General features: G+C 35.8%; 5 protein-coding genes and 1 long non-coding RNA gene across 9 annotated transcripts; 5 read left to right on the top strand and 1 right to left on the bottom strand.

Moving 5' to 3' along the window:
- Positions 1-3756: 3756 nt before the first annotated feature.
- LOC119069496 (rab11 family-interacting protein 1) lies at positions 3757-18361 on the top strand. The gene is made up of 6 exons (XM_037173567.1): positions 3757-4052; positions 16260-16404; positions 16471-16855; positions 16924-17796; positions 17866-18026; positions 18099-18361. The coding sequence occupies exons 1-6, from the start codon at positions 4022-4024 to the stop codon at positions 18103-18105; spliced, it is 1602 nt and encodes a 533-aa protein (XP_037029462.1). The 5' UTR covers positions 3757-4021; the 3' UTR covers positions 18106-18361.
- A 2461-nt stretch (positions 18362-20822) lies between these two features.
- On the top strand, positions 20823-22031 carry LOC119069520. The gene is made up of 2 exons (XR_005086344.1): positions 20823-20970; positions 21886-22031. It is a non-coding gene; the product is annotated as an uncharacterized LOC119069520 (long non-coding RNA).
- A 95-nt stretch (positions 22032-22126) lies between these two features.
- Positions 22127-64546, top strand: LOC119069507 (tumor necrosis factor receptor superfamily member wengen). 2 transcript variants are annotated; one of them, XM_037173584.1, is made up of 6 exons: positions 22127-22396; positions 25889-26191; positions 27830-28013; positions 36376-36522; positions 64093-64248; positions 64318-64546. In XM_037173584.1, exons 1-6 carry the CDS (start codon positions 22370-22372, stop codon positions 64383-64385), a joined length of 885 nt encoding a protein of 294 aa, XP_037029479.1. In that variant the 5' UTR covers positions 22127-22369; the 3' UTR covers positions 64386-64546. The 2 variants fall into 2 exon arrangements, with proteins under 2 accessions (XP_037029479.1, XP_037029480.1); XM_037173585.1 differs by lacking the exons at positions 64093-64248; positions 64318-64546 and adding an exon at positions 38186-38494.
- A 1123-nt stretch (positions 64547-65669) lies between these two features.
- Positions 65670-78223, top strand: LOC119069478 (glutamate receptor ionotropic, NMDA 2B). 3 transcript variants are annotated; one of them, XM_037173545.1, is made up of 20 exons: positions 65670-66034; positions 66103-66206; positions 67792-68386; positions 68469-68642; positions 69007-69188; positions 69253-69409; positions 69473-69731; positions 69807-69957; positions 70073-70302; positions 70422-70436; positions 74587-74681; positions 74750-75015; positions 75079-75302; positions 75367-75432; positions 75498-75650; positions 75714-75865; positions 75932-76265; positions 76330-76497; positions 76564-76665; positions 76724-78223. In XM_037173545.1, the coding sequence occupies exons 3-20, from the start codon at positions 68068-68070 to the stop codon at positions 76764-76766; spliced, it is 3090 nt and encodes a 1029-aa protein (XP_037029440.1). In that variant the 5' UTR covers positions 65670-66034; positions 66103-66206; positions 67792-68067; the 3' UTR covers positions 76767-78223. The 3 variants fall into 3 exon arrangements, with proteins under 3 accessions (XP_037029440.1, XP_037029438.1, XP_037029441.1); XM_037173543.1 differs by having other exon boundaries at positions 65671-66034; positions 75932-76252; positions 76311-76497; XM_037173546.1 differs by lacking the exon at positions 70422-70436 and having other exon boundaries at positions 65672-66034; positions 75932-76252; positions 76311-76497.
- Positions 78224-83068: 4845 nt separating this feature from the next.
- On the bottom strand, positions 83069-96866 carry LOC119069487 (peptide transporter family 1-like). Its single transcript, XM_037173557.1, has 11 exons — positions 96351-96866; positions 86872-86950; positions 86673-86814; positions 86521-86607; positions 86281-86457; positions 86107-86204; positions 85953-86035; positions 84601-84948; positions 83911-84537; positions 83768-83854; positions 83069-83700 (listed from the first exon to the last, which is right to left on the bottom strand). The coding sequence occupies exons 1-11, from the start codon at positions 96390-96392 to the stop codon at positions 83344-83346; spliced, it is 2127 nt and encodes a 708-aa protein (XP_037029452.1). The 5' UTR covers positions 96393-96866; the 3' UTR covers positions 83069-83343.
- A 4323-nt stretch (positions 96867-101189) lies between these two features.
- Positions 101190-106183, top strand: LOC119069511 (protein ILRUN). The gene is made up of 5 exons (XM_037173588.1): positions 101190-101562; positions 103899-104018; positions 104080-104300; positions 104370-104494; positions 106053-106183. Exons 1-5 carry the CDS (start codon positions 101375-101377, stop codon positions 106101-106103), a joined length of 705 nt encoding a protein of 234 aa, XP_037029483.1. The 5' UTR covers positions 101190-101374; the 3' UTR covers positions 106104-106183.
- Positions 106184-117751: the final 11568 nt, after the last annotated feature.

Here is a 117751-nt window from a genome sequence, read left to right on the forward strand (position 1 = left end):
TGTGTGCAAACGTGCTCCACGTTTACCTACTTCTACCAACGCTTCACAATACAACTATCAATGTAGTATGTCTTAATTGCAACATTGGTTGAAGCGCCGCTTTGAGATCAAGAGGTCCCCATTTCAAACCCAGCACCAAACATGGAGAAAATTTTTATCTAAGAAAAAGTTACGATATAAATGAATAAAAACACGAAAAATAAAAAAAATAAAATTAAAAAGAACGAAATTTGACGAAATATAGTACATCAAAATTTCATTTTATTTCGGATACCAGAGCAAACGTACTGGACGTTTACTGACGCAGTGCACGTGTACTAAACGTTCCCGAAGTTCGATCCAAAAATAGCTGTCTGCCAGCCAATTTACACGTCCACTACGTACAGTACACGTCCAGCGCGTTAACTTTTCTATCAGTGATAGTTATTTTCATACCAAGGACCCGAAAAGTGCGACTTCAAATGTTAAAAAAATCAAACAATAGATTCTCAAAAGCATCCTGCTGTAAGTCCGTCTCACTAGCGATTTATGTTTATTCATGATTCTGATTAACCGTATTAATGGCTAACATTCGCGTGTCCTGAGGCCATATGCACTCGTTCAAATTTCGGTGACCTCGAATCGTCCACAATATTTCCTTTGTATGTGTCGAAGGCAAGAACAGTGTCTGCGGTCGTACGTCTAGCTTCCAAACTTAACAGCCTTAACTGTTTACACCGATCGACGTACGTTGCTAACCGATGTGACGTCGCATTTCTTCGGCCCCCCAGCAAGTAAATGACAAATTGCTTTTGAATAGATTCGATGTCGTCCTTGTAAATTTGTGCTGCCGGATTCCAAATGGTCGATGCGAATTCTAACCTTGATCTAACGTACACCACATACAATATTCGCTGCGTCTTTTTCGTAAAATTGCCATTTGAGACGTGTTTGATGCAGCCGTCTGACGACATTTCATTGCTGTCGAACAAAACACCCAAATCGCTGGATTCTTCCACTCTTTCAATGACCAATAATGAATGCGGAATCGAGTCGATATACACTAAAGATGTGACATTTTTCATTTTTTGAATTGCAGACGATTTGGCGTGTTCCAACTATTAACGTTGTCGATGTTGTCCTTCAATATTCGAAAGTCCATGTGATCGCTGATAATGGCAGACAATTTTATATCGTCGGCAAATAGCAAAGGGCAAGCGAAATTTACGGGTTCATTCATGTCATCGATAAATGTACGGTAAGCATCACTGGTCCAAGTGAACGTCCAGGCGGCACTCCTGATAGTGATTCGAACGTCCTGCTGAATTTTTCACTGCCAATTTTAACGTAATTTGTCCTTCTGACGAGGAATTGACACAAACACTTTGCCATTTTCTTCCCGATTCCAAACGAGACGAAGCCAAAATGAGTGGCACAATAAAAAAATCTTGTCAGTGACTGCTCAGTGAAAAAAGACCTGTGCGATGAGACTTTTGAAATCTGACGTTACCTAATAAAATATTGGTTTAACCATAGCACTGAACAAAGCACTAGAACAGAATTTTCAAGAGGGGCCTTCTCGACGCAGTAGTCCAAATTTCTCATATAAAAATAAATAAATTAATTGGAACGAAGTAGCATTTTTCCAAATGACTGTTAAAAAATTCTGTTATAGTGCTTTGTTCAGTGCTATGGTCCAACCCCATTCTTTGAATAATTGTCACAAAATTTATTACGGTCATTACACACAGTAAGTGTTACTGTTATCGGTGGAATTTACTGTTATCGACGAAAAATTTCCCATTTATTACAAAAAAAAATTGAAAATTTCTGATAAAAAAGTGACCACCGGGAACGTTGATCGCCCACTCTCATAAAATGAAAGCAAAATAAAATGATCGAGTCTGGTTTTTGACAATTGAATTTCAATTGTCAAAAACCAGACTCGATCATTTTATTTTGCTTTTACCTTATGAATTTAGTTTTCTTGGTACATCAAACTGTTCCATAATGCTGCCCAAGATCCGAGGAGCATTTATCACAAGCAACCAACAAACTCGGCTGCTTCCGTAAACCAAAATCGCATTTTTTGTAAGAAGTAAAGCCGGGAAAATAATCATTGGAAAGCTGAGGCATCAAGCAATTTTGTAAATTAATTTTAAGTTTAAAAAAATGAAAGTGGTCGACAACCGGTCGAAATTTCTTTAGTGACAATTTAGAAATCGCCCTATCTCTTATAGCCAATAGCCCAAGTTTTTATACTTTTAGGAAGTAGTAAGTCTATGCCTCCCCATAAAACCCTCAAGGGCCAGTTGATGCGCACGGGCGTCACTGAACAATAAATATTATGCACGTATGACAAAGCGGTCGAGGCTTGCCGAGACGGCTTGTCATACGTGCATATTCTTTTTTATCGCATAAGCGAAAACGAGACAACAAGATATGCGAATGACACTTTGACAATTTACAGAAGTATAATGTTTGTTTATATATCCTAGGTGAATAATTTTTTCGGGGAATCACACCGCGTATGCGATAAAGAAACATTTGTCTTAATACAGTCACTGGTAGTACAGCAAACGATCTGACTTATTTGGTGTCTTCTGTGATCGGCCTAGTCTAGCACTACAATCCCCTAAAATATGCACGAAGTCAACCTCTTATCACCCGAGATAATCAGAGTGAAAAAATTTCCACATGAGAAACCCCGATTTTTCAAACAGCTCTACCACGAAAACGACAATTCCTCGTTGAACTTGTAATCAAGTAATGTACAATACACTTCAAAGATCCGGATACGTTGAATTTATCCTCCATACAAACAAATTGTTCGACGAATTCGCGATTTCACTCTTAAGAACAATAGATTGAAGATTGAAAAAATATATTGTAGAAATTTTGTGAAAAATCTAGTACCTCAAAAAATTCATGAAACCCAATTTTTTGAACATTTTGGTGGGTTTGACAGCCACTACTTGATGACTAAAACTATTTATTTTTGCACGCATGTTCTATCAGCTTTCAGATGATACCAAATATGAGCAATTTAAACGAAAAATGAATTTTGGGCAACGGGAAACAATATTTTCTACGCTTAACAATCACTTTTTAAAAAATTTGGAGGTCTTTCGACATGTGACATTAATGCTAGGAGCAGTGCTATGCAAATTGTCTCAGTCGAGTGAACCGGTATACACAGTCCGATTGTGATATCTGAACTCCAGAATTACTTTTGTAATTCTTGAAAACTATACGAAAATTGTGTAGCAGATTCTGTGCAAGGCGTCTGTAAAATGCTGTTTGTAGTAATAAAAAAACAACTTTCCAAAAATACATAAAATAAATTCGTTTTTACTCATGTATCTTATTTTAATTTGAACGTTTCGTGCGTTTCGTGTCTCTGTTTAATTTACTGTGCTAAGTGTGTGTGCTCTTTCGTAGATGGCGTTGAAAGATTGGACATTTTGAGCGGGACATTATAGTTGTTAAATTAACAAATCTATCAGACTTTTCTTCGAGCATCTTGGATTTTTTTGAATTTGGTCTGCTAGCAGGTGAGATAAAATTCCATGAAAGTGAGCTCTCGAAGAAACGTGCTACCGATTTCGAGTTAATTCAGAACGAAATTTCGTTCAGATCGTGGAATTGCGCTACTTGAATTTGACGTTTATTACGCTGTGTGTGACGTCTCGTCCTAATACCGAAGATATTCTACATAACTGCTGGTATATGCAGTCCGTATGCATGGAGAAAAGTCAACTTGACAAAAAAAATCAATGTTTTGTTCCAAAAGTTTAGTTGGCAAACGTCAGTCGGAGAGTGATGTCATTTCGTAGATAATATCTCCTAAATTTTTTCATTTTCATTTTTTCTGTCGTACCTTTGATTTTTGTTTGATTTTGTGTTAATTCCGTACCCTTTCGTTAGATGACATTTATATGTGACTAAAATTCGATCTATTGTAGCGATAACGAAAGGTGTTTGATGTGTGGTTTTTATCTAGTGTTGTTTTGATACACAGTTGCAGCGAATAATATAAATAATGTGGAATCCAACGCACATTCAAGTTATTGGTGAGCTACTTTTAATAATTTTTTTTTATTTACTTCTTCGTCTATGTGTGATGGAATGTAAATATCTCTGCGTCATCAAATTTTTACATTCAGTCGTTTCGTTGAGTTTCTCATTGGCCCCCATTCAATTGGATTTGGGTGGTTTTAATTAGTTTTCAGTTATACTTAAAATTGCACTTAATTGGATTCGTGGTATTTAAAGCTAGACGGACGGTGTCTTCGTACCTAAACACCATTTGTATGTAAAATATAAATTTCATGCAAATATTTTTTATGACTCAAATGTCAATAACAAAGACTTTTGTATTTATATTGTGAAACGTACGTACGTACATTTTATTTTTGTACCGCAGTACCGTTAATAAAATATAAACTTCTTTCAGACGAACGTTGAGTGAAAGACACTAGAAATTGTATCGAGTGAATCTCTGAAAGTTATTAGGTAATAAGGTTAAATCAAGAGAATCCGCATATTGTTCGCGTATAATACAATGAACATTATGCATGTGTATGTATTGTTACACTCAGCGTATTATCATCTTGTCTCTAAATATTAATTTGTTTGGATAAATTATTAACAGAAAATGTCATTATTATTGATCATAATACAGAAGTGTTCACCAGACTTCTCTCTTCACGTCGCTCGCTTGCTGATATTTATTTAATTATTTTTTTTGACAAGGTTTTGCCTGACGATGACAAAATGTTTCTGAGAAATAAAAATGGAAGAACCAACAAGAAAATAAATAAAACTTATCTAAATACAACACACCATCAATTCGTATCTCTACGACTATTATATACGACGGTACATATGCGACAATAAGTGAGATTAAGACTTTCAGCGCACGATACGTGCATGTATGTTTTGATTCAGATAAATATTACAAAATTGAGTCAGAAGAAAATGACCTGCTGCGGCTGAGGTTAAAGAAACAATCTCACACATCAATAATATCATTGTTTCTAGCCACATTTTTCTGTATACCATTCGGTTTTCTCTTTCAAGGTTTGCAACTAGATGGGGGCTCAAAACCGGCTGTTACCCGTAATTGATTTATTTCTTTACTCTGGAAACGATAAGTTTTCGGTAACTGTAGCCGCTAAACTCACGCATTAATATTTAGTTGCTTTCCAAAGAAGACTTTCTTGGCAATAATGGAAGATTATGTCCTTGTTTCGACAATTTTTATTTTGACTAGTGGCACATCTAAACGTCTAGTGCCTTTTGTTTATCTACTGTAATGTCAAAATCACCGTAAATTAACACAATTTTTTCAAAAGATTCACTATTTTCATGCAAAAACACATCGTCAGCCATAACTAGCACATAGTACAATACCAATAGAATCCGTGCGTAAATATTATTTTTGCGCACGGACCTGTCAATTTACGCAAGGTAACTTAAGGTAACACAGATCCGCAAGATCACACGGATCCAAAGTTTCGGGTGAATATAATCTTTATAATGTTGGACACAAGTCAAATTCACTAGGTTGCAGCACATGCCAACACTCAATATTAAACAACGCAGTTCCAACAACATGATCATGTCAAATGTCACGGATGCAACGTAACAAATCTTATATTCATCCGAAACTTTGGATTCGTGTTTCTTGCTATTCCCTGAGGGTCTGCGTTACCTTCAGTATGTATATTTACCTTGAATTTACGCACTGATGTGTGTAGCATCCACTACAACAGATCTGTCAGGATATTGAAAAAAGGGCTACCAATTCCGAATATTTTACATTGCAGTAGATAAAACGTTGTTCGTCACGCATGCTAATAGTTACGTACCAGAGAAATGATAAGTTGGTACGCCTGTGGTGAGATAGAAGGGACATGTCGGCAAAGTATATAAACACTGAAGGTAATGCAAATTCAGTGTTACACTCGGATCAAAACTTTCAGGTGAACTTTAGCTTCGTAATGTTGCACACGCAATGAATTCGTTTGCGTCAAGTTGAATCTAGTGGTGAATTTAGAACGAGTTAGCGGCGTTATATTGCACACATATAACATTCGTTTGCGTCAAGTTGTATTTAGTGGTGAATTGGAAGGATTTTGCGCCGTCATGTTGCACAAGACTAAGTTCGACAACATACGAAAATGAATTCACCTGAAAGTTTGGATCCGTAATTTCTCTGGTCAGCTGAGGGTCTGCAATCTGCATTACCTTCAGTGTTTATATACTTTGCATGTCGGTTGTCTCCTATGGGAGAGAAAGGAACCAATTCTGTATGCAATTCTGTTAGATTCTCTCCCATTGGAGCCAACTGTCATTCACATGTTCTTTCTATCTCGCCACAGGCGTACCAAATTATCATTTCTCTGTTACTTACGTACCTGTTGTGGTCGGTACATTTTAGGCAATTTCACGAGTTGTAGCCCGAACGAAGTGACCTTCTCCAATGGTCAACTTTTAAATATGTAGTTTGAACATACATATCGTAGTTGGTCGGTCTGGCTGAGGCTCAGTTCTTTGTGTGTTTGTCCCTACAACTTACCTGGTTGATCTAGCATAATCTAGGAAGCATAGCGATTGCAATACATTGGGTATTGTCCATTCGGAGTCGGATAATTGGTACCACTGTTTCAGTACATATTGTAGTGGATGCTACACATATCAGTGCATAAATTGCCAGGTCCGTGTGCAATTGTAATATTTACGCACAGATTCAATTGGTATGGTACCAGGTGCTTCATGTATGTGTGGCATGTGTGGTATGTGCTAGTTATGGCTGATGATGTATTAATGCATGAAATAAAATAATGAATCTTTTGACTAAAATTGTGTCAATTTGTGGTGATTTTAACAAAGTGGATAACTAGTTAGTAAATGTAGTTGTTTTGCACCCTAGATGTGAGATTTCCGATACGAGCGAAGCGAGCAACCCCATTTACGAACAGAAGTCCAGCACCAGAAAATTTCCAAAAGACTTCTTCGTTGATTTTATAATCCGGATTCAAGTATTCCAGTATATTGCCATTGTCGTATCGTCTTTCTTGTATGGATACGTATTGATAAGCCACATTGTTCTATCGATAACAACCATTTTCATTTCCTCAAATTATTCCAAACAATTTTGTGCCGCAGATTCGACGTCTGGCGTTGTTTTTTTTTATTCTTCTGTACGTACAAGCTTTTTATGTTTCTTTATTTCCTTCTTATCAAAAAAAAATTTCGTATTACTCACACTTTTTTTGGTGTGTTTTATTACCGAAGAATTTTATCGAATGTTTACATTGAAAATAGCTTGTTGTGTAACAGAAAAAACAAAATTTATCATTTGAAAGGAAATTGAAATATTATATTCAAATGACACCCGGCATACGAAATTTATCATTTGTCATATGCAAGTTGTTAAAATATATCAGTCGTTGTCGTTGGACCATTAAAAAGAAAAATTCCACCTCCAAAACGTAAAAAAAACCTTGAGAATTCCACTTTTTGAAGAAAAAATATTAAATTGACTCGATGAAAAACACCTATTCGACGGATATTTTATTAGATCCAACTGAAAAACTGACTAAAAACTGCGATACTTTTAGAAAGAATAAATCGTCGTGTCGTCATCATAGTTATCTATGTAGTATATCAATCCGAGGCGAAGTCGAGGTTGGCAAGACTAAGATAATCTTAGTGTGACAGTAACACGTGAGGGCAAATTCTGTATAGGATTTTTCCTAAGCGTATCCAAGTGTCATAATCTGGGTATTGAGGTGTTTGGTGCTGAAAAGTACATAGAAAAATGACACGAATGACGTAACCCATCCACAATGAATTCTGTGAACAAAAATCTGAAGTCTAACTTTAGGCGTAGATATAATCAGCACCAGACGAAAAATCTATATAATCTACAAATATATATACGCCGTCAACGGACCTTTAGTCTAACTGACTCGTTATCGGTACTTAATCCAAGACGCAACCTAATAACCGATTCAATCAGATGTCATTGTTGTGGAAACAACCTGATACAGCGAATTAATTCTGTTGCAAGTGAGTTTCGAACCCACAACTTGCAACAATTCAATATAAAGTCTCGACTTGCACAGCGCTATTGAGTTGTTATATCAAGAAAATCAACCGATACACGAGAAATTGACCGATTTCTGATTGAGACATTCTTTGAACAATGACAGTCCAACCTAATACGAGTACCTGGACCTGTTCGAAAAACAAAAGAAAGGACAACAGAGGGCTCATATTACAGCAGGCGTTCATATTAGGTAGTTTCACGACCAGATTAATTACTTCGTTTGCCAATATCTGAGCATTTTCAGCAATTTTTACGTGGGTTGCTTATTATCGCCGGCATCAGTTCCGACAATGCTAAGGTTTCAATTTTAATCTTGCGACATTTGTATTTTCGTCATTTCCACTAAAACTTTCTCCCAAAACCACAAAATTCAATCAGTTTAATTGTAACAGAAAGTTTGGCTGCGAAAGGTTTCGTTTAACAATTTAGCAATGACATTGGTTTTATCAGTGAATCACCACCGGTCACAATGTTGTTGATTCCATGAAGTATAATTGATAACCTTTGGATGTCATGACTACTCGTCGAGTAGGTACTGACTAATTGTTATAATCAGTTGAGAAAACGCGCAAACACGTGTATTAGTTATACCAGCACCATCATCACCACTTTTAATTAGAAATTGAATGCATCAAAATGTGTGGCTAATATCATACCGTTCGTACCGGGGACTTAATGTAATTAAGTATCGTAAGCTATCGTACCGGTACGAGCATATTTTCTCTTTGTATAAGGTCAATTGATTCTATTTATCTCCAGAAATTAACAGTTTTAGAGATTTTCATTTCACTTTATTCATATTTTATAAATTGAACTGTTGTTTGGACTTAAATGTAAACATGAATAAAATAAATGTTAGTTGTAATTTCAGTGGTTCAGCTTCACTGCATTACTGTACGCAAAAACCATTCTTTTTCGTGAAAACGAATCTGATATGTTTGTTGTAGATGGAATGCATTCGCAAAGATTAGGTTTTGTTCACCGAATGAAGAAGATAGGGATAAGAATTCAAACAAAAGCGAAGCTATTCCGACAAGAATCAGAGGTATTCGATCAAGTACCACACAGGCTGCTGCTGCTAAAAAATGCAGAATTTTTTGATCAAATCGAATTGCTACCGATCCTACCTATGGGGAAGAACAGAAGTGGTTAGAATCGGAGGTGGCAAGTCCAATGGATTCACTCCGTCTTCCTTTCATGGCAAAATCGACACAAATTAATCGCATTGGTAACGTCTTAAAGTCTATTTCAAGGATCTTGACATTTTTAATTTAATGTTGAAACAGTTCAGAGCAGCTGTGAAAAGTGAGTATCGGTTCTAGAGAGAGAACTCTCTCGGTGAGAGGGTTTTTAGTTTGAATTTTTAAATTTTTTGCTTTGTATACTCTCAACTTCGCTTGATTTTCTTTTTAAATTATTTTTTCTGAATTAATTTCTTTATTTCTTTTGGATTATTCTCTCTCGATCATTGTATAATTGGGCGACCGCCTGTACGTTTTGATCGTTAAATAAATAAATATGAGCGAAGTTTTGCCCCAAGAGTTCAGCGAGTTGGAATTTCCTATTTTACAACATTTTCCAAAACAAAAACAAAGACAGTTCGGGGTAGAAAATTTCGATAACACGTGCATCGATTCATTTCCGCAGTGCTTCGTCCAGCACAAGGACGTAAACTATGAAATCCGGTGTATATGTGTTCCAAACGTCAATGTTGATTGATTCAGTCGATTCGTTCCGTTCTACTTTCAGATTGCGGAAACTGACTAATTAAAATAAAAACGTCTGCCTTTTATGAAAAGGTATACAATATCTTCACGTCGTCGCCCACATTATGAATCACAGTTTTTTTTTTGTTATAAAGTTTTCATTGAACGAACAAGAGGTATAACTGTTGTACAGAACGACAAATCATAATACCACTGGAAAAAAGGTATTTATGAATTTGCCAGTGTCTACAAATTGAGTTCAGAGATAAAAACAAAAAAAATTTAAAACGACGCAAAAATAATCTATTAATTTAGCGAAGATTGAATTCGTGATAAAATACATAACACTTTGTCAGAGATAAAATGATTACCGGCGATGAAATGAATTGTAATTGTTTGAGAAGTGTTAACATTTTATGGAAAGTTAAATTCTTCTCTCGGTTAATTACAATTTTGTACCGTCTACGATGTTCATTGTTTACTTTCGTTTATGATTTTCAATTGTTTTCAACTAATTATTACTCCACATTCGCTCAGAATCTGATTAGAAAGTTGTCCAACCTGTCGATCCAAACAACAAATTTTATGTAAATGTTTTACGCAGACGAGTTTAATTGCACAGACCAGAACCCAATTAAATTCCGTTAAATTCAGTGCTCTACACTTAATTATAATGAATTGAGTCAATGTTTTGTACTTAGGTTGGACGGAATTGCCCTAAGCAATTATTTTCGTTAAGTCAAATTTGAGCCTAATTGACTCTTTCCCGCCAATCCAAAAACAGCATTATCGTAAACCGTTTAGTTGACTATTGTTCAATGTGTCATGTAATTTTTCCGCATAGTAAAAGAAATGGATTTTAACGGAAGTCGCAGGATCCCCAACTAAAATCTAATCTAATCACTAAGGCACTTTGAATTCCTTGGTTAAACTGGTCATATAATTAACAAAAAAAGCAATATCATGAACTGAAACAATGGGAAATTTGTTGGTCGTACTGTAGCGTATGAAACATGATTTGCATAAGTATTAGTGTGGTTGTAATTAGTTTTGTTTTAATTAACATGTTACATCGCCTGGTGTTTGATTCAATATGAGATTATGCTCATCTTGTTTATTGTGACGTGTGGGCGCTGCGGCTCGAGCCGATGGCGATATTCGTATTGCGCACACGTCAAGATAATAATTTTGACAAGAGGCAGATAAAATCTATTACTTCTTCACAACAATGGTAAACATTAAATATGGTTTCCACTCAACAAAAAGTACTCAGTCAGAGAGCCGTGAGAGAATAAACGAAGCTAAAATTGAAAAATTCAATTTTATCTCTCACACGGAGTTCAATGCAAAAACGTGAAACATGTTTTAGCGAATTATACGAAAAATGAAATTTCATTTATTTGGCTCTGACAATGGCGAAAGAAGTTTTTGTGACAGTTTTAAACAAGAAAATTATCGTTCCGTATTCGGAACGGAGCTCCATTCTATTTTTCCTAGAATTCGCTATTTCCCGATTCATATAAGAAAACACAATCCAAGTGTGATTGTCTATTGTTTTCGTATCGTTCTCGAATACCCGTTTTACAAAGGTCAATCAGACTTCTCAACGAGAAAATCTGTAAAATTTTTGTTTTTCAATCAAACCAATTGACGTACAGTTCTGGTTTGCAAACAAGTGCTATCGCTTTGCCATTTTTTATGAAAAAAAAAAAATTAAAAAAAAAAAAAACAAACAAAACAGAAGCCATAACCATCACACAAAGTTGTAACTGATTGAAATCTTTGTTAATAACAAAAAAAATGTGAGTCAGACACGACCTATTTGCACATATATATATATTGAACAAAACAACAAAATTTCATTGCTGAAATCTATTCAATCGCTTTTGATTGCTTTTTACCGGAGATTTATATTTAGTTTACTCAGCTATTACGTAGGTACCGCATACTCGATTAGATTGTTTCCAATGAACATTGTACACGTTTCTGTGAACATTTCAAAATTTTCAAACATTTACCAACGACTCCTGAGAACGTCGTTGCTGTGTTGTTATTATATTGTTTGACCTTCAAAACAGCGCGCAATTTTGTGTGTGAGCTAACCAGGGATCGTGCCACTTGGGACCGAATAGTAAAATCAGCTATTGTTCATTCCCAGCGAGTGGAACCGAAATGAAAACTGTTATGAGATGTACTACATGAATAGTTATTTAGACATTTGGAGTTGGAATTTCATATTTTCCCAACGTTCTTCATGAGATTAGATAGAATTTTTGGGGTGTCAACCATGACCAAAGAAGAATCACAAGTCAAACTAAAATTAAAAGCATCAGGGCATTTCAAGGGCTTCGAGTTTTAACCTGAACGTTCTGTGTCTTGGGCAATCCGTTATAATATGATATCCGGTCCCGTCTCCTTCTAGTGGAGTTGCTTAGGCTGAAAAAAGGCTTAAGAGGGCAGACTAGGTGTGAAGTAGGCTATATATTGAAAAATTGGTTTTAAAATTAATGTAGACCATTTAATGAAAATCTGTTCCAGCAATTAGATGAGCAATATGTTTATCTATCTCTAAAAAATGAAAAACGATTTACAATAAGCAACAGTTGGAAGAAAACCGATTTCCAAAATATGAACGTCGCTTAAAGTTAGGCTATGCAATATTTTTTTGGAAATCGGTTTTCTTCCAACTGTTGCTTATTGTAAATCGTTTTTCATTTTTTAGAGATAGATAAACATATTGCTCATCTAATTGCTGGAACAGATTTTCATTAAATGGTCTACATTAATTTTAAAACCAATTTTTCAATATATAGCCTACTTCGCACCTAGTCTGCCCTCTTAATCGTGCATCTTACAAAATCGTTCTAACAATGATTGTAGGCTGTTACGTATCAATTATAAATTGATGTAGGGCAATGACGGCAGCTCAATCGCACACACGTGAGCGGCCGCTACGTCACTTTTTTTTCTATTATTTTTCATTCGTAAACGAGATCAATCTACTTCCAAAGGATAAATTACCCAAAAAGTCCATTTTTTGGTGCAGTTTTTTTTTTACATTTGAATCCAAAATGCCGGAAAAAATTGGTCAAAGTCGAAAAATATTTTTTTCTCAGAGATAAATCCCTAAAACCGATAGAAAGTCTCTAAATTCGCAAAAAACTTTCTTCTACAGGTTTATAGAGAATTTAAAGGGAGTTCTGGAGATATGTCAGTAACATGTTTTTCCGATGCTTTTCATGTAAAAATACATCGAAATTATTATTGAATTGATATATTCTGAATGATTTCTGAGGTTCGCTCTCCAAGTTCTTCATATTTAATTAACCGTTCTTCTCCACATCAAAAACATCAATTTGTTACCCCAATTTTTCAAAACAAAAATCGAAAGTTGACAAATATAATTGAGTTAAGATCTTTTGAAAAAGTTGACAGCTTGGCAAAGAAACTGTTTATTTTCTCCCCTGTCAAAAATAGTGGACTGAGCCAAAAAAAATATTGCAAAATTTGGTAGGTGAGTTAAGGGTGGTTAACTTAACCAGGTTAAGGGTGGAAAACTTAAGTATCGAGGTGTAGAAAAAACTTCGTTTGTGATAATAAGATTTCTGTGAACTGTGAAAGGGAAGAAGGTTTAAAGTTTAAAGTTAAGAATGTACTGATTACTCTTAAGTCATTGGTTAAACAAATAAATAAGGGTGGCACGCATATTGCAGAAAAAAAGTCTTACAATGCAATACTGATTGGAAATAAATATATTTTCACTTTCCAGTCTTCACAGAGAATGAGATTTTATAAAAGAGAATGTGAAAGGTTAGCCAATGCTTCTGTTGAAATGAAAAACAATGGGAAATAACTCAAGTAAAATTGAATTGCGAATTAGGATTCGCTGAATTTAATTATTTCTTCTACTTCTCCTACACAACGAGATGCACACACCGCAGTAGATATGTATAACAATTGTAATTATATTCAGATCAGATGCAATGTATAGACAGAAATTGAATTATGGCTGAATGCATTCAGCGATTATACTTAGAAAATAATCATTGGAATGTTGTTTACGTACCTACAGGTGTGTATACAACAGCAGAAGATATTGCGGTATGATGTGATGCATCAATAAGTATTCAAAATGTATAAAATTTTGCTCGCATATGTGCAAGTTTTTGGCAATTTGACTGAAATTCATTTGTATTATAAACAGCAAACGTTTGTGATCTTCGCGTAAAATCAGACTTGATGTCGGTTGATGCGGAAATTTCATAGAAAAGAACCGTTTGGCCAACGACTAGGAAATTCATTCAAATTATTTATTTTATGTGTAACGCTAGCCATTTCGTTCGTCGCTAAATGCTTCGTAGAATGTTTATGTGGCATGCCCATTGTAGTAGTTAAAATTAGTTTTCCGATTATTTGCAACAGAATAATTATATCTCTGAAGATAACCTAAAACTAATGAGAAGGTGAACGAAATTAGCGCAATTTTCCTAATATTTTCGGAGGTTGAATTTGACTAATCATTTGGCTGGTCGAATATATTGGCTTCGTTGACGAAACTTGTTTCTCCTTTTACTTATCTAAGTTTTCCTAGTCCCATTGAAACTACAGTTTCGGTAATTGTCGGTAATTGCTACACTTGCCGGAAAACAGTTACCGATTCTTGTTACTCAAAAAACACACCTGTGAGTCCAGCGTATTCTTAATTATTACCTGCCTCATGCGAAAGATGATTATCACAAAGGAAATGTAAAATGGACGGACCGCAAATATTCTTCACGTAATGGCTCATTTCCGCAGTGGGCAAAGTGCTATGTAATAGTCAACTTTCGCATGGGGCAGTAACAATATTTCACGGCAAAATTGGAAATTTCGTACATAGAGAAATCTTCACTCGGAATGGCAATTCTCGAGGCATTAGATAGTTGTTGCTAATGGCGTATAACTTATACGTCGACTTATCATTTTGAACGTATAAGTTAAAAGTATTAATGTTTTAAGTTATATGTCAGGTGGTTATAAGTCATAAGTTATGGGTCGACTACTTATAAAGTCCAATTTATAAGTTCATAACTCCAAATATTTGTAACTTGTCAGTTGTGTGTATAAAATCCGAGAAGAACTGTCAAGTTACGAATTCTTAAAGTTACGAAGTAACGAGAATCTTCACCCTGAGCCTCGATTCTCATAAATTCGCAACTCTAAAAATTCGTAGCTTGAGAGTTGTTGGCTGTATAAGATCTTAGAAGAAGTGTTAAGTAATGAATTCTTAAAATTACGAACGTATGAGAATGGAGCCCTGTCCTGACTTGATTTCTTATAAATTGCACATTCCTTACATTTTATACAAAACAAAATCTCAGAACAAATAAAGCGAACTATGTCTAATATTTACAAACGATCGATTGTCTGCTATAAAAGGCGTTGAAAAGATGTATTGCTTATGTATTGAACTTAAGAGGTTCCGAGCCTACGCTGAAATTGTAGTCTACATTTCTACGTTTCGAAATTTTTGATCGCTGATATCTTTTTACGAGAGCCCTTTTTGAAAAATGTACGACCACATTTTCGAGTAAAAATATGTCAGCTTTGAATAAAAAATAAAATTGTCTGTGAAAGTTCCATGTGCTTTGAGAAAAGTGTACCTTTGATGCAAATTTGGGGCATCGGTACAGTTTTCTCAAAGCACATGGAACTTTCACAGACAATTTTATTTTTTATTCAAAGCTGACATATTTTTACTCGAAAATGTGGTCGTACATTTTCCAAAAAGGGCTCTCGTAATAAAATATCAGCGATCAAAAATTTCGAAACGCAGAAATGTAGGCTACAATTTCAGCGTAGGCTCGGAACCTCTTAAATGAAATTCGTGTGGATTACGGCCCTCTGGCCGCAAAGTTCACACTCATTAAATTTTTTTGTACAAACAACTACCACAAACTCACTCCAAAAATTCTTTTCGGTATAACTCCTAGATTATTACTCCGATACTTTCCATTTTAACGAACTTAATATCAGGAGTTTCAGTGCTCGTCGAATATTAAAAAAGGTTTTGGTAAATCTGTTCAGAATTACTCGAGTTATCGCGTTATCAAGCGACAATAAAAAAAATTCTTTTGGAAATATCACAGACTTTCATAGCCTTTCTTCGAACTTAAACTCAGGAAATGTATTCTACGTCGATTAAGAAAAAGTTTTTGGAAATCCGTTGAGGATTACTCGAGTTATCAAGGAATGAACAAAGTGTGACAAACATTTTAGAGTGATTATCATCCGTAAGACCCCTGACTTTTCAGGGGAATAACTTATAAGTTCTGATTTATAAGTCGACGTAGTTATACGTCATTTACGCAAACTGTCTATTGTAAATATTTCATTTGATCGTCAATTCCAATCACAGTCAACATTATCCGCAACTTTCGATCTAATCAAAATAATTATTTTCCTTTCTGTTACAGTTTTACGAGCAAAGGGACTACTGACTAAAGGCAAAAATGGAACGAATAATTGTTTTGCAACGATCGAAGTTGGTAAAGAGAAATACGCAACATCGATCAAGGACTCATCGCCACCAATGTTGGAATGGCATGAGGAGTGTGAACTGTAAGTGAACACGTAGAAAGGGAATTACAGTCGCAAAATTAATTTCGAAATATTTCTGCTCAACAGTACCATTCCGGATAAGGGCAACCGAGCCGAGCTAATAGTCAAATGTTTGCATCGTAACAATTTCTCGGTAGACGAATTTTTGGGACAAGTTACACTGCCGCTCAGTGATATGGATGTGTACGAAAAGCCAAGATCAAAATGGTATAAGCTGCAAAGTAAACCGGGCAAAGACAAGAAAGACAAGGATCGCGGTGAACTGGAAATACGCATAGCGTTTACGGTGAAATCGGGTTCGTTGATGGACCTGAGTAAAAAGGAAAAGAAAGGTTCGACGCTGGGATCGTCACTAGGATTAGGAGGTGGTGGTGGTGGCAGCCTGTTGAGCATAAATACATTAGAGAAAAAGAGGAAATTAAAGGATTTCGCTAAATCACTAGGTTCTAAGGTAGGTTCTCCGATCAAAATTGTTTTTCTTTTTAAACGTGTAACGTCAATGCGATTCGTTGTGTTCAGGTTCATTTAACTGGTAAACCGAAAAAAGACAAGCAAAACGTTGACAATGGCTCAAATTCAGGAAGCGTTTCAAGCATTGGCACGCCAGGTAGTGGAGTCTTTGCACCCCGACGATTTGGACAATCGGCTGGAGACGCTGATCCTGGTGTTATTAGTGAAGACGAAGACGAATTTGTGTTTGACAAATTGTCTCATAAAAGTTCCGGCAGCTCGTTGAATGTGGCAAAAGTACCTACGAATTCTCATCAAACGCCTCCATCACCATTGGCTTCCAACTCATCGAAAAGCGAAAACGAAGACATTCGCCTGCGATCGAAAACGCTTCCACCGTCAAAGCCACCACGCATAAACGGCGAACCCGGTACACAGAAAGTCGACGAATGGGAAGCCAAACTGTACGGCAAGCACTTGGAGGTGGGCAGCTCCGATTCACTGAAGCGCCGTTCATGGGAAAGTTCACGTGTAATGTTGTCATCGCAACAAGACATCCACGAATCGACAAAAGAACCGACCAATGAGCATGTAACGTCGAATACAGCACCAACCACGCCGAACTTGGAAGATCAGAAACGGACGACCAGTGAACAAGTTGATAAACCGAGACCATTGCCGCGAAGTGCGACATTGGAGAGTATTGTCGAAAAGGAAAAGGAGACGAAAGAGGAAGTTGTGGAAAAGAAACCGGAAAAGCGATTGAGCAAATTCAAGTATTTCCGCAAAGAGAAGACCGATTCGCTGGAAGATATAAAACATAAACTCGGCAACAAACAGTTCGGTGAACGCATAATAATTGGACACGAGAATGACCTGAAAAGACATGGGGCCGAGGTTCCGCAAGAATTATTGAAGAAATATGACGGGAAATCGAGAGAGGTAAGAATGGAATGGAGCTGGTCGACTCGAAAATTTACTTTTATTCATTGATCGATCCAATCATTTTAGGAAATAATTTTACTTGCAAATGACATGGAGAACGAAGTTCGTATTCAAAAGATGAAAATGAAGGAAATGGAAGATTATCTGGACAATCTGCTGTTGAGGGTAATGGAAACGCAACCCAAACTTCTGCAGAATCCCTATCGTAGTCACAATTCCACCAAAAGGTAAACGAAATTCCCTTATTTTGTTGTTCAACGAATGGACCTGGGTCAAAAACAATTTGTTTCTTTTCGCAGCGGTTGAAAACAGAAAAAAAAACGTTCATGTTCATCTCAGTGCCTTAAATATTTGACCGTGAACTTCATTCTTCTATTCGTCAGACTATTTTGAATCAATTTTTGACTTTTAATTTAATTTATTTACACGCGCTAAATGTCTAGCCTAAGTTTAAGTTTAATGAAACCTTTTTGAAGGGAAGTGAAAACATTTTGACTTCTCTCAAATTGCATTTTTTGTAATTGAAAGGAAAATAAAACAAAAATTTTATTCACAAAAAAAACTGAAGTTTGAATGACACTTATTGGGCCCCAGCTCAAACCGAAACCACCCATCTTCGAACTTAGCCTGTCTTTTGACATTACCAAACTAGGACTTTTTTTCAAAATCGGATGCGGTTTACTCAAGTTAGACGGACGGACATTTTTTTCGCGGATTTGGCATCTCTACACAACCACAATAGGTTTCCCCTTACTCAGGGAGTCCACTTCGACGTGTTACAAACGTATGCGTAAACCTATAAGACCCCAGTACTTCGCACGGGAGAGAACTGTTGGTTGTAACTTGACCTTAGATTTAGTTTTAGTATGCTGTGCGGAAAAGAAGGTTAGCAAAACTGAATTAGACACTCTTTGAATGAAGACGTATTTTCTAACTCCGCTCTTTCTATTCGGAATCTGGAACCAACAGGTTATGGGCGGATGAGCGGATATACTTTTATTTTTCGTATTTTGGCATTAAAAGCCAAACTTGGCCAGTTGCTACGGACCACCCTGTATTTTCCACCAAGTTGCGTCCAAGGAGACTTTTGTTCAGAATTCAAAACTCTGAAAGTTTCCCTAAGAAACTACATTTTTATTTTTTATATTTTCAAAATTTTTGGCATTGCCAAAATATACCAAAAAACACAATTTTGGAGGGGGCCAAGCCAATATCTTGAGACTCGACCAAAATCGAGACTATCACCATCCATCATTTTAAACCCTCTCGACATACTCGTCCCTACGGCTTCTTCTACAGCGTCTATTGGCGAACAGGATCGAAAACGGTCAAGAGATTTTACCCGAACAAAGGTTTTTATCAGAATACCTTGTTGTTCTGATAAATAAACCAAATTAAATTAAATTAAAAAGAATTTACCAGAATTTATCGTAAATTTAACTGAAAATTCAGAAATGTTGCTATAGAGATAGATTGCCTAGAGGAATTATGACCCGAAGACCCGCAATTCATTGAAAAATTATATCATACACGCCACCCCCACGAAAACGTCAACTTTGCATCTTTTGACGTTATGAGTCCCTTTACTTTTGACATTAAGAGTCCCTTTTTACTGTCTGTACACGAAGCTGTCACACACACATTTAAATATATGATTTTTCATTTTAATTTGTAGTTTGTTCTATTGCGAGGGCCCTTGACTGGCACAGCAAATCATAACGGACAGGCAAAACATACAAGAAATAACAAGGCATTTACATGGATTCGGATCAGACATTTTAATGGATTTCGACAAAAAAAATAATTTGGAAGTTCAAGAAGAGCATTTCGCAACGGATAAGATAAGGAGAATAATATGGAGTTTTGTGTTTTTGGAATTGCAAGTTGAGGAGGTGTGGATGTACACGGCGTTTGGTTTGAGGAGATGTGTTGACTGTGCTATCCAAATGTGCATATTGACCTTCGATTTAGTTTTACTAAGTTGTGTGGATTAGAAGGTTAGTTCAGTCTAGTTCGCCGTGAATAACAAAACTGAATTAGACACTCCTTAAATAAAGACGTATTTTCTAAATCCGCTTTTTCCTGGGGTAATGGCGTATTACATTTTCATTTTTATGCCCAACCTGAGGCTCCTGCAAAATTTCATGGAGATTGGCTGACTACTTTCCGATATAGCCCGTCGATAGATAGACAGATCTATAGATAGATAGATAGAAACATACAGAGTATAAGTTGAAAGATTTTGATTGTCTGGAAAAGTCAATTTGGTGCATTTTGTATGAAAAGTGACCAATTTCAAAACGACGTATCTCCGGTAATTTTAAACCTCCATGGTCGAGTAATAGCTCGTTTTGCTCGTATTTGAAGCGAGAACATGATATAATAGGCTTTGTGGTGAAATCGACCAAAGGGTAGAAAGTAGAATGTTCGCATATACATAGTTGACGCGGCTCAAAAAAAAATCCTCGTTCTTTTTTTGGTGGTTAGACTGCGTCAAGTCCTCCGCTATCGCTCCGGACACAATTCCCAACTTTAAAAATATCGAATGTCCTATTGGTTGATGATTGACGATCTGAAACTGCAGGAAAAAATAAATCTGTTTAATATATTATGATACCGGGGAATATTGCAGCGAAATCTGGCTCTTGTTCTTTAAAAACAACACTAAACGCGTGGATTCAAAATATCGGATTTGACCGTTCTTTTTTGCAACGCTATGTACCATATCACTAAACGCGAGTATAGACGTTCAAAATTTACCGCCGTATGTACCGTAGCATCACTTCAAACGATACAAATGATACCAACAAAAAAATTAAAGAAAGTTCACCTTATACTCATGCAGCTGATACCAAATTAATGCGCTTCAATTTGCTGGCTTTGAGAACAGTTTGCAGAAGAAAAACCAACATAACAAAAACAAAACACAAAAATTAAATCTAAGCTAACTATTTGGGCAAGCAGTGTAAGCGTCGCATGCCCGCCCGTCTTTTCTTTAAGTTTGGTTTTTCTTATTTATACACACCGAATTATACATACACTGTCGTCCGTTAGACCAGAAATTATTGCAGTCGTGATTTGAGCGTAGATCGAAACGGTCGACAAGACAAACTAGTATATATACAGAAAGCGATCGTTGATTTTGGTGTAAATTGTGAATTTGCACAAGAAGTACGCAGAATTGTTTAAATATATTTTTTTTAATTGTCTTGATTCAAAATATATATATATATATATATATATATATAACCGACTCAAGAGCTCGATATTTGTTGAGGTTTTTTTTTGTTTAAATAAATAAATCTTTCGTCGCTAAACTCAATAAGTTTATATAAATATTAAAACCAGAGGAGTGGATTATTTGAATTAACTCAATTTTTGCTGATTGGTTGTGTATACACACAGTGAGATATATATTTTCAGAAGTACTTAAAATATATTAATTTTGTGAGACGTAGTGATTGGGTTAATGTTTCTTTAAAAATTAGTTTTCCTATGTGGGGTATGATTAGTTTTAGTTTCTCCTCTCAAAAAGCCATGAAAAATGACGTTGTTGACGTTTCTTATGATGACAGTTCGGGGAAGAAAATGTCTATTTTCTCCCCTCTTGATTCGATAGGGAAGAAAATAGACATTTTCTATGTTGTACTCTTACTTTAATTTTAGTTTTGAAAAATTGTGGAACAAATTGATTTTTTAGTTTCGTGGAGAAAAACGGTTAATCTCACCCTTGCACTTATGAAATGCTAACTTGAACGATTCGCGGCCCACGCACCAATCTGGCCGCAAACCTTCACTCTTGTTTCTTCCCTCGGTAAACAAATATAACTGTTTTTTCCGGCTTTTAAATATATTTTTTATAAGTTAACAGAATGGAATTTTTACAGAAAATTAAGCCAAACGTAAAAGAGCGGTGAAGAAATTTTACATTTAGAATTCCATTAATAAAATTAAGAAATTTTGAATTTGTATACATCCGGCGTCGATTAAGGGAAAAAAATATTTTAAAATTGATTTTTTTTAGTATTTTTTTTCCTTATGCTATACGTTTTCTGTATATATAAATATATCGTAACTTCCGATTAGAGACGTGTGCTGTATGGTGACAACGACAATAATTATTTTGTAGTGCCTATAATATAATATACATAATACGTGGTTTGTGAATGGAAGAGAGACGCGAGAAGAAGACGAAAATATAGAACCACAAATATATCTTAGCTCTTAAAAAGGAATAACAAAAATCTTTCGAACATGTGTTTTCGACCATAAACTAAAAATGTGCACGTTTCAAAAATAATTTTAAAAAGAAAAAAAAAACAAATAAATAATTGTGCGATGTGCGAATGTTGTAAATGAAAAACAGAAGAAAAAAAAAACTTTTAAGAACTCGAATGTAAAAAAGGAAGGAAGAGATATATTTCGGTCTTAGAACCATATTTTATATTATTATACCAGAGTCAATTATGTGCTTTTATTTGGATAAATATAACAATTTTGTGGGTGAAATTGAGTGTATATAACAATCAATGATATTCCTGTTTCGTGAGAGGATCTATTTCTGGAAGATATGATAAAAAAACACAACAAACATAAGGTGGGTACCAAAATAGAAATTTCGATTTTTGTTTATTTAGTGCGTTTGTTTTTTTTTGTTGTTGTTGTATACACCATAAGACGAGACACATCTATTTATTACCATATATACACCATAAGATTGCTTTTGACTATGTGTATTTTCCATCACTATAGTAACTCACATAATAAGAGGAAATTATCTTCCATATGCTTTGTATATCTATCTCAGCCACAACCATCTCATCAAAACTCAACAGTGCTGTACTGCAAATTTTAATGGCCATTTTGGCGGCATCGATATTTTAGTTGTAGGCGTTCGGTTGTGATTTATATGCAATTGAATTTTCTATAAAGTCTCGTTGGAACCGTAAAGACTGCTTGATATTCTTCAAATCGACTTCTCAACCGTGTGAAGCCATTTTCGGCACATTTTTGGCGAACCGAGCCAAAGGGACTATTTGCACCTGAATGACAAATAGTGCGAATGAAAGGAGGGCGATGTGTGTATTACAAAACTTCATTTTTAGTTAGTTTATTTAGCTTTCTGATTTTCCGATATCCGTGAAAGGCATGATAGATAATAATTTAGTAGAAACGTCTTTATTCGATGACTAACTTTTACAGAATAACACAAACTGCATAATACTATAAAACTAACAGATCAGGTAATCGGTAACCTCATAGAACTGTGAAACTAGAAATGACGATAGGGGAAAAAGAAGGACTGTAATATAGTGGAAAGATGAGGAAGCAGAGACAGCTAGATTGTGATAAAAGGAATAGAAATAGGATTTTTACTGGCAATTGACATGCCTTAGATGTAACTGAAAAGAGAGAATGACGAAGCTAGAAAGCGAAATTTTGGTTGGGTGTTAATTGAATTGGTGCTGAGTGGGCAAAGCTTAATGTTTAATATTGAATTGTATTGGTAATGATGATGACAATGATTGTAATTGTGTCGGCTTACAACCCTTTGAAAACTGTGCTTCACTTTTTTCTACGCATGGGATCCAGCCTAATTGAGCAAGATCCTGCAGGATCCCACCAGGATCCAGCAGGATCACCAGTGGTATGACAGGTATACCACCCGGGTACATAGGGTTGTAAACAATCAACAACGGTGTGGATGAACAAAGCTTAAATAGAGCCGCGATACCACCTCTGATTTTTCTTCATGTTCTTATTGAGGGACTTGAGTACTATAAGTAACCATATTCAGTTCGCGGATCCATCCAGACGTTTCGGAGAACCGTCACTCATGGCCGTGCGGGACCGACGAGTCAATTTGAATACAGATTGTTATCACAACGGATAGAGGTAGTAGTTCTAAGCTTCATGTTAAAATGGCTTCCCTCGACAACCTGACCACGTAGCCACAGCCAGCTAAAGTCGAAATTTCGACACTTTTTAATCGTTATATGTCCAAGATGAAGTAAGTTTGAAACTCTTTGAATGGCTATATTGGTAGAGGATTCCGTGCTCTATTACACGCCGAGAATGGATTTTACAAAATTTGTCTGAATTGAGCAATGTTTGAAAAGTTTTATTTTCAACCATCCTTGGACTCTTCTGTAATACACAGTCTAAGCTTTACAACGATACCACACTTGCCATATAAGCCTCACATCAAGTATCTGGTACGACACAATTTGTCATCTATCTTCAAGTGCCCGTTCCTTTAGGATGAGTGGAATTGTTATGTATTTTCATAAATAAGTGGTTTAAGTTGTTTGAAGCAATTCTTACATTAATTACGTGTGTTTGGAGTCGGTTATAGCCTTATTTTGTACTGGTCACAGTATCCGTAGTATTATTCACTTTCTTCCACCCTGGGCCCATAACCTGTTAGCTTTCCGATTTTTCGATATCCATGAACGGCATGATATAGAATAATTTACTAGAAACGTCTTTATTCGATGACTAACTTTTACAGAATAATACAAACTCCATAACACCATTTCAAGGCATACTAACATTTTGTATAACTAATTTCGATTACTTGGATTACAACCAACACTATAGTTAGCGCTTTCGTAAAGAGGGTTTTCGATAACATAGAACATTTAAAACAATTTACTGTGACTTGTATGTATACGAATTCATCCTTATAAAAAGCGTTTAATTAAGTTGTTTCCTGTACTTCCTACGGTATTCATCCCTTCACAATGTGTTTGAAGACGAAGCTAAAGTTAAACGTACCGGGTGCAAATCAATGAAAGTAGACCTTGTAAGGTCTATTTCCTCCGCTCCATACACATTTTGACATTAGACCATACTCTATTTTATTCGTGCAAAAAACACCTCCGAACTAAAAATGTACATTGTTGACAACGGGAGTAAACAGTTGGCAAATTCATATTTTACCGAGTTAAATTTGGAGCTCGAACTCAGGAACTTTATCACTTGTGTAGTCAAAACAACAATGTGGAACATTTATTTCACTGTATTACCAGACACATTGAAGTCACAAACTTTTTTTTCGCACTCAGTGAAATAAGAACTTTTTCGCACGCTACAGAACCTATTACCTTCAACGAAGACTGAATTTTTCTAAATAAAAATCTTGTATTGACCAGAATTCGAACCCCCGACGCGACACCAAATCTTTTTTGAACATTCGGCTATAGAGTCATACAATTATATCGAACGTATTGTTGAAGCTTATATACTGAGCATTGATCACTTGATTGAACACACAACGGCTTAGCCTCCAGTGCGAAAAAATACCTTCATACTTAACTTGGTAGATAAATAACTAAAAAACGAGATCAGTCCCCAATTCTAGCTATTCCATTCGTAGCTAAATAAATAAAATTTAATTTTTCTTATAATTCGCTAATTGGACATGTCCCCTTTCTGTATTTTATTTATCTAAATTCGAATTTAACAGTACTCTATAAGTCATGTGCACAAAAACCTTCTATTTATACAGTGCAACAAAGATATCTATTTCGACACCGAAATGACACACGAAAAGTTGACATTTTGACATCAACGTTTCGAAAGACACAAAGTAAAATTTTAAAATGAAACACAAAGCTTCGACTAAGTGTCTGTGCAGATGAAAGTGAACTTTTGTCAGGAAGTGATTTGAGCATAAATTTATTTGAAAAAATTCTATTTCCCATTTCACTATCAACGATTGTTGCATTTTGTGAAACATTTTATAAAAATGTTCATTTCTAATTATGCACAAAGTCAAATGAAACGAAATGAATATGTTATGCTGCAGTCATTTACAATACATAAACAGGAAGTAGCAATTACATCAAACATAATAACCATTTTGTTTACCAATGCATAAATGGAATCAATTTAGGAATCGGAAGTCACTTCATTATTACTATCATTTTACCATCGACAATAGAAGAGTTGTGACTTTTTCGTTACGATGTTAGTGACATGAATAAAATAATTTATTTTCCATTATCAATCAATCAAACGTCTTCTAGTCTTTTATGCAATGCACGCCAGTCAAATAATTTTTTTTTTTTTTCATTTTTATATGCAGATTCTGCCACCATGGCCATCGTTCGATAGTGTTCCACTGACAACGTTCATAAATTTAGCATACTTATCGCTCGCCCTACTAGTTACCTCAATAAATTGCCATAGGCCGCCATGTCTCGAACAAAGCTGGTGGGATGAAAACACAGATTCCTGCATACCATGTACCATTTGTGATGAACAGTCCATAGTTTTAAGACCGTGCCAGGAGCATAAAGATGTTATTTGTGGAACATTAAATGATTTGGAGTATGATTGGAATGGGATCGTCGAACAGGATCCAGTTGAATCGGATAGTTGGGCAGAGGTATGTCTATATTACATTTGAATTAATATTGGTTTACCAAATAGTAGAAAAAATTGGAGTAATAGAAGCATGGGATATAAGTTGTGTGTCCGAAGAAATAGGGTTAGGTAAATATTAATCTGCAGATTCAAATGAAATCTTAGGCTCAACAAAAAATAATAATTTTGCGTTAAACAAGAAGAGTCCTGGGCCCAGCAAGACGAATCATACAACTAGAGAAAATATGTTGTCGGCAAGAAGAATCTTACGCATCCTATAAAAAAACCGGTCCGCAATACAAGTATTGTCCTTTGACATATTTAGTGAAAAACCTTTTTCGCAATTCTGTGCCATAATCATAACCTTTTCATGCTTCGGAGCCGAAAATGATGGCAATTTTTCAAATTTTCTCGGGTTTCTGGCCCTCTGCATGAAAACTTACTTGTGCACCTGTTTGGGACGGTTGATTTAAGGCACTTTCGCTTGTAAGCCTCACTTCGTTCGGCCTACAATCCGCGAAATTGCCTAAAATCAATCGTTCAAAACAGGTACACAAATAACCATTCCATGCATCCATTTAATGTCGTTTTGAAGTTATCTTTCAATGTAGTGCACTCAATAAGTGACCATGTGAACAATAGACCAATAGAAATGATAATATTAGAACAATAGAATTCGTTTCTATTGTTTCTTTGTTTGGTCTATTGTTCATAGTTCGATGACTTATTGAGTGCACGGTATTCCCGGACACAGTGAAATAAAAAGACAGTTTATCGACTAGGACTACGGACATCATTTCTATCCTCTGATCTCAACACTCACTAGTTCACTGGGGACATCCGTAAAGAGCATTTTCAAAATTCAGTGTTGTCAGACAAAGTCATAACTCGAGAAAAACTCATTTTCGAAAGTTATATTTATGATTTACTCCCTATGTAGGGTATTTGGGGGTCTATCATTCATTTGCCACTTCCGAAAATCATATTAATGGAGCTATCGATGATTTAAGACTGAATTGCGGAAGGCTTTTGAGGATGTTTCGTCTATTTTATGTGGGAACATAACACTGGATAACTGAGCAGTGACGACATTGTCGAGAGGTTTGAGCTGTAGGGAAGCTTTTATTCAATCACAGATTTTCAGCCTGTAACAAAATTGAAATTAAATTTGTCGAGACCCGATCAATGATCATGCGTCCAATTCTGATTTATAGAGCCTTTCACGTCCCCTCCAAATTGAAAAGCGATATTATCGTCACCGCGGTGTCTCCATTATAGTCCACAAAGAGAGAACAAATCCAAATAAAATTCCGAAAGTGCGTAGATTCAGAGATAAATTTTAATTCGAAAAATTCCGTGCATATTAATTTGATCGTAACCGTAGTATACACACAATTTATTGGCACCATAAGTATAAAAAAAAAGTCCGATTGTACAATTCGTTTTCGGAATATTTTTACAACAAAATCGTGATAAGAATACATTTGATTCATTTTAAATATGTGAACAGAACAGAATCGCCATCCTTGACACAAATGTACAAACTTATACCTGTCGGTGGTATAATGGTGGACAAACTCTTTTTTTAACATAAACAGAATCAACTCCTTCATTGGCTTCAACTATATGCTTCCACTAATCGTTGCATTTGTTATTACAGAGGAGCAAAGGTACCGAGTCAGCGTCTCAAGAAGCATACATCAACATTTGGAGCTGGCAGGTGGCGTCGTTAGTGTTAGTGGCTATAGCATGTTTGATATTTTTCATTGTTTTAATATTAATATTATGCCAACATGCCAAACACTGGCGACAAATGAAGCAATTAGAACGAAGATTTGATAGAGGTGAGTTCAAGTGTTTTTGTTTTGGTTTTTAAATTTATCCTAAAAAAACGACATGAAATTTTTAACAAAACTGTTATATATGACGAGTGTAGTACACCCGGACCCGGCTTTGCTCGAGATTACTTATTTTAATGACAAAATATGTCAATTTTTTCTCAATTTTTATTTCAAAAATATTTTTCCGCAATAATGTTTTCATGCGTTGAAAATATTTTCATGCGTCAAAAATTTTCCGCGCGTTACAAAAATGTTTCCACGTTTAAGAAACGCATCCACAGGCAAAAAAAGGGTGCGTCAAATAACCTATGAAAGTGAAACAATTTTCGCGCGTTCTTCCTAACTTTTCCTGATTATTGGGTATGGCAAGTTTCAAGTCTCTAGGACTTTCCGTCTGGGCTCCTATAGAGAGACAGACAAATAAACCAACAAACAAACAAACAAACATTAAATAGTTATTTATCTACCAAGGTAGGTAGGAAGGTATTTTTTCGCACTAGATGTCGATGCCGAGGTCGACCAGACGTCGTGTGCGAAAAGTTTTTCGCGATTTCGGTACATAATCACCTTTTCAATGCGAACATGTCCTACATGCATACCGCCGTTCAGTTTGTACCCAAATTCACATGTACACAGAAATTCATTTGAACGATCAAGAAGGCTGCATTATAATACACATTACAATGTGATGTAAAGTGGTATAATTGTGTGGCTATGTTTGTGTTAAAAAAAGTTTTGGTGTCAGGGGCTCGAATTCTGGTCAATGCAAGATTTTTATTTATAAAAATTTGGTTTTCGTTGAAGGTAACAGGCTCTGTTGTAGTGTGCGAAAAAAAATAGTATTTTGCTTGACTAGGGATACAAATTTGAAAAGAAGAGTTTTCGTGTGAATTTTGTTTATCCGAGGCGTAGCAGAGGTCAATAAACACACAAAAACGAGAGTTTCAATTTTTATCCCGAATCATGTAATGCATTTTACATGCTAAGGGCGTCGAAATTAGTACCTGAAACATGTAAAGTACGGTTTTTGACGCATGTAGCATGTGAAAGTTCGTATTTCGCTGCGTCCGGGAATACTGTGAAATAAATACCTTCAAAACGACATTGAATGAATGCATGGAAAGGTGATGATTATGGCCCGGAATTGGGTAAATTCATATTAAAGAGGAATGGAAATAGTTATTTATGTAACAAGCACACGATTCGTGTTACATACAACGTTTTATGCAATTATTATGCAATTCCGGGACGGAATGAATTGTTTCTATGACAAAACACGGAAACATACATTATGACAGAAAAACCATATTGCCTGGCCACTGTTGCAATCCTGAGAGATTTTAGTGCGATGCAAATGTTAACAACAACAAAATCAGTTAACATCTACCAGGCGTCAACAGACAACCGCAAAAATATTCCCAATCTAAGGAGACTACTCTTTACTTTATTCACGGACATGAAGGCCAGTTCATGGTCGCATATATCGCAAAAATGTGTGCGAGTATGAACTGGCCTTAAGCGAATCCAATTTTTCCAAAGTTCGTCCACTTTTCCTCAAAATGTTTGCTATTTTACCCGACAGATGTTTTGGAAAAATATTGGAAAATTGATAAAAAGTGTGAAAGTTTTGGAAAGATTGAGAAAATGTTTTTCCAAAATTATAGTCTGGTTTTCTTGCTTGATAATTTACCAATTGAGATTTTCCATTTAATTGGCTGAAAGAATCGCGTGATAAATTTCAACCAATCCGAATCGCACAGACTGATCTCATTTACTTAATAAGGAAAGCTTCATTTTTTGAGAGATTCGTTGCTGCCTGGAGCACATATGGTTTTTGTTTTTTAGATGCTACCGCAGTGCCCTCATTTTTGTGTGTGTAATTTACCCAATTCTTAACGATAATAGAAGGGCAACTTTGTACTAATTAAAGAGAGAATAAGAGTTTATTTTCCGTCGTAAAAGAATTTTTTATTATTATCCACCATGTGCACGGTATGCACATGACGTTATATTTACTTGATCAATCTTAAAATTATGAGTTGTTTGCTGTGCCCCATCTAAATATTTAGTGAAAAAAGAATTATTATTAAATGACATACAAGGGACTATGTGTGTAAAATAAAGTCATAAAAATAACATTCAATGTCTGTGATGGGGACACATGTGACATGTCATTGGACGTAAATTTAAACAAATTTTATTTTATCTTCTTTCGATGTCTTCATGCCGATCATCTGGCAATCACTCTGGCAAATTATGAGGTCTCAATTGCTTATTTCGGTCCCAGGAGAATATACTTACATCCAACGATTAATGGCAGGGACTATTTTTGGGAAAACGTTTTTCAATGTTCCCTCACATTTTCCCGAACTTTTCTATATTTTTGCAAAATTTAACAAAAACATTTTTCAAAAATGCAGGCAGGAGCGCTTGATTTGACTAGGGACCTGTTGTATCTAGTAGCCTTTGTGTTTAGCGAATAAAATTATTCGGCTTATGTCAGTGTTCATTTGAGTTCATTTTCATACAGTGTATTAGGGCCCTTTTTTGACGTTTCGAAAATGAACCGCTACTGCCTGGTTTATTTTATTCTGCCGTGATAATCGCACAATGTGCGAATAGTCTCTTCTTGGCTACTCGGACATTTTACGAAAGGCCAAAGTATTATAATGTGACTCGCACGATGTGTGAATAGCATCTACCAAATTTTTTTTTGGTAAATTTAAGGAAAATGTGGGAAAATTAAGGAAAATGTGGAAAAATCTTGGAAAATCTTAAGAAAATATGGAGAAATATTTTCCCAAAAATAGTCCTTGAATAATGACGTGATAGCCATTTTGTTAGTCCACCAAAAATCCCAAGTTTTATTATAAATGGTCGGGTGACATGATTTTTCCGCTTCTTTGAAATACTACATTTTAAACGACAACTCTCGCCATCACACCGACACACCGTTGATCTGCACGTGCTCTTCAATCTTAATCAAATGATCAGTCCATGTACACATATTCCTTTAATGGCTCATCACCATATGCTTATTGAACAACGTTAAAAGAATTATTAAATCATAAAAACTAATGGACAAGATTACGTTGACTTTTTATGTTGTCGGCCGACACACAGAAATGTATGCTCTCATTGAAGCGGTGCAATTAACTTTGTGAAAAATAAATCGTTGATTTAAGTAATGTAAATGCAAAATAATAAATCGTTTTCTTTGAATTAACAAGAACCGAGAAGTTAACAGGCATTATACATTCAGATTTAATTGAAATAAAGTACTTTGATCTGTTCGGTTCAGCGCATTCAGTTCGAATCATCGATTTAACAAGGTCATGTCATAATCCTGAACTTTTTTTTTTGTTTCGATCTAAATTAAAAGGATTTCAGTTGTTGCACAGACGGGAATTTGGGAGAAATTTGAATCGTTTTGGTATTCACTCAGGATTCACAAAGGTTCGGTTTTAGGGACTATTTTTGGGATCCTAAAATTTTAACTTCCACTGCACGAAATTTCGTCATTTTACAAATTTCTAATATTTTAATTCCAAAGATTCCACAGATTTTCATGCTAGAAGCAGTGCTGTGAATGAACATAGAAAATATTCGGAGGCTGATGAAGTCACAGTTTCTTTTGTAATAACTTGTCTTCGATGTATGAGTTAAAACATACAATACAAACAATCCCAAGCGGAAGCTATAATCACTAAAGCCTCCAAATTTGACATTTTTTGTCAATTCAGTGTTCATGCTAGGAGCAGTTCTGCTGTTCATTGCATTGAAATTCTACTCCTCTCCAAAGACAATACCAATCACATCTGTAATGAAAATAAACTCATGCTCTGGCAACTACGGGAGGTATCCACATGCAATTTCGTGTAAAAAGTAGCCTGGTGAGCAATGTTAATTACTCAGTTAAATAATCGGTTCGAACAATATTTTGTTATCTTCGATAAACATTTTATGTGTTCTGTATTCTACGCATCAGTTGCATAGCAAGTTGTGGAAAGTTCTGTCGTACATCTCAAGTAAATCAATGAAAATGGGTTTGAATAGAAGTTCTCACATTCACTACTGAAAGAGATATGAGCTATGACAAAACTGATCATTTTGTGTATATGGATAGAGGAAATACATTTAGCATAGAGACTCGCAATTCGCAATACGGGAATAAAACAGTGAACATTATCGCTCAGATGATCCGTGTATTATTAGCGTTCTGATGTTAACGGAAGATGTTAGTTTCAAGATCTTTGCCGGATCCAAATACATCTGTGCTTCGGAAACGTTTTATAATTGACCGTTTGCCACTCAATTGCAAAGAAATAGTAATTTGTTTACCAAGTGATGAACATGGGAAATTCCAACAAGAGCAAGGAGTTGGAATTTTCTATTTTTCCAGGTCAGCACAACGGTTTTCATGAGTGCAAGGTGCACAGAACTGCTCCTAGCATGATATAGAAAATATTCGGAGGCTGATGAAATCACAGAGCCTAGCGTTGTCTTTTGTAAAGATAGATGACTTGTTTTCGTTGTAAAATGAAAGCAAAATAAAATGATGAATTTCAATTGTCAAAAACCAGAGTCGATCATTTTATTTTGCTTTTACCTTATGAGTTAAAACATCCAATACAACCAGTGGTAGCTCTTATCACTAAAATTTGACTATTCAGTCAATGCAGTGCAAGGGTGTAAACTTTTGGGAGGTCTCGCAGATACAGATACAGATACACACACATACAAAATTTGACATTTTCATACAATTTCGTAGGAGATGGATTCTCAAATTTGACAATTTCATAGCAGGTGAATTCTATTTTGTGTGTCCCCACGTATCTAATAAAATGGCGTTCTGCGTAACCATCAATTTGTTCCACAATTTTTCACAGTTCGGTGGAGAAAATGTCTATTTTCTTCTTTGTCAAAACAAGTTGGACGAAAATAGATATTTTCTCTCCCGCACTGTCATCAGACAACGCCTCATTTTCTCACCGCTTATACGAACAAAAATGTTCTGTTCTCAGAAGCTATACTATAGAATCAGCCCAAAAAACGGCCAGATATTTATATCTCTTTCACTATTTATCACCTATCATCGCAATCAAAACCATAAGCATATAAACACAACCAGTGGAAGTGAAAATAGAGTTGAACATTTAAAAACGGATGTCCAATGTCGTAAAATAATGTTTGGCATTCAATACACCTCACGAAAATGTTATAACCGAATCGGTACCATAGATATACAGATATAATTAACCACACACACGAAAAGAAAAGCATCAAAACTATACCGGATATTAATATACCCAAGTAATTATAGCCAATTTGTTTATTCGCATTTAACGTTTCTCGTGTTTATCTTTAAATAAAAATCAATTTCTGTATTTACTCAAGATTTACTTCAATTTTTGTTTGATTTTTCTTTTTCGTCTCCCTAATTTCTTTGAACCACATTTCTTTTAGCGCATATTGCATACAAAATAATAAATATTAATTTAATATCATGAAGCATGACGTAGAGAAAGGATGTACTTTTGTATGTTGATTTTATTTGTTTTGTATATGAAAATTATTATTGATTGGTCAGTGAAACGGTAAAATTCTAAATTGTACATCAAATGAGTATTTCATTTCTGTTTCAATCGCCGCTCTAAAATGTTTCTTAATTATTTAAATTACGTAGTTTGCGTATCGAAATCCGCCGAATTTTAGTCTTCAAGCGCAAAATAGTACCTTTTGTTACGAGTGATGAAAAGTTGAATTTTACGGTAATAGTCGTAAGGTTGTCCTAACGAGGCGGAGTCGAGTAGGACAAGCTTACGACGTGTATCGAAAAATTTCACTTTCATCACGAGTCACAAACGACGTTTTTTGCGCATGAACACTGAAATGAGACGAAACCACACTCGAAGAAATCAATCTACAAATTTCAACAACGAAGCATGCACACTTGATCACGACCGGAAAAATATATATAAAAATCCATTTAAGGCCAAGTCCGAAAAAATTGAACTTCTCGATCGATCGTAGAATGCGTATTTCACTCATATTTCTTACTTCATCAATCAAAGTAATCTAATCAATGTTTCGCAAGTTAACTTAATTCTTCATAACATTGAAATCTGGAATTGTTTCAATGTTTAATTTGTAATTTCGTACGGAAACAAATTCCTTAATGAAGTTGACATAACTGGGAACGAAAAGTGACGTGATTGGGAACGAAAAATGTAAAAAAAAGTGAGAGCAATGTGAGCGAAAAAGTTGTTGGCTTGGTGCTCTATCTGGTGAGAGAATGCGACATTTTTGGTACGCCTAGGTACGAAATATACTATTTCATTCAACCGGACTAAAAACGTCACATTATAGAAAGCCAAAACATTAACTTTTTTTGCGCTCAAAGACTGAAGTTCGACGGATATCGAAACGCAAACTATGATCGAAAAGTTCAATTTTTCTGTACTTCTAAAAGAGATGTATTGCGGCCAAGAATAGTACATTACTATACCAGTGAAGTAATTTCTCGGGCTGAAGCCCTCGGATACTTTTACTCATCGTGATATGAGATATCAAATTATTTCACGTGTAAAGTATAACGTTTTACTTTACGAGCGAGGGAAAAGGTTTTCACTAGTGAGGGAATAGCCACTTTACCTCACTAGTAAAGTAAAGTACTTTCTCGGCCGCTCTCTCCAGCCGAAAATGGATTTTCATGTATATTTTTCCAGTCGCGATCAAGTGTGCATGCTTTGCTGTCGAAATGGCTGTATAGTGATTTCTTTGCTTGCGTTGTTGTGATTTCGTCTCATTTCAGTTTTCAACCGCAAAAATCGTCGTTTGTGACTTCTGATGTCGTAAGATTACGACATATACCGAAAAACACCACTTTCATAAGGAGTCACAAACGACGATTTTTGCGGTTCCGCCTCATTAGGACAAGCTTGCGACTAGTATCGTAAAATTCAACTTTTCATCTCACTCTCATTATCACACTATTTCTCTCACTTTTTTACACTTTTCGTTCCCAGTCACGTCACTTTTCTGCTCCAGGTGGTTAGTTCCGTCACATTTCGTTCTCAGTTATGTCAATTTTATTTAAGAATTTCTGTACGAATTACCAATTAAGTGTTGAAACAATTTCAGATTTCATTTGTTATGAAATTTGCGGAACCCTGTATGGCTCATGTAACTGGAGATTCTTTAGTGGTGAAATTTCTGTTAAAAGAATTTTTAGAAAGTTGTTTTAGCTTCTAGGGTCGAATACCTTTCTGAACACATATAAAAAAGTCCAGTTCGGTCTGCTGTTTTCTAAAAGAACCCCTCTATACAAGTATAGGGATCAAGAAAAGTGATCATGTCGCTGCTTCGCACTGACTTGTTTTTTTTTTTTGCATTGCTGCTGCCTGTGAATCGTAACATCCATACGATAAATAAATAAAAATAATTTTATTCGATAAACCGAAATCTGCCAGACTGAAGAAACAAAACAGATTCGCGATTTGTATGATTACAAGTAGTAAGACATAAATTTGAATTTGCATTAAACAAACGCTCATTTTTTGAATTATAAACAAAATTGTGGATTTGTTTGGTTTATTTTTAACGGTTGTGTATGCAGAGAGATATATTGACCGACTGGTATCGATATTTTAACATTTAAGCGGTTTTCCAATAATTTATTGCTAAAGGAAATGTTGCTAAAAGTTTTATGGAAAGCCATTTTGTTTAATGGCAGGCTACATACTAATGCCTTTTAATAAAGATTAAAATAATGTTAAATCGTGTGAAACACAAGATCTGTTATTAGTTGGGTAAGACAGTCAATTTTTCGTCAAAGCAGAAAGAGAAGCACCATGACATCAGTTAGAACTGACTCAAATACACTAGAGTAATCCTGTATCTACGATGAGAAATGATAGATAACTCTTGATGCGTATGACCCCTTCCGACTTACGGCAGTTTAGACCGAGACTCTAATAAGGCTAGATGTCAGCAGAAGTCGTTTAGTGTCAGTTACGTCGTTAGATACTAAATTCACTTTATCGAAATTTTAGAATCCAGCAAGACAGCCTGATGTTAAGTTACTTAGTATCGGGATTTGATATCATTAGCTCCTTCCTGCAAATTGACGTAGCGAAATTTCGACACCAGAGGGTGTATGGTGTAAAAAGGAATGTCATTTTCAATGTAAATTATCCAATTATTATTAGCCAATATAAAACATCCCTCGGATCCTAATTTAGAAATGATTATTCTGAAGTTTACTCAAAAAATAATTTCTAATTTTTTTAAAGAATTTTTTAGAATTTTGAAAAATTTAATTGCTGGTCCTCATCCACCTCCAATTCTTCTTTTTTAATTTCAGATGTCGAGGAATTGTCAGCACGCCTGATGCACACTATAGTCGACATAAGATCCATTGAGAATGGACAAATTATTTTAGAAGAATCTAACAAAGAACGAGTGTTCAATCCATTAGAAGTACGATGTGTCTATCTCGAACAGCTTTTAGGTAAGAGCTTTTTTGATTTAATAAAACACAAGTCTATGCATGTAGCGCACAGCCACATTCCTGATAAATTCTTTTAAAAAAAACGAAGAGACATCACTTCAACTCATGCATGTCGTCATTTACGATTCAAAGCATTGTTTTATGTTTCGTTGAAAAAAAAAGATTTTTTTTTTAAATTTGAAACCAAGTTTCCGATTAAAGTAAATATGCCGCACCTTAACTGATGTCTTTTATGGATTGGGTTATGAGTATACGCGTATGTATTGTTCAATCCCACGTAGATGAACATAAAATGTTTATTTGATGAGCATAGCCGGATTTTTCGTTATTTAAAATGCAACGGCACTAAATGAATGAAAAGATTGCTTTGTGCGATACCATAGAGAGTAAGTTGATTGAAGCGAAAAAGATGCCTGTAATGCAGACTCGCAAAATACAGATTACATAACTTAATCATGAACGAAGCGTTAACGGAATTCGTGACGCTAGTGCTACTTCCCTAAAAAAAACCAACGGGAGGACTAAGGAACCTATTCATAGGGAAACATTTAAAAGTACGTCTCAGTACGAGTTCAACGAGATAAATCACAACTTGAAATTAAAGCTTCTTCATACATTTTCAGCCATTTGAACATATTCGAGTTAATAGAAACCTTTTGCATGGGTTTGATATACGTGTTGTTCAATTAGTACTTCATTTACGATACATTTACAATGTATGTCGACGAGAATTTTACCGATGAGATCCTACAACGAAAAGTTTTGAACAAAAAAAAATGCGTCACATGTGGCAGATGCTGAGGAAACCCCTCATAAGACAATAATCGGAGACTTGAGACGGGTAATAACTCCTCCATTTGATATTGGTCGGTGAAATTGAATGGTACCAACAAAATCAGCATGAAATGCTCGATCTGGTGATACCCTGCACATGTGCGACGCAGGTCGTTAACAGTTCCATTTTGCAGAAGGAAAATGTTCTAAAATATTTTTTCCTTACTTTTCCCTACCATGTCTGCTACCATGTGACCGAAGTTCCCGATGGTCAATTTTCAGAGCAAACAGATTGTATACGTTAAACTTGATTGAAAACTTCAATAGCGCGGTGTGTAAGTCGAGACTTCACATTGAATTCTTGAATTGTTAGTTGTGGGTTCGAAACTCAACCGCAACACAAATAATTCGTTCATCAGGTTGTTGTCCAAAATAATGACATCTGATTAACGACTCTTTGTGTTACATGAAATTGTTCGTTGGTAATGTCATTTATTCGGTTAGGCGAAAAGCCCATTGATGGCGTTTGTTGTCTATTTAAAAAACTGTTCTATTGATGTTCTTTATGTGTTTAGCACATTTTAAATTCACGAAGGAAGTGCGTATATTGGACATTGGGTCTTCCTGGTGATAGTCCATATGATTTAGAAATTTTTGTCAGGTTTAGTTGTAGAATCGAGGCATTCCTCGAACAAAAGTCTGTCAACATACACTAAATGGTCACTGCTCCCATTACAAAGAAGCCGGAACATTTGCCGTTTATTTTGAAAAAGAAAATGATTTTTTTCTTAGAATAATTTATGAACAGCGCTTTCACATTATAATTGAAAGATAATTATTTAACTGAAATTTTAAATGTTTTTTTTTTTTGCTTCTTTCTCATTTCCAGCTGGCAAAAATTTAGTTAAAAATCCTGGACGTGGCAATGTGTACATTGAAGATGCCAATTCAACGAAATAATATGTTGGTTTTTCATGCGATGTACGGAATTACAAAATGTTATATTTTTGCTAAACAAACAAAAATGTGTATACAATGTATGGTATACATGCACACAAGCTGCTTACTTAACCGTAGGTTTATGTAAAATGCATTTTAGTTATTAAAAATCTTCTTTTTCATTATAAGTAAACTTAAATATTTATTTTCTCGAATTATAATTGAACGAAAATAAATAAAAACTAAAATTGAGTTAAACTTTTGCCAGAATCGTATTTTATTTTACAGCAGAGCCCCGTCTTCTCACATCCTTTTTGTTCTACGGCAGCTCATAGTTTCGCCCAACGTTGAAGCTTTCAAGGTCATTTCCAAATGTCAAATTTCATCCACAGAAGGAAACTTAACCTCAACTTTCAGTTAGACGAAAATTTTAACGAAAAATGTACAAAGAAATTTGTGGACGTTTAGGTTATGTTCATCTCTGTGGAATGAAATCGTTGCCGTTTATGTTGTCAAAGTTCGGGTTTACAGTTAATTGGAACGCTTCGAACGGGTCACAGCCGGTGTCCTTCGATGACATTAGTAAAGTGACTTTTCGATGCGACGATTCCGTCCTTGGACGAATTTGATAAAAGTCATAATTTTCGATAATTTGTCGATTTCAAATTGTTAGCGGCTGTACAATTTCGACAACAGGTCGGCTATTTTCTAAAGTTTTTCCCGAAAAAATCTGTATGGGATGTGCGCACTCGTTAATCAGTCATAATTTGCGTCTCACTCAAAATGCATCAGTTCCTCATCACAATTTGTCGTCTTACTCCTCGAGGGAACATAGAGTCTACAAATTGTCGCCATCGTATTCGGTTCTGTGCGAGTGCTTTGATCAGTTCCTACAGTTCTCAAATTTTTGCAGACATTTCAAAAAAGAATCTAGTTGTAGTGTGTTGATTGACCTCGGTTTCGCCTCAGATCAACAAAATTCACGAGCGAAAACTCTACTTTTCAAATTTGTATCCCTTGTTATATAAATAACTATTTATACGACTTCGTCGCTCATTTCCGACACACTTTAAACAAAACGTTATTCCTAACGCATGCTAAGAGGCCTTTTAATCGTGTGATAGGAAAAATACTCGCCTCCAGCTCGAGCTGGAAACCTCTCATTGGCTGAAAAAACCTTTCAGCATGAGTTAAGAACAACGTTAGGAAACTAATTAGGAAAAAGGTATTTATCACATCAGCGCCCGGTAAGTTGACTAAATGTTCTAAATGATACCACCTTTCGTAGCAAACACTTTACACGGCAATTCAGACTGTGACCGTAAAGCGCTTTACCGTCACAGTTACCTGCGATGATAAGTACAGCTGTTGTTACTACAGTTGTAATTAACTGTGAGTGAATGAATTTTACAGACTAAGGGCGTCGAAAGTAGTGCTTGAAACATGAAAAGTATGGTTTTCGACGCATGTAGCATGTAAAACACTTCAAAACCAAAATTTCCAAAAAATTTCCAAAAATTGCGAAAGTTCAAAAGTCGAATATTTTCATAATTTTGAACGCTTTTGATATTTTCGGAGCTCAACCTTGCGTTTTAGCCTGTTTTTAATGTTTTTGTTTGGTTCTTGACACACTCTTCGAAATATAATGACATCGAGCATGATTAATTTGAGCAAGAATCAAATAAAAACTTTGAGAACCGGCTAAAATGCAAGACTAAACTCAGCAAATGCCAAAACCGTTCAAAATTATAAAAATATTCGACTTTTGAACTTTTGGAAATTTTTTAGAAATTTTTTGGAAATTTTGGTAAAAATTTCCAAATAAATTTCCAAAAATAGGCCCTGTCAAAACACAAACACAAACAGTGATGTAAAGTTCACCTTACCGCGCTCTGGCATGTGAACTATAATTTTCCCGGTAATCGTCAAGTCGTAATATATTCAACAAATGGTTGTGTAACATGTCGTTAGTTCCCAATTGGCAAAATAACACATCGATTTTGCCACGTTAATCTGGATGAGATTTATAAATTTAGAAGCCGAAAAATTAAATTTTAATAAGATCAGACAAATTGGATGACAAACTACATTCAACGGAAGAACGTTTGGAACAGCTGCAGCGAAAGGAAAAGTTATAGAAACGAAATAAATAACTTCCTTCCGTTCCATCATTATCAATAGAGGTACAACGACAATGTTATTTTTTAATTGATGCCCTGCTGTTCGAATACATCGGATACATGCTAACAACATACATGCGATAGAGGCGAAGCATTTTTTGTGTATCAGAAAAATTGTGCATTTTAAATGAGAAATCAATCTGCATCCAAATTATGTTAATAGAACGCAAAATGTTTCAACAAATTTGCTTCGTTTCGATTTTAAGTTTTTTATTTTCCTATGAGAATTACGTAGGTAGGCCAGGCACATATGTATTATATGATATGAACATGTGCTGCGTTGTTATACATCCATTCGGTGAAATTTATGAGGAAATTTAAGTAAGTCAAAAATCCATGTAAATGAACATCTTGTTTTGATTTTTGGAGTTTAATGTTATAAACTGCTGCGAAGAAGAAGTCTGTGTAAAATTACCAGAATTTTTTTTTATTATAAAAATAGACTTGAAATGGAAAACATGACTTATGTAGAGTAAAACGTTGTGTTTTCATCGCGCACGTGCCGTTGTGTATACTTTTCTTTTCGTGTAACACGATTTGTTATACTCAATGTGTTCCGTTTGACGCACTATTTACACGTAAGTTTTTTAACGGAATGGGTTCGGTTGTACGTTTACAGGGACATTCACTAGATGTTTGTCATTCAAAACTTAGCCGAACGGTGTTCACTTCAAGATTTTTTCCGTTTATATTGTTAATTAATTGCATTCTTAAGAGATATTAATTGGCGTCGGACATCAAAGCTGAATAGGGTGATATTGTTCCGGAAGAAGTGACAAAAACTTCCGTCATATTTGCATTGGATTTTTTTTTACTTTCCGTTTCATTTTCAGATGAACCGCAGATTATTTATAGATTCTAATCTTCTGAACCGATTTTAATAAAAAACTTGATTCCTTTGATTTAAAGATTTCCAAATCATCAGTCTGTCTGTTATTGTATGGAAAGTGTTTTTTTTTTTAAATCAGAAATGAGAAATACTGTTTTTTTATTTACCTGACGAGATTTGAGCCCGGGAAATTATTCGAAATTTTATATTAGTCATTCCTAAAAATTCCCAAAAAATCTGGAAATTCCTAGAATTTTTTAAAATTCCAAAAAAATCTTTAAAATTTTCCAAATAATCCTAGCGACTACAGTGGTCAGTTTAAAATCACGCCGGTCTAAATTATTTTTTGTATTCTCGGAATTCTGTAAATTTCCAAAGAAATTTGTAAAACAACTAAACAATTCTATAAAAAATTTTCAGAAATTTACAAAATTCTGAGAATCAAAAAAATAATTTAAACTGACGTTATTTTAGATTGACCACTAGCCGCTGTGCGGCTGAACAATTTTTTTGGGTCAATTTTAGATGGAACATACCAAAGTATATAAACCGAAAGGCCTTAAAAATTAAAAAACTTTTTGCAAAAAAAACTACACACTGGGTACAGAACAACCACTAAAATTACCTTTCTTCAAAAGGCGCCAAGTACAATATTTTAAATTCATGTCAAAACTACTTGTGGCTTGTAGCAATGGCTCATACGCATGGAAATTTTCACTAGAAACGAGTTCGTTTGAGGTGGCGCCATGCAAGTCCGTATGTGCTCCGGCTAGAACAAATTTGAACGTTTGGCCATACCTATCCATTTACTTTCATTGTGGCTCATCACCTTTCAAAAAAAAGTTGTTCAGTCGCACCGTGACCAGTCCAGAATTTTTCACATGAGCTATCTCTTTCTTAATCTTGACGGAGTTTAATTTTCGAACCGTAGTTGTTACGAAGAAAAATAACCCTAGAGCGAGCAAATTCACGGCAGAGTAAAATAAACCAGGCAGTAGCGGTTCATTTTCGAAACGTCAAATAAGGGACCTAATACACTGTATGAAAATAAACTCAAATGAACACTGACATAAATTGAAAAAAAAAATCACGCAAAATATAGGGCTACTAGATTATTCAGGTCCCTAGTCAAATCAGCACGCTGACAAAAAAGTTTTCAGATTATTACCTGTGACAGATAATCTTTCCCCAGGTAATGTAATTGCTCATACAAAAACAGCATTACCTGTCACAGATAATGTGATTTTTAATGAAACATTACCTGGAGACGGAACTGTCAACTTTTTTCTCAGTGCCCTCCTACCTGGTTAACTTTACTCGGTCGTGGCAAATTCAATGCGAAAATCGCTAGCCCAGGTACGAAATCATTCCTATGTTTTCAATAATTGTTTAACTTTGTTTACAAAAAGGTGGTTTAATTTTCTAGTTTGGTCAACCCAAATGATTTTAATTAGGTATGTAGATGCACATTAGATAAATTTATAGTACATTGGCTATTCGCACATTTTATGGAAATTGCATTTTCTCAAGGTCTCAAGAGAGCGCCTAAATGTGGCTTATTTCGATTCGACAAAGAATAAACTCATTTGGAACAAACCAAACTCCTCCTTTACACAGTTTGTAGAAGGATGAATTCAGAAAAAAAAACAAATCAGATTCCTCTCTTAGGTAGTTTTTAGACGGATAAATTCAATCGGATTATATCAAGCTCCTTTTCTGCACACTGCGCAATGCACAGCTTATAGACGAATTCAGTTGGAACAACCCAAATTTCTTACTTTGACAGTTTGTAAAATGTAATCAGTTGGATCAAACCAGACACTTTCATTAAACAATTTGAAGAAGAATGAATTCAGTAGGAACAACAAAAAAACAAACACCTTCACTATACGATACGCAAAGTGAAAATGGCCTACAAAAAAGATGTTCTCTGACTCAATCATCTTCTGGCCATAAATTTCATTATAAATGCCATTGATTTTCAGTCTCTGAACCAACACTGTCCTTAAATAGCTATTTATACAATCGGGGTGCAAAGCACTTTATGAGGTCTAGATGTGTAATTATGACACCAGACTGCAGGCCGTGTGTCTTACTATGCATCGTGAATCTAATAAAGTACTTTATTGCCTGCCCCATGCGAAAATTGACTATTACACGGCTGTTTATCCCTTGCGAAAGTGATCCATTACACTAGGGATATTTCGGGTTTATTTCAAATTGACAGTTCTTATAAGTAAAATTTGCATTGCTTTCACTTTATCTTTTTGTTGAATGAATCGATCAAAAAAGAATGTAAGAATTTTCGCTAAAATAACATTATTTTGGTAAAAATATTGATCGATGAACACAGTTATTTGAGAAAAACTTGTTACGCAAGTAATCTGGTTACAACACACTTTTTGAAGAATTCACAACACACAGAATTGTTGATTGTTGGCCATATTTATTGTAACAATAACTTTTTTGTTCCGAAGTAACACTTTATGGCCACACATTTCGTTGTATTTTTCACTTGTAACACTAAATGCTTTTGCTTATAGAACAAACACTCCACTTCGTTGCACATTTTTTTTTGAAAACATTAAAAAGGAATAACAAAATAATTGCACAAACAATGCGTCTTCATCGATACTAACTACGAAAAACTATTCAATGTCAACATGCACCAACGCAATTGTAATTGCTGTTGCGACAATACCAGGGCCTATTTCCGATAATTTAAATTCTTGAAATTATCAAAAAATTATCGAAATTATCGAAAAATTATTAAAATTATCCAAAAGTAAATTTGAGAATTTCGCTAATTTTTCGATAATTTTGAGAATTTAAATTATCGAAAATAGGCATGGGACAATACTAATGTAACATGAGTGCTGTTTTCGGGATGAATTTTTTAGGAGACGTGTAGCGTGTGAGCCGATTTCGTCAGTACACTAGATTTGTTTGTAAACGTTTTATCGCAAGAACATATTTATTTTCTTTTGTTGGTTTTTGTTTATTGAGATACTGAATCTATGCAGAATTTCTGCAGAACAGCCGTGCAATAATCAATTTTCGCATGAGCAGGCAATAAACCAGAATACGTTGGATGCTGCGACGTAATTCATTAACTCGGACACAATTTCGTGAAACTCGCATACTCACTCGTGTGTTTTTGAGCAACGTGCTTCGCAACAGTTAATTTCGACAAGTGTAGTTGTATACACGCTCGTATCACAAAATTGTGTAATGAATTACTTTCGCAGCATCCAACAGTTGCTTACAGTTGCATGAATGTATGCAGTGCTGCCTTAAGCTTTTAGGTGCCGTCAGGCAATTCGAAAAGTGAGCGCCAGTTTTTTAACTGTATTTTTTTTCTCCAAAAAACTTAAGTATTTGATATTATTTGTCAAGCTGTGATCATTCCTTGATAACACGATAGCTTGAGTAATCCTCAAGGAGTTCCAAAAAAACTTTTTTTTATTCGACGAGGAGTTAAACTTCTGAGGTTAAGTTTTAAGATGGACTAGACCTGTCGGGTGATCTTAGAATCTTAGAAAGAATTAAAAGAATTTTAGTCTCGCCGCTTCATAACTTGAGTAATTCTTACCCCGGATTTCCGAAAAAAGAGATTATTGAGTTATTATCTTGGTGTCGATGATAAGAAAAAAAGGTTAGAAAGTGTACGAACTTTCCTGCCAGAGCAAAGCAAGGGATATTTACACAAGAGATAAGCTAGAAAGTGCGTATTTCCAACGTCTTTTAGCAGACGATAAAACTTTAGCATCGCCTTTTTGAAAATTCAAAAATTTTGCACCAAAATATCATATACTGGAAATTGACTGGGAACATCGATGACTGTTAAAACCCTGATAAATCTAAAACCGTCCCCAAACATTTTTGGTAGTGGACTTACGTCACGGCCGCTTGCTAACGTGCGGGCATGATTGTGTTTTCTAAAGGTGAACAAACTGAACGTTCCTTTGTTTATTTTGAAAATTTGACCAGTTAATGAGAATTTACGACAAAGCAAGAGACACAGTGACCTAACCCACCAACAACGTGGGGCCTAGTCATTTTAATCCACAGAAGATTTAAGTTTCCGTCAGTTTCCTCTCAGAGTAGATTACAATATAATCCCAGAAAAATTGCTTACTTGAAGTAACTCCCATCTCCTAAATATTTCTTTGTGTCTTTTTGCGATTATTGACGTTTTTCTGGACCCTGACGTGACAATATTGTCAAAATCGGTTCTGCATTAAGGCTTGGAACGGGTAAATTTCAGATCTTAAAAAAATGCCTTTCCAAAGGGCGTGACAATGAAAGGTGTTAAGTTGGTATCAATCACTAAAATGTATAAAATGAATCTAACAATAAGGACCAGCAAGGTAAAACATATACAATGTACTTCTAGAACGTCGTCAAAATTCTGAAGTGAGTTTGTTTCGGTAAGATGACATAATGGAATTGTCTAACATCAAGTGCTACACGTCTGGTGTAATCTCAACTGTAAGCAGATGGAATAGTGTGCGTAAATGTTTTCTTATGTGAAGAAAAAAAGAATTTAACGTCGAACTTACAGTAAGTATATTTCTTGTATACAATTCTAAAACCACTCAACGTTTAATGAACATATGTGTCAAATTTTACGTACGTACATTTTTTTTACCAGACAGCTGTGGTCATATTTTATTTAAAAAAAATCGCTGTGAAGTATTCAAGGCAAAATAATTTTGTTCGTTACCGACGTCCAAACAAACACTTTTATGTAGTTACGTTTTACGATAATTGCTATACCAATTTAGTTCGGTTGGTAATCTTAATTCGCTCTTTATGAAATTGTTTTCAATTGTTGTTAGACCTTTTCAAAACTTTAGTGGTTCCTTTTAACGTTGAGGTCGAGACGTAAAAAGTAAATTTCGTTGCCAAAATACGTTACGAAAATAGTTTATTACTTTTGGCAACGCCTCGATCGGTAAATTTCACACAAGAAGTACCATTTCCATCATTTGCCCAATTGGTAATTAATGAAAGCACACCGACCAAAGAAAGATCCCATAAATATCGTCAAGCAGTGTTAGTAGATTACATACTTTTGCGGAAAATCGTTGTTTTGAAGAGTGTGTAGTTTGTGTGCTGAGCCGAAGGCGAGTCAAAACAACGATTTTCCGCACAATTATGTAAGTTATTTTACCTCTTAAGTGCGGCGAAAGTGAATTTTTCTTTTGCGGGACCCCTGCGAAAAATTAATTTTCGCAGCAAATAGGAGGTAAATTGAATTTTCAGAGGTTTTCGAATAGTATTTCGGTTTCTTTCCGAGAATCCAAGATAATCTAGCACGGCCATTCTATAGAAAACACCGGTCGGTACTGGCCCACAAGAAAGCTCTTTAGTGGAACTGAGAACTAAGTTGAATGTTGTAGTTGACCTCAAACACAAACAGGTCATGTCAATAATCTATTATCTGTTATCGATAACGACGACAAAAATGATGAAAAGCTCTGGGTAATCTGGTCCTTTACATAGTAAAATGCACGTTAAAAAATTGAAGTACAAGATTTGAAATCAACAGATTAAAAATACTTTGATAGAATGGAAGTAATAGACCCGATAATATTACGTGTCATATGCTTGCTGTCTGTAACAAGTTAAACTAAGTGTTTTCAAAAGAATTAAATTCACATTTTTTACTGCTTGGAATATGCTTTTTGCTTAAGACCTCATTAGTCAGAGTTTCTCGTTTATTCCTGAGTTGCAGTTATAGATAACCGATGATAATCATCCGTAATATTAATATATGTCCGACACGATGTTGCTCAAACGACTGCATAAGGATCTAGATGTTTGGACAGTAATTTAGTTTTCGTATCAGTTAGAGTTATTGTGAGAATGAGTGTAGTTTCAACTGATCAATTTCGATTTTCAAAATAACCAAGTGCTATGTGTATCTTCACTTCACCCTACTAAACAGATGAACAGTTAAATGTAGAAACGGTACGTGTCACATTAGCGAATTATAAAAAAATGTAATTTGGTTTAGCTGCGTTCCAAATAACCTCACGACATGGTTTTTGTTTGTTTTAAACTATCAAAAAAAAAAAACTTCTAGTTTAAAGGCAAGCAATCAACTCAATGAAATTTCATTTTTCTAATAATTCACTAATGTGACATGTCTTTATTCTGCAATTAACTATTCATATTTGATAAATATGATTCTCCGTTTGAGCGTAACGTTTCATCACAGAGAAATGTTAAAATTGTGCTGCTAAATGGTTTCATTGTGTCCCTGTCTCCGCCAAAAATAAATCGAAAATCATATTTATAAATTCAAAAAAATTCAACGTTTGATTTGATTATGTAAATGGTAATACGGAATTCCATTATTTATTCAAGTCGTGTATCCAGCTCAATGAAAATGGTTAACAGAAAAACAGTATACAATGGAATTTTAAGTTATTCCGTTTAAGAAATGCGCAAGTATTTCAATCTCAGAAATTTCTTTTTTGATTACATTTGGCATTTTTCCACGGTTATATTGAATGGCACTTGGACATGCAAAGTGTTTTTTCGGTCCCGACGGAAAACACTACAAAACAGTCCATTTATTGCGATTTGAACCAATTGCCGAAAGTCGAAATTAAAATCCATCCATAGAATAGAACGAGAGGGATAATGGTCCATCCTTATTTTTTCTCAAACGCTTCTAAGCGTCAAACAATATCAAATTAAATGTTTGTTCGGTGTCTCATATTCCGTTCTGATGGGTAGCAAAAATCATGAAATTCGACGGTCTTTCTAAGTGATTTCTACTCATTGCACTGCCCTCTATAAATCTCTCAAACAACAATCGATCGTGCGAGTAAGAAACTTTTAAGCTCTTTCAGATATAGTTTCATTAAAAAGCTCATTGACAATTTGTTTTACCGTTAGATGTAGCGGTTATAAAATCACTCATCAAACTTCTATTGTGAAACTTTCTTTTTTTTCTCAGACTGTTGTGTAATGTTTCAGATGTGTTTACATTGTCTAATGAGGTATACAGCTTTTTCGTTAAACTACGCCCGCATTCGTCACAATACAATTTTTTAATTGAAGACGTTTTGCAGGTGTATTGCATGTGACCGTTAAGACACCAGCGACGGAAAAACGATCCGCAGTAAGGACACTCGTAGCAGCGCAGCCTTTTATTGTAGAGTTGATGCTCTTGAAATCGTCCGGGACAAACATATTTTATATGATATAAAAGTTTGTCTTTACTTCGAATATTTTCCGTGCAGTAATCACAAAACTGAGTATGATGAAATTGACATTTATGTCTACGCCAATGCGTAGTTCTCGTAAAGAAACCGCCGCAATCGTTGCATTGCCATTTTTTGTGCTTGTCGTTGAATGTGGGCTTTTTTTTTTGACAATATTTGATTCTGTAGATTTGTTCAGATGAAGTGGACGATTTCTAACTCGATGAGTTCTTGGAACCGGAGGAAGTTCGATTGTAGTTGGGCTAGCTCTTCCCATCGGCAGCAATTCATGTGTAGGATCAACGGAATCAGGGATGACAGCGCTTGTATTTCCATTCATATCATCATCATTATCAATTCCTTGCATTGGAACCGGAAGAAGTTCGATTGGACGCATTTCATCAGGTGGCCGGATCTGTATATTTGACAATACAACTATTTTCCGGCTTTTTTCATTCTTCAGACAAACGATTTCGCGCCGATTTTTGTTTCCGGTGTGGTTGAATTCTTTTCCACAAACTTTGCACACAATTTTTTTTTCCGAATGCAACTTCTTAAAGATCGTTCATGACCTTCTACATCCCATTTCCTTCTGAACTCTTTTCCACATTGGCGACAAACGTAAACATTCATCATTTCCATGACCACAATTGTACACTCAAATCTACGAAACGTATACATAAGGCTAGGTTTATGAAGATTTTCAAAAAAAATTACCTTCAGTGTGGCCAGCAATATGAATCTTTCATTAAACGGTAAGTATATGACACAGTGCAAAATCAATTGATGTCTCAATTCGGTGTATTTTTTTCCATTCAATAACGGTTTCTTTGTCACACTCCAAGTAGCATTTTAAGAACTAATGTATTAATCATCTCACCAATGCATGAATTCGATTATTAGAAAACGATAACAATTGTAATTATTGCACTTCGGTTGATGTTAAATATTCAAATAAATAATATTTCCAAAAAAAACAACCAATAATCAAAGTTGCGTACGCAAAAAATATCACAGAATGAATATTACAGCAAAAAAATTGTGACAGCTGCAAAGGATGATTACTCTCTCCCTAGCAACCAAACTGTCAGCTCTCTGTGTTAAATTTACTCCTTAGCAAAGACATTAGAACGATCCAGTAAATCATTTTTTTTAATGGAAACATTATTGCATAACAAACTGTTTATGACGCGATGTTTATAGAAGCGTAACTATAGATTTTTCTACATGTTCATCGTCTCTCTAGCATTTCTAACCGTAGGGGGGGCTGCTACAATTGGTGAAGAAAACACACAAATATTATCGTAAAGCAGTCACGTCAAACGAATGTCTCGCACTTACATAAAATTAAATGTGTCAAGGAACAGGCGAATATAAAAACGGTTAGAAATGCGGTTAGGAATATGCCCCCTACGCGAACGTGGTGTAATTATGTTATATTCGTTACACCTGATCAGTTATACGAAAATCTCGAAGTTAAAGTGTACGATGGTAGTACAAATTGTTCGAAAGAACTTTTTGCCGTTTGGCTCAATGTTGGGACTCTTATGAGCCCAATTTTAATGTTCCTAGGAACTTTTTGCCTGAAGGCTTCGGTTTCATATATGAAGCGTCTGTTCGGTTTTAATTGTCTGTTACCAATTCTTTGCAGAAAACGGTTACTTGGAGAATATAATGCTGACGCTTATTGCATGTATTAATTCGCTGGAAATCGTTAACATGATCGAAGTGTAGCATCATCTGATTTATTTTGTTATGATGAGTGTGAATAAATTTGGTGCCCTCAACGAAACGTACATTGAAGAATGACATGAATGACGTAACCCATTTACGGAATTATGTGTACAAATATCTGAAGTCTAACTTTAGGAGCAGATTTAATCAGCACCAGACGAAAAATCTTAAAGGCTTTGCTAACCTATAGGCGTGGTTCGGAATTCATGTAAAGCATACGATCCACACTCACCAACCCACACTGGCCCGCGTGGTGCTTCATGGCTAAATACCCCTCATTGGGAGGCTTGCATCCAGTGGTGGATAATAAAGGCTACAAATATTTTTGATGGGATCTTGTATACCTGTCCCATATTCACCTGCTTTTTCAACCGAACTCTTTTCCTCAGTATTATACACCACGTATATACATCTTAAATGCAGGTGAATGAGTGGAAGAAGTAAAGCTAAGAGAAAAAAAAACATTGAAAACAATTTCGTCAGTAAAATTTCTATCGATCAGATGAAGAAAAACTTTTCGCGCAAAATATTACGATTTTTAGTGTATACGAAACCAGCGAATCGTGCTCATTCAGTTGGCCAATGGTATTACACGCGTTGAATGTACATATTTCGCAGTGAAATAAACGTGTAACAATACAACGGATTGTTTTTAAAAATCAAACGAAAGATTTATAGTTTGCCAAAAAAATAAGTAAAAATGGTTCAGCGAAATAAAATTCAATTGATGGTTGGCGTAATAAGTATGTTTGTTGTGTGCACATTGGCCAATCCGATGTATTACAAGAAGAACGATAACGATAAATACGAACCAGGTAGATATGAATGAGTGATATAAATCGTCTAGGGATATTGCACTTGCCACTAGAATTCGATGTTTTCCAAAAAAATATTTTCTGGAATAAATTTAACGCCATGGCATTATGGTATTCTGTGTGAACTTGGATATTTCGTATTTAACAAACAATTTAAAAAAAAATATTTTCAATAAAAAGTGAAAGGCTTCCAGTGTATAGCGATTGTGTTTTGTATATATGAACGCATGTAGCCATAACCATCCATAAAATGTAATTGTAAAGGTCAATTTTCTCATGTTTTGAAAATTAAAAATTTCGAACACAAAATGAGCAGGAATTTTTTTTTGTTATTTTGGCTGGCTGAAGTGAATATTTTTAATTGAAATATATTTTAATATGACAACGACCTACACGCCTATACATTAAACTTAATATCCACCTACTCCTCTCACAATTTTATATTTATTCATCGCATCATATTATTTGGTTAAAAATACCAAAACAAATATTGGCTGTGTTAAGATGTGTCATCCATCCATTGCTATTCAATAAAAACAAGAACAAACCGGCTAAAACCTGGTAAGGTCTTTTTCTCAATTTTTTCTGGAGCTACCAACTACCAAATACGTGAGTTTTGAATAGGCAAGCAAGAAGAACTTTATCAGTCGATATCCAGCTGTTGAACATCTCCACCAACTTTATATCAGTTTCGTAGTCAACTACCAGTTTGGTAGTCAACCACCAGTTTGGTAGTGAAATACCTGTTTGGTAGTCAACTACCTGTTTGGTAGTCAACTACCTGTTTGGTAGTCAACTACCTGTTTGGTAGTCAACTACCTGTTTGGTAGTCAACTACCTGTTTGGTAGTCAACTACCTGTTTGGTAGTCAACTACCTGTTTGGTAGTCAACTACCTGTTTGGTAGTCAACTACCTGTTTGGTAGTCAACTGTCTCTTTGGTAGTCAACTACCAAGTTTGGTAGTCAACTACCAAGTTTGGTAGTCAACTACCAAGTTTGGTAGTCAACTACCAAGTTTGGTAGTCAACTACCAAGTTTGATAGTCAACTGCCAAGTTTGGTAGTCAACTGCCAATTTTGGTAGTCAACTACCAAGCTTGGTAGTCAACTACCAAGTTTGGTAGTCAACTACCAAAAATTCAAGCTGAAAATAGGCAAGCAGACAGAATAGTTTCGTCAATCGGTGCGCAGGTCTCGAATAATAAACATCTCTGCAGAAAATTACGTTTGGGAGTCAGCTACTAACTACTAAATTTTTGAATTCAGCGTCAACTCTAAGCTATCGATAATCAGAAAACAAACTTGAACAAGAACAAACAGCTAAAGCCTAGTGATGTCTTATTTCCTTCTACCAATTTTCTCAATTCTGGAGCTAAACAACTAACAAATACATGAATTATAAATAGGCAAGCAGGAAGAATAGTTTCATCAGTCGATATCCAGCAGTAAACAACTGTAAAAATCTCTATCAACTTTCTATCAGTTTCGTATTCAACTACCAATTTGGTAGTCAACCACCAAATTATCGAATCATAAATGGACGGTGTTCAGTAATAAGGTATCATCCAACATCTCGTTTGAAATGTCAAAATTTTGTGAACGCCAAATTATTTTATAAGTGAACTGGGTGAACTGGCAGCAAAATTTAAATTTTTTATTTTGATTAAGTTCGATGGAAAGTCTTATGGAAAAAGTCTATTTGTTGAATATTGCCGGTATTTGATGGACCTGAAAATCGGGGAATATTATTCCCCGGCAGATAAAGGTTTTATTATAGAACCACAAACCGGCAATAAAGTTATTGGTGTTAGTGAAAAGTTGCAGGTAAAAGTTCTGACGATAGCATCGCTAGGCCTAGGCGAAGTTCAAAAGTTCTGATGTCGTAGTTCTGAGTTTGCCTTGCTTGAATTCATGTACCGAAAATTGGATTTACTTGTTTTTTTGGTTTTGCTGGTCAACCAACTGCTATTAATCAAATGGATTGATGAAAAATAGAATACGTGTGCCAATCATAGAGTTACACTCGAGAAATGGTCAATCGAACATTCCGTCGAATGTTTCTGACCTTCGAAAATCGGGAAGAAAGAGTAGGTTTGGTAATATCAAGAATTTAATCGTGAATGGGGTGGACGGCGACAAGAAGAAGAATAGGTGACTACTTTCACTTTTCAGATTTTATTTAGAAATCTGTGGTAATCGGCTGAAAATAATAATGATAAAAATGGAAATAAAAATGTTTTTCCGATTCGGAAATCGGTTATTTTTCTTTAATAAAATGTTTTTAAGTTGCCTTCGCATTCGCGTTTTCGACTCGATCTGATTTTCATTCTGTGTTTCACTCTTTGTCGACTGTGGCGGGTAAGTTTTTTGAGAAAGTGAGTTAAAAAAAGTCTGTTTACTGAGGAAGGCCGTTTTGAGAGATTGGTGTGTGAATTGAAGAAAAGAAGAGTATAACTCTATGGGGCCAATTAATAAGAAGTGTGTGTAAGATATTAAAAAGTTTGTGGTAATATGATTTTGATATTGGGGATAGATAAAAAATGTATTTTCATTTAAAGTCATTGGCAGTAACTGGCGGTTCAAAAATAGTCACAGGCGGTTCACTAATAATTTGTCGTGACTGGTGGTCTAATTTTGGTAATGAATTCCAACATTTCCTATTACTAGACTCATTCCATTTTTGGCCCACCCTCTCAAGTTTTATGAAAATATTCACGTGCATTTCATTTTGCGGATACGATAATACAGCAGCAAGATTATGTTCACTGGTCACAAATACTTCCACAAGCTTTAGAACTAATAATGATAAAGTAGCGTAGGTCAATACTCTTTCTCTCTGGAATGTTTGTACAGACAAAACATACTCTTCAAAAAGTATTCGTTCCAATATAATCGATTTATGTATGGAATCGTTTTATCCATGAGTTGTTTTTTTGATATCAATCAAAGCAACCAATATTAACAGTCATGAAAAATCATTTGTTGCAAAGTAATTTCAATATCAACATCATCTCATTGAAGTTCTAACATTTGAAACAAACAAGTTACAAACAAAATCGACAATAAAAGAAAATACTATTATTAATTGCTGAGTCCCACTGAAAAAAGGTTTTGCAAAACCTAACAAATGTACAACCAGAGTGTTCAGCTTTAACATAAACCTACCAGCCAGTACACATTGTGAAGCGACTTGTGATATGTTGTGAAATCTAGATATTGAAATGATAGCGCCCTGGATTATCAATATAAAGAATGTTCTCTTCAGTTAGGGTATTTACGTCCGATGTCATGCGGACTTTTTTCTCATTTTGTTATCACTGATTAATTATATTTTTGTAAACCTATTGTATAATAAGGTTTACATTAGTTTTACCAGTTTGTAGATCATTGTATACTTTTTAACTTTATTGTTGCAAAACTTTATGAGACTCCAAATTTTGGAGTTAGCTTTCTGTGAACCGGTTGTATAATAGAGTCTTCAATGGAATTGTTTAATATAAAGAGATAGTTTGAACATAGAAAAAGAACAACAAAAAATTGTAAACCGCTTGTATAACAATGTTGCTAAACTTTATGAGACTCCAAATTTTGGAGTTAGATTTCTGTGAACCGGTTGTATAATAGAGTCTTCAATGGAATTGTTTAATATAAAGAGATAGTTTGAACATAGAAAAAGAACAACAAAAAATTGTAAACCGCTTGTATAACAATGTTGCTAAACTTTATGAGACTCCAAATTTTGGAGTTAGATTTCTGTGAACCGGTTGTATAATAGAGTCTTCAATGGAATTGTTTAATATAAAGAGATAGTTTGAACATAGAAAAAGAACAACAAAAAATTGTAAACCGCTTGTATAACAATGTTGCTAAACTCTATGAGACTCCAATTTGGAATTAGATTTCTGTGAACCGGTTGTATAATAGAGTTTTCAATGGAATTGCGTAATAAAATGAAATAGTTTAAGCATAGAAAGAACAACAACAAAATTGTAACCCGATTGTATAATAACATAAAGCATTCAAGTATCGTTCTTAAAATCAAACTTCTGTAAACCGATTGTATAAAAACGTTGCTAAACGTTATGAGACTCAAAATTTTGGAGTTTTAATAATAGAGTTTTTATTGGTCATGCTATAACTTGTAATAATTGTAAATTTAAAAGAAATAAATATTTGTGTAAACAGTTAAAACATTCTTTAGACGGATAAAAAAAAACTGAACATCAAGAAGCGATATTATTCATGAATAGTAACAAAAATTGGGGTTTTCCAAATGTCTCGAGTTGACTACCCTCTAGCATGTTAACAGGCTGATGTAAATGGATTTTTATCCCGGTGCTGTTGTGGAACTTATAATTTTTTTTACTAGTTAGAAAAAAATCCAAATTCTCTAGTTTCTGATGCAAATGTAGAGTTCTTTTTAAACGAATAAATTAGTGAGTAAAATATTTTCAATTTCCAAACTTATGTTATTTTTTCTATTATTCGAAATTCAACACTAACATGGATCAGTAAGCAATCAGTAAGCAGTCAACAAATGACCAAATTTTTTATCTGTCATCTTGATCAAGAACGAACGAATTACTGGCAAAGACTACTTACACGTATGATCCATAGATCATCTAAACCCCTGTGCGTCTTTACCAGGACAACAGGTAAAAAATTTGGTAGTTTATTGACTGCTTACAGCTTCATAAAAATACAAATCTAAACTCTTTCAAATAAGTACATTAGTATTATGTACATTATGAGCGCACATCTATCCCCCAAGACCCCCAAGACCGCGGTCTAGAATATATACGTCTTTACCAGTACGGAATTATAAATTAAAATTTCCGTTACATAATTTGTAAAAATTGATAATATGGTTTAACTGAAACGTCAATAAATTTGAAATCCCTTTCGTCTAAGTCCTTTAATATTTGGAATGATATTGTTAATGTCACATTATTTACAAGACCCTATGGGCCTTTAAAATATTTCGGTAAACCGATTGTATATCAAGGTTTACATTAGTTTTATAGCTGAACACTATAATTGCACCTTCTCCAGATTACCGTTATTAAACAACAGTTTCAATAAAGTATGTATTTGTTCACAATGGAAATGTTTAGCGAAATGTAACAAAAACACAACGCCTTTTTAAACCTTTCTAACTCTGTCGAAAAGTGAAAAAAGCGTTATTGGAATCAAGTCATTTGGGTATCATTTTCATTTTTTCGAAACATTTGACAAATACAACGAAATAATAAGTACTTGAAAAACTTGAATAAACTTGAAATGTTCCGTTTCTGAAACATTTCTATAGTTCTCACTCCAACGTATGACAATTTAAAGTTATTGAGCATTTCACCCACATTAGGTAGTATGAAGATAGCGATTAAAGGAATTGAATTGAATTGAATTGCAGGTAGGGTACGGACCCCAGTATTCGGCATAGTTTAGAATATCGGCCACAACAATGGGTTTCATTGGGTTTCATTGTTCTAAACAATAGATGGCCGATATTCTAAACTATGCCGAATACTGGGGTCCGTACCCTATTCCTTTACTTTTTAGCACTCACATATTTTCTATGAATATGAAATCTATTTTCTATCATTATGCTATAATGTCCTTTCAAAATGTATGAACATAGAAGCTAGATGAACCCAAGTGAAGCTTGATGAATAGTGTAACTGCATCAGTGGTAATAATCGTAATAATAATTCTTCAATTTAAATTTGCTTTATTTTTTATTGAAACATACGATAATTTCCGAATCACACACATAGAAATGTAATTAAGATTTGCTCCAAAAGTACATGCAATAGTACAGAGGTTAATAGTATTTTGAGCTTCCGAGTGCGAAATGTAGATGCATTCATCTGTTGCATAAAGTTATTTATGACATCGAGTGCATAGTGTTTTATTAGGAATTAAGCGAGACCTCAAAACATTCTTATTTGGATTGAGATTTATACAAAGTTTAATGCGGTTTTCGAACATTATGATGCTGAGTTGCATAGATTCTTTTTTAGGCACTACATTGTGTACATACATTGTCACCGGTCGATTGTTACACATTCGTTGCCTAAGAAATATTTGTATGCAGATTTTGCATATATAACGTCTTTGTCAATATAACGACGAAAGTTTTAATTTCCGTCAATGAGTCAACAAAACAAAATATTTTATTCCTTTCTTCCTATAGCCATGTTGTTAAAAAGTTATGATACAAGTACGTACGTTTCCACTTCCGAAACGACAGTAAAAGGTTTATCTAAACTTTTGACGTACTTTGTTTCTACCCACGTACCCTTCAATTTTCGATATAAGCAAGCAGCATAATGCAGTTTGAAAAATGTCTAAGACCCCGAACAAACTTACTCATCCTGGAAATCAAATAAAATCAAAAATTATTATCAATTCACCCAACTGTGAAGGTTTCAATTCATAAAGAGTACAAACAGTGTGATTTGTTTTTATAGAAAAATTTATTATAGAATCGATTCGACATGGTTGTGGCCTGGAAAATTCCAGTGAAAACTCTATTATACAACAACTTGTTTATGGAAATTCCATAACGCTTCATGACTATGAAGATTTAATTGAAGAATCGAACGAATACGAAGATCACAATGTCGATTTTTCCCCGGGTTTGACTGATTCTGCATCGAATTCAGTTGATTTGGAAAAACGGGATGATCATAAAATAGAATTGATTTTTGGAAAGAAGTCCTTTGCATGCAAGGACATTGATGATTTGATTGAATATGCAGGTTTGATTTTTGGTTATGTTTTCTAATTTAAGCAAAATAATTAGCGAAAATTGTATAGAATCAAGCGAGGACGATGAGATCGACGATCAAAATATCTCTGCATGCGAAGATTTCGTTGAATTTGACCAAGGTTTCAAAATATCTGAATTTTTGGAAGTAGAACGAACTCAATTTTTTATTATAGAATCCGATCACGATGCTTTTGGTGATATAAGAAATGATACAAATGCTTTGCTCAATGCGACCATTGTAGCTGATGTTCTCGAAAATGACGTTTTAAACGACGACCTATCAGGTACATAATCAATCATAAAATAGTTCAATAGCACAAGAAAGAGTAATGCTTAATTTCCTCTTACTCCGTTTACGCTCCGTTTAGCTAAACCAAGCCTCTTTTTTATTGTTTAAAACGTAAACGGAATGCAAACGGAGCGTAAACGGCGTAAGAGGAAATCAAGCATATCGGTTGATTATAATCAACAGGAAGTCGATTATAATCTACCGGCAGTTGGTTGTAATCAACCAGTATTTGGTTATAATCAACCAGTAGTTGGTTATAATCAACCGGCAGTTGGCAGGAATCAGCCGGCAGTCGACCATAATGAATCTGCAGTTGGCTAATCAACCGGAAGTCGATTATAACCAACCGGCAGTCCGGCATCCAACAGTTTTTCCTATAGGATGTAGACACACACACACACACACAAAATCTGTTCTGAAACTTAAAACTCTAATTTTTTTTACCTTTTCCTTATTTTAGAAGTTGATGATGTGCCAGTGGTTTATCGAGGTCGTCCCAAAAAAGGTAGAAAAAGAAAAATACCCGGTCAATCTCGTGCCGACAGAAAACGACTTTACAATTCAAATCAGGCACATATCAACACAAAAGGAAACTTGGTCGAAGCAAAAGTTTTCAACGAACGTTTTGTATGCTCATGCTCAAAGAAATGTACCGAAATTGTAAGTGAAGAGCGTCGCAGAAGATTGTTCAATCAGTTTTGGAGCATGGGTACATTTTCGGGTCGCTGTGTGCTGTTAATAAGCTGTGTTAGCCAAGTGCCAACGAAGAGATCGTACACCAAGAATCCCATCAAGAAGCGTCAAAAGACTCGCAAGTACACAATGTTTGGGTGTACTGTGTGTAAAGTTGCTCTGCTCCAAACACTACAAATTAGTCAAAAGCGCATAACAGTTGCGTTGAACAAGCAGGAATTCTTCAATTCTTTTGCAGATTGCAGAGGAAAAGCTAGAGGCGGAGCGAACGCGTTTCCGGTATCAAAGAGAGTTGAGGTACGAGCTCATATTTCGTCGTTTCCAAAGTACATCTCTCATTATACTCGAAGCCAAACCAACGCAAAGTATCTGAATTCAAATTTGAATTTAGCCAAAATGTATGATTTGTACAAAGTTGATGCGGAAAACCCAGTTAGCAAATCGTTTTATAAGAGAGTTTTTTATGAAGACTTTAACCTCAGGTTTAAAGCACCTAAAAAAGACTCGTGTCTTAAATGCGATATCTTTGCTGTGAAAATCCAAAATACTTTGCTGGCTGAAGAAGACCGTCTTTTTCTAGAGCAGCAGCACAATGACCACCTTGAACAAGCTGAATTATTGAGAAAGCAGATGAAAGAGGACCTTGAACTGGCGAAAGTTGATGGATCGTTAGAAGTTTTGTCGTTCGATTTCCAAAAAATATTATGCTGTCCGAAACTCTCTACGAGTATTGTTTACTATTTGCGTCAGTTAAGTTGTTACAACTTTGGGATACATGTGGGCAGCACCGGTAAAGGAATATTTCATGTTTGGATTGAAACCGAAGCGTCCAAAGGCACACAGGAGGTTGGATCTTGCTTGAGAAAATATGTCTCCAATATCGATGGACCGAAAAAGCTGATTTTGTGGTCAGATGCGTGCGGAGGGCAGAATCGAAGCATTAAGCTTATTCTAATGCTCGATCACTTGCTGCAGAATCACAAATCATTACAAACTATTTCCATTCGTTACCTGCAGTCAGGCCACAGCTTCCTTCCGAACGATTCAGAATTTGGGGATTTCGAATGCGCATTGAAAACTGCTGGCGATGTGTTTACAGTTGATAAGTTCATGGAAATAATGGAAGATTGCCGATTGAAGAACAAATTCGTAGTAAATCGAATGTCTGGTCGTGACTTTTTTTCTGTAAAAAGCTTGGAGCAGCAAGTAACAAATCGAAAAGTGGACGTAAACAAGAAAAAGATCAACTGGCTTGAGACACACGAAATTGTAATTGAAAAGTCTCAACCAGGTATTATAAAAATGAAAAAAAAATCGACGATGATTTTCAATGTGTCAATATCGAGAAAAAAACAGGAAACATTTCCGGCTTTGGAAATATTGTTCTAGATGAGTTGTGGCCTAATGGAAAATCTTTATCAAAGGAAAAAATCGACAACTTGAAAGAAATTTTAAAGCTGGTTCCTGAAGATTACAAACATTTTTATTCATTCCTTGACACAGTAACAACTGGTGATTTCGTTGATGATATTGACGGTTTCGGCGAAACAATTGACTTTGAAGTAGATTACAGCTAAACTGTAAAGTAAATTCACTTAACTACGAGCTATTTAAATTGTAGTTTGTTGCAAACAAAGAAAGAATTAAAATTTTTATTAGAATACAACGAAATATGCTCGTTTTATGACATCTAAGATATTCTAGAACGAGATCAGGTTCTGACTAAATATTTTCATCAGTCATGTAAGGGGTTCTTGTCGTTTATCGAGAAAAGCTTGCTGTATTTCGCAAAGCAGATTCACGGTTTTATAAGCATGAAGAAGCTACAGTAGACTAGACCATTGCCACACGTCACTTTGGGTCCCTCATAAGGGCACGGCTTTTGATTTGAGTCCTGGAAGGGCCCTAACGAGGGTAGCCCTAGTGTATATCTCGGCGGTAACTCATGGTAGAAAATCGAAATCGGTGTCAAAATAAAGGTATTGGTCCCAAATGACGAATGGAATTTGAAAGTAAATTTTTTTTTGAAGACAACATGAAATTTCGAATTTTCAACTCGTCTGGCACGCCGTACTTGCTGACGAAAATTTATTTTTTCGATTGCATTTACTTCGGGTTCCAATAGTTACCTTCATTTTGACACCGATTTCAATCTTCTAAGTTTTTAATCAAAGTTATTTTTCTGAGAAATTCAATACAGGATTTTCAAATTTTACTGTCGGTTCACTTATAAATTTATTTGGCGTTCACAAAATTTTGACATTTCAAACGAGATGTTGGATGATACCTTATTGCTGAACACCGTCCAAATAGGCTAGCAGCCTAAACAATTTCATCAGTCGGTGTGCAGCTGTCAAACAGTTAACATATCTCTACCACCTCTCAATCAGCATGGTAGTCATCTACCAGTTTGGTAGTCATCTACCAGTTTGGTAGTCATCTACCAAAAATTCAAGCTGTAAATAGGCAAGCATATAGAATGATTTCGTCAGTCGGTCCGCAGTTCTCTAATAGTAAGCATCTCTGCCAAAAATTAAACGATTTATTTGTGCAGCATTCGAACAAAGTATACAATTTCATTCATACAATTTCCTCAATTTCCAAAAATTACGTTCGGTAGTCAATTATAATATTGGCAGTCAGCTACCAACTACAAAATTTTCGAATTGTATTGTTAACTGTGAGCTGTTGGTTTATTTGCCTGGTGTTGATTCGCTCATAGTAGCTCAACTACCAAAACTACCGACTACCAAATTTTCGATTTATAAATATAATCTATGATTTGTGACAGAAAAACCTGGACAGATGGACAGATGAAGCGTCCACAATAGGGTTTTTTCTAAAAGAAAAAAGTCCTAAAAATTAGATAAACGGATTTTCGTTTCTAGAAGTGGTCGTTAATTTCTTTGCAAAAAAAATCATCGCAAAATCGTTGTAGCTGTTATATACATGTTTTGTTTACGTAATGTAACCGAACGTATGACAAGTTCTGACCAAAACGAGAAGATATCTCTGTTGTATATATTTACTGTAGAAATATTGTAAAAGTTTCTCGTGGAAAGAAGGTCTTTTTTTCGGTGACGAAAAGTTAAACTTTCGTTGCCTTGATTGACAATGGGATTCTTTTGAAAAACGGCCTTCCGAAATCGAGCCTCTTTATATGGATGAGTTGTTTTTATGTGCTCAGATAGAAAGGAATCACTTAAGTTTTTAGTGGGTTTGGTACTCACCTACTGAGATATGAGAGGAAAATTTGACTATTTCGCTAAACTTCTAGACGAAAATAAAAGATCAAAATTTTGCGAGGGGAAAACAACTACGGAAAATCCTGTCCCACCATTCGCATTCGCATGTCATTCGCTCGTATTCTCCAATCACTCGCTGATAATTCGTACAATTCGCTTCATTCATTCGCTCATATTTTCCTTTCATTAGCCTTCGTCCGTTCCATTCATTCGCTTATATTTTACTTCATTCGCCCGGATGTCGAATGCAACCTGTCCCACCATTCGGTCTTGCCAATCGAAATTTTTGTCGGCAATTGTTACTACTAGCCTCATCAGCTCTCCAATGATACCAAACATGCATTGGTATGGATCGTGATGAGTTCCGGAATGGAGGAATGATTTATCCTTTTTTTTAGTGATCTTACCGATGCTGATTCCGACATTGCATTGAGGCTATGAGGAATCGTTTGTTCGGTAAACAAAAATTTGATTTTCGGCATGAACCGAATTAAAAATTCCTAAAGTGTTTATGGTTTCGAGATTTCTATGAGGGACTTTTTTGAAAGTGGACCAGGCTCCGTCGGAGCTATTTTTTTTGCGACGGTTTGTTCTTATGCCCAGATAGCCCTTGGTCCCAATAGTCCAAAACCGCAGTCGTTTAATTTTCATGTTTGCGTCTTGGCTGGTGGTGAAGGTACAAAAGTCGAAAAAGGGTGTTTTTTATACGTGATTTACTGCTGCTTCAGACGATGGACACACATGTGTGGCGGCTCGTTGGATAGGTACTGTCCAGGAGACCCGGGGCAAAGACAGATATCAAATGTGTACTCAAGCACTATTCAAAAATAACAAAAAGTATGTTTCAGTCAAAGGCCGGAAATTTTGATGAGCTTTATTAGGTGATATTTTCTACCTGGTGACTGTTGTTATACAGATCAGTGGTTGCCCTGATGGAGGCTTAACCCAGCTCTACAATTATACCTCAATTGCCATAGAAGTGAAAGGTTTCAGGATACTTTTTTCGGTATAAAGCAAATGTCTTCCTTCACTCGAAAGCAAAATATTGATTTTAGAAAAATACACGAATTATGCTGTTTTTGATGTCTGCATCCAATGATCTAACCATAAACATTCTCCAGCTGCGAGATATCACCTTTTGAAGTCCATCGAAATTTACGGCTTTTGACTGACACAATATTTTTGTTATTTTCGAACAATGGCACAGAACATGTAAGATATCTATGCTTGCCCCGGTTCTCCTGGCCAGTACCTATCCAACGAGCCGCCACACATGTGTGTCCATTGTCTGTAGCGGCAGTAAATCACGTATAAAAACACCCTTTTTTCGACTTTTGCACCTTCACCACCAGCCAAGACGCAAATATGAAAATTAAACGACAGCGGTTTTGGACTATTGGGGCCAAGGGCGATCTGGGCATATGAACAAACCGCCGCGAAAAAATAGCTCCGACGGAGCCTGGTCCACTTTCAAAAAAATCCCTCTATACCTTTCTAGGCACACAAAGATGACTATACTCTGGAAAATGAATCTGATTTCGGTAGACTATTTTCCAGATAAGAAGAGTGCACTCGCACTTGTTGGATTTTTTCCTCGTCAATCAAATGACTATTGTTTTGTGTTTCGTTTTATTCTGATCCTTACGGCGCAAAAAAACATCGTTTGTGATGAAATCGGAATTTTTCAGAACTAGTCGTAAACTTATCATAACGAGGCGATGCCGAGGACTAGTCCTGAAAAATCTACTTTTCATTACTCGTAACAAAAATGATATTTGAGGCATAATGATGTGTATTGAGAGCGATGATAACTCATCTAGTGTCTAAAAAAGCAGTTATCATCCGGTTGCATCGATAACTATATCTTTCTCGAGGTTTTCGTTCACTTCAAGAAAACTTTACCAATACACAATAGTCGCCAGTCCATACAGTGTGTTGGAACACTCGGTTAGCCTTTTACCATTTATTTCACGTAAAATTATTTTTGCAGCTCTTGTAGCGTAAATAGCTTTTTTACAGTTTAATTCTCGTCAAATAACGAACAAGTCAAACACTCCTAACGAAATATATCAATTCTCAGATCTTGTGGCATATTCTTCGACTGTCATCCCGTTAAAATCGTACGAAGTCAGCTACAAAATTGGCGGTAAAATAGACATCGAAGAGTACAAGGAAGCATATCTGAAACATATGCACAAAAAGGTTATAGTCGAAAGTCCCGGCACATTGATAACATGTATGTATTGCAATAACAAAAAAAAGGTGAGAATTTGCTCCTGTGACCGTAATGTATATATTCTTCCAGTAAAAAAGAAACTTCTGGAGAAGCAACAAGCAGAGAAAGAAGGACGTGCAAAAATTGATAGTGTTTGACAGACTAAGAGTTATAACACGAAAGATGGTACCACTCGAGTACAGTTATATGAAAGAGGTGATTGTACAACGAATTCTTTTTTATTTAGATTTTAATTCTATTAAGTTTCCGACGAAAATGTAAATAACAAAACCAAAATTAATAAAATAAAATTCTCCGAATAAAAAATGAAAAGTTTTCTGTCGAGGAATCGAGGCCGAAAAGACATTTTGTTCCTGAATCTTTTACTTCATTTATTTTAACATCGATTTTTGTATAAACGTTTATTAAATCGGTCGTTGCTTGTCGTTTATTTCTGGAGACTCTATCGATAGCAGGTTAATATCAATGAAATCCTTATCAAACCACTTATTTATGAAGAATGGATAACAATTCAATTCATCCTAAAGGAACGAGCACTTAAAGATAGACAATAAATTAAAAATTTCGTCGTAGACTGACCTTGCTGGAAACCAAATGTAGGAACAGACTCTTTTTGTGAGCCTAGTATAGCTTGTTTGGTATCGTTGTAAAGCTGAGACTACAGGCTGATCAATTATTATTTTTTTGTTGTACTCAGGGTCGCCCTGTGTATTACAGAGGAGTCCACGTTTCGCAGAGGATGGTGAAAATAAACTTTTTTAAATACTGTAAGATTCGGACAACTTTTGTAAAATACATTCTCGGTGTTTACTGAAGTATGTAATCCTCTACTAATGACGCCATTCAAACAGCTTCGAACTCGTCTTCGACACATCACCATTCAAAAATGTCGAATTTTCGACTTTAGCTGGCTGTAGCTACGTAATAACAATCGGCATTTAAATTGACTCGTGGGTCCCGCACAGCCATGTTTGCCGGTTATCCGAAATGGCTCAGCGGAAAAATCAGAGGATGTGTCGACGCTATTTAAGTTTTGTTCAAACCCACCGTGTTTTGCATGGATAAGAAAAGAATTCTGATCGCTATAATTCAAACAGTACAACCAACATATCCAAATCCAAACACAGAAAACAGTTCAATATTGGGGTAGCCGAGCAGCGATTCCCTTTGAACAAGTATTGAACAAGATGTTATTTCGAAAAAATGGTTTATCCGTTCATACATTTTGAATTACCCAAAGAACTGTTTTTCCGTTTTCTTTTTGCGGAATTCATAATGTACGCATTAGTTGAAATGCAAAAAAACCGTCTTTTTGCGGAATCAACTGTTAAAGACATACATTCGAGCGTTTTAACCTTGAAACCATTCGCAGTGTAATATTTTTTTTTATAGATTCTCCTCTGCAGCTTTCGCTTCATTTGAAAGCTCTCAGCATCATCTCTTTGTTTACAAAACATACGCAGGCGCTACATTGATGTTTACCTTCGTTTTGGTACAAATTTTGGGATGCAGAGAGCAGAGAATTTTATATCAGATGAATTCTCCGCCTTGCTATTTCCGATTTTTAGTACATTATTTTCGACTTCGATAATATTCTTTCGGGCGTGGACCCTTTAGAACATTTTGTGCAAATCGTGAACTTTGTTATCGAACGTTTACCAATAAAATGGAAACTAATTTAAACAGAAGACGGCGTAATTTTCGAAACCATGTCTGAGTGTATCAATTAAACTGAAAATAAAAGGAATTAAATTGGAAAAGCCTCAGCAATATTCGAAGGAAAGTGGTAAAAAAATTTTTTTGGTGTTTGTATGTGTTGGTGTGGGTGTAATTTTCAGTTTTTTTTCCCTTCAGATTGTCAATGGATTTATTATTATTGGCTTGATGGTTCAGCAATAATAGTTGGAAAATTTTTACGTTTCGTTTCGATTATTTTTGGTCTTCCGTTTTTCTCAACGGTAGGTATAGAGAATTTCAGTTTCTTATCGTTTATTGTTTTTAGTGGATGAATGGAGTTACAAACTCAAAACAATTTTGTTCATCTTCCTCGTTAGTAAAAAAGGACAATGCAAGAATTGGGCAGTGAATCATATTTTCAACCTCAGTTGACTTCAAGTTCAGTTAACTGGCAAGGGAATGATCAAACAAAACATTTTGTGAATTGTTGAACTTTACAAATCATTTAAATAATAATTTAAGACTCCTTGTTCACTCACTGACAGTAGTTCGACTTCGTCCGGATAATGAACCCATTTTCTGTAAAAGTCTATAACATTAGACTTCTGCTTCTCGTTAGTAAGAAAATCCACGTTCAATTCAACTTTTATAGGGGCTCTTTATTCACCACTAGTGGTATGTCGATAGCGTCAGAAAGCAATCGCTTAAATCACGCCCAAAAATACTTCTCCAAATGAATAGTCAAATTTGAAGATCTTACATGTTACGGACGGGTATTCATCTGTTATCTACAACGACCAAAACGATAAATGATGATCTATGCCTAATGCAGTCTTGTATAGCAAAACTTATGTTTGAACATTGAAGTAAAAGAATTTGCATAAATCTCTTGAAAATATTTGATGATTAAAAGTCACAGTTTCGACCGATTGTACTAGTGATATACTTGCCGTCTGTGACATGTTAATTATTTATAAACACGGCAAACTGTTGTGAAAGTAATTTAATTAATTGTTAACGTATACATTGGATCTCTTACTTCTTCAGTTGAAAGTATCGCCTAGTGTTTGATAGGAAAAATCTTTTGTTTATCTAACGTCAAAATATCGTGACTCTGTCGCTCATTTCCGACACACTATAAACAAAACGTTGTTCCTAACTTATACTAAGAGGCTTTATTAGCGAACTCGATTCCAGAACTCACCTCCAGCTCGTGCTGGAAACCTCTAGTAAAAAAGCCTCTTAGCATGCGTTAGGAAAAACACTTCATTCGTTCAATCATACAATGTAAATCAACATTAACCGAAGGCGATATAGCTTATTTTCGCAGTTATGACAGATGATTAGTTTGCGAACGATTATGTCATTGACTCTTGTAAACGTTTCTACCTCGATTTTCCAAGTTTTCTTTTAACTCCAAGCATTCATCCATTTTCGTCTGCTCATCAAGGGAAATTGTTTTTTGTGTCGATCGGTGTTGTCATATTCACTTCTTTTCATATTTATTTTTTGTAACACCTGATTTTGGTACTGTTGATTGGTGAAATCACTGAAAATTACCAAAAATTTGCTGAATTTACCAAAATTTACCGAAAAAGTTTTTCACTGACTTTTTGGTAAATTTCACTAAATTTTCAGTAATTTAAGCGCTTTTACTGAACCTTCAAACACATAAGGGTTATGTATGGTTTCCACTCTGTGAGAGAGCGAGCTGTCAAATAAACAAAGCAAAAATTAAAAAAATTCAATTTTGTCTCTCGCACGGAGTACTTTTTTGGTGAGTGGAAATCAAGCATTAGACTTACTCATCCCACAATCAGACTAGAACTGCCCCACAGTGTGACCAATATTTTTATAACTTTCCAGCTAAGTCGCAACTCGATCTTCTTGTGGCGAATTCCTTTGCCGAATGTGGCGGGTTTCAACGAGATTTTTTTCGTATTAAAATTGGAATTGAAGTTTTGGTTAATTCTGAAAAGATTTGATGAGATGAAGAACGAACAAAATTAACTATGCCACGTATGAACCTCGCGCCAAATTAATTATTATGAAAACGAAGGTTGTGTGACGACATATTCTACACGGCAATATACACGTTGAACCACTGTGAAAAACCAAAAACAAAAACTACAAAATAACACAATGAAGGACCTCACTCTACTACTTACAATTCTAATATTTCTACCGCAATCATTACAACTACGTAATCAAAGCAACGTTCGGGTTGGAAGCAAAAAGGAGCATGTGGAAAAGGGAGCGTCCACGACCAATAACAATGAAATTTTTAATATCGGCATCATAGCGCCACACACCAATTTCGGGCGTAGAGAATACCTGCGTGCTATTAATTCAGCCATTGGAACGCTGCAAAAGACGCTAACAAAAGGAAACACGTCCATGTTCACCACGACAAACACCAAAGTTCATTTTGATATGATGTCTTTGACACCAAGTCCTACAAGTGAGTGGAATTGATTTGTGGGATGAGAATGAAAAGTGACCGCGTGTTACCAATGTTGATCACTAAATTTCCATTTTACCAGCTATTCTGAATGTTATGTGCAAGGACTTTCTACAAGCCAATGTATCGGCCATAGTCTATCTCATGAATAACGAGAAGTACGGCCGGAGTACGGCTTCAGCGCAATATTTTCTACAATTGGCTGGATATCTGGGGATTCCAGTAATATCGTGGAATGCTGACAATTCTGGACTAGGTATGTTATTGTCCAGGGTAATGATAGTGGGCCATGTAATCTTACTGAGACTACTTGAACGGACTACAGTTGAATATTCCAAACTATTAGCAGTTCGCCACTGTTTCTGCCACTGTTTCGATCTGAGAGACCTCAAAAGTTTTAAAGAATTATTTTTGACAACATCTCATCAGGTCATGGTGACAGTGGCAATGAAACTACTAATCAAAAGTGGCTAGTCATACTTTGTTACATGAACAAGTCTAGCGAATCATAAGCAAATAGCACTTCAGCAAGTGTTGTTTGGGAAAGACACCTCAGTTTACGGGGAGGGAACAGACCCGATATTCAAATATTTCACACAAAATTCTAACTAAAATTGTAGAACGGACGGCATCGCAATCGACAATGCAAGTCCAATTAGCACCCAGCATTGAGCATCAGTCAGCTGCGATGTTGAGTATTTTGGAGCGCTATAAGTGGCACCAGTTTTCCATTGTAACATCTCAAATAGCTGGACACGACGATTTCATACAAGCCGTACGAGAACGAGTGAACGATGTGCAAGTAAGCCGAGTGTTTGTGCCACTAAAGTAACTCCAAACTTTCATGTGCTCCCGAATTCGAACAGGAACAATTCAAGTTCACCATACTGAATTCGGTGATTGTGACCAGATCGAGTGACCTGATGGAGTTGGTCAATAGCGAGGCTAGAGTAATGCTTCTTTATTGCACGAAAGAGGAAGCCGTTGATATACTTGCATCGGCAGAGGAACTCAAAATTACAGGTTGGTAGCCGTTATCACTGTCGAGGAAGATTAAACCGATAACGATTTGTAATTCGAATGCAGGCGAAAACTATGTCTGGGTGGTAACTCAAAGTGTGATCGAAAATGCGCAGGCACATCCGAACTTTCCGATCGGCATGTTAGGCGTCCATTTCGATACATCGAGTGGATCGTTGATCAACGAAATATCGACGGCGTTGAAAGTGTATGCGATGGGAGTGCAAAGCTTCCAAAATGAACCGACCAATGTCAATCGCAGTCTGAACACACAGCAGTTGTCGTGCGAGGAGGAGGGCAAGTCCCGGTGGGATAACGGTGAAATGTAGGCATATGAGCGCAGAGTGGATGGAGACATTACTGTCATGCGAATTTTTACCAATCAATTTGTAATTTGTAGATTCTTCCGTCATCTGCGGAATGTATCTCTTGAAGGCGATGCTAACAAACCCAATATTGAGTTCACTGCTGATGGAGACCTGAAATCTACCGAACTGAAAATAATGAATTTGAGGCCCAGTGTCAATAGTAAAAATATTGTTTGGGAAGAGGTAAAAAGTGGGTCAATGGACTCGAGGGCTGACATGGTCTTAATTCAATCGTTGCATATTAGCAACACCGTCGAATTAATGAACTGTTTGAGTAACTGATTTCTTTTGCATATAGATCGGTGTATGGAAATCGTGGGCCCCACAGAAGTTGGACATTCGAGACATAGTGTGGCCGGGAAATTCGCACGCACCGCCTCAGGGAGTTCCGGAAAAATTTCATCTGAAAATAACATTTTTAGAGGAAGCACCGTACATTAATCTGTCGCCGGCCGATCCAATCAGCGGAAAGTGTTTGATGGATCGCGGTGTACTGTGTCGCGTGGCTGCCGACCACGACATGACTGAGTGAGTATACACTGCACCAATTTTTTTTCTTTTGGATTAAAGACTGTTTGATATTGTGTGTATAATTTCCAAATCACAAATAAGTATCCTTCATGTACTATGCAAATTCCGTTTGTTAGACACGTCGACGACAGGTATTGCAACTTTTAATCTCTCAGTTTGTTCTGTTTTTTGTTTTCTTTTTTTTTTTGCATAAATATTTTCGATGCCCCGACAAAAGCTTCTTTGTTTTGTACGTTTTGTCTGTGCTTTTGGTTTATGGCAGAAGCAATAGTATATTATTGAATCGGATGGAAAAACGGCCATTACCGAGCACGAAAAGTTCGTAACGAGGTTTTGCCGTTTTTCCATCCGAGTCATAGCAGCGATCGATCGTTGAAACCTACAAAATTATCGATTTTAATTTCGAAAATCAAAGTGATGCTGACATTCTTTTACATTACCAGCCGGCGCGTAATTCGACTCAAAAATGACAAGTTATAGAGCTTTACATAGCAATGTAAAGTTATCGAAAAATTTCTTTTGTTTTCAGCTCTTTTCGTATTGTCTTAAAATGTCAAACTTGCATTTGCTACCAATTTTCCTTGATCGAGTCCTTGATTAATTTCAATGCAATTGAGAACATTAAGTAGCAAATGCAAGTTTGACATTTTAAGACAATACGAAAAGAGCTTGCATGACACAGATTGTTTCGTTTCTCTTCTTGCATGATAGCAGTAGATACTTAGTACTTACAAGAATGATCACCAAAACTATCAATGCAAAAATTGAACTTGACTTGAAGCAAATTTATTCCGTATTTTAAAGAGAGCCGCTAACGTAATGCAGCTCTAGTACTTTTGACACCTGCCGAATATTATGGAATGTAATGTGGATTGCATTGATTGGATTTATTTAAAATTCTCAATAGTGGCTGGTTTTAAGAGTTAAATATAAGGAATTTTCATGGAAAAAGGTCACATTTTGGTCGCTTGAGTTAACATAGGTCGACCAAACTAAAAAATATTTTCAAAATCTTTCTTATTAGAATTCTCTATCGAAAAATCTTTAAAATGAGCCATCACAACCGTCGACAATATTTTTGAATTATTGAAGTTTTCAAATTGTTCTGAAAAACAATCATCAATCAATCGTGGAGTACATAGAGATATAACAAAAAATGGACAGTCTGGGAATTATAAGAAGTAACAATTACAATCCAATCTACGCTATTCATTCCAAATGCATTACCAACGTTACGACACTTACGTATGTATTATAAAGTGTAAATCGCATGTGGAATGAATAACGTCGATTGGATTGTAATTGTTGAACATGTATCTTCTTATAATTCTCCCACTGTAACGAAATATAGTTATTCACCAAGACCGAAAGACCAAGACAATTGGGTCAAGGTGGAATTTCCTTTTTTCTCTCCGAGGTGAACACAACGTTTTTCATGCTTACGTTTTGCGAAAATCCGCTTTTTGTCCACTACACTTTGAAGAAAGTAAAATAAATAGCGCGTTTCGCTCATATTGAATGTAAAAAGCGATTTTATGGTTGATTATCGTAGATGGATCGACCAGTAACTCAAATCGCGATGTTGCCAAGCTGGGATCGGCCTGGTTTGGTCTAGGGGGCCGACGTTGCCTAACACTTCTTTTCGCTCTATGAAATTTTGATTTTTGAAAATTTATTTAAAAATATAAAATGAAATATTTTTGACATGGTTCCATGGGAGAAATTATTCCGAATGGTGTCTATTTTATGTTAAAAATAAAAAACATGAATTACTTAAAAAAAAGCATTTACCGGATTTTCCAGATTTGCACATTTTTTGTATTGATGGTCGCCATCTTGAATTACAGCGCCACCTGCATATTTTTTCAATCACTTATATTTTTCTCGTATGCAGAAAGGTTCAAGGAACACAAGATTTTTTTCCCACTGGCAACATTGCGATTCGAGTTCGTGGCCGACCCACCTACGATAATCAACCATAAAATCGCTTTTTACATTCAATATGAGCGAAAGGACAAGTCGCACCAGACTAATTTGCACATATTTCGAAATTTGCAAGAAATGGGGTCCCATCACATATTTCACATTACAAGTCATAATTTTTATTAGTTGAATATGGAGTTTTTGGTATCGTTTTAAAGAGTCATAGCTTTGCGATAGGCCTAATCTTATGGTTTCTGAGTCGATTTTGCTGGTTGTAGTGTTCGACAAAGTTAGCCGATGGTGGAAAATTTGAATATTTTAACCAAACTCGAGACCCGAATCGTTTTAAAAAAATGTAAAAACTTGTTTTTTTTTGGTTTTTGAATCACTCTGAGCCTACCCAATGACTGTTACACCTAAATAAAAAAAAGTTACGAAAACAATTTGCCATACAAAAAGGTACACATTTTTGACAAAAATTGACGATAGGTGCTACAGTTGCGGAATATCCAAATAGTTTTTTTTAGCCCCGTACGAAGTACAAAGGGGCTTATAGGATTACGATGCCGTGTGTAATTGATGGAATTCGAAGCAGACGGTAAGGGCAAAGTGTTTGCCTATGTCGAGGCCTATGTTCATAGATGACGAATCTGCAATAAAATTTTTGTCTGTCCGTCTGTCACGTCGATATCTTCCCTGAAAGATAGTCGAAATAGTGAGGCTAAGTTCGAAGATGGGCATATTCGGGTCGGCCCTTCGTGAGTTAGGGCCACCTAAGTGATTTAAGGTCTTTTGGTGATATTTATGGCAAAATAAACGATGGAAATGTAAATGACACGGCAAATGATAGGTATTGTCAATACCAATCCAGGAAAAAAATCGGGTGAGTGGACCGTGAGTTAGGGCCTTAGAAGTGAAATGCTACTAGGGCCCTATGTGTATTTTACATATAACTCGAGCAAATTTCATCCTTTTTTCGTAATTTTTGTTTCATTTGGAAGGTAATCAAAGGCCGAATAGAATGTAGTTGAAAAAAATTTTAAATTTGGGTCCTCGGACTGAGGCCGATACTAGGCCCTTCAAAAAAATAAAATTTTAGGGCGATTTGAAATTTTTGTTTCATTTGAAAGGAACGTCGTACGGGGCTTCGTAATTGCGCTATGCGCAATTTGTAAGATGTACATATTACATAATAATTTTACTTTAACTACATTAACCGGCGCAATAGGCTTACGGTCAAAGTAGGGTGACAGACTCACTAGGGTCACGTACGCAATAGATATACGGGTTTGTACGGGGCTCAGTCGCAGCAAACGCTCCGACTGTTCTGATGGCTCGTTTTGTAAAAAGTTTGGTAATAGGATGCTAAACGATAGAAGAAAAAAAAAATGTTGTGAACTTTAAAAAAAAAATATTTAACCTTTACCTCAAATTTAAAACTTCACTTTTAAGAAAAGTTGGAAAAACTGCTGCGAAATCGGAAAATTCGGGAAATTATTTTCTAGAAATTTTGATCTTTTAGCTTTCATTTGAGTAAATTCTCAATGATGTAAGTTCACTCGTCGCTTCACAATAAATCATACAAGAAACCGCTGCATTTGACCTTCGAATGGCTCCCCTTCCAAAACCTCATTTTTTTACATACCAAACAATATCCAACAATATCTAACCAAAGTACATATCCGAGGTATACCCCAAAAACTTTTTTTTGTCAGTGTGGGGGACAAATATCGTGTGTGGGCAGCTTGTCTGATTAACCTGTTACAGACGGCTGTCATCTGTTATTGACAACGACAGCAATGATAACCGACAAGGTCTGATTAAAAAGGTCTAATATAGCATGTTCAAAACAAACAAAGATTTCTGAAATCACGGCAGAGTTAAGTAACCAAGGCAAGAGCAGTCGATTTTGACGAGGGAACAAAATGCTTACTGATACAAATGCATGAAACGAATACGTCCCTCCTTTAAATGTATTTTCGACCTCTGCCTGGTTCACTTTACTCTGTCGTGCTGAAATCAATCTCTGAAAATCTTCGATCAAATGAAAAGTGATACTGTTAATATGCTTGCTGTCTGCGACAGATTCAATGTTATGAAGCATTTATAGAACTTGAACTTAAATTAGGCGAGGACAATCGATGATTTTCCAATTTGAATTTAATCTGCTTTGGTTGTTTAACGGTGATTGCCATCAAATTTTCTTTTTTTTTTTTTTTTCGTTGAATGATAATAGAACGCTTCCAACGTTCGCTAAACAAGTTCACCATTAGTAATTGTTGCCATAAATATTTTTGCTGAAATATCAATAATGGATCTCAGTGCAGGGACACACACTAAAGCCATTTTACATTCCAGCATCGATATGGGACAAGCGCACAGAAATGGATCCTTTTATCAATGTTGCAGTGGATTTTGCATCGATCTACTCGAAAAATTTGCTGAAGAATTAGGTATGTCACCTCCAACTTGATCCCACACACCGAATATATCCACAATGTCAATGGACAATTATCCGTAGGCTTTACGTATGAGCTCGTCAGAGTGGAGGACGGAAAATGGGGAACACTTCAAAATGGCAAATGGAATGGATTGATTGCGGAACTGGTTAATCGTCGAACCGACATGGTCCTGACGTCCCTGATGATCAATGCGGAACGAGAGGCAGTCGTCGATTTCAGTGAACCGTTTATGGAAACTGGCATTGCTATTGTGGTCACGAAGCGAACGGGTATCATCTCACCGACAGCATTCTTAGAGCCGTTTGACACGGCATCGTGGATGTTGGTATGAGTAGTATTTGGTTGGGCTGTCGTTTCGTAGGAATTTTATTCCAACCTTTGATGCTAGGTTGGTATCGTTGCGATTCAGGCGGCCACATTCATGATATTCCTATTCGAATGGTTGTCACCGAGTGGCTTTGACATGAAACTTTCTCTGCAAACAGCATCTGTCGTTCCCTATAGATTCTCACTATTCCGAACATATTGGTTGGTGTGGGCGGTGCTGTTCCAAGCAGCTGTACATGTTGATTCGCCAAGAGGATTTACAGCGCGTTTCATGACCAATGTTTGGTACGTTTTTGATTTAGATTTTGGTTTTGTTCCGTAAATTGGACAAATCGAACGCTTTTTTCAGGGCTATGTTCGCGGTAGTGTTTCTGGCTATATACACTGCCAACTTAGCAGCCTTCATGATAACACGGTAATTTCTGCTATAACCAATGTGTTGACCGAACTACTCACCAAATCCATTCGATTCAATTGTAGGGAAGAGTTCCATGAATTTACTGGACTCGATGACCTTAGGCTAACCAAACCGTATTCGCACAAGCCAACATATAAATTTGGCACGATCCCGTACAGTCACACAGACTCAACCATCATGAAGTACTTTAAGAGCATGCATTACTACATGTCGTCGTAAGTGGCTGTTACAGTTCTGGTTAAGCGTTCGAACCATAAAATTCCAACTTTTCCCAAAAGGTTTAACAAAAGTAGTGTTGCTGAGGGCATCCAATCGGTATTGAGTGGCGGCCTCGATGCCTTCATTTACGATGGCACGGTATTAGACTACCTTGTTGCTCAAGACGAGGACTGTCGACTATTGACCGTTGGCAGTTGGTATGCTATGACGGGTAATGAATCTCGATTTTTTGTTCCCTGCGATCTAAAATTCAATTCGTTGTCTGCTTGCACAACAGGTTATGGTCTCGCATTTAGTCGAAATTCCAAGTACGTGAACATGTTCAACAAACGCCTCTTGGAATTTCGAGCAAATGGTGACCTAGAACGTCTACGCCGATACTGGATGACTGGAACGTGTCGACCCGGAAAACAAGAACATAAATCATCCGATCCACTAGCTCTGGAACAATTCTTGTCAGCATTCCTACTGCTAATGGCCGGTATACTACTCGCCGCTTTGCTACTTCTACTCGAGCACGTCTATTTCAAGTACTTCCGCAAGCGCTTGGCCAAATCGGATCGTGGCGGTTGCTGTGCGTTAATCAGCTTATCGATGGGTACCTCAGCAAGGTATTATTTTGGATTCGTAGTGGATACTAGTTCTTGAATTTGTAGGAAAATCATTGACATTCAGAGGTGCAGTATACGAGGCGACCGAGATAATAAAGCATCATCGATGCAGCGATCCGATCTGTGACACCCACCTGTGGAAAGTGAAACACGAATTGGACATGGCCCGGCTGCGTATCAGACAATTGGAAAAAACTATGGATAATCATGGCATCAAACCGCCGCAGATCAAGTGAGTGTGAATCTACTGTGGCACACATAGACAGGGTGTGAATTTTACCGAACCAAAATCGTTTAGATTGGCTTCAGCATCGGACCTGATAAGCAATCACTACAAGGAAAGACCTCCGCTTTTGGGCAATTTAAGTATTGGCGGAAGTGCACAAGATCTGTACCGATGGTATGCCGTGCTGAGGACAGTAGTGAGACCATATTTATGTTTATCGTTTGTGTTGCAGGTCGTACAAAACAGAAATCGCCGAAATGGAAACGGTCTTGTAAGGAAAGGGATTTGGAGAGGAAAGAAGAAAGAATTGGAAAAGCTGCTGATTTTACTCTGCTGCCGTTTTGTTTGTTCACTTGAAACACATGGACACATGGAATTGTCGTCGCCTGCAACACATCACTAATTCATAAAATTAATATTATTCGAAACATTTTGTACTCAGTTCGAAGTAAGAGGCTGGCCTAATAATCGGAGTATGTAATTTGCCGAACGTAATAGCAGGTTACATTGGGTGCGGCGAAAGTAATTCATTACATGAGGTAACAATGTTGTGATAAAAGCAAACTCTCAAGTGGATTGTTTGAGCAACAAGCATCGGTAACTGTCTTTTGGTAGACAGTTTAGAGTACACACAAATGACCCGGAATTAATCCGGCAGGTAATGGATGATTTTCGCAGGGGGTAAACTGCTAAGTAATGGTCAACTTTCGGAACGGGCAGGTAAAAAAAGATTTTACTTGTAGCACCCTGTGAAGATGAAATTTTTCGCAAGACCAACACCGTTGAAACTTGCGATAATTTTCATTCTCGCAGGGATTCGCAAGTAAAATACCTTATGTCCTTGTTTGGATATTGTTATTTTGCCGCGAGAAATTATAGAAACCTACCTCTCGGCAAACTAAAAATCTGCAAACAAGGACGTAATGTACTGTATTCCGATATGATTTTCAATCCAGTGTTGCCTATAATTTGTAATGGCCTGCAACGTAAGGGAAAGTCCACAGTTAAAAACGGTGACACAGAAATATTATTTTTAGACGAAAACGGTGAAAAGTTCTATCCGGCAGCGTTTTTGGTTCTTTGAAATTGGTTGAGAACTTTTTCGTTTAATTTCATAGTAAATCTGAAACTAAAATTTAAAACAAAAAATTGTTGATTGTTAGGCAATGATTACAAAATTGAGTGATTTTTGGTGCAGTGAAATTTCAGCATTAATTTGCTTCAGCTGGGTTTCAACTGATCCACACGAAACAATCCGAACTGTTTCTACGTTTGAAGATGCTACACGCACTTCCGTGGGAGTGGTAAAAGCGTAAACAATTAAATCCATGAAAATCGGTGAAAATCTTTGAAAATCCAACCAAAAACGGGTAAGAAAATCCGCTTTAAATTCTTAGAGGATTTTCATTTGGAAAACGAAATTTACTTTCCGTCTCTGAAGATATTGCCCGAAAGCACGTGTAATTACCTTTCTACTAATGACACTCCACACGACCATGTACGTTTCGTGTACCTCGAGGAATTTCTGTAAGAAAAGTGTAAGGTTTCAGTCTTTTTTCGACTGATAACGTCAACTGAATATATCTCAATGTGGATGAATTTTGAACCCAATAAGACCGTATTTGCCCAGAAGTAAATGCTTCTTTTACCTTTCTAATCCCCACACGACCCTGCAGTGCCTATATTTGCGAAAATATTTTCACGAATTTTCTCAAATTTTCGTGAGTTTTCCCAAAAAGTTTTTGTGTGAAAATTTGAGAAAATCGCGAAATTTTGAGAAAATTCGTGAAAATATTTTCTCGAATATAGGCACTGCGACCCTGTACAGCTCGTGCAACTGGACAAATTTTTGTAGGAAAAGTGCATGTTTTCGGTTTGTGATCACCTCCCACACCTCCCTTCGAAGAATTTTTTGGGAGTGGTTTTGGCTTCTTGGATTTCTCGTTTCTTGAAAACTAAATCGAATTTCCCGGAAAGCATTTCAAGAAAATATTTTCCGGAAAGTAGGCTCTTACATGCATTGCTAGTCCCATACCATTTATTTTCATTGTCTGAAACTTGTGACACATTGACTCAGTGCCTAAGAACGCGCATAAGCAGTTTGTTGGTATGAATGGAACACTTGGAACAGCTGGTTAAACAGCTAAAGCGAACTAATTTGATTGACATTAAGTGTAACTGTACAACAACAATTTTTTATCGACAACAACAAATGTTGAAGCATAGCATCTGCAACCAAGCAGTAAAACAGATTTTCCAAGAATGGCCTGCATATACAACCCTACTATGTTGTCATTATAAAAGATCAGAGTGGCCGCTGTACTATATTTTGGACACAAATGCTCTAGTTGTTGACAGTGTTTTGGCTTCGATAAATAAATGTTTCATCTAATTGTTTATTGACACATTTTCATTAAATAATAATATTTAACATTTGTTTCTGCGAATTTCTATAAATCTGTTTGCAATGACCTTGTCTACGTTTTAAAATGCACTAAAAATTTAAAATTTTTGCCACTTTAGCACTGCTACTAGCTCGAACACTCATTCTATCAACGTCAAAATAGCCTCCAAAATTCAGACTCCTGTCTTTACGAAAGAAATGCAACGCCTTTTATGATAGCATTAGCCTCTAAATATTTCTTATGTTCATGCTAGTAGCAGAGCTGTGCTGTGGCAGGTTCAAAATTTTTTGTTTATTTTGTGGCTATACGTTCAAAAAATCTGTTCTAGTGCTTGGTTCAGTGCTATGGTTGAAGTCAAAGTCGTCAAAACGTATTTTAAGAACTGCACTGTTTTCAAGGAAAACAAAGAGCTTGCTATGTCACCGATATTGTTCAGTGTAAATGTGGTGTAAATGCCATTACAGCTGTACTACAGATCGTTATATCATTTAAATTAACTGTACCTAGCAGATATGTATAGCCTAATGTGTTTTTCATGAAAAACTTAAGGAGCAGTAAGGTGGTTCAGAGGTAATGATTTGGTATAACCAATGATTCAACGTTCTAGCATTTACTGGAATTGGGGCCGAGCCTCAAGCTTTTTTTTTTGTAAAGTCTGAGTCTGGACAGCATAAAAATGTGGAGGAATCGATATGACTGAAGTTAGCTAAGTACAGCTTTTTTTAACGATAAATTAGGTACAACTAGATACAGCTTATTCCTTTCATCCTGATTGTTGTACCTAGTCGGTACAGCTTCAATTTCTCTTCAAAAAAGAGCTGTTCCGAGTAGGTACAAGAAAATGGATGGAAGGAAAACGTTGTATTTAGCAGGTTCATTCAGAATGAAAGGAAAAAAATGGACCTAGTCGTACCTAATTTATTGTAAAAAAAAGCTGTACTAAGCTAACTTTAAGCACATGAGGTATCGGTCGTTTTCGGAAAATCACTTTATTCTGTAATCATTTAGCGCGAGACATATAATCTTTATTATTAGTAAAATGAAATTAATTGTTTTCCAAGGTTTCATTAAAGATGAAGAAGGAGATAAAAAAATAAAATATAAAAAAAAAAACAAAAATGATAAATTTAAAGAAAAAAGCAACATAAAGCTGTCTAAAAACAATTGTAATAAAATTAAAATAAAAAAAAATTAAAGAAATAAAATAAAGATAATAAAAATGAATGTTTTTAAAGGTAAAAAAATAGTAGCTGGTCTAAAGGAAATAAAAAAAAAATTAATTAATTTATTAGAGTAAAATTATACGAAAAGTAAAAATTCTAATACGTTTCAGATTTACCATTTTTATTGTTTCCAAATCTTCCACGATGTACTTAGAAGGAATTATATATATATGAATAATAGCGCTCACGTAGGACATATTGTATTAATGTTATAGAACTTAACGAACAATTTGTTTAACAAAAAAGAAAAATGAAGACAAAAAAAAAACAAAACCCATTTATAAAACCACAAACGAATAAAAATACATGTTATATTGTATGTTAACACGAATGCAGATTTAATTTAATCATACGTGGAAGAAGAGCGATACCCAGTATATCCGTCCTGAAATATATGGCGACCAGTCTTGCAATCAATTGGAAAGCTACAGTCTTTTATAGGTCTGATAAATCTATTTTTCTCGACGGAATTTGGTCATATAAAGTGGTAGCGTATAGCGTATGATCTCAGGACTCCGACACAGTAATTAGTTTTTCAGTTGAACAAATATTTTTTTTTGAAAAATCAACTATTCAGTGAAAATCATTTAATTCAGTGTTTAATTCGAACCATTTTATTAATTGTAAATTTTCTGATCATTCTGTGGAAGTCGACTGAACATCTACATTGTATTGGGATATTTTCCTGGATATACGGACTCCGCTAATAGGTTATGGGCGCCCAGCATGAGTTCCAGGAACACGAGCATTTGATCGAAAAAGAAAAAGAGAAAACGAAAGAAATCAAGACGAGAAAGATTTACGAGAATTATGGAATTCACGAAGACTACCATTGCGAAATGAATGTTGAAAAAGATGATGCACCAGATCCAATTACTGATGCATGGACTGACAAAGACGATAAAGCTAGAACTAGAGTCTTTTGATATATGACAATCAACTGAGCCATATCCGAAGTTCGAAATCAAGTCAAAGAATATTGGAAACGAAGAACTATCATGAAAAAGCGATGATGACGAATAAGATAGTTGTGATTAGGAAATTCTTTAGTGCGAAAATGACTGAAAAGAGAAACGTTGAGAATCATATCAGTTCAATGTTGTATTTGAACGACTCGTTAGTCTTGATGATAAATTTGAAGAACACATCGTTATTGCGGTTATCTGATGTTTAATAGGACATTCGATATTTTTAACGTTGCGAATCGGGAGCGGACTATTAGAATATCATATAAGTGACTGTTACATACAAAGCGAATGCCGGATAACTACGATAATTTAATTGCTGCGATGGAAGGTCGACCAGAGAAAAACTCGGCCTGGAGTTAAGCCAAATCCACAGGTTATTCCCAATTTTTTCGATGAAATCCTCAACGTCGTCGAGAATTGGTTTTGTCAATGGTTTCTGTGTTCTCTGCGACGTTGAGAATTTCATCAAAAAATTTGGACGATCTGGAGTAAAAAAAGGAGCGGACTTGGCTTGGCTCCAGGCTGGTGTGGTGAGGTGAATGGACGAGCATCTCGATGACAGTGGAAAACTATTGGAGTGGCTGGCGTGACAACTTATCAAAATTTGTCATGAACTGCAGCCAAATTCTTATTCCGATGTAACTGAGAAATCTGGCGAGAATGAACATCATCGTAATCTTCAACAATCTACAACTATCTTCAATTAAATGGTAATCTTATCGATTTGAATGGGCGTCATCGTAATCTTATCAATTTGAATGTACATGGAAATTCGTCTACGATGGAGGTCTGTCCTGTTTTCGCTCTTCTGATCGTTCCGTCAAAGATTTTCCGTTGCATAATGTAACCTAAAATCCGTTGCATTTGCAACCCATAGTCAGTCGTGGATTTGCCGATTACAATCTTTAATACAGCGAATTTGATCGCATTAGGTGATCGGCTGATAGGGCTGATAGGTGATAGGGCTACGTGATAGGAGTTTGGACAAACGATATTTTCAAATAAGAGCTAATGGTTTTCCCAACTCCTATCACGTAGCAAATATTGGTCCGATTGAAAAACTAATTACGGTTACGGAGTCCTGAGATCATGCGCTATACGCTAAGCCTTTATTTGACCAAAAATAATTTTTTTTCTTCAAATTACTAACACTGGATCTGTTGTGACGACAAGGAATATTGGAAAATAAAAAATGAATGCCGCAACACAACTCCAGACACTGTTCCGGCAGTTGGCTCCTTAGAAAGAACGAAAAAGTATGCAATTAGGCAATAAGTCCCAAGACTTCTGTAGGCTTGCAACACAAAAGTACTGGGTTCAATTATATGTGTAACGATAGTGGGTGAGGCCAGCTACAACACCCCATACTCAGATCCGCGGAACATCAATGATGCACTGAAGGTGGACTCTCCGAACATTTGCTATATTTTTTGTCATAACTCTCATGGATGTACTTGCACCAACACCTGCGTATACACTGTCTGTAGGTCTTTCCAAGGCCGAGGTTAGTACAACATTACAATAATTTTAAATAATTATTTCTTGAGTTATTGCAGAAAAACTGTTTTCTGGACCCTCTGACATGCCCTCACTTTTGAATGTTCTACACAGATAATAAAAAAATATTCAAAAAAATGGACGATACGTGTTCTCTAGAATTGAAATAAGAATCCAACGAGCTATCCCTCATTAAAATCGTAGACGTCACAAGAACGGAAAAGTTGAAAAGTTGAGTTTTCGCATGAAGTTTGTTGATCCGAGGCGAAGTCTATATTGACCTCCACGCGAAAACGTTACTTCTCATTTTCCGTACGAGTTACGCACAATACTGCTGATTAGATCGAAGAAATGAATGGTATTCGGTGCAGAAGCATGTAAAATCATCGCTTTATACTACGGCTATGGTGGCTTAGTGCCATGCCGTGTCAGCAGTGCAGTGATCTATGTTAAGCGTTCCATAACAAAAAAAAAACTGGGACAATTTCGAACAGAAATATTTTATTTAAAAAAAGGGACGACCGTTTATGACATTATGACGTAAATCGTACACTTAACATCTTACAACTAAATTTATTCTAGATCATAAAAGTATTTACAACCAAAAAAATGCAAACCGAAGTGTCTGCACACCACACACATGTTCAATACTTCGAACGCTATCAATCTGAAGATACCATTCGCACTGAGACTTTCTTTCTGATTTATAAAACCATTTTCTCCCATTCAACACTCATCACCATGAACGAGAGACATTTATCACATATCTGTATTGTAGGCATAGTTTTCGATCCCGGTTTTGTTTGCCTCACGACCATCAGCTGTGGTCATAGGCGTTGAACCACTGCTCATGACCATACTGTTGTCTGTCTCCTGCACCTGCCGATATCTGTATCGACTCGCTAGCCAAACAAACAGCAACACATTCAGGGCCATACATCCGGCAAATAGAAAGAATTCGGATGCTTGCGATTCAAAGAAATTGACTTCGGCCACAATCACCACTATAATGTTACCGAACGCAACGGCAAGCAACCAACATGCTTGTAGTACGGATTTCATGGACTCGGGCGCTTGGGTGTAAGAGAATTCCAGACCCGTCACAGAGAACATGATCTGCGAGGAAGAAAAGACAAATTTTGCGCGAACCATTTTGACAAATCATTACGAATGCAAGACATACTTCACCTGCCGTCACAATTATGTACTGAGGTATTTGCCAGAGGATGTGAACGTCATTCGGCGGTACAATGGCATGGCTTTGGAACGTCTGCGTACACATCGAATTAACAAACATGCAAAAGATCGAAATTCTCAAAATCTTACGTATGAACCATTAAATTGTTCCTGCAGAACAAGAGTATAAGCTGCACCCGGTTCAATAGTGAGTCCACTAACTAGAACATTGTCGATGTAAACTGCATATTCACCGACCAAGAGCGATTTCATTTCCGTTGAATTCGAAAAGAACGATCGAACAATGTCCCTGTTCAGGTGTTTCAGCGTCACTTCCCGGGTGTTGTTTGACGTTAGAAGAACTCGTATAACTGGGAAACCTTTTTTCGGTTTGTCCGGTGACTCTACATACGAGATCAGTTGAGTTTTTCCTAATTTTTGCGTTAAGAAATAACTCGTAGCCTGAGCATCTTCCAGTCGGAATGTCCCTTGAACGTCACCACAATTGCCTGCTGTGGTTCCATTCACCGTAAAAGTTGTTCTTGTTCCGTCGAGTTGAATGATTTTTCTTTCGAACAATGACATCGACGCCACTCTGAACGATTTGTCGTCGGGTAGATCAGTTCGGAAATCGTACGCACAATTTAGACCGTTGAAAATTCGTATTTGTGTCTGACCGGATCGGGGTAGTATGGGATAGCCAGACTCAAGTTTCAATTCCACAAATCCGGAAATGGAAAATGCTAGGCCAGCCAATATCATGCCGAACGTCAATTTCTGCAAACCGCACCGAACCAATTACAGACCAAACGCAATCAATTCGTATCAATGAAAAGTTACCTGCAACGGTCTCCGGATGCCAATCTTAGACAGCATCGGATAAACGAAGAGATCCCACAGCGGAATGAATAAAATGATGAGAAGTGGATTGATGACCTGCATCTGATCGGGTTTGATTGTAAATAATCCGCCCACTTCGCCGTTCATTCGAGTCGCCTGGAATGTCCATCGCGAACCCTGTTGATCTTGTAGTGCCCAGAAGAATGGCAACGGAATGTAGAGTACCAAAATCTTCATCAACGATTTGACGTCATCGATCAGATCGGGACTGTACTTTGATTCAGCATAATCCAGCCAGTGAGACTTGACGGTGTTGCTGGTAGCTTTCACTTTGGTTACGATGGCGGTCTAAGCGAATGCGAACGTTGAGGTGAAAACAGAAATTTGTGGTGTGAGATTCTGTTGAAAAACGGCTGACCGAAGACGGACGCATTTTTTGTGTGTTCCCTGAAAGGTATTCGACCCTAGAAGCCAAAACTACTTTCAAAAAAATTCTTCCAAGCTTGTGTGACTGGTCGGAGGTGATCAAAAACCGAAAACATGCCCTTTTCTTACAGAAATTTCTCCAGTTTAACGAGCCGTACAGCGCCGTGTGGGGTGTCATTAGAAAGGTAATTTCCTGGACTTCCGCGACAAGTAGGGTCTTATTGGGTTTAAAATTCATCCACACTGAGATATGTGCAGCTGAAGTTTTCAACCGAAAAATGACTGAAAGCTTACACATTACTTGCAGAAATTTCTCGAGGTACACGAAACGTGCATGGTATTGTGGGGTGTCATTAGAAAGGTAATTGCATGTACTTTCGGCGCAAATAAGGTCTTATGGGGTATGGAAACATCTTCGATGAAATATAAGAATTTAAACATTTCAACCTCTCATATTTCATCGTAGTGGCTTCCAAACCCCCGTAGGGCCCTGTTTGCGCTGAAGCAACATAAAATTACCTTTCTAATGACACTCCACACGACCATGTATATCGAGAAATTTCCGTAAGAAAAGTGAAAGTTTTCAGCCATTTTTCGGTTGAACACTACAACTGCACGTATCTCAGTGTAGATGAATTTTAAACCTAATAAGGCCCTAATTGTCCCGAAAGTACAGGAAATTACTTTTCCAATGACACCCCACACGACGCTGTACGGCGCGTGTAACTGGAGCAATTTCTGTAAGAAAAAGGCATGTTTTCGGTTTTTGATCACCTCCGACCAGTCACACAAGCTTCGAAGAATTTTTTTGAAAGCGGTTTCGGTCGAATACCTTTCTGGGCCACATAAAAAGTTAATCGGAAAATGCGTCCGATGCTGTTTTTCAAAAGAATCTCTCGGTAGAATTTGGCTAACAAAGTACTCACTCCAATGCATTTCGACACCTCTACGAACATGTTGCCGGTTGGTTTTTCTATTTTATAGAAAGATCGGCCGACAATAAAAATGACTGAAAAGGAACATTTGATCCGTAAATGAGTGCGTCGATCTGGAAGTCCGAATTTGCGTCCAAACACTTACTTATCGACGTGATCATTAAAACACCCGGCACACCAAATGCCAACGAAAAGCAGTCTTCTTCGCCAAAACAATGCACATCTTCTCGCAGTATGGGCGTCCTGATAATCGCACAGAAATGGACAATTAATTGATAAAAATCGGAAATTATTCGGAATGGATTTTTTTGAGGCCTACACCGTTGTCGATATCAGCGAGCCGGCATTTATTGACATGTAAAACAGGGAGAAAAATGTTGCCAACATTTTCGCTTGTTCGGGTATTTTGAATTGATCTCCACCGAAGGCCGCCACGCATGGTTTGATTCCACCGGTACCGATTGAGATCAGCATCAAGCCAATTACCGTCATCGTACTGCAATTGGGATTAAGAATTTTTGAGTCCATTTTCGATTTGATTTTTTTTTCGTTTATTTACCTAGCAGGAAGGTGTAACGGTGGTATGGCGCCCACAGCTAAAGTGATACTACCAATTGCATACACTATCGATAAATATAAAATAGTCCTGGAACGTGTATCGTGTAATGAATGTGGAGTTTTGCCAACACAAACGAAAAAGTGATTTCTTACTTGAAACGTCCCAAAAGACTGTCGGCAATTATTGCACCGAATAGTGGACAAAAATATACTAAACTCGTAAACACATGATATAATACTGTAGCTCCATCATCATCGTACCCCAATCGTCTAGTCAGGTACAACACAAGAATGGCTAATGAATGGAAAATTAGAAACTTCATGCAAACGAAAACATCGAAATGTAACTCACTTTTCATGCCATAGAAGCTAAAACGCTCGCAGAACTCATTGCTCACTATAAATGCTATGGATTTGGGATACTTCGACTTCTGAAAAACGAAAAATAAAAAATTTGTCAAAAATTTGAGGATTTATTTGTGACGATCATTGATTGGGCTCGATTGGAGCGATTATTCGCACCTATCCAGGTGTACGAAATTTCGTGAATTCTGTGAAATCTTAAAATTAAAATCATAATAAATAGCAACGCTCTATTCAGTGCCGAAGCTAATGGTAACTTAAGTCAATAGTATTTTACATGACTAGGGATAAAAAGATGAAAAGTAGAGTTTTCGTGTGAATTTTGTTAATCCGAGGCGAAGCCGAGGTCAATAAACACACGAAAACGGGACGTTTCATTTTCATCCTGAGTTATGTAATGGATTTACATGCTGAGGGCGTTGAAAGAAGTGCTTAAAACATGAAAAGTACGGTTTTCGACGAATGTAGCATGTAAATAGTCTTTTACATGCTACATGCGTCGAAAACCGTACTTTTCATGTTTTAAGCAATACTGACAAAAAAGTTTTCAGATTATTACCTGTGACAGATAATCTTTCCCCAGGTAATGTAATTTCTCATACAAAAGCAGCATTACCTGTCACAGATAATGTGATTTTTGTATGAAAAATCAGTGAAAACCAATTACATAATTAGGAATAAAAAGATGAAAAGTCTCGTTTTCATGTGTTTATTGACCTCGGCTTCGCCTCAGATCAACAAAATTCACACGAAAACTCTACTTTTCATCGTTTTATCCCTAGTCATGTAAAATAGTCCTTTACATAACTAGTGATGAAAAGTAGAATTTTCGCGATAATTTTGTTGATCCGAGGCGTAGCCAAGGTCAATAAACACCCAAAAACGAGACTTCACTTTTATTCCGAGTCGAAAGCATGTAGCATGTATAGATTTTAGATTTGAGCACTATTTCACAGGACTCTCAATGATTGACGCTGTCGGCAAGTTGGTCACTTCTGCCACTTCACCGAACAATATTTTCATGGACAATGTGATCGAAAATTTTATTTCCTAACAAATTATTTTGATTTTTAAATATCATATCTCAAACGACCGACTCGATGGCAGTGCCATCGCTGATTTTTACTAACAATATCCACAATCTATAGTGTTTAGAAGGTGTGTACGCATACCGAGTGTGCAGCAAGAGCAATACATTTTCCTACCCGAACTGTCACTTTTGGTTTTGTTTTGAAAAATTGTGTAACAAATTGAGGTTCTCGTTTCGTGGAAAAATTTTGCTGAGTGTCAGTGCTGCAGCCCGACACCAAAGGAAGGGCTGCAATCACAAAATAAAAAGTTCGAAACATTTACGTTAGATATGTTACTCACACTAAGCCTCTGGGAAATAAATTTTGACACTTATATGCCAATGACTTTTCTGACATTTAACGGTTCAAACCGTTACCTAAACACCCCCGAAAATTCATCTCTAATTATATTAAGGCTGGAAAGGATGCTAAAATACAACAATCTTGAAACTTTCCATTTTGTCTGATGATATCACAAACGTATTGTTGAAGATGTAGGTGCGTCCCTCATTTTTTTAAGCAGCACAAAACGTATACACTATTAAAAATATAGCAAATTCGATGCCGATTTATAATACGACAAGGTAATATTTTGATATAACAAGCAGCATATAAATAGATTCGATTAAAATTCGATTTGCATTGATTTATATAAAAAAGAAAAAAAAATCATTGACCCTCTTATCGAAATAAAAACGTCAGTCAAGTTGTAAAAACGATCGCATCGTAAATTCATGTCACGTTTTTCTAAAAAAAATCAATCTGATTCAAAATTGATAACCGTATGAACTGTTTTCCATTGGATTAGGTCGAACACACACCAGCTATTATGCATTGATGGGATTCGCCATTATGGGTGTAATTGCTCACAACTACTTCTGCATTTAATTATAGATCAATTCTGGCAATTTGTACGGTGTAAAAATAGATATTGGATAACAAATTAGTCTAAGTCCATAAGACAAAGAAAATCCTGTTTCAACGACAGGTTTGGGCAATCCGACCTGTGGGTGAACTTTTTAAATTCGATTAAGGTACAGTAAACGTCAGTGAAATTTAGACACGAATTTTCTTCAGCTGTTTTTCTACTGGTACACTACAAAGATGAATTGACTTAATGTTTCGACAGTACCACAAGGCAAGTTATAATCGGTCATATCTCGTTCACCCGTATAAAGACGTATAAGCAGCATGGGTCAGAAATCTTGCGTAGTACCCTAGCGATGGTAAGAGGACATTTTGGATTTATTAATTTTGGGAGAACACTTTCTATGTTTTGGTACTAAATTTGTGGTATTACAACGCACTTCAAGCATGAGTGGATCAGCTGAAAAAGGGCTGAGGCTAATTCATGTAAAAATTTCACTTACGTCAACTGTATATCTGGTAATTCAGTTGGTTTGTTTATTTATTTCGTTTAAGATACCACAATACGTTGTGTAGTAATTATCGATCTTAGCTTTGTCTGGGATATAAAACTGTGAATGCTAAAGACGTCGAAAAGTTCGTTTTTCGACGGATGTGAAATTTTTATTTACTTTTTTTTATTCATTGAACCTACATCATGCAATCAAAAGTTGTAAATTTTTTGGATAATGATCTTGGCACAAAAAAGATAAAACGAGAAATATTTGTGGAAAGACAGATTCAGCATTTTTGCAACACTTTATGTGCACTCATTGGTATTATTGACAAAAAATATATAAATGTTCCCGGCAGACAACACGTATTTTTTTCGCTAATTAAAGGTAATTGTTTCTCCTTTAATTCAATAAATTTTTAACAACTTAACATGAACAACCTGTGTTATGTTCATGTAAATGGTGTGTAATCAAAAGAGCAGAAAATTTATATCAATTTTCAACAATGATCGAATTTCCATGAAGGTCACAAGTGTACAACATTAAAATTACATGATTGGTAACGAGCAATGAATAAATATCTGAAGAGTACAATTGTTTAATAAAAGTTACATCATTCCTCTATGATGGCGTTAAATTTGCCAACAATAAAAACACCAGTTTTATAAAGTCAGCGCACTTTAAGCAAGGGTGCTTCGAGTGACAGCTGTCAAATAATGTACTATTTTTTATGGAAACTGTTTCAGTTTCATAGATTTTGTTACAGTGCCATAATTTGTTTGATATACTGTTCCGTTTCAGTACCCTGTTCAGAGTGAAGTGCGTTGATAAAATGCATAAACAATGAAAATGAGATAATGTGATATTCTAACCAATAGCGTAGTTTTACGGCCAGAGTGGAGAGAGGGACGCGAATCACTCGAGCTGGAATTTCTTATTTTCTTCCAGAAATTAACACAAAATTTTTCATACGTGTGAGATGTGATTAACCTTTTTTCTCCACAAAAACATCAATTTGTTACACAATTTTACCAAACAAGATGACAGTTCGGTGTAGAAATATGTCTTTTTTCTACCCTGTCAAAACAAGAATAGAGAAAAGAAACATTTTCTTCCCCCTGTCATTGTGATTGAGACAGCAATATCGACAAATCATAGACATTGGACATTTTTGAGTCTCAATTGGGAAGTCAGTCCTGATATCTAAAGTGGTTATTTATTATAAATATTAGTCGGCGTTCACATAGGCAGTTGGGGGTTTCAACCTTCTCAATTTTCTACGAATTTCTCGTTGAGTTTGCACTAATTTCCACAAACTAACCTGTTACAGACGGCTGTCATCGGTCATCGACAACGACAGCAATAATAAACGAAAAAGTCTGACTAATGAAGTCTTATATAGCAAAAATCGTGTTCAAAACAAATGAAGTAAAAGATTTCTCAAAACAATCTCTGAAAATCTTCCATCAAATAAACTTCATTGAATAGTAAAACTGTTGATATGCTTGCCGTCTGTGATAGGTTAAAAAGGAAAAGAAACTCCAATAAATAACAGACAAGTGAAAATCTTCTACTTCATTTGTATAACACGATGTGTAACAACTAAATAATCAGCAAACATGATTTCACTTTTGTTTCAGTGTAGCTTCAATAAAAGTTTTTCTTTATTTTTCAGACAGGTAAATAAGCCTCTGAATAAAGTTTCTTTTGAATTTCTTTTAGATGAACATTAAAACGGCAAACATGATGGTTTGATAAGAATTAGTCTATCTTTGTGGTTTGATAATTGTAATGAACATTAAACAAGACTAACTCTTGATATCACATTCAGTTGTTGTTTTATTTTAATTTTAATCTTCTCATCTATAAATTGCCAGTGAATCATTATCAAAACTACCATTTTTACTATTCTTCCAAAAATCGTCACTGGTGTTTATGAATAAACATTTCGGTATTATACTGACATACATGACATATTAGGCAATTCGGTTTATTAAAATGAGTTTTACGAACTAAGCCATTTACAACGTTTGAACAGACGTCTTTTCATTCGAAAGTGAAATAAAGTTATCAAACGTTACATATTAGACTCTGAATGTAAATATTTATGCAGATCAGCAATATAGATTGTGGAAATTGTTCTCGTCACTCCTGCAAAAGTCAGCGATGGCACTACTGTATGTAGAGTCGATCTTTTGAGATACGGTTCTGCGGTTCAATATATATCTATTGAAACTTTCCGAAAACTGAGCCCATAGCGAAAGATCGCAGAATCACCAATTATTTTGTTTACAACAAACGGAAGTTTCATTGAACTAACATTCAAGGTATTAGTATCTTTTCAAATATGAATTTCGTTCAATTAAGGCAACAAATCGCAAAATTTTCTCGCTCGCTCCACTTGCATCATTTTCTTTCTTGAAAGAGTTACATGATATGCATGCGAACTAAAATTTATCGCTCTCTCCGCTCGCGTTTAACTTTAATGTGAACTTGTCAACCAGTACCGGACTGGCTCGAAAAAGCCCATCGGGGGCTCCATGCAACTCAATTTATAAAGGCCCACAAATTAAAAATTCTCATACAAAAATCCAAAAGGCCCATCGGGAATTCCCCGAATTCACCATATAGCCAGTCCGGGCCTGTTGTCAACTCATTCACTTGAAATGTGCCGAATCCTGACATTTTGCTAAACCTTAAATGTCAGCCCTTCCAAGTGATGGCGTTACAACTGCTTAGTCAACGTCACTTCGTCGGTTCCGTACTGACTTAGCAAAAAAAAAAAAAAAGGATAACAGATTCAAATACAAATCCGGAAAAAAACGATTAAATTGATCGGTTCGTTGGTTTGAGTAGATGTCCCGCAAAGTATGCCATATGCAGAATTTCGAGGAACATATTTGAAAGCTCTTTTCATCTCAGAATCTGTTCATAGATTAAACACTAGACATTTGATCTTACAAGCTATGCAGGAATTGGTATATTGCAAGACTACAATTTTATGAGTTTTTCCAATTTCAAACTTCGCCCGGAATCGATGAGCTTTTTCAAGTTTTGCCCTAAGAGTTTTTTTGATAAAGGCCAGCTCCTTCTATTAGCGATTCGCAACAAAGGGTTCGTAGCGGAAATAAATCGAACATACTTATGTCCAATATTCAAATTTTGTCAACATAGAAAGTGGCGTCGAACGTGAAAATTGCGAATGGGTGATAGTAAAAGATTTGCAAAATTGCACTTTTAAGAGCTATGAACCCTTTGCAAATTTGTAGCCTACGTTTAGACGAGAAAATATTCGTTTTTTTTGATAATTTCTTTAAACCAAAATCTATTTTTGAAAAAGTAAAACCGTTTAAGCAAGCAAAGGGAAAAATTGGTCGGTGGATGATCATCTATCCCAAATGGTGAAATCTTTTCAGATTGTGTAAATTTATGTAATCTGCACAGGTTTCTCCAAGTAGGACAAGGTATCACACAAACCAATTTTTCCTTTAAAAGTAACACATTTTTCGTGCTTTAATGTTTATGCTTTTTCGCCTAAATGTAGGCTACTAATTTGCAAAAGTTGCCATTGCTTTTAAGAGCGCTCACCCCTTGGCAATTTTCTAGCCTACATTTGTGCGCAAAAATATTCGTTTTTTGATGATTTCTCTGGACCCACAATCAGAGTTGGATCGGTTATCCGAAAAACCGAAAATTTCGGTTCGGATTGAACCGAACCGAGAATTTCGGTTCGGATTGAACCGAACCGAAATTTTCGGTTCGGTTTGAACCGAACCGAAAACTTTGGTTTTGTCGTAAAACAATATGAAATGAAGGCAGACTCGTCAAAATTGATTGATTTCATTATGAACTAACTAAAAAGAAGTAAATGGAGCAATTGCATGATACTTTTATTGAGAATTGAAAATCTCATAAGTTCTTGTCAAATTCGTTTTCTCACAAAAATCGCATGCAATTGCTACATTTACTTCTTTTTGTTTAGTTCATAATGAAATCAATCAATTTTGACGAGTCTGCCTTCATTTCATATTGTTTTACGACAAAACCAAAGTTTTCGGTTCGGTTCAAACCGAACCGAAAATTTCGGTTCGGTTCAATCCGAACCGAAATTCTCGGTTCGGTTCAATCCGAACCGAAATTTTCGGTTTTTCGGATAACCGATCCAACTCTGCCCACAATCCAATTTTTCTCGTAAAAGTAACACATTTTTGCATGCTTTAATGGTTTAACTTTTTCAAAAAAAGATTTTGGTTCAGAGAAATCATCAAAAAACGAATATTTTTGCGCACAAATGTAGGCTACAAAATTGCCCTGGGGTGAGTGCTCTTAACTGAAAGTCAGGGTGTAGCAATCCAAAAAAAGTGACGGTAACTAAAAAAAAATCGGCGACATTTAGAGGCATACCGCAGAACAATCTGTTGCTTAGAATGATTTTCTACGTCGATCGAAAATAATTTGTGAGAACTAGTCTCATCCATCTCCGGAAATTGAATGCCATGTCAATACACATCAACTTTCTAATGCCATATTGGAATAAGCTTTGTGTATGGTTGATATACAGACAATGTTCATGATCAAAACAATTATCTTCTCGAATACGTACAGTCAATGTATTACTATTAATCAAATTACAATTTCGGCTGGCGGCGTCTGACTCTTTGATTCATTTTTAATTTTTAGCGAAGAGAACAAAAAACCAAGTAAAATACTGGTTTTTCATTTGGGATGGATCCACCATATCCATCCATATTTGCTATTTTATTTTGTGTTACGATCTTCAATTTAAAAGTTTTTTTTAATTAAACAACCTGTTCAAATACGACAAAAAAAAACCGAACGGAAAGAACATTTAATTCCATAGCATCAATACGTGTTTCGTGTTGTCGTAAAAGTAGCGCAAAATTTTTATTTATTTATTTATTCATGCTCAATTAATCAACCGATATGAATACACCACGGCATATTACATTACATTCACCTACAAAATATAGACATAGACGAGAATACCTCGATCGTGCTGAGCGTGTCAATACTCTACTCGCCTATGGATACTTATGGACACATTATGCAATTCTTCAGACCGTATTTTATTCTAACTCTATTAGAGAGATGAATTTGTTTTTCGATAAGGTATATATTGGGAAATTTGATTGCATTTTATGCGTTCAATTATGCATTCGATGGTGCAACACATTCTTCTGGTTATTCATGAAATCGAGTTCAATACAGTTACTTATTAAATTGTTGTGATATATCGACATTAAACACTGCCATAGTGTGCGCTATGCGTGGCGTCATTATTATTTACCTAGAGTTCATAAGCCTACATTATTATGTCGATAAGTTGGTCGTTTTAGCCAATACAATAATTGTATTTTATAATACCCGAGAATATTGCACGCGCAATGCTCTCTTGTATATTACACAGACACTCGTTGTACTCGTGTTTTGTGTGATATACACGAGTGTATAACGCTGGCAATATTCACCGATATCATAATGTACTATTATGTAACAACAATCGTCTAATAGTTATTTATGTAACAAGAATCGTATGAAGGTATATTATCGCACTAGATGTAAGATTGCCAATGCGAGGCGAAGCCGAGAAGATATTGGTAGTGTGACGTCAGCATCACGTGGCTTTTTTCGCACTAGTGCGATAAAGTTCTTTGTAATTACTTTATCGCACTAGTGCGATAAAATAAGCTCATACGACATTGCACACAGGCGGCGTAAGTTGCAAATATCATCACTGAATTGCATAAAATCATTACAACTTTTCACAGATGATAAAAACAAAAATAATTAATTTTTGAATGAAAAATTAGTTCTGGTCCAGTATTTGTAACCTGTCATTTAGCTGTTTTCCCATCAGATTTATCAGCCTCTGATCAGCTTGTTAGATTCGTCGAGATTCACTTTCTCGAGAAAAAAAAAAATCGGTGGAAAGCGTTCAAAAGACATGTCAGATGGTAACCAAAACAGTTTTTCGGCAAATAACTCAAGAAAAAATAATTTTAAATTGTTATAATGTTGTACTAATATCAGCCTTGAAAAGACCTACAGGTAGAGTATTCGTACTGCTTGGTGCGAATAGATCCACGAGAGTTGTGACTAAAAATATAGTAAATGTTCGAAGACTTTGCTCCCACTTGATCAAATCGTTTTTCCAAACTCCTGTCACGTAGCAAATATTGGTCAAATTGAAAAACTAATTACTGTTCCGGACTCCTGAGATCATGTGCTATACGGTAACACTTTTTTTGACTAAAAACCTTCGAGAAAAATTTAATTATTTTTCTTTCGACATTACTAACACTGGGTCTATTGATAAGGTAAAGGAATAGTAGACGATAAAAAATGACTGCCGTAGAACCGTTCCAGCGGTAGAACGCCCAAAACGACGGAAACAACCTGCATTTTGACAACAACTTTTTTTTAGAGACTTCTGAAGGCTTACAGCACAAAAGTACTGGGTTCATATATATGTGGAACGATAGTGGGTTAGACCATCTGCAACACCCCATACTTAGTTCCGTGGAACATCAATGTTGTAGGGAAGACGGACTCTCCGAACATTTACTAAATTTTTGGTCGTATCTCTCGTGGATCTATTCGCACCAAGCAGTGCGCATACTCTCCCTGCAGGTCTTTCCAAGATCGGCATTATTTCTTGAGTTGGTGCCGAAAAACTGTTTTCTGTACCCTCTGACATGTCACTACTTTTGAACGCTTTCCACGGAGAATAAATATTTATTTTTTCTTTTAAGTGAAAGATACCTAAGCTAGAATTGAACGATAAATCCAAAGAGCTACCACTCATTAAAATCGGAGACCACTTGTTCTCCCATCGGCCGAAATTTTGGCGACGTGACTCTTAAATATTCTTTTTACGAAAAATGCCAAATTTTGGTCAAGGTCGATGTTTTGTTACCACAATGATCTGATCTAAGTTGTATAATGACTGACATTCCAGGTGTATTGTTTATTGTAGTTTATGTGGAACGCATACTGTCCAATAAATTAATACTCACCACCTTTTCCGCAGTGACTGCGGCTGTTGTTGTTACCGTCATAATTTTGTGTTTAATTACGATTAAATTAATTAACTGGAACTTATCACATTAAAAATATTAAAAGGCATCAAATCCACCGATTTTACACTGAGTGAAAATTTGTCTGCGTTACACAAAATTTTTGAATTTTCTAACCGCACGCAGACGACATTTAATTACACTTGTTTTTGAGATCGTTGCGAGAGTTTTTTTTTTTTTTTTTGTTCTATTGTTCTGCGATTGTTCTGCGATTGTCGTATCAACAAAAACGTATATTTATTTCGATCACAATTTTATTTATTTATTTTCGAAAGCACTTTACCAAGCATTCATATGTTAACTGATCGACATATAATGAACAACTAACAGCTTGTTTTAAAAGTCTACAGGTTCTTTTTTGTGTGTTAAAAATTGTGTTTGGCGATACCAAATGTTTTTGCATAATATTATACCTGACTGAAAAAAGTTACAAAGCCATCAACGATGGATTGTGTGTTACAAAACTTTGGTAGGTATTTTCATAGCACTGAGAGTGCTTTGGTATTTAGAGTCGCAGAGAGTCCACTAATTTAATATTATTTCGAATTGGTTGTGTGTGAGTGCTTTTTTCTTTGAATGACGAGCCACCAATTTTATTGTACACAAATCATTGTTAATCAAAAAAAAAAAAGTTTGAGTGCCCTTGACATTGCACTTTATTGAATCGCACAAGTGTGAACAATATTCAACCTCGCATTTTTTTCAAAAAACATTTTCAGGTCATTTGTGATTTATTTAGAATTCCATTCGTATCAGCAAATCTCTATTTGGGCGAGTGTTTAATGAATTGGAAAGAAAATATTTTCCCATAATATGAACTGAGATCTACAAGTTTAATTTGGATATTTAGGCTGCGAGCGCACTTACGCCGTTTAGCACTTCGTTTACGAGTGAACAATGGAAGCTCCTCCCACTTTCCATTGTTAAAACGTAAACGGAGAGCTAAACGGTGTAAGTGCGCTCGCAGCCTTAGAGAGTAAGCACTCGCGAGAGAGAGGATTTTCGAATTTGACGTTTATATAAAAAAAACGAAAGCCTTCCTGTTACTCCACGACACGAGTTCGCAATATTTATATTAATGGCATACCAAAGGTGATGAATCACGGGTTGAACTGCTTTAGACGTTCACAATACCGGTTTCAGAATTAGAGGATTAAGCACAGATAGCATACATTCAAACTGATCGCAGAAAAAGGAGATCTGATCCAATACTCTCTCTAGCAAACAAACCACTTTTATTAGGATGGTAAAGATGTCACTTAGCCTTTGGAATTTACAGCGTCAGTCAGTTTTGGTCAAAACGTAGCAATAGAGTGTGAATTTGACACAGAGAACTGAGAGTTTGTTTGCTAGAGAGAGTATTGCCTGATCGCAAGAAAAATAGAATCGATGGCAGTAAAAGGAGAAGTAGTTTCCTTGTACAAAATTATTAAGAAAACCAAATGATTTTGTAAAAGGAAAATACTTTTGTATGCTTGCTAAGAGGACCGAAAGTAAAGCTGTCAATTCGCGGGGCGAAAGCTTTCACAAGCATACAAAACTTAATACGTAACTCATTCGGCCTACTCAATCGATACGTAAATAACTATTTCTTTTGCGATTATTACTTCTTTTTCTGCGAGCTACCAGTTTAAATACTTCCCCTTTATCACAAAGTATATAATATTGGCACTGCATTGAGCAATGTTATATCTATCCACTCAACGAACAAACAAACTGTTCTACTAGAAAGTGAGGAATTATTGATTAATTATAATCTCGATAGAGTGGTCTCGTATAAGTAGAGTATTAAGATTAAGAGCAATGGATCCTTTGCAAATTTATAACCAACATTTAGGCGGGAAAATATTTGTTTTTTGATGATTTCTCAAAACTGAAATTTTTTTTTTGACATAAATTTACACAATCTGCAGAGGTTTCTCCAAGTGGGATAAGTTATCACCCACAAACCAATTTTTCCTTTAAAATTTACACATTTTTGCGTGTTGTAATGGTTTTACTTTTTCAAAAAAAGATTTTAGTTTTGAGAAATCATCAAAAATCAAATATTTTTTCGCCTAAATGTAGGCTGCATATTTGCAAAGGAGTCATCGCTCTTAAGTGAACGATACCCTGACTTCACTTCACACATATTTTATCCTAGGATGAAGCTCTTCAAGAACTTCTAATATTTTTGTCTTCAACGTTAAGTTACCAAAAAAAAAATTACCACAACTTCAGGTTTTTCAACTTAAATAAAATTTTTACATGTTTTTTTTGTATCGTACACGTTTCACAAATTCTGCATAAATTTAATACGTTTTATGGTCCAAATTAATGTGTTTTGAGTGCAATTGAGTGTGTGGATAATTCGATACCAATAATGTGTCTTCGAAAACTTGTTTCCAGTCACAAAAAAAATTGTTTCGAAAATTATTGATGGACAGAAATTGGCGATGATATGTAATGAATACGATAAGTCCGTCGGTTTAATGTATAATTGAAAAAAAAACTTTCTTTGCTCTTTCAACATTCATAATAAAAGCAACTAGATCCCACCACTTGGGTGAGTCAGGTCCCTTGACTGACTGAATAATTTCCTCAATAGATCATAAAATGGTCACAAATTGTTTGCTCCATTCCATTCATTCAAAAACATTTCAGAATTAACGGAACTTATTCCTACATTTTCAAACAAACGATGCTTTAGTCTTATAGACTGCTAAAAGACGCAAGGTTGTATACTTGGGGTATAGACGCAAGGTTGTATACTTGGGGTATGCAGCCTTAAAAAGACACTGTAAAGGGGACGTATTTCTTGCTTACCTCTTCAATAAAAAAAAAACTGGTGTGAATTGCGGCCCTCACTTCGCTCTGGCCACAAAGGTCACATTCGTTGATTTTTTGTTATATTATAGACACCTTCAACTCACACAAAAAAGTCTTTTCGAAATAAATCCTGAATTTATTGGCTTTGAATTTCATTCCTAGTCAAATAATCCTATTTTTATTCCGTTGCGAATTACTAATGTTACAGTGTTATCAATCGACTAGACAAAACTTCTTTTGGGAAAATCTTTAAGATCACCCGTCTGATATAGGCCATCTCAGAATAACCTCATGAATTTAATTCAACGTCGAACAAAAAAAAGTTTTTGGAAATCCGTTGAGGATTCCTCAAGGTATCGTATTATCAAGCCGAGACATAACTATATTTAGGTACTTGCGCACTCTCACATTTTGTGTGCCTGATTTTAGACTAAGAATATGTAAATCAATCTTTCGCTCGACCTTCTACTTCATTGTATACGTAAGCTCTTTTACTCCATACTCGCTCGTAAAAAATTAAATTAATAATTTCATCCAATTTCTAAAAATTGTCTCTTGTCTTCACTAACCATTTGAAGCCGTTTATTCGTCACTTCAGCTCGCCACCATGAATCTTTTTTATCTATTTTTAACAGGCCAATCCATATTTTTTTTAAATGTTCACCGATTTTTCGCGCTCTTCACTATAAGCCCTAAACGTCATGTCACATCAGTCAAAATCATTTTAATTTTGGGACAAAACATCTGTCAAAGTACCCATCGTACATATTATCCAGTGTTGCCGGTCATTTGGATAAAGCATAAAAAACTTGACGGTAGCGAAAGATAAAAATAAAGAGAAACGATAAAGTTGAATTCACAGTCGTCCGTTTTCCAACCGTTTTTATGGAATTTTGATAGTTGGAATTAAAACAATTTAAAAGTCATCGAAACAATAGAAATGTTATGTAAATGGAGAGGTGAAACGGACGACTGTGATTTCAACTGTTTCAACTTAATGAATTATGAATGGTATGAAACTATGTAAGACAAAAATGTAATAAAACTTTCTCTGAATCATCTTGTATTACATCTCTCATGAAATCGGTAATGACATGGAGTTTATTCCTTGTGAACTAATTTCACCAATGAATGCACAAACCAGATATGGTCTATCCATACAAGCCGAAGGAATTAGCGATTTCATATAAACAAACACCACCTCTCAATGATTTTCATTGAAAGGAAAGGTGAGTTTGTTTATATATGAAATCGCTATTTCCTCCGCTTCATACCAATTTTGACATTAGACCATACTTTGTGCGTACATTCATTGAATTTCACTACATAACAAAATGTACTAGATTTCTGGCAGTTTATTGCTGTAATACCTGTAACGCACTATAAAACAATAAAATTTAGGTTTAAGTGGTTTAAGTTAAAAAAAGACTAGATGGTCTAGGAGGTTGAATTGACAGCTACATCTGTAACCGGTTCGCTTTTGATTACTTTCGTTCACGTTCGTTGATTAAAAAGTTAAAGTTAACGAAAGTGATCAAAAGCGAACCGATTACAGCTATCAGCTGTCAATTAATCCTGCAGGCCATCTAGTATTTTTTTCAACATAAATGGTCTATGAAGTACCCATGAATTGTATTCGCCTCTACATGCCAGCGCATTTGGCGAATAAATGAGCAATTGAACTTGTTGAGAAGGAGATGGATCAAAATTATCTGAAAATATGTTTATGCTAGTGCGTTTCACTAAGTTTACACTCTACAATCGACTACAAGTGAAATTAAAACCCTAATCTTATTCCGCTAAGTTTCAAAAATGTGAGTACGTTCACCCATGAAAATATGACAAGTGAAATATAATTCAATACGGCATTGTATACATTGTATATACTCAAATGTTTTAATCTTTGTTGGACGCCCTTGAATTGATGGCCGTTGACGCCATACAATATTTATCTGATTGGTAATCTAGGATTTTTTCGAAAACAAAGTTGGCAACATTGCTTTTGCTTTTCTACTTCAAAAGTCACTTCATACATTAAAACAATAAAAAGTCGCAAATTGTCGAAGACAATAGTGTAACACCTAACCAATATCGAAACCAGCAATTCATCATTAGATGAACATAACAAAAAAGTACTTCTATCCTCACCACATATAATGGATATCGACGAAAATTCAGGTCAAGGGCCTCCAAGTCAAGGAGGTGACATAGATACATCATTCCTACAACAATTCAGCTGTTTAGGAACAACGGATCACGATGAGTTGATCGTACAGCTACAAAAAGTGTTGGGAAACCAACTGAATTATACCACAGCCAGATTTTTCCTGGACATGAACAATTGGTAAGTTGGTCGTAAAAAAATGATGCGACTTTGACAGTTGATTAGCGAAAATGTTATGTTTTTCATGAACAAATTAATTAACGTGAGTGCAATAATATTGTTGACGCGCTTCAGCAAATGGATGCAGAACAAAAAAAAAATTGTTGGAATGTTTTGAAAACGTTTTTGACATGGCCTTCAATCCGTACATTTTTCCAGCATTAATCATACATTGCAATAATGCCTTGGATAATGACGACACAACAGTGACAAAGGACGACAAAATCGCAACAAGAATAACACGTTCAGCATCCACATAGGAAATTGCTGTCATTGTTATTATTGCTTACTATTTCTCAATCTTTCAAATGTCTTTGTTGGTATATGGATCGTGAATTTCGATGTAATCTTATTATTTACATCAACAAACAAACATGCCCACGAATATTTTGTTTGTTCAATTTGGCTGTCAGTCGTCTTCTGTAGAACAGTTCCGCATTCACTTGTTTGTATGATTCAACAGAATGATGTGGTCAAATAATGTGACTGCCATTAGTGGTTTTCCTTTAAGCATGGTTTCCACTCGACAAAAAGTACTCCGTGATAGAGCGAGTTGTCAAATAAACAAAGCAAAAATTGAAAAAATTCAATTTTGTCTCTCTCACGGAGTACTCTTTTGGTAAGTGGAAATCAAGCATTATTGGTTTTGTTAAGGAAAAACAAAAATTGATGTGGTGTCTGTCATAACAAGACACGAAAGATGCTTTGCTTATCAGTGTGTTAATTCGCAGATGATTTCTCTTATTAAACTCCCATATTAGGGCTCGAAACATATAACTTGGCTCAAAGAATTGGACACATGTTGTCGACAAATGTAAACATACATCACTTCGTTCGGCTCTCGAAGTTACCTAAAATTTACCGTCCACAGATACGAAGAAAATTATTTCGTATGTGCGATCTGATTAACCTTATTTTCTCATGAGAAAATGACGTTTGTTGACACTTTGGCTGATGTCAGTTCGAGTGTAATTCTTGATTTCAACTTACCAAAAACGTACTCCGTGTGAGAAACGAAATTGATTTTTTTCAATTTTTGCTTTGTTTACTTGACAGCTTGCTCTCTCACGGCTCTCACACGGAGTACTGTTTGTTGAGTGGAGACTTACTTAAACCTGTCTATTTTCTTCGCTCTTGTTTTGACACTCAAGAAAATTGAAATTTTCTTCACCTATTTGTTTTGATAAAAACGATGTACCAAATTACCGTGCACGCATGAAAAATGTTTTGTGTTCACCTCGAAAGGAAAATAGGAAATTCCAACTCGAGTGATTCGCGGCCCGCCTCTCTCTGCTCTGGCCATAAGACTTTGCTCTTCTTGGAATTTCCTATTTTACCCCTCGCGGTAAACAAATAACTGTTGTTCGCTATTCAAAAACTGTGTTGTTAGCGGCTGTGATTTTCAAGCATCAGAATTTATAAATTTTTTGTCCTTCGTTGTTATATTTGTTTGTGACTTCTTTCGATCTTTCGCTGAAAATTCAGATACAAGAGTCGTATCGAAAAACTTATAAATCATTTCTTTCTATTTCTTTCTTGTCGTTTTGATCAAAGAGACTTAAACATTACCATGACCTGTAACAATAGCATTTCTGTTAAAACTCTTACGATGTAAACACTTGAAAATTATCTATAGTTCTTATAACGTTAACTCCATTGTACAATGAAGTGTACATGCTGCATATCTACCATTTCGTTTTATCGTAAGTTCGAGCGTTCACATTTCAAAATTCAGAAATTATTGAACCGAACTACATCGCAGAAATTTCGGACATATAGGTTGTTTCAACAGATCATCTTCAAGATACGGTACTTTCAGACGTAACCTCACTTAAGTTTCGTTAAATGTTTCGTTCATTCATTTATTTGTATGAGTTTTTTTTAACGTGGATGGCATTTTAAACGGTTTTGAAGATGATCTATTAACTGTAAACCCGAACTTTGACAACACAAACGACAGCGATTTCATCCACAGAGATGAACATAACCTAAACAAATTTTTTTAGTAAATCTTTCGTTAAAATTTTCGTCAACCTGAAAGTTGAGGTTAAGTTGCCTTCTGTGGATGGAATTTAACATTTCGAATTGACCTTGGAACAAACCTATGCAGCTTAGCAGAACTAGATCAGTTATCAATTTGCAATGTATCGTTAGTCTAGTAATCTACGATCTACACTTATACCCCATGCGAGACGGATGTATGATCTCGTTTACTTCTTCAAGCTAAATTTGATTCTTCTGATTGAGATAGACTTGACAATTTCACCGTCCAATTTTTTTTTGCTCAACCATTTCAGGAATCTACAAGCCGCCGTTGGTTGTTACTTCGATTTCAATTCAGGCCAGAAGTTACCGTCCATGCGTATTGTCGAAGACATAACTTTTGGATACAACGAAGCGGTTGACATGAATACAAAGTACTTAACGATTCGGTCAATCAATCGGTCCGTTCAATAATCTTTTCGTTCGAATTTCTAGTTTCGTTCAGTCGTGGCGAATTCAAAATAATGGCGATGAAGTGTGGCCGAACGGTTGTTATTTGAAGTGTACATCAAATTATAATCAACCGGATACGCCAGTTCATTCATTGCAACCGGGAGAAGAAACTGTGATATCGGTTACACTTACCAGTCCTGATTTCTCACAATCATTTCAAACGAAATGGAGGCTATGCACATCATATGGTTCTTATTTTGGCGGTAAGTTCCACTACTTGATGGGATTATCTAACTTCAAATTTGATTTTTATTTTTTCCGTCTTCTTCCAGATACCATGTGGTCGATTGTGCAGGTCAAAGAATCTGGAACTTTAGCCTTAACACAACAGCTACTGGCATTAAGAGCAAATAATTTAGAAAGCAGTACAACTCAGTCTGGAGCGGAATCTATGGAGGTAATTTTAAAAACGGATAATTTACTTGTCGACGCACATCACGCTCTTGTCATTGCAACCTTTTTGATTTTTGTGTTGTGCAAGATTTCGGCTCAAACCAATGCATCACTCCCAGTCAAGACTCACAGGCATGGGTAATGATTACATCCTCACGTAGAGTTCTGTTCTTTCGATTTTTTCGGGGAAGCTAAAGAAACTTTCGGATGGTTCGTCTAATAGCTAAGTCTAACGCCTGTTCGTCATTTAGCTGGCACATCCAGAACTCTTCTGTAATTTAAAAGTCAATTATCGAGTCTTTGTCTCATTCTTGTCGTGGTAATCATGCGATCATCGAAAATCTTAGTCAAACCAGCAGTTTCCCATCTCACTCGTTCCATCTCTAACAAAACTGCGATGAGTTCTAAGACATAATTCAACAAAGGAAAGTCACAAAAGTCAATGATTACGCTCGCTAGAAATGATGAATTTCAGACCCAGTAGCCCTCACGGAACCAAATATTGAAATCGCACCAAATTTCCCTAAAACAATTCGCTACATTTGATGAATTGTTCTGAGGAAGGTGCGGGAAAGCAGAGAAAGTAGGTAAATATTTCACGAAGTTTCACTGTGAGGTAAGGGAAAACAGGAAAAGTTGAAAAATATGCGGTTTTGCTTGAATTCTCGCCAATAGTTACTGATAGACCAACCAGATTTTCCTCAAACTGACATACTCTGATTTGTCTCGTCTGTCTCGTCAAGACCTTTCGAAAATCGAGTTAGTCGATCAGTTGTTATTGGCGAGAAAGCAAGCAAAAGCGCGTGTTTTGCCTGTTTTTCACTGGTTTTTCAAACATTCTGAGAATGTTTTCGCTCAAAAACCGTGTGCGATATGTCAAATGAAAGGCATTGACATACAACAGTAGCTATTGGTGAGAAAGCAAGCCCTGATTCAGGATATGCATCTCTTCACTCTCTAAGTGTTGAGACCAACTGGCTTGCGATTTGTAGCTTTTGTGGATTTGGGTTGAGAACAAACACTTCGTCGGTTAGACACGCATTCTGCGATCGACACAATTGGAGTTACAACACTAAGTCACTCCTCAATTTTCAGAATCTTTGACTCGTGTCCTCGTTTTTCCCAATAAGTTCATCATGGCTATTTACCACTTAGCCAAACCTCATTCCATCGTGATTGTAATTTGTGAACATGTACTCACATTCGTATCATTTACTCCTGCATTGAACAGTGCCCGTGTTAAGCCAAAACACCTTATCGAACTTGTGTCTTTGCGTAAGTTTTCGTAAGCTTAAAGCTTCGTTTTTATTTGTACTTCTCAATGCAGGAGTAAATGATACAAATGTGAGTACACGTTAATGTACCACGGGGAATCACGATGTAAGGAGGTTTGACTAAGTGGTAAATGGAATAGGCCAGGAAATTACCAGCCATCCAAAAAACCCTTTTTATTGTTGGTTCGATAAAGCGTAGACTGTTTCACTATTTTCAACTACTAAACATGACCAACTACTAAACAAGTATCGTATATTGACTTTAGAATTTTTTCGTTTTGCTTCCAGGACGTTCAAAATGTGCCACCGACAACATACTTCAACGCGGAAAATCCATAAAAAAAATCGAAAAATGTAAACATGAAATCTTGTGGCAAAATAAGACTGATGATTGTTACAAAATTTAAAAAAGAAAAGAAAAAAAATTATTTTATTAAAACAAAAAATGTAAAAAAAAAATTATTTGAAAAATACATTGCGCAGTTCAGTAACTTTGTAAACGAAAAAAATTTAATGATTATCCGTTGGTGAATTGTTTCGCGATACACATTTTCCTTTAGTGACACTTCTTTTTCTTGTTGAATTGAAAAAAAAAAAAAAACATTTTGCTGCCACTTAAGCTGGAAATTTCTATTTTTTACGCAAACGTTTATGAATTGAATTTAATTTTTTCTAAGTTTAAAAATTTTATATTTGATTGGTTGCGTTTTATATAATATAAAAACAAGCAAATAAAACACACAATGTAAATACTTTCGATTACATTTAAAACTAAGAGATCGTTAATACAGACATTTTAATTTTATTCGCTTGGCTGTAACTCTTTAAAAATTAAGTCTTGCGCTCTAAAATGTGGAAGATAGATAGCTGATTCTGCATAGAATTTTAAAAAAATATTGGAAGACCAAGGTCACAGCTCCCAGGGCAACCACAAGACTTTGATTGGCTGTATCTCTTCAAAAAATAAGTCTTGAGCTTTGAAATGTGGAAGATAGCTGATTCTGCATCGAATAAAAAAAAAAATTGGAAGAAGAAAGTCACAGCTCCCATTGCAACCACAGCACTTTGATTGGCTGTACCTCTTCAAAAATTAAGTCTTGTGCTCTGAAATGTTGAAGATAGCTGATTCTGCATCGAATAAAAAAAATTAGAAGACCAAAGTCACAGCTGCCAGGACAACCACAGCGCTTTGATTGGCTGTAACTCTTCAAAAATTAAGTCTGGCGCTCTGAAATGTGGACAATAGCTGATTCTGCATCGAATAAAAAAAAAAATTGGAAGAACAAAGTCACATCTCCCATTGCAACCACATCACTTTGATTGGCTGTTACCCTTCAAAAATTAACACTTGCGCTCTGAAATGTAGAAGATAGTTGATTCTGCATCGAATTAAAAAAAAAGAAGACCAAAGTCACAGCTCCCATTGCAACCACAGCACTTTGATTGGCTGTACCTCTTCAAAAATTAAGTCTTGTGCTCTGAAATGTTGAAGATAGCTGATTCTGCATCGAATAAAAAAAATTTGAAGACCAAAGTCACAGCTGCCAGGACAACCACAGCGCTTTGATTGGCTGTAACTCTTCAAAAATTAAGTCTGGCGCTCTGAAATGTGTTCAAATAAAAAAAACTTCTAGAAGACAAAAGTCTCATCGTCAGTGTCACATCAAATTTTAATGGTGGTGATTTCCATGGTTTCTTTTTCGAAACGAGGAGTCGGAGTCGGATTACAAGAGCTACAAAAAGCATAAAAAGACGAGGAGAGCTGCAAAGAAAGTAAAATTCATTTCTGAACAATCCGACAGTGACGAAGAAAAATGTGATAAGAAATGATTGCGACAGGAGACATACAGCGGTGTTCAAAAAACAAAACTATCAAAAAGTCAGGGGAATCGCGTAGAAAACGAATCTTTGTTAATCCCTGACAAAAAATTGAGCCATGTTGAAAAATATTTATTTGTGAGTACAAAGTTGAACAATTATATGCTCACCATCGGGAAGCTTTCTGGTCATGTCTAGCTCATCCACTGATGAGACCAGGTCTATAGACATACAGATCATTGAGTACTTCTGGTCACCGAATGACTACTGATAGTTGCCTGACTCACAGCTACAACCTTTCGACCCGACGATACTTTTATTAGAATCGTCTGTCAATTAGAACAAAACCGGCCGGGTCGTTTCATTTCGGGGAAAAATTTTCTGAAAAAGTCATGATTTTGAAATTTTCAAATTTTCGTAGAGTCGCCCCGAGCCTGAGGTCGTTTAAAAAAAAAACTTCTGCTACGAAATGATCACCTTGAAATTCCCTATCAATAACACCATAAACGTCCGGAAACAAAAATGGTGTGTCCGATTCAAAAAAATTTTCACCTGCAAGAGAGAGTATTGATATCGGTAATAACTATTTCGTAGATACATGCACTACGTACGACTCTTCGTCGACGTACGGGTCAACTGTTACAGCGTCTGCCACGTTCTTCATTCTTCTGTTTTAATTTTAGACAATATAACGAGATGATATTGCTAATTACTGTGTTTACATGATTTTCGTTGTTTGAGGCATAAAATTTAGAAATAAACAATCTATCTCGAAACCATCACCACATAAACTGGGAAATGTATGGGCAAAATGATATAAAATAATAAACATAAAACATGTAAAAATGCAATAAATTTGATTTGTTGTGTGTGCCTGTAAAAAACATAAGGACGGATTAGTGTACGCAGTATGGCTTGTTGTCCATAAAAGTTATAACATCTTGAAACTACTCCATTCCAGCCTGTCCCTAAACTATATCTCATTAAAATTGCATACAGCATACAGCCCCGCACTAATTCAAGTTTAATAAATTCCTGTGCAAACACTTATATACCGCTATTGGACTTATTAGACGAATGTAGAGTAGATTCAAGGTGCTCCAACACAATCCGATACGTGTACAAAAATGCTACTCCATGTACAAAGCTTCACAAGAACACGACGAAACTCAGGGTCGGCCGAGGTGTTGGACCGAGTGATACCATATCACCGAAGTTATTCACGTCGATTCTGGAGAGTATTTTTAAGAAGTTAGACTGGAATAAGATGGGATGATGGAAATGAAGAAAATTGGAGAGTACTTGAGCCATCTCCGTTCGGCTGACGACGTAGGCGTGATAGCAACTAATAAAGATCAGACCCAGCATATGGTACAACAATTTAATGACAGAGACATTAAAATTTAATTTCGTACACAAAGCCTAATAATATCTATGTTCACACAATTCACACATACACACCACACGTTCAATCTAGCATGCTACACAACATAAAGGCGTTCGAAGTAAATATCATTTTGTCTGAACCCGTGGTTTTGGCGCTTAGAGCTCTCGACTCATGATCGGGGGGTCCCGTGTTCAAATCCGCGGCTAGGGCAACGTTAAAAATATCGAATGTCCTATCGAATGTTTACACTGTGCTTGCAAAATATTTTTGTCATATTTTTGCAAGCATTTTGCCTCGGTCGATTTTGCATCACTTTTTCACGTACTCTTTGTATTAAATTTAAGCATTTATAATTGCTTTAAATAGGCCCTGTTGCAGTAACTCTTTTCTAGTTTATATGTAGTCCCACTGAATTTTCTTCTCTCAACACTTCATTTTTTAAGTTGATTTTCGTGCGTGATCACTTCCGATCGACCGATTTATCGGCATTATGTATCAGTCAAAAAACCCTTAATGGGTAAATGTGACGCAAGTCCTTTATCTTACTTACAAAATAACTGATATCGCTGAGGGTGACGCATTGTGCGCCGTACGCAAAAGTTTTATCAACAAAAAATTGACCCAAAAAATTTGTGAATGAAAATTTTCCGAAAAGAAATTTGCGTCACAAGTGGCAGATGATTGGTTTTTATTAAGTTTCAATTCTTTCAGTATATTTTTTTAACCATTTTCCTAACAGAATTTTCCTCAATTATTTCACCTGACGTGTTAATACGGCTCTGGGAATCATCTCTCATCCCAAAATTTAGGAACCAACCTTGGAATACCTCACTCATGTCGAAAATAACACAAATCCATCAAAAAAAAAAAACCGGTGGAAGTTAGGTAGTGCCACAGGAATCATCTCTCATCCCAAAATTTAGGAACCAACCTAGTGGAAGTTTATACTTAATGATTCCAGGAATTTCCAACAAGAAACACATCCCAAAACAACACACACCTTTCACCACATTACCACCACATGCACCAAAATATACAACACACACACACACTCACATATATAAAAATTGGCTTTTATATGGCATTTGTATGGAAACTTTGTTGAGCTCCAGCTCCCAAGATATGGATTTTTTCCAACTTTTGAAAATTCCATTCTTATTTTTAAGTCATTATTATCCTACAACCAAAATTTCATGAAAATCTATAGAAACGTTTAGGAGTTGTTGGATCCACTTTTCCATAGGAACTAAGTAACTAACTAACTAACGTGGGCAATTTGCATTATCTGAAAATCAATATTGCGAAGTTCAATATCTCGCCCAATTTTGAAGCTGCAGTAACGTGTGATAGCCCGTTGAACTCGTATGGATTCCTAGATTGCAGATGTCCTAGTTTTGCAAGCTGGAGAAGTCAAAAAGTTGCTGTATACATGCTCAACCGTCCTCGCTCAACCGAGGGCATGATCCTTGCGAAAAATTTCGCGATATTAAATATCATTAAGAGTAGTAATAGCGAGCGGAGCTAGCCCGATAATTTTGGAAGATTGTAAGAAAAATAGCTTTCTGTGTTTTTGTTCGCGATATTTTTCATGTTATTTTATTCATTCACTGATCTTGATCCTGATTTATAGGAGTTTAATGAGATTTTTGAAGTTCCATTTTAGAAGCATTTTTAAAATTTTAGGAGTTTTAAGAAGTGTGAAAGGCCGGCAAACGTAGGCTTACATATTTTCTCTAAATGCAATTCGACGTGTTGCAAACGTAGTGGAAAACCTATAAAATCACTGTACTTTATTCGGGTCTAAACATCCCTCGGCTCACGGTGAGCTTGAAATTTTTTTATTCAACCTCTCGTCGAAAAATTGACATAACGAAAAATTTTACCATCGAAACATTTTCTTGTTATGCTATTCTTACTCATGGTACTGCCCTCTACAAAACCCACTAAAAACATTTCTTGTTCACTAGAGGTCGAATAAAATTGATTCAAGCTCACCGTGGGCTTGCTTAATATATTCCTGTGGAGAGAATACTACAGAATGTTAAAGAAAAATGGAAAATTATTTATACATTAAATAACATCTCCACGTTGAAGAGGTTTTGAAGACAACATTAGGGATTTTAGCGGTACGTTCCGTTTTTTTTAGTATACCACAGAGCATCCAAATACTCATTTTTGAACATTTAAACATTTAACATATCGGTAAAAAACGAGTGTTTAACTGTTTTGAATTTATTTTCGAAATGCATTTCGTCTCGCTTAATAAATTATTTTTTCATTGATGGGGAAATTAGAAAGTAGAAAACTAGAATATACCTAAACTGAACGATACGGTAAAATAAATCAATGGCATTGCAGCGCATAATAACCGTGTTATTTTTGGAATTCAATATTGGATGGGGGAGAGAACATTATATGAGTGGTTTTGATTATGTGGTAGACATGTGAAGAAATATATTTCAATTAATTTGTTTTAATTGATGCATACGTGTATTATAGAATACAATAATACAATATATCTATTCTATTCTATTTCAGATGGATTTTATTTTACTAATTGTTTGAAGAATAGCTGCCTATGCTGCGAGAACTGTTTAGGGACGTTTGCAAATTACGAGCACATAAAATATCCGTTATCTACCAAGGTATTTGGGTATTTTTTCGCACTATATGTCGATTGTCGATCCGAGGCGCCGAGGTCGTCAAGATGTCGTGTGCGAAAAAATATCGGCATACCAAAATTTACAAGTGAGAGAAATTCATTTGAACGATCAAGAAGGCTGCTTTATACATTGCAATGTCATGTGAAGAAACGCGTTCAATGAAATCAAGTAATCAATGCATAGTAGTATATACGCTCCAACAATACGTTCGGTATAATTGTGTGCCTCTATAGCCGAATGGCTATAACAGCTGCTTTGTGTTTTAAAAAAAAATTAGTGTCAGGGGTTCGAATTCTGGTCACTGCAAGATTTTTATCGAATAAAAAGTTCTTATTGCACTGAATGTTAAAAAAAAAATCGTATTTCACTGTGTCCGGGAACTCTGTGAAATAAATACCTTCAGAACGACATTAAATGGATGCATGTCCTATTGTCCAACTCAGTCTCTGTTACATAAACCGTTGTATGAATCTCAATGCAAAGCAGAGAAATGATAAGTTGGTACGCCTGTGGCGAGATAGAAGGAACATATGAAAGACAGTTGGTTCCTATGGGAGAGAATGTGAGAGAATTGCATACAAAATTGGTTCCATTCTCTCACATGGAAACCAACTGTCATTCACACAGGCGTTCCAACTTATCATTTCTGTGGTGCAAAGTACTTTATTAGGCCAACGATGTGTATCTATTATGACAGTTTTTTTTCGACTCTACTTAGGATTTATTATTTTTAAACCATTTTATTAACAATGATCAAAATTTACAATCGGCGGCTAAGTTTTCTATTTAAGTTTAACCATTTAAATAAAAAACTTCTTTTATCTTCGCATTTTGTGGAATCGTTCCGATGATCGCAGCTACGTTTCCACGCTGGATAGCGAAACTTATTTTTTGTATGAAGAATGATTTAGCGTGAATATTCCATGACTTTGAATTTAGAATAGGGCCGAGTCATTTAACAAATAATTTTGCAGGTTCCGAAAGTCTCGACACTAAAAGGTAAGAAATGATATTTCTGCATGATTTCTTCATATAAATCCTCCGCACTATTGTATACCATTTGAATGGGAACTTACAGGAGCTCTAGCAGATAGATCTATGTTATATTGACCTATAAAAAAAGTTTCAGGAAAATCTATGAAAACGTTTAGGAATTACGAAATCGTTCTTGTTCTTCATAGGAACTAACTAACTACTAGAGTAACCCTTAGATAGCTTAAAATAGTGAACCACTTTAATATAATCTTGAATTAAATCAATGCACTTCATTCGAAAGTGCTTCAAATGACAGCTTCCAAATAGAGTAATATTTTCTATTAAAACATTTTCCAAAATTTTTACAGTGCCAAAATTTGTATGATACACTGTCCAGTTTCAGAACTCTATTTAGTATTTAGTCCATTGATCTTCAGCTTGTTTTAATTTCCCTGTTTGATCCATCAAATTTGACAAAAGCTAAAACAATCAAGAACAGAAAAATTTAATTTTTCTACTCGATCATTGATTTTTCATGCAAAAAAGAATAGCAGAAGTTACAACTCTATCGAGTGGTTTTAAAATGCAATAGCTCGTTGAACTCGTGCGTATGGATGCCTAGATTAACGAACTTTATTATTCAAAAAAAGTACAAATTACGAATATAATAATAATATTTCACTTGCAGCAAGTGTTTAACCTAAGGACGGCTTTTCAACTTAATTCAGCGTTAATGTGTTAGTTATTTATATAAATGGCGACTGACGAGCGAGAGGGCGAAAGGAAAACTAGAAAAAAACCTTTTCTAATAATTGACTTAACTTAAATGGATGCCTAGATTACAAATATCTCTATGTTTGGGGGGTAAAAACGTTTTGGGATAAATATGTTCTTCAAGCCTCTAAAGCCATTTTTGTGAAGTCCTCACATCCGCGTAGTAATTCTCCACTAAAATGTCAATTTTTGGCCACACATTCATCGATTTTTAACCGTGAAGCCATGATGGCACATTCTTAGCCAAATAGAGAAAAATCGTAGAATACAGGTAAGGTTCTTTCAAAGAAAATCTCATACAAATGAATGTATGAATGAAACCTATATCGAAAATAAAGTGAGGTTACGTCTGAAAGAACCGTATAGAGACAAGTTTAAATTAAGAGGGCAGACTAGGTGTGAAGTAGGCTGTAATTGAAAAATTGGTTTTAAAATTAATGTAGACCATTTAATGAAAATCTGTTCCAGCAATTAGATGAGCAATATGTTTATCTATCTCTAAAAAACGAAAAACGATTTACAATAAGCAACAGTTGGAAGAAAACCGATTTCCAAAATATGAACGTCGCTTAAAGTTAGGCTATGCAATATTTTTTTGGAAATCGGTTTTCTTCCAACTGTTGCTTATTGTAAATCGTTTTTCATTTTTTAGAGATAGATAAACATATTGCTCATCTAATTGCTGGAACAGATTTTCATTAAATGGTCTACATTAATTTTAAAACCAATTTTTCAATATATAGCCTACTTCACACCTAGTCTGCCCTCTTAAGAGGTATGACTTTTATGTACAACAAGCCATATTAAGAGTCCCTACTTTTGTTGTTGTAGTTCAGGACTTGCGTCACGCTTGGCACTAAATTTTGTTATTGTATCAAAATACTGCCGATTATCGTTGAATGTGTTTGTAACACTAAAATCCAATATAATGATAAAAATTTTACTTTAATTACAGCAATTAAAGTGATTTGTCGAATTTATTTTCAACAATTTCTCTCATAAACCAAATATTACCCTTCTGGGATAACAGGTGGGCCAAATTTTATATTGGATTCTAAACAAATTTCATTTCTAGTGTAAACATTTATGTTAAATATAAAAAATAAAGCAGAATGGTGGAGACAGGCAAGATATGTGTTTGTTTTTCTTGCTCTCGTTAAAGAAAATATATTTTCAGTGATTCCTTCATGCATAATGCATACACTCAATTCTTGTATCAATTCTACAAAGTGATCATTTTCTAATGAAACTTGGTTTACACTAATTTTGAAATTGTTGAACTTTTTTTTTATGATTCGCCAAGCAGAATATAATGAATGAATTTGCAATATTTTGCAGGTTGCACTTAAAGCAAAAATATAGGACTGTGTGGTTTTTCAATTTTGATGTTGATAGAGGGAAACATAGCAAACACTTAGAGAGTGAGACGGACCGGTACGAGATATTTTCAAAGTACTTGCCTTTTTTTCCTTCATTCAAAAAATACATTCCCTTGCTCTCTCTCTATCTCTCTCTCTCTTTATTTCATTGATTAATTAACAAAAACAATGTAATACAGCAAATACAGCATAGCTAAAGTATGCTCAAGCAATGCAAAGGAGCTTTTAACAATAACAATAACATTAAACGATAAAATATCACTCTTAGGATGACATAAAAATATCACTCTTAAGATGACATAAAAATATCACAAATGTCGTCAACTCCAAAGGTGTCCTGAATATAGGTGGCGTTTCTTCGCTGAATGGAAATTGAAATTATTAGTAACCATCGATGTAATATAGGGTAGATTGGTACACACGAAGAACGTTTGTGCGGAAAGAATGTAAGAATGTGAGAATGTATGTGTAACGTAACTTACGTTCTGAGAAAGCGCACGGAAGAAAGCCATCCAAATATTTCAAAATCAAAATGTCCCCTTCCTTTTTGAATGTCTATTTTAATGTCCCTTCGTTTTGTTTTGTGTTGTGATTAAAAAATTGTGTCGTTGTGTGTGTGATATATTTCCGAATTTTTGTTCTTCGTGTGTACCAATCTACCCTATATTACATCGATGGTTACTAATAATTTCAATTTCCATTTCCATGTTAGTAACAGAAAGTCAGTAAAAGAAAATCGAATGACAGTTGTTCGCCAGAATTCCTGATTCCTGGCCACAATTTTGCCGAGTTTCTTCAGGAAAACCGATGTTTCTGCACCAACAGAATCAAATAATTCGAGTGCCAACGGCGTCAAAATATTTTGTCTTTTTAAGGTCGGTGTAGTTGCTGTGCTTATCACATTCTGCATTGTCTGAGCTATCGATCCACAGCGCAAAGAACTCCGTCTCAAATAGCTTGGAGCAACCGTATCAACCTCTGTAACACCAATGATTTGCCATGACTCCAAGGGTAATGAGTAAGTCCATCAGGTCGTTTGCCATAACTGTGAAAAAGTCCCGGCGGCTCCATTTTACTTGGAAAATCCGCTGATGCGAATGTCGATAAGAAAATGTTGTTGTCAGTCAAGTCTTTCTTCATCTGGTCTTTTCTGTTAGTTTATCTGACTTGTTCCTATACAACCTCTCAGTAAAATTACTTGCAGCAACGTTGACAGCCCCGTCAAAAAATCGTTGAACTAAAATGTCAATTTTTGGCCAAGACATTCTTTAATTGTTTTTTCACAGTGAAGTCGTGTGATGGCCTATTTTTCCAAGGCTGTATACTTTGGGGAGGTCACGCAGATATACGCGGGTTACACACCACAGTTGATGATAAAATGGCCGATTTCATACAAAAATTCACCTACTCTGATGATTCTCGTCGTCTTGATGATGTGGTGAAATTTTTTACATGTAAAATCTTCAGAAGTGGTGTGTTCCCGCGTATCTAATAAAATGGCGGTCTGCGTGACCTCCCCAAAGTATACAGCCTTGTATTTTTCCACAAATAAAGAAAAATGAAGATTGTGGTGTCTACTACATTTTTCCGTATTTGTAGAAAAATGTGCCTTCACTGTGAAAAACCATGACTCGAAAGGAATCATGATACTAGCCGCACTCCCCCCTGAACAGCACTGCTAATATTTGAGAAACTTCTTGGCACATTTTTTACCAGTTGCAGCAACGAGCAAGCCACCGAGCTCTTCGAGGTGAACGATTTCACTTCTTTACACCACAGCGAAAGGCAATAAAATGGTATCCTTTTCCTTGATAGCTTTGTACAGATAGTGTTTTTTCAACGCTGCCTTTTCCACTGCTCTACCAGCTTTCACCTTTAATATGTTTGATATGTTGAAGTGTCCACGCATGTTTCGTCCCATGCCAGACATGCACCTCGTTTCCATGGTATTGATGTTAAAAAAAATTGCTGCAGTTACGAGTTCGAAAACCTATGGGTATTCTTCCCTCCTGATTATAAATCCAGAAAAAACAAATTTCTAGGACGTCAGGACGTCAGGATCAGGAGATAGACCCAGTTCTAGGTTAAATAAGAATTCCACTAGTGTGATAGAGACAACAATATTTGTCTCGCTCACACCAGTTGAATTCCCATTTAACTTAAAATATGTCTAGCTCCTGATCCAGACGTCCAAAAAATTATTTTTTCTGGATTTATAATCATTTGGAAAAATACCCATAGGTTTTCGAACTCGTAACTGCAACGTACGGGGTGTCGAGTAGTCAGCTAGTGTCCATTGGTAAATGTCATAGTTAAATTAAGCTACGCTAGATGACGGTAGATTGTCTTCATAAAACACCAGCTCAAAATCAATCCTACCAACACATGTTTTGTTTGTTGTGAATATTCAACGTTTTCGCATATATCACTCTTTCGTATACGCTGTAGTACGGGTCCAAAAATAATCCCTATAACTTCCTCTTCGTATCAAAAGTGATTAAATTTTTTTAAATCTATAGAGTATTAAAAGCTAAGAGTGTTAAAACCTAGAGAGGAAATGTGTTTTACGAAATATGGTCCCAACATCAGTTTGTATAAGATACACATTTCGCATAATTTTACACCAATTGATGCTTTTGATAGTTCAATTTGCCCTCTTAATGCCATTCGGTGGATTTCATTCTGGATAGTTTGGATTTCATTCTGGATAGTTTGGAGAGCGGCACATAATTAAGAGGGCAAACACATACCAATAAACATTTCGTATTTCACGTTAGGACCACATATTTTACGTAATTTGGTTCTAAATCTCTCTAGGTATGATTACTCTTAGGTTAAAAGAGAACGGCAAAAAGAGTGTTCACCCATCGAGCTCAGTTAAATTAACTGGTTTGATCCTAGTTAACTTGTTAACCGGACTTTTACATACAAATCTTGACATCTAGACCAGTTGAGCAACTAGTCACTTTTTTCTCTTGAATAATTGTTCAG

Source organism: Bradysia coprophila (assembly GCF_014529535.1).
Source record: "Bradysia coprophila strain Holo2 chromosome X unlocalized genomic scaffold, BU_Bcop_v1 contig_35, whole genome shotgun sequence".
In the NCBI taxonomy this organism is placed as follows: Eukaryota; Metazoa; Arthropoda; class Insecta; order Diptera; family Sciaridae; genus Bradysia; species Bradysia coprophila.

Bases quoted from the DNA above. Each gene is read 5' to 3' on its own strand.
- LOC119069496 (XM_037173567.1), top strand. From the start codon at position 4,022: ATGTGGAATCCAACGCACATTCAAGTTATTG. The intron at 16,856-16,923 runs GTAGGTTCTCCG...CGTTGTGTTCAG, and splicing joins CTAAATCACTAGGTTCTAAG to GTTCATTTAACTGGTAAACC. The intron at 17,797-17,865 runs GTAAGAATGGAA...CAATCATTTTAG, and splicing joins ATGACGGGAAATCGAGAGAG to GAAATAATTTTACTTGCAAA.
- LOC119069507 (XM_037173584.1), top strand. From the start codon at position 22,370: ATGATAAAAAAACACAACAAACATAAG. The intron at 22,397-25,888 runs GTGGGTACCAAA...TTTTATATGCAG, and splicing joins AAAAACACAACAAACATAAG to ATTCTGCCACCATGGCCATC. The intron at 26,192-27,829 runs GTATGTCTATAT...TTGTTATTACAG, and splicing joins AATCGGATAGTTGGGCAGAG to AGGAGCAAAGGTACCGAGTC.
- LOC119069478 (XM_037173543.1), top strand. From the start codon at position 68,068: ATGAAGGACCTCACTCTACTACTTACAATTCTAATATTTCTACCGCAA. The intron at 68,387-68,468 runs GTGAGTGGAATT...CCATTTTACCAG, and splicing joins TTTGACACCAAGTCCTACAA to CTATTCTGAATGTTATGTGC. The intron at 76,498-76,563 runs GTGAGTGTGAAT...AAAATCGTTTAG, and splicing joins ATCAAACCGCCGCAGATCAA to ATTGGCTTCAGCATCGGACC.
- LOC119069487 (XM_037173557.1), bottom strand. From the start codon at position 96,392: ATGACGGTAACAACAACAGCCGCAGTCACTGCGGAAAAGGTG. The intron at 84,949-85,952 runs GTGAGTACTTTG...GCATTCGCTTAG, and splicing joins AGGTGTCGAAATGCATTGGA to ACCGCCATCGTAACCAAAGT. The intron at 83,855-83,910 runs GTAAGATTTTGA...ATGTGTACGCAG, and splicing joins AACAATTTAATGGTTCATAC to ACGTTCCAAAGCCATGCCAT.
- LOC119069511 (XM_037173588.1), top strand. From the start codon at position 101,375: ATGGATATCGACGAAAATTCAGGTCAAGGGCCTCCAAGTCAAGGAGGT. The intron at 104,301-104,369 runs GTAAGTTCCACT...GTCTTCTTCCAG, and splicing joins ATATGGTTCTTATTTTGGCG to ATACCATGTGGTCGATTGTG. The intron at 104,495-106,052 runs GTAATTTTAAAA...TTTTGCTTCCAG, and splicing joins CTGGAGCGGAATCTATGGAG to GACGTTCAAAATGTGCCACC.